Genomic DNA, 144179 nt, shown 5'->3' with positions numbered 1-144179 from the left:
AGTGTAACAACCGCATTAAAACCAAGCAACATACTAAGTTCAGCCTTCTAATACCTGCTGTCCTTATTATTCTCAAGGAGGGTTATACGACTAATTAGGGATTTCCCGCTCTTATCTTTCTTATTTAAGGCACTTCGCGGTTTATAGGACCAGTCTATTAAACATATTGTATTCCCCGGGTATGTAAGTCATATAACCAGCTGGACTGAGCTAAATCTGGCCTGCGGTGGGATCTTGCGCCTAGACACGGGACCACAGTACAATAGTCGAAGGAATATGCGGCTACTTGAACATTGGACGAGTTATACCAGAAGGTAACCATACCTTCATATTCTTCCGACTAAGGATTCCAGTTGCCACCCTCCTCTCTCACTAGCCCTAACCAGAGTAATGTCTTTGGCACAACTAAGACTGGTCTCCCGGATCTGAAGCTTTCTTACAGTATGAAGCATGGATCCATGTAAGTCTTTCGGCTAGTTTCACAGCTGTGGCAGTAGTCAGAAGCACCTGGTAGGGGCCATCAAATCGGGGCTCAAGAGGGTGCTTCCTGGGGAACTTCTTGACGCACACCCAATCCCCAGGCTGCAAGATATGTGTCCCAGTGTCTGCCTCTGAGTCTGGAAGAGAACACCTGTGCATAGGCTTTGGTTAGTTCTTTAACAACGGAAATCACATACTCAGTCAACACATCAGATTGTAATTGTAACTACTGAGGATAGTAACGACCTAGCCTTGGGGCTAGCCCAAACAATCTCGTAGGGAGATAATGTATGATCCCCCCTGGGTTCATATCTAACTCTGTATAAGGCTATTGGATGACAGTCTTTCCAAAGTGGCGTCATTTTTAAGTATCCTACTTTTTAGCGTGCCACTAAGTCTCTCCACCTTTTCACTACTCTAAAAATGGTAGAGTATGTAAAAGGCCTGGGATACACCCAGAGCAGACATGACATGTTACATTCACCTGCGAAGTTTATACCTCTGTCTGACTCTGAATCACTTTTGGTACCCCATATTCACAGTTTACCTCGTTCATGAGCTTCTTTGCGGTTACCTACTTGTTTGCCTTGGTAACAGGGTCGGCCTCCAACCTGCAAAGACATCAACAACAACAAGCATGTATTCATACTTCCCAACAAGTGGGAGCTGAACGTAGTCAATTTGCAATCCCTGAAATGGGTAGAGTGGTCCCGGCAAGTGTGATGTGGCAAATTTACTTCTGCCCTGTCTCACCCATGGCATAGATCATGCTAAACTGGACAAATGATGCAGCAGCTACAGAGAACCCAGAAGTCGCCCGTCCTCTTTCAAGCGTCGTCGTCATTGCTGCTTTACTAGGTGGGTCTTTCCGTCCATCAGCTGGGCCATCATGGAATACAGGAACTGTGGTGGGCAAGTGCTGTTGACTGTTCACCACACGCTGTCCTGTTTCTGCTGCTCCCATATTAGTCCATTTATCCTTTCCTTCCTTGCTGGCTTGTAACTGTAAAAGTCTTTAGCATATCAAAGTCCAACTTTTGTCAATGTCCAAAGTTTTTACCACTGACTCATGCTGTCAGTATCTTTCTTCTTTCTTCCACGGCTTGAGGGCCGCTGTCTTTTCTGTGCTGTTGGCGAGGGTGTCATCTCTTGCTTCTCCAGGGTAGGAATCGGTGCGAACTCTCAACTTTGTCAGGTAGAAGTAGGGCCTTCCATGAGACTCTGCACCGCTGCACCATTCTCAATTGGTTGTCCTGCTAAGGTAAAAACTGTCTGGCCTTCCATTTTGGGCCGTAATCATGAGCTATGCCAGATGCATACCAGGAGTCAGTGTAAATGGTTGCCGTCTTACCTCTCGCCACTCTACTCGCCTCAGTGAGGGCCTTCAGTTCCGCTTCTTGTGCTGAGACATGCGGAGGCAGAGCTTCTGCTTCTAGGACATCTTATTGTGTGACCACTGCATATCCGATGTGGAGTCATCAATCCTCACCCTGGTACCATCTGCAAAAAGCTCAACATATGCATTATCAACAGAGGTTCTGGTAACTGTTTGCATACCTGCAGTTTCTTACTGTATTAGTACTAAATAATCGTGTTGATGTTCTATTTCACATGGCACGGAATCTTGTAGCACAAAATCATTTATTTCCTTTTTATCTTATTTCATTTATTTATTTATATATATATTTTTTTTTTTAAACCCAATAGCTGATCTACAACACCTAGATGACCCAGATCACCTATGCCTCCACCCCTTTTGAACCAGAATACTCAATGGAAAAAAAGAGTAATTGCGTTCAAACTAGTAGAAGTTGAAAAAGGAAACCAAGAGGCACAAAAACAAGCACTTTGTAGGTCAAGGTGACATTGTATGCAGCGAAGTCTGAGCGAAAATATCCTTTAGATTTTTTTTCCTTCAGGTCGCAATTAGCATTTTTTAACACAAGGGGGCGCAGCACAAGTAAAATTTTACGTCACCCAGTGTAATAGTATTTCAGGGAATGTCCAGTGTTTAACTTTCACTCTCCTGTCGGAATATAATTATAGCTTCAGTGTAGACTGACACTAGAATATACAAAAGACTTAGGGAAAAAAACTAAAGAATACGGATGAATTAACATCCTACTCTGGGCACTTTAGTCCCTCTTTCTTCACATAAAAAGTAAAATTACTTCATCAAATTGCGTGAAAAAGTTTGCTGGGTGACTATAGGGAAATTATTCCATCTGTAGGAGCCTTTCATAACATCATCGGTCTGAGCATCCATTGGAGAAGCGGGCAGTGGAAAACAGAGCCCCTGGGAACATGAGAGAGCGTCCCCTGTCCTGGCCTCTGTCCCCCATGCATCAACTCCAATCTTCCATACACTATAAACCAGCTTAGTCATCTACTATGTCCCAAGCTGCATCTTCACAAAGGTTTGTTTCCTTGAACTTATCACACATCCAAAGTGGCCACATCTTGGAGTGTAACAAAGTCTGGTCAAACAAACCTTACTTCAGACAATCATGATGTTAGCACTGGATACAGTGGCATTGGGGAATATAGGCCTCCCAAGTGCAGCAAAATGGCCGCCAGAGGCAGAAAGGGGCGGGGCTACAAATCTCCCAGGTGAGGCAAGATGGCTGCCGGAGGAAGGGGCGGGGCCAGGGGCGGCAGCACTTCCAGGTGAGGCAAAATGGCCGCTGGAGGAGGAAGGGGCGGGGCCAGGTCCTGTCTCAGATGGGGAGGGACCGGAAGTAACATCACACACCCTGAAAGTGAGCACATGGGGGGAAGTAACTTCAGAGTGGGGGCAGGGCTCACCACATTTGCTGCAGAGTCACACTATGTGGGGTTTTAAACATTGCAAGTGCGGCCGCCATTACAGGGAGGGGCTGCAGTCAACACAAAGGCATTACATTGTTCATAAGCAATACACATCTCCCACTATACTTTCTCATCTTGAATCGCTTTCCTACATTATACCTCCTCCTAGCAATCTAAAAACACCTTTCTTTCTGCTTATCTGTCCATAACCCGACATTTCTTTCTGCAACTTTTCCTGATCCTTTTCTTTGTAAAACGTTTCTACATGTTTTGCATATTCCAAAACATCCTGTACTGATCCCTCATTCTATTCTACCTGCTTATTCTATCCTATCCGAAGTTTCTGGACACAATAGTGTTCCTCTTGTAAAATCTGCTTTCTTCAAATCCTTCCAATATAACCTCTCTTTCCCACTCAGATCACAATGCACATTAATTCTACAAAACACAAGACAAGGGGAACAGAAGGGTTAACTGGGAAATGCTTTCAGTGGCTTAACTTCAGTCCACTCTCTTATCAGCAACCCTCCCCCAATAATAAACACTGCACATTCTTTAAACTGTCTGAAACACACAAAGACTTATTATTTTCAATGACCAAGAGTTTCTGGAAGCTTCAGCCGTCACACCACGGCTATAATTCTCCGCGTATATACCTTTCCACATATGAGAACATAACACGCTCAATCATACAGGTAAATATGCGTATCATAAATTTTCCTAACCTCACACTAGTTGCCTAGGAGTAAGTGTCTCCGGCGTGCTCCCTCAGACTTAAACAGCCAAGTCCGCCCTTCTGACACATTAACCCTCACAGAATTTATCTCTTGGTCTTGTATACACAATTTTTAACCGTCTCAGACATAATATACACAGCATACAAAATACCCCTTAGGCAGGTTAAAACGGTGGGCTTTTCTGAGTAGAAAGAACTATATTACCTGCCTTTCATTGATTTATCACTCTGGATCAGAAACAGGCAGATTAGCAGTCAGAATTCAGCTCACATCGGTAGATTTTACATAAAGCAATCTTACCGTGTTCTGTAGATTTTCGGGCCCCTGAGTTCTGCATGCTATCTGCTGATCTCTGTATTTTTCCAGAATGAAAGAAATCAAAATCTCTACTCGGGCCCACCCAGGGATGCCACTGATTTGGATTATGGTTTTCTCCAGCAGGTTTCGGGGTATTTTGTAGCTTCCAAATTGTATAGTGTGCACACATCATCGACCAGATCAGACACAAGTTATTAGTCTCATATCCAAAATGGCTCTGGAGAGAAACACCCAGACAGCCCCTTTTATTGCAAGACATAACACCTGCCCTTTAATGGGCGTGCAACAGATTACATCAGTAACATATAGGATTCTCATTTGTCAGATCATAAAGAATCCCCCACCCCTCTCCGAAGTCCACTGTGTGTCTCATTTGTCCTTTGTTCTATTACTTTCAGTTTTGACCGCATGTATCTCTTTGTTGCAGAAGTTAGTATGGAGAAGTTTCTGTGTGGGGGATGGGAAAGGACTGGGGAAACACTCAGTATTGAATACAAGCAATAACATATAACACTGTGATTTAACTCTTTCCTTATGCAGCAGAGTTCCACATTAGGCTGAAGTCACAAAACACACAGAATACGTCTAGTTTAGTACAAATTGATAGACATTTTACACTGACTAATCATCATGTCTATCACATATTGGCCTCAATAATAATATCAACCCCTCTGTGTCCTCAGTAGTAATAGTGTCCCCACAGTAGCCCCAGTAGTAATAATGTCCTCTATATTGGCCCTAGTAGTAATAGTGTCCCCTGTATTGGCCTCAGCAGTAATGGTGACCCCTACCGTAGCTCCAGTAGTAATAGGGTCCCCTCTATTGCCCCAGTAGTAATATTAACCCCACAGTGGCCTCAGTAGTAATAGTGTCCCCCTATATTGCCCTTCACAGTTAGGCCTCAGTAATAATATTAACCTCTCAGTGTTCTCAGTAGTAATAGTGTCCCCTATATTGGCCCAATAAGTAATTTTAACCCCACAGTGGCCTCAGTAGTAATAGTTTCCCCTATATTGGCCTCAGTAGTAATAGTGTCCCCTGTATTAGCCTCAGTAGTAATAGTGTTCTCTATATTGGCCCCAGTAGTAATAGTGACCTCCACAGTGGCCTTAGTAGTAATAGTGTTCCCTATATTAGCCTCAGTAGTAACAGTGTCCTCTATATTGGCACCAGTAGTAATATTAACCCCACAGTGGTGTCAGCTTTAGGGTGCATTCCCACGAACGTATATCGGCTCGGTTTTCACACCGAACTGATATACGTTGTCCTCGTGTGCAGGGGGGGGCGATGGAAGAGCCAGGAGCAGGAACTGAGCTCCCGCCCCCTCTCCGCCCCTCTGCACTATTTGCAATAGGGAGAGGCAGGGCAGGGGCGGGGCTAATTCATGGAACTTAGCCCCGCCCTACCTCCTTTCATTGCAAATAGTGCAGAGGGGCGGAGAGGAGGCAGAGAGGGGGCGGGAGCTCAGTTCCTGCTCCTGGCTCTTCCATCCTCCCCCCCCTGCACACGAGGACAACGTATATCGGCTCGGCGTGAAAACCGAGCCGATATACGTTCGTCTGAATGCAGCCTTAACAGTGGCCCCTATATTGGCCTCAGTAGTAGTAATGACCCACACAGTAGCTTCAGTAGTAATAGTCTCCCCCTATATTGCCCTCAATAATAATATTAACCCCTCAGTAGCCTCAGTAATAATAGTGATCCGCAAATTAGCCCCAGTAGTAATAGTTAGTGTCACCTATATTGGCATTAGTAGTAATAGTGACCCCTACAGTAGCCCCAATGGTAATAGTGTCCACTATATTGGTCCTGTAGTAATATTAACCACTCAGTGGCCTCAGTAGAAATGGTGACCCCTGAGAATCATATATTCTCCTTGTCATCGAAGCACCGCTGCTTCTCTGCTCAGCTGCGGGAGAAATTGTGCACCCCTGAACTCCTTCTCCTTCTCCCCTCCAGAATCAAGGAGGTGAGGTCAGGGGAGAAAGATCCCGGGCACACACAATGACAACAGTATGTGCACCCATAGCAATGCCACCGAGTGATCACCAGCTGGAGAGCCGCAGCGCCCAGGCTGGTAATCACTATCACGGTGAACAGCTGTCAGCGCGCGCCCTCTCTGACACGCGTGCCATAGGTTGGCACCACTGCACTAGGGTATTACCATCAACCCCTTTGAAACTAATGCAGTGCCAACCACGTATGCTCGGCCAGCGCTCCTTTCCCAATGACTTAAAGGAGATGTCTCGAGGAAGCAGTGAATTTTTTTTTTGCCCAGTCCCCCTAATTAAGCATACATTACTAATTACCCCTGTAAATGACTTTTCTAGCTGGTTTCTACTTACCGTTCCAGCGTTTCAGCAACTTATAAAAATTTTCCCAAGATGGCCGCCAGCTCTTTTCCCTTCGCTTGCTGTAGCCCGACGTGCGCGCTCCCGAGACGCTACCAGCTGTGTCTCCCTGACAACCAGACGCCCCGCAGCCGCCGACCGGACCCCTGGATTCAACGCCGCCGACCACGGCACACAGTCACCCACCGCCAGGCAGCAGGTAACCAGCGCAGCCCCCCCGGCCCAGCGACAGCCCCCCCCCCGGCCCAGCGACAGTTCCCCCGGCCTAGCGACAGCCCCCCCCCCAGCCCAGCGACAGTTCCCCCGGCCTAGCGACAGCCCCCCCCGGCCTAGCGACAGCCCCCCCCGGCCCAGCGACAGTTCCCCCGGCCTAGCGACAGCCCCCCCCGGCCTAGTGACAGCCCCCCCCCCCGGCCCAGCGACAGTTCCCCCGGCCTAGCGACAGCCCCCCCCCGGCCCAGCGACAGTTCCCCCGGCCTAGCGACAGCCCCCCCGGCCTAGCGACAGCCCCCCCCGGCCCAGCGACAGTTCCCCCGGCCTAGCGACAGCCCCCCCCCCCCGGCCTAGCGACAGTTCCCCCGGCCTGGCGGCAGCCCCCCCCCCCGGCCCAGCGACAGTTCCCCCGGCCTAGCGACAGCCCCCCCCGGCCTAGCGACAGCCCCCCCCGGCCCAGCGACAGTTCCCCCGGCCTAGCGACAGCCCCCCCCGGCCTAGTGACAGCCCCCCCCCCCGGCCCAGCGACAGTTCCCCCGGCCTAGCGACAGCCCCCCCCCGGCCCAGCGACAGTTCCCCCGGCCTAGCGACAGCCCCCCCGGCCTAGCGACAGCCCCCCCCGGCCCAGCGACAGTTCCCCCGGCCTAGCGACAGCCCCCCCCCCCCGGCCTAGCGACAGCCCCCCCGGCCTAGCGGCAGCCCCCCCGGCCCATCACTTACCTGGGCGGCTTCTCGGCTGGGCGGCTTCTCGGCTGGGCTGCTGGGCTGGGCGGCTCTGCACCTTCCTCTAACAGAGGATGGTACAGAATGGCCGCTCCAGCGCGCTCCCGAGCAGTGACAGCTCGTCTGCGCATGCGCAGAAGAGCTGTAGCGGCGAGCACACTGAAGCGGCTCGTGCTGAAATGAGAAGACCAGACTGCGCAAGCGCGTCTAAAAAAGCAAGCTGCCAGCGAATTTAGATGGAACCATGGAGACGAGGACGCTAGCAACGGAGCAGGTAAGTGAATAACTTCTGTATGGCTCATATTTAATGCACGATGTATATTACAAAGTGCATTAATATGGCCATACGGAAGTGTATAACCCCACTTGCTGCCGCGAGACAACCCCTTTAACTGTGGAGGTAGAAGCGACCCCCGCAGTGACAGACAGAGCAGGAAACGGGAGTCCCATTCTCAAGATTGATCGGCGCTCATCGCCACGATCAGCCACCTTCTACTTCTCTCCATGGTGTGATGACTTGCCTTGTGTACTTACTTATTTGCTATATATGCATATCTTGCTTTGTCTTTTTCATTAATCTTGTTCAGTGCGTGTTGTATTTTTGTGCACCTATGTAAGGGCGGCTTCACATGGACATGTTTGCGTACGCAATATGCAGAGAATACAACCCATTGATTACAATGGGTTCATACACAGTGGCATATTTTGCGCAGCATGCTCTATTTTTGTGTGCATTTGCGCACCAGGGATTAGGATCTGTAGGATGGTTTGCAAGTGCATGTGCAATACTCTGCGCAATTCTGCTGGAAGAATAACACATCCGGAACTCATTAGGCTAAATAGCTGTTTAAATCTGTGCGTGGTTCTATCCTACGTGCCAAGAAACTTGACTTGTGCATGGAAAAAGTACAGTAAAATACCAAAAAATGCATGCAAAAAAGGCTCGTTTATGGCACAAATACGTTGCACTGAAGCATGCACAAAAGCACATGCATCCGTATAAAGCCACTCTATCTGTTTAGCTACAAGGGATTACTCACATGACTGCATTCGCACACGCATTGCACAGGGAATACAGCCCACTGTTTTTATTAGGTTCATTCTCACTTTCACTTTTTTGCACACATTTTGCGCACCATGCTCTATTTTGGTACATATTTGTTACATACGCAATAGGAGTCTATTCGTGCACCCGATCCCTACTTTATTGTACAATGAGCTGTGCAATTTTGCTGAAAAATCGATAACACCAGGGACTAATCAGGCTGCACAGCCTTTTAAATCACAGTACTGGTGTGTCGTGCGGCCATGTGAGCGAACTCAGGCAGCGCAGTAAGCACAGTAAGCAGGGCAGATACGCACCTACCTTCACAGCACAAAAAGTCGCACTATTGCAAGCGTTTCTGCGCTTCCGCTTTTCTGAAGGAGCGCTTATAGGCCCCACCCACTTTAATGTGACGAGGTTTGTGATTTTCGGGCTTGCTGGACATCTTCAGCTCCATAGCAGGTCTGTGTTGTGACTTGCAGCAGATTATTGCTACAATGTTGCACCTTGCAGCTACAAGTGGGCGGAGTTCTAGGAACAGACGCTCCAGAATTGTTACTTTGTGGGGAACACAAGTATTTACTAAAGCAGACGGTTTTCCAATACAAATAGTGCCTGCAACAATCTGAGCCGGTTATGTCCGCACATCGCAGGTCCGCTGCAGACGTTTCTAGAAGGATTTGTTCCATCTAGAGAAGTATAAAAGAAAGCCGAACAAAAACAATTAGTAATTTCTACCTGCCTTAGAAAGAGGCCATGTTGGACCAATGAAATGTGTTGCAGTTTGTAAGGACTGTCTGTGCAGGTCACTATAATAAATCTGGATCATACCTTTACCCACTGCAGACCATTGTCCTGACCCTGCAATACCATTAGGATTTACGGGCAGAAACGCTATCTTTTCTCCTTAGGGAGAGCACCTGGATGGTGTGTGAGGAGACTCAAAAAGCCATTCATGCTCCTCTGGGTATCATGCAAATAAGGGAGATGGAATAATACCTCTACAGCGCCACCTATTGAAAGGCAGCATTCCTTCAAATCAAAGTTAGACTCTTTATACAAGCCTTGTAGCAATGACTGGGAATTAATGGGCAAACCACATACACAGGCACTTTTTGCTACGATTAGCCTGGCGCTTTCAGCACTGTGCTAATAGCGATACAATGCTCCCATTGTTTTCATTGGGACTGCTTACACAGGTGCAGACAGACACTCTTCAGCGCCGCGATTTTCGAGCAATGCATGTTCTATTTTTGGGCGTTTCGGTGCTTTCAACAGCTGTGTGGCACCCATTGTTATAAATGGGCAGAGGTTTCAGCACTGCTGAAAACGCGACAGAACTTAGTGCAGCGTTTTTGACAGGCTAAACATCCTAGCTACACTTCCTGAAAAAAAAAAGAAAACTCACCTAGCAGGCGCTGTCCAGGTCCCTGCCGCTGCTGTCCGGCTTTCCTGCAGTCTGCGGTGACGTTGTCAGTCTCCAACAGAGCATCTCTTGCTGGTAACAGGGTTGAAAACTCCGTCTCCAGCAAGAGATTGCTCTAATTGGCTCTCAAGCGCCATGCTTAGCCAATCAGAACCAGCGCTTTATGAACTAATCACAGCCATTCAATAGTTTAACTATTTTGAGAAAGGATCACAAAATATAGATCCGCGCCACCACACAGAAATCCGAAATATGGGGGGTTCTTTACTCACCTGGTGCAAAGCGGGATCCCGCATGTAAAGAAGGAACCCGCTTGCACCGATGATCCCCGTTCGCCTGTAGAACTATAGTTGTTTCTTCATGCAAAGTCCCCAATGATCCTTGGTCCAAGGAGATGCAGCAGTGGAAAAAGGCCCCAGTAGGTGATCAACCATACAATGGGGGAAATGCAATATATGGAAAACAAGAAAAACTCCTTCTGCGCTCTTTTTTTGGGGTTTTGCAATCCAAATGATGAACTGCCATGTCACCGCAATATACAGCAAAGTATATTTATTTGTACAACATGTACATAAAATTTAATCAATCTTGCAACGCATTTCGGCGCTATTATAGGGCTTGCAAGCCCCGGACCCCGTTCTCATGAAGTAAGTGTAAGTAACTCTATATAAAGCGATCAGTATTGTGTCCGGTTATGCTTGAAAAAGACGCTTATAATAGCGCCGAAACGCGTTGCAAGATTGATTAAATTTTATGTACATGTTGTACAAATAAATATACTTTGCTGTATATTGCGGTGACCTGGCAGTTCATCATTTGGATTGCAAAACCCAAAAAAAAGAGCGCAGAAGGAGTTTTTCTTGTTTTCCATATATTTTGAGAAAGGAGAAATTTTCAAAGTGCATTTTTGTTGTCCAGTGTTATTAGCCGCCTAAAAATTTCTGTGGTCGATGTTCAGGCGTGCTCTAAAAACGCACCTCTTCAGGAACGCATTCCATATCCCCTAAACCAAACCTCTCTGTACTCCGCCTGATAACATGCTCCCTGACCTACTGACTGCAATACCTGCTAGCCCCCATCAACTGCCCCTGCAGTCATACCGATCCTGCGTCACACGGCTGAACTTCTCACCATTGTTTATTTGTATAGCATCCCTCACTCTCCACCTCACCATACCGTGCACATCTCCAGCCCTTTACCTTCTGTATCACCCCATTATTTATAGTATGTAAGCTCATTGGAGCAGGACCCTCACCCCTACTGTCTCCATCAACTGATTACTATATGTAACCGTAGTTCCATAATTTTTGTACGTTTGTCTTTCTGTATTCCCCCTGTCTTTGTAAGCGCTGCGGAATATGTTGGCGCTATAGAAATAAAGATTATTATTATTAAATGCAAATGGAAATACAGGAGAAAAAGAATCCCACTCTCAGACAGTCTATCCCAGTGATGGCGAACCTTTTAGAGACCGAGTGTCCAAACTGCAACCCAAAACCCAGTTATTTATCACAAGGTGTCAACACTTCAGGGGGCGGGGCTCATCACCATGTATGATCTTACCTCTGTCCTTATAAAAAGGACAGGGCCGTTTCAAAATATACAGGGCCGTTTCCTAGCTGGAGCACCATTGGTGTGGATTTTAACTGGAAATCAGCCTTGTATCCACAGCTGATTTTATACTATGTGGTGCTCCCGCTAACTCCCTCCGTAGGCTTCCCACTGTCAGCGCTGCCCGGGTTCTGCTTCCCAGTGGCCTGTAGTGACCTTATCTGAACAGGCCACTGGGAACCAGAAGCCGGGATCGGCGCTGACAGCGGGAAGTCTTCAGGGAAGGTAAGGGGGAGGGCCGCATAGTATGAAATCAGCTGTGGATATGCAGTTGATTTCCAGTCAAAATCTACACCAATGGTACAGAGTTTGACTGTTTCTTGGATGCGGAAATGTTGCGCAATTTGCCGCGTTAATTTCCTCTATTGACATTCTGCAACATTTCCACCACCTTTACACATACCCTAAGTCAGCTTGAGGTATGCTGCCACGTGCTGCCTCAGTAGTCCTAGTGACCCCCACAGTGGCCTTAGTAGTAATAGTGTCCCCTATATTGGCCCCAGTAATAATATTAAGTCCACAGTGGCCTCAGTAGTAATAGCGCCACCTGACACCAATATACTTACCTCCTCCTTGTTGTCAAAGTGCTGCTCCTTTTCTCTTCAGCACTGCTGCAGGCGGAAGTGTGTGCGCTCGGACTCCTCCTCCGTTCTCATCTAAGGAGGAGAGGTCAGGGGAGGAGGGATCCGGGTGCACACACTGCTGTTAGAGTGTGCACCCGGGATTAGCGCTGCTGATTACTGGACAGGGAGCAAAATTAAGTCCTTTGTGGACATAACATGGTGTGGTACATAGACGACGTCATTATTATCTGGGAGGATAACATGAGAGAGAATACAATAACTGAAGATATAGAAGAATTTATAAGTTACATCAATGACAATACATTAAACCTTTATTTTATGTATTTGCATAACAAAATTGAAGCACCATTCCTAGATCTGGTACTAACAGGCAATAGCGAGACAAAGAACATTTCTACTAGTTTGTACAGAAAACTGACATTGGGAAACACTATTTTGCATGCCACTAGTGGACACCCTAGACACACAGTGGATGCAATTCCTATGGGGAAATTGACGAGGGCAAAAAGAGCTTGCTCTGACCAGAAAACATATGATGTAACAAGGAAGTCAATCTACTCAAGGTTACAGGAACGGGGTTACAGGAAATCCACTTTGGACAAGGCATGTAATATAATAGATAAATATGAGAGGAAAGACCCGCTAAAAGATAGGAATTTGATTGACTCGAGGGACAATAAAAATAAAATTGTTTTTTCAACACCATTTAGCAATTTCTATGACATAAATTTTTTTTTTTTAAATTTTTACCAATCTTAAAACAGGATGAAACCAGGATGAACAACATATTAGATGAAGCTATACTGTATGTGGCGAAAAAGAACAAGAATTTAGGTGACATATTATCACCAAGTCTGTTTGTCTCAAACTAAGGGCTTATTCAGACGACCGTATATCGGCCGCGTATTCACGCCGGCCGATATACAGCGTCTCTCTCTGCAGGGAGAGGAGGCTGGAAGAGCCGGGAGCAGTGCTCTGAGCTCCCGCCCCCTCTCCACTATTTGCAATGAGGGGACGGGATGAGGGCGGAGCTAATTCATTAAACTTAACCCCGCCCCATCTCATTGCAAATAGTGCAGAGGGGCGGAGAGAGGGCGGGAGCTCAGAGCACTGCTCCCGGCTCTTCCAGCCTCCTCCCCCTGCAGAGAGAGACGTCGTATATCGTATGGCATGAATACCCGGCCGATATACGGTCGTCTGAATAAGCCCAAATTCAAACCCCATTGGTTGCCTTATAGGGATTTTTTAAAGTGCAGGAATTCCTGATGCAATGTTTGTCACAGTTCAAGTTCAGCAATAGTGAAGGAAATAAAGAATGCAATATAAAAAGTTTCATCCACTGCAACTCCGAGAAGGTTTTGTCTATTATTACATGCACAGCATGCAATAAACTATGTCGGCTGTACTACAAGGAAAGTTAAAACATGTATTGCGGAGCATATCAGACAGATTAAAAAATTCAAATACAAGTAGTTCAGGGGCGGTTGGAGGCACACTCAGGAGACACAAGCAAATTTGCAGTATTTGGCATAGAAAAAATGTGAAATTATAGAAAGTATAAAATCAGCCAGGAAATGGTTTTGAAGAAATAAGCATACTGGATCTTAATGCTGAATACAAGAATTCCACATGGAATGAATGTTAAAACAGATTTACTGTACATTTATTGAAAACATATATATATAATGAGTAGTTTTTCATTATCCAGTAAAAATACTGCCTATAATATGGCTGCTTACAAACATGCAATTATGCATATCTATGAATTCCATCTGGAAAAAGGTATACACAAGAAACAATAGGAAAAGAATGCCTTATAAAATGTAATGTGTGAATCGACAATATAGTAAGTAATGATATTCCTCTAGCCACAAGTTATTGTGTACCAGTGTTTTTCCCAATGGGGATGGGAAGAACACCTACATGCTTATGATCAAAAAGAGATGTAAGGGTTAACGCTCAGATGTCTTTTGTGATTTTAATTAAGGCCCATTTAGACACAACGATTATCCCTCAAAAGGTGTCTTGAGCGACTTTTGAGCGATAATCGTTGTGTCATTTACATCGCAAGATGATCGCTTAAATGTTGAGCGATCACCTTGCGCTCCAGAGGATGCAGAGAACAAGTGGAGGGGCACTTGTTCTCTGCATCCAGCTGTTCCCTGCAGGGAGCGCCCGGCTGTTATACAGCCAAGCGCTCCCAGTGGAGGATGCAGAAGACAAGCAGGGTGTCCCCGCTTGCCTTCTGCATCCAGCTGTTCCCTGCTAGGAGCACCCGGCTATCATACAGCCGAGCGCTCCCAGTGGAGGATGCAGAAGACAAGTGGGTTGTCCCCGCTTGTCTTCTGCATCCAGCTGTTCTCTTCACCGAGCACCCGATGTAATACAGCCAAGCGCTCTCAGCGGAGGATGCAGAAAACAACCAGGGTGGCCCCGCTTGTCTTCTGCATCCAGATGTTTTCTGCACAGAGCGCCTGGCTGTTATACAGCTGAGCGCTCCATGCGGGGTATAGAGAATGCAGCTGGACAGCTCTGTTCTTCATACCCCGCCTATCATCAGGGAGCGGGATACAGCTGAAACAATAGTATCAGCTTTATCCCGCTGTGAATCCCTGATAAGGCTCATCGTTGAGCGATGGTTAAACGAAAACTGGACGATGTCAGTGCAGTTTCACACAACGATTATCGCTCAAAAGATGGCTTTGAGCGATAATCGTTGTGTCTAAATGGGCCTTTACGTGTGTTTTTAAAAGGTCCTGCATAGGACTGAAACGCGTTCTCCTTGAATTTCATCCCGTATTGTCTGGCACGTTATGAATAAAAGCAAAGGTTTCTTCACAAGCCTGCAGATCCCCATTATCTGGATACTTTAAGGGAGGGTCTATGGCAAATATAGACCATTCCTATGTCCCTGAAGGCTTGTAGACAGACGTTGGCAGTCTCAATGGATCCACGAGTTGCAGTAATGCATACAGTAGACCAGTGCCGGACACCACAACATACACAAGAAAGATGTTTCTCAGTTTTAACCTCATGGTAAATGCTTGGCATTCTTCTTCCTGCAGGTCAATGTAGGTTATGTCACTAGGGACGTAGCGTTCTCTGCCTAGCAAGGAATGCTGATCTATTGCCGAGACTGTGCATGTGAGCTGTCTCACCGTAAATGTTCATTAGGGTGATGACTTTTTTTCTCAAAAATTATTTCCTGTAGGACGAGTGAATGAACTTTTGCCTCTTAATGACTAAAATGACATTTATTCCATTGAAATATTGCAAAAGGTGGCGCACAAACCACTTTGAAATGTTATGTAGGCCATTGAACGACTACCCAACAGGTCTCAAATGCTTAAAAAACCCACCGAAAAACAGATGAATCTCCAGTCAACATTCCCCGAAGCAACCAGTGCTGTGAGCGTGCGATCAAATTATGCAAGACTTGACAAATCCTGCCACAACGAGGACAGTCTCCGACTGAGATTCATCCCGTCCAATGACATTACTGGGAATAACTGACTTCCCTTTGTGTTTGATGACCCTATATAATGTTGTAGAATGTGACTCTAAAGCTTGGGTTTCATTTTGTATCCGTTTACAGTGATTTCAAAAAATTGGCAAAAAAGCCAATAAATAAAATTTTGTGCGTATTTTTTATCAAATCATTTTGAAAATAAGATTTTACCTAATCCTTAATGAAAGCTCATCAAATTATGATACAGGGAAACCAGGTTGTATAAAAGTCATCACCCTATTGGAGCTAGATGCTTGGAAATGTGATCAGTTGTATATCTTAGGCTTCATGTGCACGGGCGGATCGGATATCGTATGCAGGAGCCCACACCGAAATCCAACCCTGCCCGTGGCCGAGTTCCCTGCTTACCTGTCCGGGTCTTCTAAGTGTCTGACTGGGTCTTCTATTTTCTTCACTGCGGGTGTGTGCAGACGCGACAATGCACGGTGCAGTCTTTTTTTTTTTAAACTGCTGCTTTCCTACAAAATCTGCGGCCCGTCCACAATTCAAAAGGTCTGCAAAACAAATCCACATGCTTAAATTCAGCTGTGGACGCCCAAGTTTCTCTATGGGCAGCTTGAACTGTTGATCGTCCGCACGGGAGCCCCGCATGGATTCTGCTATTCAAGTCCGCCCATGGTCATTCAGCCTTAGCGACACCTTCCACTTCTTTGATTTGCATAAACTTACAACTTTTCCTCCTTAGTGTTGAAATTTCAATGTTGAGGAGTGTATAACCGAATACAGAAACTGCACTTTAAGGGTTAATTTATATGGCTACTATGATTGGTTCATTTGTTCTACTTGCACTATCAATAAAGTTAACACTGAGCTGGTCCTTTCAGAAAGAGGACAGTGGTGACTTCTCACAGTTCATGTATCTCGTTCATTCTCTGATGATCATGAGAGAACTCAGATCCCTGTAGCCTTTCAATAAACTGCAGCCACCTTCTGTCTAAACCAACGTGTTTTACTTTGTAAAAGCTGATAATCAGGCAGGCAAAAGTTCAACAAGTGAGCTGTTCGATGGCATCTTTTATGCAGGCATTAAAATCATCGGATGTCGGCAAGCATGTTGCCCCGGTTGCAGGGATGTGCTGCCGACAACAAGGCCTCTTTCATGCTGGCTACTAAATCTTGCGAGGTTTTTACCCTCTTAATGCTCCATAGCGTACAGTTACATCATGGAGGTTCAGGGTTTGTATGAAGGTGTATCGGGAGTTGATCCCGTTCCATAAAATGCGGCTGCCGGCTGTTTTTTTTTTTAACAGCTGACACCCGCCTGGGAGCCTTCTGAAAAGCCCACAGGGCTGCCATTGCAAATTGCCTGTGGCGTGACTTCATACATTGTCTATCCGATCGCGTTAGGCCTCATACACATGGGGCGGATTTTTTTTTTTTTTTAAAGGAATTTTATTTAGCCAGGAATAAACAAGCATATAAATACAAATAATTGGCACCACAGGTGTCAGGTACAGCAGGAAAGCCATTGCATGAAAACAGGGTAGAGGCAATCTTCGCCTGCGCACATAGAAATATTTCTTCTTAGTATGCTATATCTGGCTAGTACTTTTTTATTTCTTTTATCCCCCCCCCCTTTAAACTCTAACTTTATTGATTATTACTGAACACAGTTTAACCTTTGGATAGATCAATTGTAATCAATCAGAAAAAAACAAACAAACAAAGACTTAAACTTAGACCCCCCCAACCCCCTGGCGCGACTCTCTTAAAGAAGAAAAGAGAAAATAAGATTTATTTTTGTGTGTGGGAATAGCGGAGAAAAAAAGAAATAGTTTTCTGAGCATTGGGTTTTAACGTAAATTGAGCAGGTGTCTCTCTTTTTGTCCTTCTCTCTCTCTCACTCCCCCCCTACCACCTGGTTTGGCTCTCCCGACGCCGTCGCTGAGCAACTCACCCAGCCACCCCAGATCTTGTCGAATTTTTCAGGGCACCCCCTGGCCATATACGTCAGCTTGTACATTGGGATTTCAGCGTTAACGACCCTGACCCATGCGCTCCTAGTCGGCTTCCCAGGGTGTTTCCAATTAAGTAGAATCACTTTTTTTGCATAATAGAGAAGCAGCTTGTACAGTGTACGTGTTGCCGCGGACACCGGTAGGTCTCCCACGAGCCCAAAAAGGCACGTTCCAGGATGCATGATCCTTGGTGCCCCTAGGTGAGTTTCCATAAAGACAAGCACTTCTCGCCAGTATTCCTGTAGGACCGCGCACTCCCAAAACATATGCATAACCGTCCCATCCGCCACCATACATCGTGGGCACGCTGCAGTAGGGAGTAGGCCCATTGTGCACAACCTGGAGGGGGTGTAGTATATGCGGTGTAGAAACTTGACTTGGATGAGCCTGTCTCTAGCGCTAACCAGGGGGGGACCAGATCCATCCAATATATCCTCATCCTCCCCTGAAGTCAGATCAGGAATGTCCACCTCCCATCTCTGTACGGCCCTCTCGCCCAGTGGGGCCAGGTGTCGCGCTGTATGAGCATAGAAACTCGACAGCGGCCTGACAAGGCTGCACATCTGCGCCAGGCCCTCCAGTCGCGTCATGGATAGTGGGACAGACGAGCCCCCAAACTGAGCCTTGGCCGCATCTCGCAATTGGTAATATCTAAAGTAAGAATTTTCGGGCAGACCGTGGGCAACCCGTAACTGCATAAAGGTGCAAAGCTTGCCCTCGCTGACTATGTCAGAGAGGACGTTGACGCCCCGGCGTCTCCAGAAGGCAGACTCCGGGAAGCGCTGGAAGTGTGGCAATTTGGGGTTATTCCAGAGGGGAGTGTGTGGGGATCGCGCTGTCTCCTCTGCAGTGGACAGTCTCGTGACCCGCTGCCAGATCTCCAGCGTCACCAGCATGGGCGTGGGCAGGGGGCCGACCGAGGATGAGGGGCCGCTCAGTAGCAGCCCCCGAAGGTTCTGCGTAGGGTCCACCATTCTACGTTCCAGGCCCACCGCTGGGTTGTAGTTTGATGAGCATATCCACCATCCCGCGTATACCAGTTGGCTAGCCAGGTAATAGTAATAAAAGTGCGGTAGGGCCAGTCCCCCTCCGTTCGACGGGAGACACAGGGTCTCCAACTTAATCCTGGGTGTAGTGTCCCTCCACAGTATGCGCAGCACAATCCCACGAAGCTTGGTAAAGAATTTTTTTGGGACTAGCATAGGGGAATTATGCAATATGTACAGGAATTTTGGTAGCAGTTTCATTTTTAGCAGGTTTATTCTGCCCACCAGGGTAAGCGGGAGAGAAGCCCAGCGTATCGCCACCTCTTCGGCCCAGGCCAGGAGGGGGACCAGGTTGGAGTTATAAAAGGCGGATAATTCCGCTGAGACCTTTACTCCCAAGTAGGTGGTCTGGGTTGTCCAACTCAGCGGGGCGGGCAGAGGGAGCTCGGCGGCCCCAGGGTCCACCGCCAACAAATGGGTTTTGTCCCAGTTGACCTTGATGCCAGAGTGTGCGCCGAATGTGCTAAATATAGCCAGAGCTGCGTCTAGAGACGCCCCCGGGTCTTGAAGGAAGAGGAGGGTGTCATCTGCATAAAGCGCTATGCGCTCTTCATAATTGTTTAGTTTAAATCCTTTCACTATTGGTGACGTTCGAATTTGGATTGCCAGGGGCTCTATGGCGAGGGCAAACAGGGCGGGGGACAGAGGGCAGCCCTGTCTTGTGCCCCTGCTTAAGGAAAACTGAGCAGAAACATGTATATTAGTTTTAATGTTGGCCACCGGGGAGTCGTATAGAATCTCGATCCATTTAATGAAGGTTGGCCCGAATCCGAACCGCCGCATCACCGCCCATAAGTACTTCCACTCTACTGAGTCGAAGGCCTTTGCCTGGTCTATAAATACCAGAGTACGCTTCCCGCAGTTAGTGTGCTTGTATGATAAGTGATCAAAAAGTCTTCTTAGGTTCATGTCCGTGCTCTTGCCAGGCATAAAGCCGGACTGGTCCGCGTGTATGATCTCTTTCAGCACTGAGTTTATACGCGTCGCCAGAATTTTTGCAATTATTTTTACGTCGTTGTTAAGAAGAGAAATGGGGCGGTAAGAGCCACAGTCCGTGGGGTCCTTCCCGGTTTTGGGGATCATTATTATAAGGGCTTTACGCATTGTGTCCGGTAATGTCCCCTCTCGCATGATAGAATTATATAATGTGAGGAGTTGCGGGGCCAGGGTTTCCACATTCTTTTTGTACCATTCCCCAGGGAGCCCGTCCACACCTGGTGATTTCCTATTGGGAAGTGCCTTAATGGCTTCCGTTATTTCTTCTATACTTAGGTCGCTATCCAGGTGGGCCGCGCTGTCTCCACTCAGTGTGGGGAAGGGAATGTCCTCTAGGTACGCCAGGAGCTGTGTTTCAGTACAGCTCAGCCTGGAGATATATAAATCACCATAGAATTGGGCGAACGTTTGGTTAATTAATTTGGGATCGCTTACTAGGGTACCCGTGCCATCACACACCGCCGTAATCGGTGGCAGTGTCTGGTCCTCTCTAGTCAGGTAGGCCAGTAAGTGGCCATTCTTGTCTCCCTGGTCAAAGATCCGGTGACGGGAATACAGAAGTTTCTTCTTGGTGTATTCAATGAGCAGTAGTCTATATTCCCGTCGCAGGGCACCCAGCGTTGTAGTAGTTTCCGGGGAGGGGTCTGCTATGTGTCTAGTCTCTGCTAAATCAAGGCGCCGTTCCAGATCCAAGCGGCGGGCCCCTAGGGATCTTCTATGCTCGGCAATAGCCGAGGTAAAGGATCCCCTGGTAAAGGCTTTGAATGCGTCCCATACCACCAGTTCCGAGGCTGTCCCCTCGTTGACTTCCCAGTACAGTTCAGCCTCTTGTTCTGCGTACTCGTGTACTTCTCTCTGTTCCAACCACAGCGGGCTCAGTCTCCACGCAGGGCGGCTTCCCTCGACTCCCAGGTCAAGCACCAGTTGGAGTGGGGAGTGATCTGAAATGCCCCTGGGCAGATAGGATATATCACAAACCATGCGGAGGCAGTCCGGGGAGCCGAAACAGAGATCTATGCGCGAGAAGGCATTGTAGGTCGGGGTATGACACGAGTAAGCTCTATCATGTGGGTGTCTCGCACGCCATATTTCCTGCAGTGAGTAGGAGTCGGCCCAACCAGGGAGCCGAGTCTGCGCGGAGGCGGCTGGAGTGAGGCGGTCCCGCGCCGGGTCCAAGATCAGGTTAAAGTCTCCCATGATTACTATCGGGGCCGCCTCCAGGAGGACCACTCGTGCCATCACCTCGTGAAGTATTTCAATGTTAGCAGGTGGTGGTAGATAAACAGTTATTATCGTGAGGAGGCGGCCATGGAAAGTTCCCTGTAGGATCAGGTAGCGCCCCCCCGGGTCTATGTGTATTTGGCGGAGGGCAAACTGGGCCGATTTGGCCACCAGTATACTAACTCCGCGAGCGTAGTTGGAGTAAGTCGCGTGATATGCTGAGCCTATTGTTGCGCGCTTAAGCGACAGCGTCTTCGAGCCCCTAAGATGTGTTTCTTGGAGTAGTATCATGTGGGGGGAGTGAGTTTTAAGGAAGTCAAAAACCAATGCTCTTTTAATTTTAGAGTTTAGGCCCCTGACATTCCAGGAGACCAGCTTTAAGTTCGTGCTAGCCATTTTCAGGGGACTGGCCATTATTCCCGCAGGTTAAAGCATCTGAAAAAGAGTCGCGCCAACGACCACACATAGAAATTACAAAACGAACCAAAATCAGTTCCCATTTACCAACCTCAAACAAATCCCTCCCCTCCCACCCTACCCATCCCCCCGAACTTTGGACAGGTTTCGATCCCATAACTCACGACTTTGTAGGGGGCGTAAGGCCTAGCCCCAGGAAAAAGTCACCAACAGGCTATAACAGAAAAATGCAGAACAATAACAGCAGTTATAGGCATGAGAATAAAGTCCCCCTGTGAAGAAGCAGAGACAAGGTTATGTGGGCACGGGCTGCGCCAGTATAAGCTGTAGGTGCCCGGTACGGGCCGCGGGCGCTGCGTAGGCCCCCAGTCCAGTCCGGCCCCCACAGTCCACGTAGGGAAAAAAAAAAGGGTAGCTTTATCGCAGCCCACGACGTTTTCCATCTTCATTATCTTCGGCCGCCGGCCCTCTTACCTAAAGTGGAGGGGGAGGGGGGGTAAGAATGAGGGAAAAGAAAGGGGGGAGGCAGTGAAAGAAAAGAGAGAGAGAAGAAGAGAGAGAAAGGAAAAAAGAGAATAAAAAAAAAAAAAAAAAGAGGGGGGGGGGGGGAGGGGGGGGAGAGGCACCCTCCACTATTATGCTGCAATGATCCTAGGAAAATGAAGACCGGCCAGCCGCCTCAAATATGCATCTGTGAAAGTCTCGCGGTGCGGGTTAATTTTGTTCGAGCCAGTTTAGGACATCCTCCGGGTTTTCAAAGAAATGGGAACGGTTATCCTTGATCACCTTTAGTCTGGCAGGATATAGCATGGCGTAGACCAGTTGTTTTGAGCGCAGCATCTTCTTAGCCTCTACAAATTTTTGGCGCTTTTGCTGCACCTCCAAGGAAAAGTCCGGAAAGATACGGATTGTTTGTCCGTCAACCCTTATCGGGTCTCTCTCGCGGTTGAGTGCCAGAATTTTGTCTCTGTCCCTATAATTAAGTAGTTTTGCAATGAAGGTGCGTGGAGGGCCTCCGGGCGGCGGGGCTCTTGATGGGATGCGGTGTGCTCTCTCAACGCAGAATAGGGGTGACAGAGAGTTGGAGCCGTACTCCTGTTTGAGGAGCGATTCCAGATAGTTGCAAGGATCTCTGCCCTCAGCGCCCTCCGGCAATCCTATGAATCTCAGATTGCATCTGCGCAGGCGGTTCTCCATATCATCCAGTTTTTTCCCCTGCGCCGTGAGGTTGGAGTTGAGGGTGCGCACCTGGTCTGAGAGTGGAGTAACAGTGTCCTCCAAGTTGGAGACTCGCGTCTCGACTTCTGTTGTACGCTCTCTCAGCGTTTGGACGTCCGCTCGCAGCAGACCAAAGTCCGACTGTAGTGCATCTATTTTTTCTGTGAGGGCAGAGCGCGACTCTGTAATCGCTTTCAATACATCGGCGATAGTTGGGCCAGATGCGGAGGGCGAAACTGGTGCTGTTGCCTCAGGGGACGCGCTCTGCGGGCTGGAGGGCGCATTAGATCGGGGGTCCGTTGAGGTGCTGGGCCGAGAATATTGCTGCAGCCTGCTGGTTATTTTGGCTTGCTTGGTAGGCGCCATCTTGTTGGAGGATAGTAGTAGGGAATGTCCGCGGGCTCGAACTTATAAGATGTCACAGGGGGGGATTCATGCGCAGTTTAAGCTTTACTGCATGGCTGTTGGGGTGCAATCATAGTGTAGTAGTTTATGCGCACCTTTAACGCGGCTCTTTCGGGCGGAAGCTCAGATCCTAGCCTCTGGGTGCGCATACAGCAGTGGGTTACAGTCCTGGGGTGCCACGTTGTCAGGGGGCGAGACACACGGGAATGTGGGGGGGGGGGGGCAGTCAGTAGGAAAAAAAAAAGGGGGGGGGACCCCGCGTTATTCTCCGCAGCGTCCCCTCTCTACTTCCTCCCCCGCACTGCCCCCAGTTCTCTTCCTCTGCACCCCTTGTCTCCCCCTGCCTAGGTGATGTCCGGCTGGGGGGAGGGGTGGAGGGGGGCCCCTCAGTGTGTCTGCTGGCCTGGGGTGTCTGTTGCGCTGCAGGCGGTTTCCAGTGCCCCAAGGGTATTATCACAGTCCTACAGGGGTAGGTGAGCTTAGGGGGAGCCGCAGGGTCCGATGGCCGCAGCCGCGGCGTCACTCACCCAGTCTGCAGTCCTGTGGATCTGCCGCTCTCTTTCCTGGTTCTTCTGCCCACTCCCGGGCTCTCTGCAGATCCCAGCAGCTGTCTCCCCTGCCTCCGGTGCTCCTCGGCAGGCGTTTACCGCGGCTTTCCGCGGCCGGCCCTCACTTCCGGTCGGCCGCGTCCGTAACTCCAGGCCGGGGATGCGCCCGGTTCCGTAGGCCGCAAAATCGCGGTATTCGCTAGAGACCCGCGGGGGGTCTCTTTCTCTTCGTCTCGGTCCGGCAGTGCCCGCGGTAGCTGTTTCGGCCCCGTGGAGGCCTCCAAACGCGGCAGAAACACGCCGGTATGTCTCTGTAGCCAGGAGCCCCGGTCCGTGCGTGCGCTCCTGTTGCTGGCTAGCCACGCCCCCTCCATGGGGCGGATTTTTGCTGTGGAATTCGGAGCAGGTATTCCACTCTGGATTCCGCAGCAATAACCCCCCATAACACGCTATGGAAAAATAATTCTTCATGTACACGCGTGGAAACTAATTGCGGTTTCTGCTCGCGGATGAGAATTCACAGCATGCTCCATTTTACTGCTGTTCCTGCACAAACGGATTTCACTGAAGTCAATGGAAGGTGTCCCATCTGTGGCTCATCTGCAATCGACACTGTGGATAGGCCGCGAATTCCACGGGGAAAGCAGGAGTTCCGCAGTGCAGACCTTTAAAACATGGACAGGTACGCAGGATGTGGAATCTGTGCGTGCCCGTGGACATGCGGCCTTATGATGCAATTACATCATACTGCAGGGGCGATCACACCATGGCAAGTTCATGTTCTCTATGAAGGCTAAAAAGAAATGTAAAAATCAGTTAAAAAAAGTTTTATTATTAAAAAAAAAAAGTAATACAAGTTAAAAACACCCTCTTTTCCCATATTTACAATAATAAAAATCTAAATAAAAAAACCCAAAACATATTGGTATTGCTGTGTCCATAAGGCCTCCTTCCCACGAGCGTGACGGGCTCCGCAGCGTAATATTCCGCTGTGAAGCCCGTCACGGCGCCCCCCAGAGCCCCTATACTTACCTGCGGGAGATAGCGTGAAATCGCTTCCCCGCCCACCACCGCCGCGTCACCGCTCGTCACCGCTCGTCACCGCCCACCGCTCTCGCGTCACCAGCCGTGTCACGTGACGCGGCCGGACCGCGTCATTTGGCGTCATATGACGCTCGGCGGTGGGCGGGAAAGCGTTTTTTCACGCTATCTCCCGCTGGTTACAGCGGGAGATAGCGTGAATGGACGGCTTCCATTGACTGCAATGGAAGCCGTCAGTGCGTACAGCCCGTCCTCACCCGCAGAAAATAGAGCATGCTGCGGGTGAGGACGGGAGAAATCGCGGTGCGTAATTCCGCGGTGGAATTACGCATCGTGAGCATGGAGCTATTAGGTTCAATAGAACCTAATAGCTGCGTGCAACGCAGCGGATTTTCGCCGCGAATTACGCGGCGGAAATCCGTTCGTGGGAAGGAGGCCTAAAAGTCTGATCTATCAAAGTAAAGGCTCATGCCCAAGGCCGTGACGGACTCCGCAAGCGGAATACTGCAGCGGAGTCTGTCACGGTGGCCCCCCTCCCCCAAAGACCCCATACTCACCTCCGGATCCGCTGTGCAGCTCATGCATGATGCGCCGGCAGTATCATATGATGTGGCCGGCGGGGCGCATATTCACTAGAGATGAGCGAACGTACTCGGTAAGGCCGATTTCGCAATCGAGCACCGCGATTTTCGAGTACTTCACTACTCGGGTGAAAAGTACTGTGGGGCGGGGTGTGGCGTGGTGGAGCAGGGGGTAGCAGCGCGGAACAGGTGGGAGCTCTCTCTCTCTCCCTCTCCCCCCCCCACTCCCCTCTGTGTGATAGACATGATGATTTGTCAGCGTAAAATGTCTATCGATTTGTACTAAACTAGATGTATTACGCAGCTGCAATGACTTTTAACTTTGTGGAGGTTAATGGCCACACAATCTCATCATGGTATTTGCTGGACAATGGCATGGTGAAAGATGTGTGGTGTAATGCTAGCTTGGTACGTAAGTTGCACAAGCAGCCTCTAAGAGTTAAAGGTCATAGTGTTATATGTATACCTGTATTCAATACTGAGTGTTTTTCTAGCCCTTTTCCACCCCCCACACTGAAGTTATTTAAACAATGAGTTGTCACGTACACAGGAATTCTTTAAGGTTGCCTGCATGCTAAGAAGACTTGAGGAAGGGCGGGCAGAGAGGTGGGAGATTCTATATGATCCGACAAATGAGAATCCTATATGTTACTGATGTAATCTGTTGCACGCCCATTAAAGGCGGTTATCATGTGTTATAATAAAAAGCCTGAGGCTCTACACATTGTAGAGACTCTCCCAGCTTAGACTGATACCTTACGTCTGATCTGGTCGATGATGTGTGCACACTATACAATTTGGAAGCTACATAATACCCCGAAGCCTGCTGGAGAAAAATATGATCCAGCACATCTGCAACCCCCCCGCTCACCCACAGCGCCCCCGAGTACTTTTCACCCGAGTAGTGAAGTACTCGAAAATCGCGGTGCTCGATTGCGAAATCGGCCTTACCGAGTACGTTCGCTCATCTCTAATATTCACCCTATACTTCCGCGGAAGTATAGCATGACGGCCGGCTTCCATTGACTACAATGGAAGCCGTCTGCGTGTATGGGGCTGGCGCTGCTGTGACCCCATTGAAAGCAATGGGTTGCAGTCAACCCCCGCAGTGATGATTTTCAGGGGGAAGGGGGGTTGAACTATAAGCCCTTCCCTGAAAATCAGCCCTAGCTGTAAAAAAAAAAATGTTCTCACCTAGAAGAGCTGCCCGGCTCTTCTCTCCGGCCCCGACAGTCGTCTTCCGGAGGCTGGGGATTGAAAAATTCCGCCTCCAGAAAGCACTGCCTGTGATTGGCTGAGCGCTGTGACCAATCACAGGCAGCGCTCAGCTGTCATTCAATGACGGCTAGGTGCTGCCCCTGATTCCCGCGGGGATGAAGGAATCCCCTGCTGTAGCTGTCACAGCTGTGTCAGGGGAGCACAATGTAACCCCTATGTTTTCCATGAGGGCCGCCGGCCCCATTGAAGACAATGGGCGATAGCGCAGATTTTTCTTAGCGCTGCGAGGCTTCAGTAAAAACATCGCAAATTAGTACGAAACCATCGAAAATCATTGGTTTCATAGTCACGTGTTTTCACTGGCTCGCACATTGCTACAAAGCCCATCGCCGGTGTACAGGAGCGCTAAACGTAGCCTCGTAGTAGTCGCACCGCCCCACAGAACAGCCCCGTCATCTCATTGTGGTGCAGTCTGTGCGCCAGAGAAATAAGATCCACGAAGATGGCGGAATTATGGTTTTTTCCATCAATGTGAGGGAGAATGTTTTATTAAAAGCAGGGAGGAAAACCCAAAATGAGAAATTAACCCCTAAAGGACGCGGCCCTGCCTGAAACAAAGAGCCGAGTATGAGAGCACACGGTCTGCTGGGTGTGTATGGCACCATGGCCTGCTACTGAGTGTCCCCGCCCGCCGCCAGCCATTGCCAGTCACTGGCGGAAGTCCTCTCGGCCCCCGGAGGTGACGCTGCCTTCCCCCTTCCGCTCCCGTAACCTCGTCTCCTCCGAATCCGTGGGCTCGGAAAGGAAAATGGCGGCGGTGGAGCCGGAGCTGCGCGACCCAGAGTAAGCGGGAGACCGCGGGAAGCGGCGGCGGGGCCCGGCCTGTAGTCAGCGGGCGCGCTGTGAGGCGGGGCGGACGTGCATGTGTGTGTATACAATGGCGCCCTGGATTACCTCACAACTCATGGCTACTAACACGGGGCTCAGCGCTAGTCCGCGGCCGGGAGGGGCACCGTGTGCCCGTTGTAGGCCCGCTATTACCTCACACCCTGCGTGTGCCTCAGACCCCCCCACTACCTCACACCTTGTATGTACAGCGACCCCCGCCACACACCTCATGCCTTGTATGTACAATAGCCCCCCTCGTTACCTCACACCATGTGTGTACCCCAGACCCCCACTACCTCACACCTTGTATGTACAGTAGCCCCCTCGTTACCTCACACCATGTGTGTACCTTAGACCGCCCCCACTACCTCACACCTTGTATGTACAGCGACCCCCGCCACACACCTCACACCCTGTGTGTACCTTAGACCGCCCCCGCTACCTCACTCCTTGTATGTACAGTAACCCCCCCCCCCCCATTTTTACCTCACACCCTGCATATACCTCAGCCCCCCATTACCTCACACCCTGCATATACCTCAGCCCCCCCCATTACCTCACACCCTGCATATACCTCAGCCCCCCCATTACCTCACACCCTGCATATACCTCAGCCCCCCCCCCATTACCTCACACCCTGCATATACCTCAGCCCCCCCCCTTTACCTCACACCCTGCATATACCTCAGCCCCCCCCATTACCTCACACCCTGCATATACCTCAGCCCCCCCCCCATTACCTCACACCCTGCATATACCTCAGCCCCCCCCATTACCTCACACCCTGCATATACCTCAGCTCCCCCATTACCTCACACCCTGCATATACCTCAGCCCCCCCCATTACCTCACACCATGCATGTACAGTAACCCCCCCACCCCGTTACCTTACACCCTGCATGTACCTCAGCCCACCCCATTACCTCACACCTTGTATGTATAGTAACCCCCCCTGCAAGTACCTCAGCCCCCCCATTACCTCACACTCAGCATGTACAGTACCCCCCCCCCCCTCGTTACCTCGCACCCTGTGTGTACCTCTGCCCCCCCTTCTCACACCCTGCGTGTACCTCTGCCCCCCTTCCCCCCCGGTACCTCACACCCTGCGTGTATCTCAGACCCCCCCCCCCCCCCGTTACCTCACACCCTGCGTGTACCTCTGAACCCCCCCCCCCCCCCCCCGGTACCTCACACCCTGCGTGTACCTCTGAACCCCCCCCCCCCCCCTCCCGGTACCTCACACCCTGCGTGTACCTCCGCCCCCCCCCCCCCCCGTTACCTCACACCCTGCGTGCACCTCTGCCCCCCCCCCTCACACCCTGCGTGTACCTCAGACCCCCCCCCCCCCCCCCCCCGTTACCTCACACCCTGCGTGTACCTCAGACCCCCCCCCCCCCCGTTACCTCACACCCTGCGTGTACCTCTGAACCCCCCCCCCCCCCTCCCGGTACCTCACACCCTGCGTGTACCTTTGAACTCCCCCCCCCCCCCCCCCCCCAGTACCTCACACCCTGCGTGTACCTCCGCCCCCGCCAACCTCACACCCTGCTTGTACCTCAGACCCCCCCTGTCACCTCAGACCCCCCCCCTTACCTTACACCCTGCATGTACTTATGCCCCCTCATTATCTCACACTCAGCATGTACAGTACCCCCCCCCCCTCGTTACCTCGCACCCTGTGTGTACCTCTGCCCCCCCTTCTCACACCCTGCGTGTACCTCTGCCCCCCCCCCCCCCCCCCCCCCCCCCGGTACTTCACACCCTGCGTGTACCTCAGACCCCCCTGTTACCTCACACCCTGCGTGTACCTCTGCACCCCCCCCCCCTCCCGGTACCTCACACCCTGCGTGTACCTCTGCACCCCCCCCCCCTCCCGATACCTCACACCCTGCGTGTACCTCTGCCCCCCCCCCCCAGGTACCTCACACCCTGCGTGTACCTCTGCCCCCCCCCCTCACACCCTGCGTGTACCTCAGACCCCCCCCCCCCCCCCCGTTACCTCACACCCTGCGTGTACCTCAGACCCCCCCCCCCCGTTACCTCACACCCTGCGTGTACCTCAGACCCCCCCCCCCCAACCTCACACCCTGCGTGTACCTCAGACCCCCCCCTTACCTTACACCCTGCATGTACTTCAGCCCCCTCATTATCTCACACTCAGCATGTACAGTACCCCCCCCCCCCTCGTTACCTCGCACCCTGTGTGTACCTCTGCCCCCCTTCTCACACCCTGCGTGTACCTCTGCCCCCCCCCCCCCGGTACCTCACACCCTGCGTGAACCTCAGCCCCCCCTGATACCTCACACCCTGCGTGTACCTCTGAACCCCCCCCCCCCCCCTCCCGCTACCTCACACCCTGCGTGTACCTCTGAACCCCCCCCCCCCCTCCCGCTACCTCACACCCTGCGTGTACCTCTGAACCCCCCCCCCCCCCCCGGTACCTCACACCCTGCGTGTACCTCTGCCCCCCCCCCCCCCCCCCGGTACTTCACACCCTGCGTGTACCTCAGACCCCCCTGTTACCTCACACCCTGCGTGTACCTCTGAACCCCCCCCCCCCTCCCGGTACCCTCACACCCTGCGTGTACCTCTGAACCCCCCCCCAGGTACCTCACACCCTGCGTGTACCTCTGCCCCCCCCCCGGTACCTCACACCCTGCGTGTACCTCTGCCCCCCCCCAGGTACCTCACACCCTGCGTGTACCTCTGCCCCCCCCCCCCGATACCTCACACCCTGCGTGTACTTCAGCCCCCCGCATTACCTCACATCCTGCGTGTACCCCAGCCCCCCACCCCCCATTATCTCACACCCTGCATGTACCTCAGCCCCCCCCCGTTACCTCACACCCTGCTTGTACCTCAGCCCCTTCATTACCTCACACCCTGCATGTACCTCTGCCCCCTTCCCGTTACCTCACACCCTGCGTGTACCTCAGACCCCCCTGTTACCTCACACCCTGCATGTACCTCTGCCCCCCCCCCTGTTACCTCACACCCTGCGTGTACCTCTGAACCCCCCCCCCCCCCCCTCCCGCTACCTCACACCCTGCGTGTACCTCTGAACCCCCCCCCCCCCCCTCCCGGTACCTCACACCCTGCGTGTACCTCTGAACCCCCCCCCCCCCTCCCGGTACCTCACACCCTGCGTGTACCTCTGAACCCCCCCCCCCCCCCCCTCCCGGTACCTCACACCCTGCGTGTACCTCTGAACCCCCCCCCCCCCTCCCGGTACCTCACACCCTGCGTGTACCTCTGCCCCCCCCCCCGGTACCTCACACCCTGCGTGTACCTCCGCCCCCCCCCCCCCCCAACCTCACACCCTGCTTGTACCTCAGACCCCCCCCCTTACCTTACACCCTGCATGTACTTCAGCCCCCTCATTATCTCACACTCAGCATGTACAGTACCACCCCCCCTCGTTACCTCGCACCCTGTGTGTACCTCTGCCCCCCCTTCTCACACCCTGCGTGTACCTCTGCCCTCCCCCCCCCGCTACCTCACACCCTGCGTGTACCTCAGACCCCCCTGTTACCTCACACCCTGCGTGTACCTCTGAACTACCCCCCCCCCCCTCCCGGTACCTCACACCCTGCGTGTACCTCTGAACCCCCCCCCCCCTCCCGGTACCTCACACCCTGCGTGTACCTCTGCCCCCCCCCCCCCCCCCGGTACCTCACACCCTGCGTGTACCTCTGCCCCCCCCAGGTACCTCACACCCTGCGTGTACCTCAGACCCCCCTGTTACCTCACACCCTGCGTGTACCTCTGAACCCCCCCCCCCCCCCCCCTCCCGGTACCTCACACCCTGCGTGTACCTCTGAACCCCCCCCCCCCCCCTCCCGGTACCTCACACCCTGCGTGTACCTCTGCCCCCCCCCCCCCGGTACCTCACACCCTGCGTGTACCTCTGCCCCCCCCCAGGTACCTCACACCCTGCGTGTACCTCTGCCCCCCCCCCCCCCCCCGATACCTCACACCCTGCGTGTACTTCAGCCCCCCGCATTACCTCACATCCTGCGTGTACCCCAGCCCCCCACCCCCCATTATCTCACACCCTGCATGTACCTCAGCCCCCCCCGTTACCTCACACCCTGCTTGTACCTCAGCCCCTTCATTACCTCACACCCTGCATGTACCTCTGCCCTTTTCCCGTTACCTCACACCCTGCGTGTACCTCTGCCCCCCTGTTACCTCACACCCTGCGTGTACCTCTGCCCCCCCCCCCCCGTTACCTCACACCCTGCGTGTACCTCTGCCCCCCCCCCCCGTTACCTCACACCCTGCGTGTACCTCTGCCCCCCCCGTTACCTCACACCCTGCGTGTACCTCTGCCCCCCCCCCCGTTACCTCACACCCTGCGTGTACCTCTGCCCCCCCCCCGTTACCTCACACCCTGCGTGTACCTCTGCTCCCCCCCGTTACCTCACACCCTGCGTGTACCTCAGACCCCCCCCCCCCCCCTTACCTCACACCTTCCGTGTACCTCAGACCCCCCCCCCCTTACCTTACACCCTGCATGTACTTCAGCCCCCTCATTATCTCAACCCTGCGTGTACTTCAGCCCCCTCATTATCTCAACCGTGCGTGTAGTTCAGCCCCCCTTATTACATCACACCCTGCGTGTACCTCAGACCCCCCCCCTTACCTCACACCCTGCGTGTACCTCACACCCTGCGTGTACTTCAGCCCCCCGCATTACCTCACACCCTGCGTGTACCCCAGCCCCCCACCCCCCATTATCTCACACCCTGCATGTACCTCAGCCCCCCCCCCCCCCGTTACCTCACACCCTGCTTGTACCTTAGCCCCCCCCCCGTTACCTCACACCCTGCTTGTACCTCTGCCCCTTCATTACCTCACACCCTGTATGTACCTCTGCCCCCCCACCCCCGTTACCTCACACCCTGCGTGTACCTCTGCCCCCCCATTACCTCAGACCCCCCCCCCCCTTACCTTACACCCTGCATGTACTTCAACCCCCCGCATTACCTCACACCCTGCGTGTACCCCAGCCCCACACCCCCCATTACCTCACACCCTGCGTGTACCCCAGCCCCACACTCCCCATTACCTCACACCCTGCGTGTACCCCAGCCCCACACCCCCCATTACCTCACACCCTGCGTGTACCCCAGCCCCACACCCCCCATTACCTCACACCCTGCGTGTAACCCAGCCCCACACCCCCCATTACCTCACACCCTGCGTGTACCCCAGCCCCACACCCCCCATTACCTCACACCCTGCGTGTACCCCAGCCCCACACCCCCCATTACCTCACACCCTGCGTGTACCCCAGCCCCACACCCCCCATTACCTCACACCCTGCGTGTACCCCAGCCCCACACCCCCCATTACCTCACACCCTGCGTGTACCCCAGCCCCACACCCCCCATTACCTCACACCCTGCGTGTACCCCAGCCCCACACCCCCCATTACCTCACACCCTGCGTGTAACCCAGCCCCACACCCCCCATTACCTCACACCCTGCGTGTACCCCAGCCCCACACCCTCCATTACCTCACACCCTGCGTGTACCCCAGCCCCACACCCCCCATTACCTCACACCCTGCGTGTACCCCAGCCCCACACCCCCCATTACCTCACACCCTGCGTGTACCCCAGCCCCACACCCCCCATTACCTCACACCCTGCGTGTACCCCAGCCCCCTATTACATCACTGTTGTGTGGTGAAGCAGTTGTAAGATGAAGGTGATAAACAGGCTATTAAAGGGTTAATGATTAGAGATGAGCGAACGTACTCGGTAAGGCCGATTTCGCAATTGAGCACCGCGATTTACGAGTACTCGGGGGGGAAAGATTCGGGGGGCGCCGTGGGTGAGCGGGGGGTTGCAGAGGGCAGTGGGGGGGAGAGAGAGAGAGAGAGCTCCCCCCTGTTCCGCGCTGCTACCCCTGGCTCCGCCACGCCCCGCCCCCCCGGCGGCCCCCGAATCTTTTCACCCGAGTAGTGAAGTACTCGAAAATCGCGGTGCTCGATTGTGAAATCGGCCTTACCGAGTACGTTCGCTCATCTTTAGTTATCATCATGAAGGGGATGGCATATTGGTAGGACATGGCGTCACTCTGGGACCCCCATTGTTATAAAAAAAGAACAAAAACCAAGGGTCCGCAGTGCTGGCTTAGTGCTTCGTCCACTACAATCCTATACCTGCACTATGGCTCCCTGACCGGCCGGGTGTGCACAGAACCGCCATGTAGGGTCATTGGTGGGGCTGCCCCAAAAACAGGGAAGGGAACACAGCGCTAAGGCCACTCCCACACGGCCCGCTGTCAACAGCATTTGGTGTGGTGTTTGGGCCCTGCAGACCTGTGCTCGAACACGACATTTGTAACACCACGATTTCTGAGCTCTGTCTGCTCTAATTTGCTCTATTTTCATGTGTTTTAGCGCTTCGTACCGCACCTCATCACGATGATGGGTTGTGGTAAAAAACGCAGCGTGAAATTGCAGTATAACGCGATCTCAAATGTGGCAATTTGCTAACGTCTGTGTGAGAGCGTCTGTGTGAGAGCGTCTGTGTGAGAGCGTCTGTGTGAGAGCAGCTGAAGGGTCCTGTTAGACGAGCCAATTCTCGCCTGAACGAGTGACGTCACCGCTAACTGGTCCGCCGCGGTCGTGCAGCCCGTCTAGACAGGCAGATACTCTGCTGGCTCATTCAAACGAGAATCTCAATCTGCGCTATTTGGTGCGGCTTTTATCGCGTATTTCTGTGTGGAGTTCACCCCCGCATTGAGTAGAGGTGAATTCCGCAACATAACGGCAATAAAATTTAATTTTGCGATGTGTGTCAATTTCCGCACGTGTTTTGTACGGATTAATCGCGCAGCTTGTGGATGAGGTCTTAAAAATGTCATCCACTGTGCTGCTATTTACTGTAAATGCTGCGGACATTCAGTGCGGAGGGATCACGCAGAAATTCCTCAAGGGGATTTTCGTGTACATCTGCGTAGTTTCCACTGCAGATTTTGGTGAAGATTTTGACAGGATCCGCAGCCGATTTCACCCTTCCAGTTCAGGGTGTGACATTCGCTGCAGATCTGTGTCAAAATCCGCACCTGATTCGCTACGTGTTAAAGGGAACCTGTCACGTCCCGACGACACCTACTTTTTTGCTTTAAAAAAAAACCACATCACCTGTATGTACTTGTGTTTTTTTTTTTTTTTTTTTTGCCACGTGCGTGAAAATCATCAGTGCTTCTGATAGTTTGTAATGGTAATAATTGCATCGCACTCGCATGTAAATCCCATAGCAGGCGGGTGCGACGCATTTTTTTCTTTTTAAAGATCCCAGTGAAAATAGCATATGCAGCGATCTTTCAATCTGGCATCACAACTCATATGAATAAATACATTAAAATCGATGTGTTATTAACACACAGGAGTTCCATCCGTATTGTTATGGCGACTTCTGTCGGTGGTTCACAGCCGGGCATTTTCCATTGTCTGCAGGATTCATCGGGAAAACATTTCTGCACACTAAGGCCTCATGTCCGCGGGGAAAATCAGGCCCGCCGCGGATTCTTCGTGCAGAATCCAGCAGCGGGTCCCTCCTTTCCCGCGGACATGAGGCCTAAAAAGAAGAGTTACTTACCTGTCCGGACGCTGCGGATCTTCCCTCCGTTGTGGCCGGATCTTCTTTCTTCGGCCCAGAGGATGTGTACGACACGCCGGCAGCGTGTCGCGCGCATGCGCTGTGCACTTTTTTTTTTTGGAACTCCTGCTCTCCCGCGCTCTCACGCCAGAGAGCGGGAATTCAGCTGCTGGTGTGCTGCGGATCCGGACGGCTTCCATAGGCTTCAATAAAAGCCTGCAGTAGACCCGCACTAAAATGGGGCATGCTGCGGGTGTTTTCCCGCATACGCAATCCGCACCTCAGGGGAAAATGACATCCACAGGTATTTGATTACCTGCGGGTGTCCAATGCATCCCTATGGGGCGTGGATCATGCGTACGGGACACCTGCTGCGGATCTGTCCTCGTGGACATGAGGCCTTAGGCTGGGTTCACACAGGGCGGATTTGCCGCGCGGAATTTCGCCGCGGCTGCTAATCTCGGGATTAGCCAGCCATGTGGACGAGCTTTCTCAGAAATCTCGTCCACACGGGACAGCTAATCCGCTGCGGTAAGTCCGGCTGAAACCGCAGCGGCTGGTTTCAGAATATGCAGCATGTCTATTTACTTTTCTTTTTTGTTTACTTTCGTCGCGGCCGCGCTCTCCTCTATGGAGCGCCGGCCGCAATGAAAAAGCGAGCGGCCGGTCCGCTTCAAAGCCGCCGTGGCTTTTTCCGCTGCGGTTCTCCCGGCGGAAATCACGTGGTTTTTGCTGCGGTCAAACCGCGAGATTTCCGACGGGAATACGCCCCGTGTGAACCCAGCCTTAGGACTCATTCACACAGGCTTATGCCGTTTGTAAATAATGCACTTTTCCACCACGTGTCTGTGTGTTTATATACATTTTTGTTGCATATTTGCATCTTTTTACGTCCGTTTTGCATCTGTGTGTCATCAGTTTTTCACGTGTGCAACAAAAACAATGCAAGAAGGCGGCCCAAGTAATGTCTGTTCTGTCACAATTCACAGAAAGCGGGGTGTGCAAAAATACCACAGTGAGCACGGATGCAAGTTTGGTGCCCTTTTTAAAAAAAATTTTTTTAAACCCTCGTAGATTTTTGGCCTATTTCACCCGTGCTGCAAAATCATCGCTACAAAACACCTGTATGTGAAGCCCGTGGTTTCCAACAGGTTCATTCAGGCTACAAAACACTTCTGTGAAAGAACCCGTTGGAAACCACGAGCTTCAGATACATGTGTTTTGTAGCGAGATTTTGCAGCCTGTGTGAAACAGGTGTTACTCACCCATAGACTTAAAATCAGTCATTAGAAAATGCAGAGTGAATAAGCACAGAAAATACACCATGTGGATGGGCCCTTAGGGCTCCTTCACACGACCATATTATCACATCATATTCCATGCAAGTGTTTGCGCGCAGAATACGCGGTGCCAATCTGCCTTAGATTCCCGTGCTGCCGATCACACACATTGCATGAAATACGCGCGCGATAAAGATCACAGGATGTTCTATCTTGGCGCGTATTGCATGCGTATGCATGCCAAGGTAGTGCATGGCAGCCCTCAGCTGGTACGCAGTGCCATTGTGTGCAGTGCGACTGTCATATAAGGGCGGCACGCAGGGAATTACACATGTGCAGCCGGCCCTAGAGAGATGTGTATTTTACCATTCCCAGAATGTGAACACCATATTTATTATTATTTTCCTGTCATAATTGCTGGCTGTGGCGAACCTTTGTGGCGCTGTAAGAAGGGTACGTTCACATGGCGGAATCCAACGTGGCTAAACTACGTATTTCTTCTGCGTATTTTGCCGTTGATCTGCACGCAGAGTTAGCCTAACAGTTTTTGATGCGATTCCACACGGATCCGTCTGAAGAAGTAACGTCGCTGTTTCGAGCGGATCTACGTTGGTGATTCTGTATGCAGATCTTGCCCATTAAGGGGGCTAAATCCTCCAGCGAATCCGTGGCAGAAATATGCAACTTAGCAGTGGATTTAGAGACGTAATGTACGTGGAAAAGCCCGTGCCGGATTTTGCCCTGTGAACATAAACGTGTGTTTGTGTTCCGTATTACATGTGTACTTTTTGTGTGTAAGGCTGGGGTCACACAGGGCGGATTCGGAGAAATCTCGTCCACATGGCTGGCTAATCCCGGGATTAGCGGCCGCAGGCGGATTCGCCGCGCTGAAATTCTGTGGCAAATCTGCCCTGTGTGAACCCAGCCTAACGGCTCATGCCCACGACTTTGTTAACAATGGCTTTGCCAGCAGAAACCACGTATAGCTGGTTATGCACTACACATGCCGGTGTATCACACACAGACATGCGCCATGCGACTTTTTTCTTTTTTAACCCCTTCCCTCCACACGACATAAGGGTACGTCATGGGAGCAGGGTACTTCCCGCAAAATGACGTAACCTTACGTCATAGGGATAGCGCATGATCATGACAGATCTCGAGCTATCCGATGCCCCCCCACCCCGCCGTTAACCATTTCCCTGCTGCGATCTATTTAGATCGCAGCATGGGAAGGGTTCCCAGAGGGAGCACGATATAATCGCAGGGAGCACGATATAATCGCAGGGAGCACGATATAATCGCAGGGAGCTCGATCTAATCGCAGGGAGCTCGGCTGGTTGCTATGGCAACAGGACACCTGATACCGGCGTCCTGTATTGCCAGTGCCTGTGATCACTGTATAAGCGATATGGCAGGATTTCTATCCTGCAATGCCTTGCTTTATCACAGCGATCATCAGTGCTGTGCTGTAAGTCCCCCAGTTGACACAAATAGTGTAAAAAAGATAAGAAAAATGTAAAAAAAAAACCTTTTTTAGGTGCTTTTTCTCATATTAGCAGAAAAAAAAAATTCCACATATTTTGTATCGACACATCCGAAACAACGTGCAAAATAAGTTGCACATGCTTTTTATTCTGCACGGCAAAAAGCGTTTAAAAAAAAAAAAGATAAACAGAGGCAAAATGCTAATTTTTAGTGTTTTGCCTTCCAAAAAATGTAATAAAAGTGATCAAAAAAGCCATATGTTCCCCAAAATGGTACCAATAAAAACTACAACTCGTCTTACAAAACATAAGCCCTCACAGAGCTCCGTCCATAGAAAAATAAAAAAGTTGCAGGACTTTGAATACAGTGAATTAGGGGGGAAAAAAATCCAAAAAAAAGGGTTTTTTTATTGCAGAAAAGTGGAAAAACCTAAAAAAAATAAGAATTTTGGTATCCTTGTAACCGTACTGGCCCGCAGAAAAAATGTATTGTATAGAGATGAGCGAACCTACTTGTTTTGAGTAGTTTCTCGATCGAGCACCGCGATTTTCGAGTACTTCACTACTCGCGTGAAAAGATACGGGAGGGGGCGGGGGGAGGCGTGGCGGAGCAGGGGGTAGCAGCGGGGAACAGGGGGGAGCCCCCTCTCTTTCCCTCTCCCCCCCCACTCCTCGCTGCAACCCCCCACTCACCCACAGCGCCCCCCGAATCTTTTCACCCGAGTACGGAAGTACTCGAAAGTCGCGGCGCTCGGGTGAAAAAGGGGCGTGGCCGAGTACGCTCGCTTATCTCTAGTATTTTATCATTTATGCTGCATGATTAACGCTGTAAAAAAAACCCAAAAAAAACAAGAATCTATGACAGAATTGATGTTTTCTCTCGCTGTTATCAAAAAAATAATAAAAGTTTTACAATATAGTCAATGTACCCAAAAATATCACCGATAAAACCTACAGTTTGCCACGCAAAAAACAAGCCTTTATGCGGCCGCGTCGACGGAAAAGTAAAAAAGTTATGGCGTTTGAAAAATGGTGATGAAAATCCGCCAAAAATCGTTGCGGCCCTAAGCCCAAAATAGGCCATGTCCTTAAAGGAGATGTCCCGCGGCAGCAAGTGGGTCTATACACTTCTGCATGGCCATAATAATGCACTTTGTAATGTACATTGTGCATTAATTATGAGCCATACAGAAGTTATAAAAAGTTTTATACTTACCTGCTCCGTTGCTAGCGTCCTCGTCTCCATGGAGCCGACTAATTTTTGGCCTCCGATGGCCAAATTAGCCGCGCTTGCGCAGTCCGGGTCTTCAGCTTTCTTCTATGGAGCCGCTCGTGCCAGAGAGCGGCTCCGTGTAGCTCCGCCCCGTCACGTGCCGATTCCAGCCAATCAGGAGGCTGGAATCGGCAGTGGACCGCACAGAAGAGCTGCGGTCCACGAAGGTAGAAGATCCCGGCGGCCATCTTCAGCGGTAAGTATTGAAGTCACCGGACCGCCGGGATTCAGGTAAGCGCTGTGCGGGTGGTTTTTTTAACCCCTGCATCGGGGTTGTCTCGCGCCGAACGGGGGGGGGGGTTAAAAAAAAAAAAACCCGTTTCGGCGCGGGACATCTCCTTTAAGGGGGTTAATTTCCAGCTCTGCATTGCATGTGGACAGAGGTTCATACGCTGCCTATAGCAATGTATAGAGCTCACGCTGCGCAGTATGCAGAGAAAGGCCACTCTTAGGGCGCCCACCCACTGGCGTTTTTTTTTCCCTGCGAAATTCGCAGCATTTTTTTTCTGCAGGGGTCTATGGGACTTGTAATGTTAAAATCGCGATCGCGCAAAATCGCAATTTACCACGATTCGCGGTAAATTGCGATTTTGCGCGATCGCGATTTTAACATTACAAGTCCCATAGACCCCAGGAGAAAAAAAAAAACCGCCAGTGGGTGGGCGCCCTTAGGCAGTTTTTTTTATAGTGCTTTTATCGTGGCTAAACGCTGTAAAACGTCTCTATTGACTTCAACGAGGCTTCTCAGATGGACGTTTGAACGCTATCTGCTCCATTTTATTGCGTTTCAATGATTTTAACACCCCTCCTCACCCACTGGAATGATGGGGCGTATTAAAAGCTGTCAAATGCGCTTGAGAAAGCTGTGTTTAAACAGACGCCTGTGTGAGAGCAGCCAATAGACTATTTCTATTGTGTATCGATACACTGTGTCTACACGCACATATGCACGGATCAATGAAAGTTTATTGACTCCATTCACCGCATATCACGCAAGTGTGCATCACACGCGTACTAAGCTGTAAATACACAGTCTTGGACATAAACTCAAAGGCCTCATGTCCACGGGAAAATCAGGCCCGCCGCAGATTCTTCATGCAGAATCCCGCAGCGGGTCCCTCCTTTTCCGCGGTCATGAGGCTAAAAAGTAAGCATTACTTACCTGTCCGGACGCTGCGGAACTTCTCTCCGTTGCGTCCGGATCTTCTTTCTTCAGCCCGGCGCTTGTGCCGTGCACTCCATTTTTTTTTTTTAAACTCCTGCTCTTCTGCGCTGGAGAACAGGAATTCAGCTGCGGGTGTGCCGCAGATCCGGACGGCTTTCATGGCCTTCAATAGAAGCCTGCGGGAGACCCGCACTAAAATGGAGCATGCTGCGGTGGTTTTCCTGCACGTGTGATCTGCACGCCGGGGAAAATGACATCCACAGGTATTTAATTACTTGCGGGTGTCCAATGATTCCCTATGGGCGCTGATCACACACACGGGGGACCTGCACGTTTTTCAATATTCTATTTTAGCTGTGGAGATGAGCCCTAATAAGGAGGACATAATGTTATGCTCACACATAGCGGAAATGCTGTGTATCTTCCACAGCAAAAACCACAATATTTCTGCCACAAAAACGGAGTCAAAATCTGCACCGTTGGTTTTCATTGGGTTTTAGCTGCAGACCACGGCCCGTTGTACTCTATATGCTACTGTCCACTGCCTGCCTTTACTTTTGGCCTGATTTAGGGCTCACATCCACGGGTGCTTTTTCACCACATATTATGCGTGTGTTGTACGGACGCGTGATGCACAGTTGAATGGAGGCAATGAAAGTCAATGGGCATTCATCCGCATTTCCTAATGAACCTATTTTGGGTTCATGCTGCTCGTAGTTCGAGCAGCATGAACTTGGTGACATGTTTCCTTTCGTAAGAAGGTTGAAAAAGCCTATTTTAGACCATTTTCTGCGTCTCACTGCAGTTTGATACGAATGAATATAAAAGATGGCAAGTGAAGCCACCGCTCTATCCCAGATGCGGACATCTGGCTCAAATCTTCTGAGGGCAGGCTGCAAAATCAGCTGATTGGTGGAGATCCTGACAATCAACTATTGATAACCTATCATAGATCATCAATTGTAAATTCCTGGAAAACCCCCTTTATTAAAGTGATCCTCCAGTCCCTGAATAAACTGTGTCCAAGGGGAAGTTATATTACCTGTCGTTGTCCTTTCTCCCAGTTCAGTCGCTGATTTCCTTTTTCCTGGCGCCCCTCTTCATTCTTCCAACATGGCCTTGTCTGTTCTTCGATTACCCAATGCATGTTGGGCACTGATGGTGCATTAGTAGTCATTAAGGGTATTAATCCTTTAATGCTACAGGGCGCACAGTTATGTCCTGCAGGTTTGGGGTATGAATGGAGGGGTATCGTGGGTTGATCCTGGTCTGTACAATGTGGGTGGCGTCTGTTTCTTATAGCCAACATCCGCCCGCAACATGCTCTGGCATTATATATACTGCAGCAGCAATCAAAGTTCTTGTTCCCTCTGGGGATAAAAAAAAATAAAATTAAAAAGTAGTTTCAATTTTTTTTTAAATTAATTATTAAAAAGTATAGAAAGTAATAAAAGTAATAAAATCATTTTGCCATATCAATAATAAAATAATCTAAATGATAAAACAAACATACGTATATGGTATTGCTGCGTCCATAAAAGCCCAATCTATCAAAGTAACTCATTATTTACCCTGCACAGTAAACGTCATTAAAAAAATGAATGCCAAAATTGCGATTCTTATTTATTTATTTTTATTATTTTTTTGGTCACTCTGTCTCCCAAAAAAAAATGTAATAAAAATCGTTCAAAAAGTTATATGCACTCCAAATTGGTACCAATAGAAACTACAGGACGCCCCGTAAGAAATAAGCCCTTACTTACTATGTCGACGGAAAAATTAAAAGTTATGTCGGCTGAAAATTATTTTTTTTAAATTAAATATCTTTAGAAAAAAAATGTATGAATTTGGTATTGTAGTAATCCTACTGACTTATAGAATAAAGTTATGTTATTTTTGTTCCGGTTTGTGCACCATAGAAACAAGATGCAACCAAAGATGGCAAAATCTTTTTTTTTTTTTTTTTTTTTTCCAATTTCACTCCACTTCAAATTTTTTAAAAGTTTTTCAGTACATTAAATAGTACCAGTGAAAAATACAACTCGTCCTGCAAACAGCAAGCCCTCAGACATCTACATCGATGGTTAAATAAAAGTTATAATTTTTTTAAAAGAGTGGAGGAAAGAATGGAAAGGAAAAAAAAGCAGAGAAAGGAGCGCCACAGCCTAGTTGGAAGAATGAACAAGGGTCCCAGGAGGAGGTGGGTAATACCGAAGACGGAAGGGTAATATAAGTACCTGCCATCCCGTCCCATTGGCGCTTAGACAGATTTCTTCCCCAGGATCAGAGGTTCACTTTAATGTAAATGTGATTGAGGCAACATAATAATGGCTCCATTGTTCCTCGAGAATGTTCTTCTCTATTTATCATTGGGGGTTTGCTTTACTGAATGCACTTTAAAAGAGAAATCCAGTAGGAATGACCTTTTAAAATAACATAGATACACGTGCGAAGATCATGAACTACATAGGCACCGCACATTGTATGCTTTATGGGTGACAGAATCTGGCAACAAGAAATTTTCTTGAACAAACTTTTTTTTTTACAGTAGTGCAAAAAAAAAAAGCTACATAAATTTGGTATCGCTGTAATTGTACTGATCTATAGAATAGAATTAATGTCATTTTTACCATAGTGTGAACCCTGTAAAAACAAAACCTCCTTAATAGAGTTCAGGATGACTGCATGAGGAATCTCACCCGCTTGTGTGCAGAAGGCCTAAGGCCTCCTTCCCACGAATGGATTTCCGCCGCGTAATTCGCGGCGGAAATCCGCTGCGTTACCCGCTGCTATTAGGTTCTATTGAACCTAATAGCGCAGTGCTCACGGTACGGAATTCCGCACTGTGAAATCTCTCGTCCTCACCCGCGGCATGCTCTATTTGCCGCGGGTGTACGTGCGGCCGACTTCCATTGCAGTCAATGGAAGCCGTCCGCTCACGCTATCTTCCGCTGTAGCACAGCGGAAGATAGCATGAAAACGCTTCCCCGCCTACCGCGGCCGCGTCACGTGACGCGGTGGGCGTGTCGTGATGCGGCCGGCGTGTCACATGACGCGGCGCGGTGGGCGGGGAAGCGTCATGCGGGAGCGAGGACGCCGGATCCGCTGGTAAGTATGGGGTCTCTGGGGTGCGCCGGGACGGGCTTCGCCGCGGAATATTCCGCGGCTGAGCCCGTCACGGTCGTTTGCAGCCGGCCTACGGCTGTAAGAAACAATAGCTGCCTCAAAGTAGGAGTGTACATAGTGCTGCTATCTTCTTCTGAAGCATCACAGTAAAAAGGCATTGCATCAAATGATGTCACCTGAACGGCTACTGTAAAAAGACTATGACAGTGCTTAAAGGGTTAAACATTTATATTGTGGGATGCCATGAATATTTGAGCTTATACACCCCATTTAATAGTTATTTACCTTAAAAAAGTAACTTTTAAAATTCTCAAAAGCTCAACAGGAATAAGCTGTACCAGACGTTCCTTATTTCCAGTTGTGAAACATTGTTCTCATAGTTTTCTTCTATTTGCAGTATGGATGATGCTGACACATCGGATAAAAGTGGCATTGATGAAAATGGGGAGGTGTCGGAAGATAATCAGCCTCAGATCATCAAGCACAGTAAACATAAGAAAAAGAAACATAAGCATCGGAGCAAGCACAAAAAACACAAGCATTCTTCTGAAGAAGACAAGGAGAAGAAACACAAGCATAAACATAAGCACAAGAAGCACAAGCGGAAAGAGATGGGGGATATTGACAAAGATGATAATTCTCCATCAAAAAGAGCAAAACTGGATGACTTTGCTTTATTGGAAGACTTGGAGAAACAAAGAGCTATGATTAAAGCAGAGCTTGACAATGAATTAATGGAAGGTAAAGTGCAATCTGGCATGGGTTTGATATTACAAGGTTACAATTCGGGTTCTGAAGAGGAGGGAGAGATCAATGACAAGATTCGAAATGGAAAAAAAGCATCAATAAAGTCAAACATGAAGGGAAAGCAGGAGCTTGATGCAAAAACTATTTCTAAAAGAAGGAGTAGGAGTAAATCCAAAGAGAAGACTAAACACAAGTCAGAAAAAAAGAAAACTAAAGTGAACTCTGAAACTCCTAAAGAAAAAGTACCTAGAAGTAAGTCTAAAGAGAGAAGAAAATCTAAAAGTCCTTCTAAACGAAATAAATCTCAAGATCAAGTGAAGAAGTCTCCACCTTTGCGCAGACAATCCCCAGAAAAAAATAGGAAATCTCCATCTCCATCAGATGAAAGAATAAGGCCAAGAGACCAGAAGAAATCTCCTATAGCTAGTGAGAGCAGGACTAGAGATCGTAGTAGGAAGTCCAAATCCCCTGTACCCAGAGAAAGCAAATCAAAGGAAAGGAGATCAAAGTCAAAGGAGCGTAAACCAAGGAGATCTGATATAGAGCGGGACAAAAAACCTGTTAAATCTCCTTCTAAAGATGCTTCTTCAGGAAAAGAAAACCGCTCACCAGGCCGTCGACCAGCACGCAGTCCAAAAGCAAGAAGCCTTACTCCTAAACTGCGTGACAGGACATCAAGGCATAGTAGATCTCCATTTACTCACGATAAGAAGATTAAACAATCTCCTCCTCGAATACAGTCCCCAACTAGACGCGCAAAAAGTAAATCCCCAGAAAGGAAACGACGTGAACCAGACAGAAAAAGACTATCTTCTCCTAGGTAAGCAAATCAATGCCCTCTTTTTACCAAATTGTAATCTTGATCCATGATATAAAAACTAATTCTAGGGTAATGATGTAGCCTAATTTAACATGACATGACTGTGATCACTTTCTGCTACAAGTTATCTTATCATAAGCCATTAATCAACTAAGGCCTCATGTCCATGGGCGGATCATGTCCTGCCTGCGGCAGAGGGCACTAGGGGTCTTCTCTCACCTGTCCGGGTCTTCTATTTTCTTCCCTGCAGAAAAGTGCGAAAGCGCCGGCCGGCGCGCCGCCGCGCCGCCGCACATGCGCAGTGGAGGTTCTTTTAAAAAAAAAACCAAAAACTCCTACTTTCTTGCCGAAACCACGGCAATTCAAATTCAGACAGGCCGCAGATCAGACGGCTTTCATTGACGTCAATGTAAGATGTTCGTGTGGGAACCACACTAAAATGGAGCATGCTGCGATTTGTTTTTGCAGACCAAAAGGTTTGCAAAATAAATCCACATGCTTTTATTCATGTGCGGACGCCCGTGCTTCCCTATGGGCGGCTTGATTTGCAGATCTTCTGCAAATCAGATCCACCTGTGGACATTGGGTCTAAGAGTTTTGCCTGATTGATTCTTGGGCTAAGAAAAAAAGACCTAACAGTTTTGCCCAAACACTGGGTGGGGGCGCTATTCTAATAGTTCCATTCTGTCTGGGATGGGAATAGCACTTTGGTCTTGTTTGAAAGCCAAGGTTCCTGGCCGCCACAGTAGGCCCTGTTCCAGGTGCAGGTTGAAGTGGGATCTGCATGTACTAAACTTGAAGACCAGCAGGGAGAGAAGAATTTGTTAGTATCCCATCTCTTCTGTAAGGCTTTGATGACGCCAGGGGAGGGAGTAAAGGCCCATTTACACTGGACGAGTGTCTGGCCAACGATGCCCGACACTCGTCCCTGTGTCTGTGTGCTCCCGTGCTCCTGAACGGGAGCTAGCACAGCTGGCTGGATCAGGAAGCGGCCCCGCCCCTCTCCATTGAGATACACAGCGGCCATTCTCTATGGAACAGCGGCTGTTTGAACTTAACGCTGAGCGATGGGCTTCATTGCTCATCTTTAATGCTGCTTTAAAGATGAACGATGAAGCTCATCTCTCATTGTTAAGTTTAAACAGCTGCTGTGTATCTCAATGGAGAGGGGAAGGGGAGCGAGAGAAGATTAATCTCCTGCACTGCCCCGCCCCCCTGCTGGCCACTCTGTGTGCGAGTCAGCTGTGCTAGCTCCCGTGCAGGAGCTCCGAAGCGCAGAGACACAGGGACGAGTATCGGGCATCATTTGCCCGACAGTCGTCCAATGTAAATGGGCCTTAAAGGGGTTGTCCCGCGATAGCAAGTGGGGTTATGCACTTCTGTATGGCCATATTGTAATGTACATCGTGCATTAAATATGAGCCATACAGAAGTTATTCACTTACCTGCTCCGTTGCTGGCGTCCCCGTCGCCATGGTGCCGTCTAATTTCAGCGTCTATGGGTCTTTTCCCTTCGGCTCGGTCCGGTGGCAGCGGCGTTCTGGCTCCGCCCCCTTGTACGCGTCATCGCGTAGCTCCGCCCCATCACGTGTGCCGATTCCAGCCAATCAGGAGGCTGGAATCGGCACCCGTGATGGGGCGGAGCTACGCGATGACACGTACAAGGGGGCGGAGCCAGAACACCGCTGCCGCCGGACCGAGCCGAAGGGAAAAGACCCATCTGCGCAAGCGCGTCTAATCGGGCGATTAGACGCTGAAATTAGACGGCACCATGGCGACGGGGACGCTAGCAACAGAGCAGGTAAGTGAATAACTTCTGTATGGCTCATATTTAATGCACGAGGTACATTACAAAGTGCATTAATATGGCCATACAGAAGTGCATACCCCCACTTGCTGCGGCGGGACAACCCCTTTAACATTGACCATGTTATCACTCCTCTATCAATCAGAGAACATACCTCCTCTCTGATTATTTCATGTAGGTCTTTTTTCAGAAAGGAAGTGATTAAATTAAAATTTGCTCATTTAATCAGTTTTCTATGCTTTTTTTTTTTTTACCCCTTAGTGACCATCCCATAATGTTTTTAGGTCCTGGCTCGCTGGGCTTTAATCCCCAGAGACAGAAAAACATGCTCCCTGCGGGGATCAAATCCCTGCTGTGGAAGTGACATGATGCCGACGATCATATGAAATAATAAAAAGTAAATAAAAGTTAAAGATTCAGCTGCCCTGATGGATCGAATCCTTTAGGGCAGCTGATAGTACTCACCCCCGTCCTCCGTGATGTCCTGATGATGCCATCTGCACATGCGTGCCAATGTCATACGTCGAGCGCGTTCCGCCTGCGAAATTTAAAATCTCTCTGGCTCCTGGCTAACGTGTAGCCCAGAGCCGAGAGATATCACCAGGAGCCACTGTATGTGGTTCCCAGTCACATGATTGCTGTTTTCAATTAGTAAAGTAAAAAAAAAAAGTTTGTTTCATCTCCCTTCACGGATTACATGCGTGAGGGGAGATCAAATCACATACTTAAGGCCCCCGAATTTATTCGCAGACCTCACCACGGCTTCTGCGCACATGCCTGCCGCCAAGATGGCGGATGCATGTGCAAAAGCTGCGGATTTCCAGGGTAATTTAAAATCTCCTACTCCGGGCTACCAAACGTAGCCAAGAGCCTGGAGATTTCATTGGGGGCTGCAGTACGCGGTCCCTGGTCATGTGATTGCCATTTTCCAGTAGAAAACGGCGATCACATAAAAGTAAAAAAATGTTAGTCTCACCTCCCACCACAGATCCGAATTACTTACCCGAAGCCTCCGGCGATGTTCCCCGACAGGACCCTTCTCCAGCTTCGGCTTATGCGCCCATCTGTGAAAATGGCGGACGCAAGCGGCAAATTTAATGTCTCCTTGCTTCTGGGTACTACAGGTAGCCGAGAGCCTGGAACACTGACCGAGGGCCATGGTGAGCGGTCCCCAGTCACGTGATTGCCGTTATCCAATGGATAATGGCGATTACGTAAAAGTTAAAACACAAGTTTAATGCTCCTTTCAGTTTGGGCCCTATTGTGCATTGAGACACAAGATGATTTATTTTAACACATGGGGTGAATGTTTCATAACTTTAAATAAGTCAGACAACTCCTCAAATGCTACAGTCAATGCTGACCAAGTTACATGAGTGATTTTGCAGAAAACAAACCTAAACTTTTTTTTGTTCCAGAATGTTGTATTAGTAATAAAAGTAGACTACATATAATTACCTCTGTGTCTGTAACAGCCTGTACTGTAAAATTAGCTGGAAAAACGGTTTAAAAAAAATTAATCACCTGAATAGCCATTTTCTATTCATCTCGCCTGTCAAAAAACAGGATTAAAAAGTAATCAAAACGTCAAATGTACTTCAAAACGATACCAATAGAAACTACAAGTTGTCCCACAAAATATAAGCCCTTATAGACCTACATAAGCAGGAAAGTAAAAATGCTGGATCTTGGAATGCTGCAATACAGAAAGTAGCCCCTATGGTAAAAATAAGTGTTCATTGTGCAAAAAATAGTAAAACTATATAAATTTGGTGCAGTCGTAATCGCACTAACTTGCTGAATAAGCTTAACATGTCATTTCCACCGCATGCTAAACAGTGTGTGATGAAAAAAAGTCAGTTATGCTTTTTCTCTACACTTCGGAGATGCAACAAAAAGTTGTCCTTAAGCCCAATGTACACGGGCGGATCTGATTTGCACAGGACACCCTTGCGAGAGATCCGCAAATCAAGCCGCCCATAGGGATGAACAGGCACCTGCAAAGCAGTGAAGAGCATGCAGATGTAATTTTTTTTACCTGGCATGCGGATCACACACACGGGAAGAAATACTCAATTTTCCTGCGGATCCTGCGCGGACGGCATTCATTGAAGTCAATGATCTGCAGACCACTGTAGACATGCCGCGGATCCGCAGGAAAGCAGGAGATTTGAAGAAGAAAAAAAAGCACTGCGCATGCGCTGGCCGCGTCCGGGCACATACACCGTGTTGAAGAAAGATAATCTGGCCGCGATGGAGGAGACCCACTCTGGATCTGGAGAGGTAAGAAAACTGTTTTTTTTCTCTCCATGTCCGCAGGATTCAGCAGTGGAATCCGTGCGTGCAAGTGGACATGAGGCCTTAGTCTGAGTTCACACGGGTCGTAAATCTTGCGGAATGACCGCAGCGGGACCGCACGGAAAAAGCGCGAGATTTCCATGGCAAAAATGCAGCTTCAAAACTCTCGCTAAAATTGACATGCCGTGGCTTTGAATTCCGCACGGCATGTCAGTTTCATCGTGGCTTGGCTGCAATGGCTTCTCTACGGCGTGTGGATGAGATTTTTGCAAACCTCATCCACTTTGCTGCTTAATCTCAGGATAAAAATTGCGGGTGGAATTTCCGTGCAGAAAGTCTGCATGGAAATTTCGTGGCAATTCTGCCCCGTGTGAACCCAGCCTTACTTGCAAATATTACCAATGAAAAGAACAACTCATGCTGCAGTAAACAAATATTATGTCCCTCTGGATATGGCGATGAAAAAACTATTTAATTGTGCAAAGTAGTCAACTATAAAGAATGTATATAAATGTGATATCGCCGTAATCGTACTAACCTTCAGAACACAATTAGCAAGTCATTTGTACAATGCAGTGAATGCCATAAAAATGAGACTCCTGCACCAATGGCAGAGTTACAGCTTCCTATTTCCCTCATATTATAAATTAACATTACAGTAAAATACTAAACAAAATTACTACTTACACACCTAGATGAATACCTTGCAGGGGTGTGTTTACCAAAATTGATATATAACAGAAAGAGAAAGGTTTGCCTTCTGGAATTGATGGAAATTTGTGGCATCACCAACTTTATAAAACTTGCTGCTTCTTTATTCCATTAAAGGGGTTGTCCCGCGCCGAAACAGGTCGAGACAACCCCGATGCAGGGGTTAAAAAAGAACACCGGACAGCGCTTACCTTAATCCCCGCGCTCCGGTGACTTCTTACTTACCCGGTGAAGATGGCCGCCGGGATCTTCTACCTCCGTGGACCGCAGCTCTTCTGTGCGGTCCATTGCCGATTCCAGCCTCCTGATTGGCTAGAATCGGCACGTGACGGGGCGGAGCTACACCGAGCCCCATTGAGAAGAGAAGAAGACCCGGACTGCGCAAGCGCGGCTAATTTGGCCATTAGACGGCGAAAATTAGTCGGCTCCATGGGAACGAGGACGCTAGCAACGGAGCAGGTAAGTGAAAAACTTCTTATAACTTCTGTATGGCTCATAATTAATGCACAATGTACATTACAAAGTGCATTAATATGGCCATACAGAAGTGTATAGACCCACTTGCTGCCGCGGGACAACCCCTTTAAGGATTTATTGTGAGCAGACACAAACGAGTGCAAAAGATGACAGCCATAGCAAGCAAATACTTGCTTACTCAGAACATACACGTAGTCTGCATACTGTTACATCCACTTTGGGCCGCTTTTGCATGGCCGAGAAAATTGTGCGAGATTTGTGCATTGTGAGACACACAAATCTCACACAAATATGAACCCCATTGTTTTGGATGGGGTCATATACATAAGCAATATTTTCTTTCCTTTTTCTGTATTGCGATGCGATTCGGGAAAAGCTAGCGGAATATCCTGTCTTTGGGGGTTCCCTTGGAACGTTTCGCCAAGAGATTTACAATGAGGCCGTCAAAAACATTGCATGACATTTCCAATTGAAAACCGCCCTGGAGGATCGCTGCTTATTTGCAGCGAAGTGAGGCCTTTTTGACACAAAAATACCTCGCATCCGCGGGGAAATCGCATGTTCCCAAGCACAATAATGGGTCGAGATTCACGGGTCGTTATCGCACTCCCCCTGTGTGACAGTAACCTAGCACAAGCTGTTACCATGCCAGCATGTAAAAGATACTCATGTATATAAAAAAAATACACATTACAAAGATACAGCACTCTCAAACAGGATGTTTTTTTTTTTTTTTTTTGCAGCTCTTACCACAAAGTTTCAAACGCTGCGCTAAATGCTGTAAAATGCTTCCATTGATTGCAGTGGGGCTTCTCAAACGAGCGTTTAAAATGCCGATTTTCGAACACTGTCTGCTCTATTTTAGTGCGGTTTAGCTCTTTTTTTTTTTTTACGCACCTTATCAGTTGCAATGATGGTGTATGTTAAAAACCGCCTTTGAACGCGTTTGATAACGCTGTAAAAGACCGCGTTTAAAAACTCTGCGTTACAGACAGACAGTTTATAAAAATACGCTCAGATCATTGTGATCGTTAAATCCTAAAGCACCAAGAGCATTTGTTTTCATTATCCACTTTGCTTGTCTCCTCTGGGTAATTAACCCGCTTTATGCCAGCAGAATTCAAAATGCTTATTTCACAATTATGTACTGCACACACATATTTAATTAACCTTGTAGCATCTATAGCTGTACTCGCAGAATTTAAATGTTCTAAAGTCTTTTAAAAAGAGGACAGATAGTTTTGCTCGTATAAAAAGATTTTCATGGGCAAAAAATGACACCACAAAATCTGTCTTTCAGCTAATAAATTAATGTTGCATACAATACCTACTATTTGGAGTGTCTTTAAAGGGGTTGTCCCGCGGCAGCAAGTGGGGGTATACACTTCTGTATGGCCATATTAATGCACTTTGTAATGTATATTGTGCATTAATTATGAGCCATACAGAAGTTATAAGAAGTTTTTCACTTACCTGCTCCGTTGCTGGCGTCCTCGTTTCCATGGAGCCGACTAATTTTCGCCGTCTAATGGCCAAATTAGCCGCGCTTGCGCAGTCCGGGTCTTCTTCTTTTATGAATGGGATCGCTCGGCTCCGTGTAGCTCCGCCCCGTCACGTGCCGATTCCAGCCAATCAGGAGGCTGGAATCGGCAATGAACCGCACAGAAGCCCTGCGGTCCACCGAGGGTGAAGATCCCGGCGGCCATCTTCAGCAGGTAAGTAAGAAGTCACCGGAGCGCGGGGATTCAGGTAAGCACTCTCCGGTGTTCTTTTTTAACCCCTGCATCGGGGTTGTCTCGCGCCGAACGGGGGGGGTTGAAAAAAAAAAAAAAAAAAACGTTTCGGCGCGGGACAACCCCTTTAATTAAGAATTATACTCACAATACAATCAACTACTGCATCAATCATTCTCAATTGGTACTGATTTTTCTAACCATATCCCTCAGACTAGCAGCACATCTGAAGGATTCACATAGTTTGCAAATAATATATATTTTTTAGATTATAAACCAATTCTGTAGTTGGAATTACGCTAAGGAAACTAGGAAAATTGAGATATGTAATTACTTGCCCATAAGGCAAAAAGTAGCCAGACAAAAGTTTTCCTGTTAAAACATAACGTTTATTAGTATATAATGTTTATAGAAACACCTAAAGTGAGAGTTAAAACCACAGATCGTGTGCCACCTTATAGTAATGGGGTATACTAAATAATCCTATAATTTACTAACAGACTAGGAATTACATGCTGCAGGCTAACAGATCTAACCTCCCAGATCAGGAGGAATGGGACAATATATTAACTGCAGTTGTTCTTTTCTTACGCCCCAGCCAATTCGCCAGATTCAGGTTTTGATTTTGGCCACCCAAGATCACTGAAGCAATTTTCTAACTACCTAATGCACACTGTGCACTACTTTCTGATTAGCCATTGCTCATCATATAAGTAGCTCTGGCCAATCAAAGAGCAGGTACAGTGCATTGGTAGTTTAGCACTACCAGTGCACTGTGGGGGTATTTAGATTGTAAAAGATTGTTGGGCATCTTGGGACAGCCAAAAAACAGGAACCAGATCAAAGTGATGGCAGAGCAGAACAGCTGCAGGTAATATACCCCTCTCCCCCTTGGCCTAGGACAGACTTTTGTTTTGAAACTGGAGGGCCGCTTTAAGCCTTGCCCTCTGATGCCCCCCTGTTGTGGGTCCCTCAGGGGGATTTGCAAATGCAAAGCGGCGTCTGAAAATTATTATAGCAAAATCTCTTCTCCAAAAGCCAAATAACACTCCTTCCCTTCTAAAAGCTCTGCCATGTGCCTAAACAGCAGTTTACGTCCACATGTTGGGCATTTCCTATTATAGAAGAGACTGGTTAACCAATTGTGGGATGCCCTTTTCTCCTACTGCCCATTGTGAAAATGAAAAATTTAGGACTAAACTACATATTGTTGGAAAAATTGTAATTTTTCATTTTCATGACCCAATGTTAACAAATTCCACAAAACTCCAGTAAGGTTAAAATATTTAACATATTCATATATTAAGTCGGATATTAAAGCTAGGTGAGCATGCATCTTCATCAGATGAATATAGTAGCACAAAGGTTCTAACTAGAGATGAGCAAGCCTACTCGGCCACGCCCCTTTTTCGCCCGAGTACCGTGATTTTCAAGTACTTCTGTACTCGGGCGAAAAGATTCGGGGGGCGCTGGGGGTGAGTGGGGGGTTGCAGCGGGGAGTGGGGGGGAGAGGGAGAGCGAGAGGGCTCCCCCCTGTTTCCCGCTGCTACCCCCCGCGCCGCCACGCCTACCCCCGCCCCCCAGCGCCCCCCGAATCTTTTCACCCGAGTACTGAAGTACTCGAAAATCGCGGTGCTCGATCGAGTAATTACTCAAAACGAGTAGGTTCGCTCATCTCTAGTTCTAACATGTTCGAATACAATGTAAAACAATTACCAGTTTTGTTATCACTGTAACTAATTTCTAACCTTTTACTATGTTTATACTTTGGTGGGAAACCCTCTATAAACTAAATTTTCTATGAAAATGATAGTTTTGATGATATTAATAATAAACCATTTTATTTTATTAGAGCAAGAGGCAGAGAAGAAGTTCTTGCTAGACATGAAAGGGCTAAAGAAGCTAGTCCTTCTCGATGGTCCCCTTCTAGAAGACGTTTAAGCAGGTCTCCTGGACGAAGGAGGTCACGTTCACCCCTGAGACGTAGTAGATCGCCCAGGAGAAGAAGCAGGTCTCTTCACCGAAGGTATAAGAGCTTGAAGGTTATATCTAGGCACTTGCTAATGTTGAAATAAGGAAGCATATGTAGAGATATACGTATTTTTTTTATTTTTACTAAATGGTTATTTTACATGAAATGTGTTGGGGGCAAATCCCTGCACTCACATATAGCATAGACATGGAGAAAAGGAAATGAGTAAAGCTTGGTTTACTTTTGGGCATCGTATTTGGCAGGACAGTGTGAAATTTTCCACTAGATGTTTGTTCCAAATGTGTGCAACTATGTGCATATATACACTCTGTCAAAAAAAAATCCGGCCCCTAGAATGAGTTATTTTGCTGCAAACCTCGCCATGCAGTTAAGGCCCATTTACACCAGCCAATGATCGCTAAAAAATCGCTAATCGGCGATCGTTTTAGCGATAATCGGGGCATGTAAATATGCGCCCATCACCTGCTTTTAGCGCATTGCTAGCTGATTGATTAATTCAAGCTAACCTAAAAATCGTCTTTCACTTTTATCAGCAGTTCTCTATGGGAAGTGCTGATAGCATTGTTTCCCGTGGAGAACAAAGGATCTGAGCGCAGATAATAGCCCTCGGGCTATTAACTGCATTCAGGGAAGGCTTCATTTACACACCTAATTGGTACTTAAGTAGCTACTTAATACTTTATGCAAAATGATCGCTCAAAGCTGTCACTCAAACTCTCGTTTGAGCGATCTTTGAGCGATCATCTGGTGTAAATGGAACTGTACATCTCGGGCAGATATGCAAATGATTACAGTTGTGGTGTGATTAGGCTAACTTACTTGCACCTGAAGCCCTAAAAGTGATTCCTTTGGCCTATAAAAAGGCTCTCAGAGGCTCCTTGTGTGTGGTGAACTCTTTTTCCACTTGTTTGGAGCTTGTTGACCGCTAGACGCCTCTACAATCAAGGAGATTTCGCCCAGTTAACAGAGTTTAAGAGGGGGTGTTATTGGATTGTGGGAAGCTGGATGGTCGTATCAACAAATTGCTTGCCACTTGGACGGTTCTGACCAGACTGTGACACGTGGTTAATGGAATCAATGAAAGTACATGGACTTTCATTGATTTCAGTCACATTAGCGTTTAAGCACTGTGTGTAGATACGCGCGTAAAAAAGATCACAGCATGCTCTATTTCACCGCGCATCACTCAGTGTTATTTTGCTATGGATAGTATATGCAACGCTGCCCATTCACAATACATACGTAGCCCTGCTATGAAACAGCGGAGATTTAAAAAACTATATTTAAAAAACTATATAAAAAAGTCACAATGCGCATAACAGCTGCCATGAGCGACAATGTACAGTTCTCTGCCAGCTCACACAGACCGGTAAAACAGTGCGTGAACCACACAGCGTTTTACACATACAGTTGTGTGAATGAGCCCTTAGAAGGTGTTAGGAGCTGTGGATGAGGGGGGGGGGGGGCATACACACAGGGCGACGGGGCTCAGGACCCCTTTGACGCACCACCCGTAGAAAGGATCATCTGTTCGTCCAACAAGCATGAAGGGCTCCAACTGTTTCGTTGTCTGCCATCCAGAAACAGGCAGCACCATTGTTACATTTTGAGTCGCTTGGCTGAAGGACATTTGGTCATATGGCGCCCGCTAGGTGTACTACCTTTCACACCCACCCTCTCCTCCGTTTGCAGTGGTGTTGTGAACGACGAAACTGCTATGGAGTGGAACCTGGTTGTCTTCGGCCATGAATCCAGGTGTAGTTTGGGCTCTGATGATGGCCATTTTCGTGTCTGGAGAAGTAGGGGTGAGTGCCTCAATCCTTGCTGTGGATCGGCACACCGCCCCCACTGCTGGTGTGATGGTCGTGGAGAGACCATCGCATATGATAGTCAGTCACCCCTAGTAGTGGTACAAGGGACAATGGCAGGTCAGTGATACGTTCAGGACATCCTGCAGCCACATGTGTTCCTCTCATGGCGGCTTCCAAGAGGCATTTTCCAGCAGGATAATGCTCTGTCGCGCACACACAAGGACGTCGGAGGAATGCCTCCACAACATTGTCACACTTCTGTGGCTGCCCGGTCACCATATTTATCGACAATAGAATATGGGACCATCTGGGGCGCTAACTTCGACAACCTATGAGATTGCACAATCTAGATGCTCATTTACAGCAGATATGGACTGATATGCCACAGGATACCATACAGAACCTGAATGCGTCAATGTCAGCCTGTATCACATCTTGTATCGAAGCTAGAGGCAGCTCAACAGGGTACTTATATCACAGTTTCATTCTATTCTGACAACTCATTATTGGTGTTTGAATTTTTTGACAAGGAGTGTATTTCCATAGATATTCCACCGAATAGGTCAGAAATATTGCATTTATGAAGTTTCTGTGCCACACACAGCATCAGGAAGCGATTGTTTAGCCTTCCCCATTGTTTCTTTTTTTACAGAGATAGAAACAGAAGAAGTAGATCACGTCTTAGGAGGAGATCACATTCCCGAGGAGGACGAAGCCGCCGGAGGAGAAGCAGAAGCAGAGATAAAGAAGATAAATTTAAAGGAAGCCTTTCTGAAGGAATGAAAGTGGAACAAGAATCTTCAGATGAAAAGTATGAACATTTTATTCGTGAGCTAATTAGTAAATGATCTACTTTAATTCTTAATTCAGATCCAGTAATGTCCCAGTGATATGTCTAGTGCAAGGCCTAATTGGGCAGTGCATGATTTTGGTATTCAAAGAACACCAGAGAGATTTCCTACTCATGCGCTACTCCTTTCATGCTCTGCACTGAGCATAACACAGGGTATCAGTTTTGAGTGGTTTGCCCAGTAGTAAAATCAGAAGTAAACAAAAACAAAACACTAGAGTAATTGACCTATTTACAGGTTCACAAAGATTTGCCACTATGCAAACACATTTTCAAAACAATTTGAAATAAACCAGTGCACCTAATTGATGATCAGCATTCCAGCAATGTATATGATACTCAAATCAACTTTGCTAAAATTGACCGTGTAAAATATGGGGTCTCGCTTGCTTTGTAGCCTTGAAGATTTTGATGTTGAGGAAGAAGATGAAGAGGCTCTTATTGAGCAAAGACGACAGCAGAGACTTGCTATTGTAGAAGTAAGTATGGAACTAAATACAAATCTATCACAATGTTAAGCTTGCCTTACTTTTAAAGAAACGTAAATGGAAAATGCAATTAATGTTCAGATGTAAAATAAATGAGTAAAAGAACAATGTACTAAGCAAGGTCAAGGTTTTTCAGATTTGGACAACTCATTTCCACTTGACAGGTGCACTGATGAGGAGCTTATTGTCTTACTGCTGTAACCCTCTGATCTGCTGTCATCTCCATGAGAAGATTTCAGTGACACTGCTGTGGAAATTATCATGGAAGATGAAAGGCAAAAACCTGAGATCTTAGTACTGCTTAAAATGGTTTTCCAGGTAAATACTGTTTGACTCAGGATAGGTCATCAATAGTTGATCAGGTGGGGGTCCGCTGCTCGAGACCCTGAATGATCAGCTAATCGGGTGCCCGCTGTCAGTGCTGCAATGCACAGTGGTCGGGGCGGAAGCTGCTGCTCCAACCCCTATGAAGTGGCCAGTGGTTGTAACTGCAGGTGCATCTCCCATTCATTTTAATCAAAGCTATCCTTGCGGTTACAAGCTCCGGACATTACCCCAGGGTTGCAGCAGCCTCCGCTGCAGTCCCTGTGTATTGCGGCGCTGATAGCGGGCGCCCGATCAGCTGATCGACCAGTCTCCCTAGCAACGAACTGCACTCTAATGAACTATTGATGACCTATCCTATGTGTAGGTCATAGTATTTTCCTGGAAAACCGCTTAACCTATTCAGCAGCAATGGTCATAAATTCAAAGTGTAATCCTCTTCATTTATATTCCTTTGCTAACTCCTATCAAGGCCTATAGCCGCTTCTTCAGAGAGCTGCAGGTGTACACTGTATAAAAATATGAAACCATGGCAGAAATATGCAACTATACAAAGATAAATAGATTTACATACATATATATCTAAAGAGAAAAAATTCCACTATGAAATGCTAGAACTTTTTTAGCCAGTTTATTTTTTTCTTTGTTATGATCATAAATTAGCTGATACAAAGTACAGGAGAAGAGAGATGTTCAGCTTCACTGATAGATCTTTTAATGAGATTTAGACTGCAGTGTCTATATACAGTAATATGTAAAAACTGCCGAAGACAAATAGTTCAAGACTTTTAATTAACCTTACTGCAGAAATGATTGCCTAAATTACATGCAATTAAGTGAAAATAATTGACCCTCAAAGGTACACTACCGTTCAAAAGTTTGGGGTCACATTGAAATGTCCTTATTTTTGGAGGAAAAGCACTGTACTTTTCAATGAAGATAACTTTAAACTAGTCCTAACTTTAAACAAATGCACTCTATACATTGCTAATGTGGTAAATGACTATTCTAGCTGCAAATGCCTGTTTTTTTGTGCAATATCTACAAAGGTGAATAGAGACCCATTTCCAGCAACTATCACTCCAGTGTTCTAATGGTACAATGTGTTTGCTCATTGGCTCAGAAGGCTAATTGATGATTAGAAAACCCTTGTGCAATCATGTTCACACATCTGAAAACAGTCTAGCTCGTTACAGAAGCTACAAAACTGACCTTCCTGTGAGCAGATTGAGTTTCTGGAGCATCACATTTGTGGGGTCAATTAAACGCTCAAAATGGCCAGAAAAAGAGAACTTTCATCTGAAACTCGACAGTCTATTCTTGTTCTTAGAAATGAAGGCTATTCCATGCGAGAAATTGCTAAGAAATTGAAGATTTCCTACAACGGTGTGTACTACTCCCTTCAGAGGACAGCACAAACAGGCTCTAACCAGAGTAGAAAAAGAAGTGGGAGGCCGCGTTGCACAACTAAGCAAGAAGATAAGCACATTAGAGTCTCTAGTTTGAGAAACAGACGCCTCACAGGTACCCAACTGGCATCTTCATTAAATAGTACCCGCAAAACACCAATGTCAACATCTACAGTGAAGAGGCGGCTGCGGGATTTTGGGCTTCAGGGCAGAGTGGCAAAGAAAAAGCCATATCGGAGACTGGCCAATAAAAGAAAAAGATTAAGATGGGCAAAAGAACACAGACATTGGACAGAGGAAGACTGGAAAAAAGTGTTGTGGACGGATGAATCCAAGTTTGAGGTGTTTGCATCACAAAGAAGAACGTTTGTGAGACGCAGAACAAATGAAAAGATGCTGGAAGAATGCCTGACGCCATCTGTTAAGCATGGTGGAGGTAATGTGATGGTCTGGGGTTGCTTTGGTGCTGGTAAGGTGGGAGATTTGTACAGGGTAAAAGGGATTCTGAATAAGGAAGGCTATCACTCCATTTTGCAACGCCATGCCATACCCAGTGGACAGCGCTTGATTGGAACCAATTTCATCCTACAACAGGACAATGACCCTAAACAGACCTCCAAATTGTGCAAGAACTATTTACAGCAGAAGCAGGCAGCTGGTATTCTATCAGTAGTGGAGTGGCCAGCGCAGTCACCAGATCTGAACCCCATTGAGCTGTTGTGGGAGCAGCTTTACCGTATGGTACGCCAGAAGTGCCCATCCAACCAATCCAACTTGTGGGAGATGCTTCTAGAAGCGTGGGGTGCAATTTCACAAGCTTACCTCAACAAATTAACAGCTAGAATGTCAAAGGTGTGCAATGCTGTAATTGCTGCAAAAGGAGGATTCTTTGACGAAAGCAAAGTTTGATGTAAAAACAATGTTATTTCAAATACAAATCATTATTTCTAACCTTGTCAATGTCTTGACTCTATTTTCTATTCATTTCACAACGCATGGTGGTGAATAAGTGTGACTTTTCATGGAAAACACAAAATTGTTTGGGTGACCCCAAACTTTTGAACGGTAGTGTACCTATAGCCTTTAACGGTCTAATCTTAGCGTGAATTTCCTAGGACACCCACTTTTGAGAAGATCGAAGTCTTAAAGACTCTCCAGTAGTAAGCAAGCCTTCCCACTGTAGAATATTAACTTTTTTTTTAGAGAACAACTTTTATAACCCTTCCCAGTTTTCTGAACACCAACATTTGCTTCTCTGAACGGTTATCGGTTCTTCTTTGCATGATATGGACGCTCTACACTTTTCCTATATTAAGGGTGCATTCAGACGACCGTATATCGGCTGGGTTTTCACGCCCAGCCGATATACAACGTCTCTTTCTGCAGGGGGGGGGGGAGGCTGAAAGAGCCAGGAGCAGTGCTCTGAGCTCCCGCCCCCTCTCCACCCCCCTGCACTATTTTCAATGAGGAGAGGTGGAGCGGAGCTAATTCCTGGAACTTAGCTCCGCCCCTGCCCCGCCTCCTCTCATTGCAAACATTGCAGGGGGTGGAGAGGAGGCGGGAGCTCAGAGCACTGCTCCGACTCTTCCAGCCTCCTCCCCCTGCAGAGAGAGACGCCGTATATCGGCTGGGCGTAAAAAACCCAGCCAATATACGGTCGTCTGAATGCACCCTAAGTGAGCAGTGTTGTAGTATTTGTGACTTATTTGCCTTGTAACCATTTATTATTCTATTTAGCATCTGCCTACTCCATCCTTTTATGTGTAATTTTATATCCATTGGACTCAGAGATGATTATGCATTAAAACCTTTCAAACATAACTATAAAAGTTTTTTTTTTTTCTATATAGGTAAGCATAGGATTATTTCACATCTGCGGCAGGGATTCCGCTTTCCTGCTCCATTCAGGGATCAGGAAAGGGGAATCCAGAATGGTGCCGGAAGGACCCTATTGACTATAATGGGGTCCACCCGCTTTCCACCCAGCTTGCCTGGCTTTTGGTCGGAAGAAAAAGAGCTGGATGTAGTGCTTTTTTTCCCGGAACCTTCAATTTGATCTGTGACTAAACCTCCGGACGGAGGTTCCGACGCAGATGTGAGACAGGCCTTACTTGAATTTATTTACATTCACTGGTTAATAAATCTGCCGAGGAAGTAAATACTGTATTTTCAGCATTGAGGTGGATGAGATATAATTGCTTGGTATAGAGGGAACTGTTTTAAAAGCAAGTATTTTTTGTGTGACTCTAGAAATACCTAAAGGACGACAGCAATATGTCTGGTAATTCTGAGCCGAGCAGTCCCCAGAGTAGTGCGCGAAGTCGATCGCCTTCACCAGATGACATTCTGGAGCGGGTTGCAGCAGACGTTAAGGAATATGAAAGAGAGAATGTGGATACCTTTGAGGCTATTGTAAAAGCCAAACACAACCTAATGGCTGAGCAGAATAATGGTAAGTATTGTTCAACTGCTGAAAACAAATAATGAATATGTATCATTCTAGGAATACATGGAGATTCTTACTAAAGGAGTTTCTCATGATTAATCTGTTAATGACCCATCCTAAGGATAGACTGTCAATAGCAGATCAGCTGTTTGCCAGAGCTGCTGCCTTCCAGAAAAACATTGTTCAGTACGTTGTGCAGCAGCCCGGAATGGTATTGCAGAGTCCCATTCAAGTAAACTATAGGTCATCAATATAGCAGGTCGTTTGGGGGTGCCCATTATCGGACCCCTGCCAATTAGCTGTTTGTCATGGCTGCTGAGTTCCAGAAATGCACAGCTTTGTACAGTGGCAGTGAATCACAGTGAACGCTCATTTCCATTAAAGTAAACAAGCCTGAGCTTGTAATACTATTGTGGGTCACTGCAACGTGTACAGAGATGTGCGTTTCCAACATGCTGTGGCTCCAGTAAACTGTTGAATGGTGGGGTGTCAGACTCCTGCTCATCTACTACTGATAACCTATCAATCGTTTAATCATTTAACAAACCCTTTAAGCCAAACTTTTGTTTTGTGTTTCACAGGTGCTGCACAGAAAAAAATAACTGCTCCTGACATGTTTACAGAATCTGATGATATGTTTGCTGCATACTTTGATGTAAGTGCTCTATAGCTTCACTTACCTTTTTTGTATAGTTTGTTGTATTGCTGTTAAATTACACTACATATCAAACACAGTAGTTTACCTATCTTGGGCTGTGTTCACATCTGTGTCAGAGTCTCCGCTCAGAGCCTTGGGCGCAAATCTGTCCTAAAATTCCAGACAAAATACATACACCATTTTGTCTAAGAAGTTGCCATAGGGCATGATGGAAGTCTGACAGACCCTGTTACAGTTGATGGAGCTCGCCCAGCACCATTTAGTTCCATTAGAGGATGGATTAGTTCCTGGCAGGGATCCTGCTTTGCTGCTGCCATGGCAGAACAGAAAAATTTAATTTATGAACAAACCCTATCTGCACTTCTTTCATAAAACCTGATTACAACTTTGCTAGCTTCATTTTTTTTCTCAGAGCCTAGAAGATTTTTAAGTAATTGCTGTTTGTGCTGTATTTCAGAGTGCTCGTTTTAGAGCTGCTGGTATCGGAAAAGACTTCAAAGAAAATCCAAACCTGAGGGATAACTGGACAGATGCTGAAGGCTATTACCGTATGTTTATATATATATTTTGCTTTGGCGATCTTTTACACAAGTAGTGTCTGATTTAGCAACCAGAAACGGTTGATAGCACTTTTTATACACAAGTTCTCTATAAGGCCTCCTGTACACGGGCGTATTTGCATTGTGGAGTTCGCGGCGTGTTTCAGCCTCCAGACTCCGCAGCGAATACTGTCCATAGTAATAAATGGCAAAATGCCATTTCCTCTCCAATTGCGATTTTCCGTTTGCGAAGAAAAAAATCGCAGCTTGCTGCGCTTTTGTCTGGGTTACGCACGGCCGGCATCCATTGAAGTCAATGGAAGCTGTCTGTCCCACGGCACATCTGCAGTGAGCACTGCTGAAGTATTGCGGGATAAGCGTCACCCCCCACTATCCTCCAGCGCCGATGGCCACTGCACATGTGCGACAGAGTGCCGGCGGGCACATCCGCAGCGAAGAAAGAAGCCACCGGACAGGTATGCAGGGGTCACCCACCGGGCAGCGAGTCAAACTCCGCTGTGAGAATCCTGCATGCAGGTTCCAACCCGCCCATGTGCAGGATGCCTAAACAGGTAAAAAAAAATGTTTTATTATTGTATGGTACTTTATGCACACCCTCTACTTAAATTAAAAACACATTTTAAGAGTTTAAGATGTCCAAATTTAACAGCACCCCCATTCATTTAGGCACTTAGACCAGACCGCAATGGTTATAAATGGATGGATTGTTGGAAGTACAAAACAGAACTCTTGCTTGTACTGTTTACTGTGTATACTTATAGCTAAATATGAAAAAGGTTTTATTAAAAACATCCCAGAGACTATAAAGTTAGCACCACAAGGCTATGTTTACACTGAGTGGATTTTGTGCAGCGTTTATGCACAGAGATACGCTTTTCAAATCTGTGGCTAGTATTGCAGACTTTTCAGCAGATTTTCTACACATAAAAATTCTACTGTGGAAAATCCACACCAAGTCTGCAAGTTTTGGTGCAGATTTAAATGCCACAAATTTTCTGTGTGGAGGGTCTGCATGGAAGATCCACGGCACATCTGCCCCGAGAGAAAATTCCAATTTACGCTGCAGTGATACATACCCATTTTAAAGTTACCGACACTCTAAGATTACTTTTCTGAATAAACTGTGTGTGTAAATGAGGAATAATAGTGTTTCTAGGCATGTTATAATTTCTATTCTCCATTTTGTAACCTGTTTTCCCCTTCTGTAGGCTGTACTTGTAATTGTCAGTTTTCCCTGTGCTAGTTAGAAGAGAATGACTGTTATATCACCTTCCATAAACCACACACTGAAAAAGGAGATCTTGCTCCTTATCTCACATGCACTCGGCAGCATTGAGGACATTGTAGAGCAATAATAACGAGTAGTGTAGATGTGAATCTAACACTGGTGTAAGACAGAAAACCTACTAGAAGCAGCAGCATCTGTGTGCGTCTCTGCTATGGTGTCCCTTCAGCAGCTCCTACCTCCTCATCCTCCCTCTGCATGGACAGCAGTTGTAATCTGAACTTTTGGTGTATGGATATTATCAGTAAATGCAGAGAGAGTGATCACTGTATTTATATACATGGGAAACTTTCTAATCTTTGTGCTGTTGATGTAAGATAAGTGTAGTTCATTAAGTTTTCTCTTTTACGTTGTTTCAGGTGTTAATATAGGTGAAATTTTGGAGAAACGGTACAATGTCTATGGATACACGGGTCAAGGTGTGTTTAGTAATGTTGTGCGCGCTCGAGACATGGCAAGAGCTAATCAAGAAGTCGCGGTCAAAATCATTAGGAACAATGAGTTGATGTGAGTATTAACTCGCCTTGCATCCTTATTGCTGGATTCATTTTGCTAAATTGCTTAATCAGTATTGATTTAGTGTGACTTGACTTTCTTGTAATGCTGCATTGTCTGTTTACTTCACTGCTCCTTTACTTGTTAACATCTGCATCTTAGCTCCTCTTCACATTGAAAGGAAAGGTGTTCTGGGGGATCTATTGTACAATGGATACCAAAGGCGGCCGAAAAGTCCTAATGATTTACAGTAGCATACATTTTGGCGTCTTTTGTTTTTATGCCAAGAATAGCATTGCATGCTCATATGCAAATGTGAACAGAGCCTTAGCTCTTTCAGGAAAATGTATGTTGCATATTTTGAGCCACTGTTACCCTAATTGCTGATCTTTTTACCCTTTGATGCTAAAGCCAGTTTTGGCAGTTACTTTGCTTTGAGAGACCCAAACCATTTTAATCTTTTTTGGTAATACAGCTCCATAAGTTTCTGTCATGCAAACCTGTATTTTTTGTTGGCGACTTTTTGATCACTTCCATTTTTCTGGGGGAGCTGGTGACCAAAAACAGCAATTTTGGATTTTTTTTGTAGTCATTTTCTTTTAATAGTTTCAACCCCCATTCCCTTATCACCTATCCTATGGATAAGGAGTAACTTCATTTCATGGGACTACCCCTTTAACGTGATTGCTGACAGGATGTCCAGAAAAATATTTACCTTTTATAACTACTACTTGATCTCTTATTTCCATCTTCAGAATACTTTGTATACAGTACTGAGCAAAGTTTTTAGGCAGGTGTGAAAAAGTGCTGTAAAGTAAGAATGCTTTCAGAAATATAAGTGTTAATAGTTTATCTTTGTCAATTACAAAATGCAAAGTGAAAGAACAAAAGAGAAATCTAAATCAAGTCAATATTTGGTGTGGCCACGACATATTCCTGACTTTCATCAAGTGTACCTAGAAGATTTGATGCTGTTTTGAAGGCAAAGGATGCACACACCAGATATTGTTTAGTTTTCTCTTTTGTTCATTTACATTAATTGACAAATTAAACTATTAACACTTCTGTTTTTGAAAGCATTTTTCCTTTGCAGCATCTGCCTAAAACTTTTGTACAGTACTGCATGCATGTGAGAGCGTTAGAAGCAATTTACAGGCTGCACTAGCCATACTCTGCTGCATTGTTTTTGAAGGGCAAAGTTCAAAAATGCCTCAGCTCTTTGATAAATATGGCAAGTCACCAGAGACCGTTTGCATGGTTCTCTTACACCAGTTTTACAGCTAACATACGATGAAATGTTCCCCGTAGTATATCCAGGTATGCAGATTGTCCTTTTGATGTATTTTTTTTCCTTAGGCAAAAAACTGGCTTAAAAGAATTAGAGTTCTTGAAGAAGCTGAATGATGCCGACCCAGATGACAAATTTCACTGTTTGCGCTTGTTCCGTCACTTTTACCATAAACAGCACTTGTGTTTAGTGTTTGAACCACTAAGGTAATGCTATATTTTCAGTGCAATGTTATTTTGCCCTTGGTATGCATTATATTAACTTGTACAATTAATTACTTTTCTCCTTCTTGTTCAGTATGAACCTCAGAGAGGTTTTGAAGAAATATGGTAAAGATGTAGGCTTACATATCAAAGCCGTCAGGTCGTACAGTCAACAGCTCTTTTTGGCTTTAAAACTTCTAAAAAGATGCAACATCCTTCATGCTGATATTAAGCCTGATAACATACTGGTAAGTGTGTGCTTTTTTTTGTTAATACATAGATTTTGCTTACAATATAATTGCCGAGTGGGAAACCTCTCACTATATGCAAGCCTATGTGTCCATTATCAATTTCAAAAAATTACATGTAAAGTAGAAATTATTTCCCCCCTCTCCTCCTCTTGCTGTGTTTGAGGTGGGTGGGTTTAATTGTATCGACAACCATGGTGCTGTTTTTTTTCTTGGACTTTTGTACTGAGAAGTTATCAAAGTTTAAGTTATTGAGTTTAGAATAAAGACGTCTGAGGGGGACCTAATGACTATAAATAAATATATCAGGAGACAATACAGATATGTCTCCCATCATCTATTTATATATCCAGGACTGTTCCTGCAACAAGGGGACGCCCTCTACGTCTAAAGGAAAGAAGGTTTCTACACCGACATAGAAAGGGGGTTCTTTACTCTAAGAGCAGTGAGGCTATGGAACTCTCTGCCTGAAAACTTAGTGATGGTGAAAATGCATATGTCTGCTTAGAGCTGTAAAGTTAATTTATTCTTCATGTTCGATGCGTTGGGACAAATGAAAAATAAATTGTTTGCAAAGTTTTGCATAGCCTTTAATTTCCTGCTGGGGAAATCAACACTTAGGGGGCTGCTTAATCTGTCAATAAGACCAGGTCTCCATGGTGCAGAAAACTCTGCTGCAAGTCTGCTTGCGGATTTTGCATTGAATTTGCATGTTTTTAGAGATGAGCGAACACGCTTGGATAAGTCAGTTACTTGAGCGAGCCCCGCTCTTCTCGAGTAATCGCATTCTTGTCAGAGTGTGCGAGGGGCGGCGGGGGAGAAAGTGAGAGAGCTCTCTCGCGCGCGCGCTACCCCCCCGAGCTCGCTCGTGTAACTGACTTATCTGAGCATGCTTGCTCATCTCTAGATGTGTTACATACAAAGTTCACTGCAGATTTCACCCCTTTGCACTGAATAGGGAAAATGCTTAGTAGAAAACTACAGCAGAAGTTGACATGCTGCAGATTTTAAAAATTTGGACTGCAGGTCAGTTTCTGTGTGTAAAAATTCTGCAGCATGTGGATGAGGTTTATTCAAATTGGGGGACCAAAGTGCCCTTTTTACAAGAATCAGTCATGGTAGTATTCTACAAATATGAGTGAATCTTACTGGCGTTTTCCTTTCTGTAGGTAAACGAGTCCAAAACCATTCTTAAACTTTGTGACTTTGGATCCGCATCACATGTGGCAGACAATGATATTACACCATATCTTGTTAGTAGATTTTACCGGGCTCCTGAAATTGGTAAGTTCTAGTTTTACTCTCTGCCATAATTTATATACTACATGTTCAGTTGCCTCCAGAAATTTGAAAACATCCATTGTAAAAGTGTAAATTTTGGAAGTAGTCAAAAATCTTGATTCTTTGGGATGTATGTGTGTGTTGACCGCTGCGGCGGAGGATCGCAGAGTTTCTCCCATTGTTTTCAATGGAAGACCTTGCATCGCGTGCACCTAGCACGTGGTGTGATACTGCCCCCGGCCTCATTGAAAACAATGGGCTCTGCGATGCGCGAGCCTGCAGAAGAATAGAACATGCTACGATTTGTTTCCTGCATGGCATCGCACCGTGGTGCCATGCAGGAAAACATCATTCGTGTATGACCCCATTGAAAACAATGGGGTTCATATTTGTTCATCCCGCAATGCACATATCCTGCGCGATTTTCTCACCCGTGTGAAGGCAGCCTGACTCTTCAAATCTGGAAATAACTTCAGATTTCAGACTACTCAAAACATCCTTATTTTGCCTGTGTGACAGCCTTTGCATACTATCTGCATGCAGCGGAGCAACTTCCTAACTATTTTTGTGGTATACATTTCCAGTTTTGGTGGAGAACCTACTAGAGATGATTACCTAATTGCTGTATTAGTGCAGTCTTAGTCAGAACGCAATATCTTATCATAATTTGCTTGCGATCTTGCGTCCCAAGACTGTGTAGCTACAGTGATGCTGGGAGTTATTGACTACTTTCTTAGAAAAGTCAGCAGAGATACAGAGCGATGTGGAGCCTTTTTTTCTTTTCAATTGAATGGATTGAGGGTGGGGTTCGTTTCAAAATAATAGGTAGCTTTAGACCATAGGGTCACTTCTTAAGCTCTCTTGCATAATGATGTCCCTCTGCTTCGCAAAGTGCTGTGCAAAATGTTGTTGCTATATAAGTAAGCGTGATGATTGTCTATGCTGACAGAAGTTGCACTAGAAAAAATCTTGTCTGGCCAAGCCCTACCAAGCACATTAGTACATGCTAAATAAAGTAACTCGTATGTTTGCAATAGATACAGAAACTGCCGTGTACTCCTAGGCATGGCACAACAGGGGGCTGTTTTCCCTGTAGCTGCTATGGATGACTTGGTTACAGTGGAAAACTGCATAATAAAAAATGATGGCATCAATGTCCCCAGAGGGTCTTTATAAACCCTTTCGGTGACTTTATGTGACAAATATATACATTTATTATTTTTCTAAATCGGGTCTCATTTGTCCTGACCTGGGCATCTAATACCCCGCCCCTCATATCTCATCCCCTCCCTATTTTTAACTAAGGAAAGATATGGAGCGGCAGGTCAGGTTCCACTTGCCCTTTTCAGGATAGTTACTCCCTTTTTATCATCTAAATATTCTAGTTTAGGACATTATATGGGCTGCCAGGTGTTTCTTATATAATTTGATTACTAATAAAATAGAAATTTTTAGGATATAGTACAGTTTTCTGCGAATTTCCAAAAATATATAGATGTATAAGTAAAGCGTCCTAAGTGTCAAGAAAAATATGGCACACATTATTTTGGCCGCTCAGTAATAGAAACATTTGAAAAAAAAGTTAAGGTGGGAGGGGGTGATTAAAGGGGTTGTCCCGCGGCAGCAAGTGGGGTTATACACTTCTGTATGGCCATATTAATGCACTTTGTAATGTACATTGTGCATTAATTATGAGCCATACAGAAGTTATCAGAAGTTTTTCACTTACCTGCTCCGTTGCTAGCGTCCTCGTCTCCATGGTTGCCGTCTAATTTTCGCCGTCTAATGGCCAAATTAGACGTGCTTGCGCAGTCCGGGTCTTCTGCTGTCTTCATTGGGGCCGCTCGTGCAGAATGCCGGCTCCGTGTAGCTCCGCCCCGTCACGTGCCGATTCCAGCCAATCGGGAGGCTGGAATCGGCAATGGACCGCACAGAAGCCCTGCGGTCCACAGAGAGAGAGGATCCCGGCGGCCATCTTCAGCAGGTGAGTATGAAGACGCCGGACCGCCGGGATTCGGGTAAGTACTACCCGGTTTGTTTTTTTAACCCCTGCATCGGGGTTGTCTCGCGCTGAACGGGGGGGGGGGTGTTAAAAAAAAAAAAAACCCCGTTTCGGCGCGGGACAACCCCTTTAAGCCAACACATGTACAAAATCGCTTAGGTCACTTTAAGATTGAAATACTCTGGTCATTAAGGGGTTACAAGATTACTGTTATAAAGATAAACCTGTAAAAATGACAGGGTGTTTTATTTTTTTTTTCAATGGGTTTCTGATGATTGGTAATTTTATTTCTCTACAGTAATTGGAAAAATGTATGATTATGGAATCGATATGTGGTCTGTTGGTTGCACATTATATGAACTTTATACTGGAAAAATCTTGTTCCCTGGAAAAACTAATAATCACATGCTAAAATTGGCTATGGACCTGAAAGGAAAAATGCCTAACAAGGTAATGTAACATTTTGAGTACTTCTAAATGGTTACGCATCTCTTTGTGTGGACAGACTGAATAACCAAGATGAAGCCGTATCTTTCATAAAAACTGGACTTATCACCCACAGCAAATTTGTATATAGATATGATAAATGCAGAACAATATTTAGAGAAAAATATAATTTCTCATCCGTTGCATTGGGACGCAACTTAGGCCGTGGGTATAGCTACTGCCACTAGGGGGCAGACACTAAGCAAAGATTTCTTTTTTTCAAAAAAACATGGAATTAATTTAAATGGACTTGCTTCTTTATATATAAATATTCTGTCCTTGTCAGCTGGTTGTTTTGCTAACACTGATCCCATGTCAGGCACTCTTAGGGGGAATGCAGACTGCCGAGTCGGATTCTGACTCTGAGATTCTCGCAGCGGGATGCGACCCGTGCCCCTGCAGTGACCAGCAGCTTGCTTGTCCGGCGTCTTCGCTCTGCTCTGTGGATGTGCCAGCCGGTGCAGAGGCGGCGCGGCAGTGCGAGGCTCGCACTGAAATAGGACATGCTGCGATTTTGTTATCGCACGATTTTTCCGCAATCAAACTGCAGCTGTCTTCATAGGATTGCATAAAGCAATGCAATCCAATGGCAGCGTGCAACGACGGAAATTCCGAGTGAAATCTCGCCGCAGAATTTCTGCCCATGTTCATTGAGCCTGAAAGATAAGATTTTCTCATTCCATCAGCCTCAGGAGCTACTTTTAAAGTGCTGCTGTGTTGACTTTTCAAATTCAGAGGCGAGAATCTGTAGTTTAGACCAGAACACAACAGTCTGTGGCCATTAGTATACAACAGACAAAGTTGTAGCGTCAGCTGCAACATAGTAAGAGTTCCTTATTGTTTTTTGTTTACTTTACTCATTTCTCATTTCTTTTTCTTCCTAGATGATTCGGAAAGGCGTGTTTAAGGACCAGCACTTTGATGCAAATTTGAACTTTATGTACATTGAAGTTGACAAAGTTACAGAAAGGGTAATTTATTTTTCTATATTCCTTACTTTGACTTTAAAAAAAAAAAAAAAATCAATCAGACTACCGCTAAGTAATTTAATTCTTTAGTGACATGGCCTCTCTTAGACCTTAGGATGCGATGATTTTTGAGAGATTTTCATGGCCACTTTTCAAATAACTTTGTTTCTGTTGACATGTACGTATGAGGGCTTATTTTTTGTATGACAAGCTGTAGTTTTTATTGCTTCCGTTTTTTGTGGTACACATAATGTACTGCATAATTTTTCATTCATTTTTATTTTTTGGAGGGCAGAAAAAAACCTCAATTCTGCCATTGTTTTTGTTTTTTGTTTGCATGTCCACCAGTGGTTCAGATTCCGCATGTGGGAGCCCACAGTGGAATCCAACTCTGCCTGTGGCCGAGGACACTGTGATACCTGCTTGGGTACTGTGCCGTTCTTCTTTTTCTTCACAGCTTATGTCTGTGGAAGCACCGGCCGGCGTGCTGTGGCACATGCGCAGTGGAGTTTTTTTTTGTTTTTTTTAAAACTCATGCTTTCCTGCGGTATCCGCGGCCCGTCTGCAATGTCAATTGTGGACAGGACGCAGATTGAACAGCTTCCATTCGATGGAAGCTGTCCATGCAGGATCCACACTGAAATGAAGCATGGCGCGATTTGTTTTTTTTATTTATTTATTTATTTTATTTATTTTTCTGGGACAAAAAGGTCCGAAAATCAAATCCAGATGCTTTATTTAATTTGCAGATTAACCCATGTATACCTATAAGCGGCTTGATTTGCGGATAACCCGCCAATCAGATCCGCCTTTGGACATTGGGCTTAAGTCATGCAGCATGAATGACATGATACATTTTGTCCTCTGGGTCGTATGATTACAATAATAGATTATATATTTTTTTTTATATAGGTTTTTTCCTTCTTAATGGTAAACATTTCTTTTGTACATCAGTGTTTTCAAAGCCCTGTGATGGCTTGTTTTTTTATGTGATGAGCAGCCATTTTTTTAGTACCATTTTGGAGTATATATGGCCCTTTTTTGGTAGGGGAAATGAACAAAAAAAGCATTTGGTTATTCCTTTATTTATTTATTAGTTTGTAAATTTAGTGTTTACTATGCTTTAGGCCCAATGCACACGGGTGTATTTGCATTGCGGAATCCTGAGCGGACGTTCGCCTCCGGATTCCGCAGCAAGCACAGCCCATAGACATGCTTTGCAAAAACGCTTTTCCATGTCCACGAGCGGAAAGCAATAGCAATTTTCCGCTTGCGGAGGAAAAAATTGCAGCATGTCCTATTTTAGCGCGATTTCCACATCGACTGCTTCCATTGAAGTCAATGGAAACCGTCCAATCCGTTGTCCATCGCTAGTGACAGCTGCAGACAGGGTGCGGAATCTGCATCATCGCCTAGCGACAGCGCAGAGTCACCTGTACTGCGCATGTGCCGGCCAGCCCAGCCGGAACATCCACATTACAGAAGAACACTGCAGACAGGTACGCAGGGGTCACCGGCTGACCCAGCCGTGTGCATTCGGCCTTTAAAAAAGTGTGTTCAATTTATTGTACTGGTCGTTACAAACGCAACAATGTCAAACATAGGTTTTTCATTTTTTAGCATTTCTACAAAAGCGGTAGAAAAGTGCAAAAAAGGATATTTATGTCCCTGCAGGGGACTTGAACCTGTGAACCTATGATTGCTTTATTAATGCATTGCAGAACGTCTGCACTGAAATGTATTACCACTAATATTAGCGATCATAGGCTATGGCAGATCCAGATGCCATTGTCTGGCGTCCGGTTGCCATGGCAACCAATTGGCCCTTCCCTCTGAAATCTTTACATGCTGCAATCAATTCTAGGCATAAGCCTGAGAAAAAAATGTAGTGACACTGCTATGTTTTTGATATTGTACCTGCCAATATCTGATGTGTCTCCTAATCCTCGCTTTTTAAATTGCAAGTAGTGCATTGCTAATACCGCCTTCATTTTTGTGGATGCTGGATCCTTCGGTTGTCTTCCTGCAGAAAGAATAGTTAGAATCTTTTTTTTGTTTCTCAAAGGGAGAAATTTTCTTATTTTGTGTCTTACAGGAGAAAGTTACCGTCATGAGCACTATTAATCCAACAAAGGACTTGTTGGCCGATTTAATTGGATGCCAGAGGCTGCCCGAAGACCAGCGTAAAAAAGTTCACCAACTAAAGGACTTGTTGGATCAGATACTAATGCTGGACCCGGCTAAACGAATAAGCATCAATCAAGCACTTCAGCATCCTTTCATTCAAGAAAAGATCTAAATGTGGGAAATGGTTTGAGTAGTTCACACCAGGACTGAAGACCTTCCACAGCAGCTTGTTAATGTATATAAACATATAAATATTTCCCTTGCAAAGTTGAGGAAGCTTGTATTGTTTGAATTAAAACCAAGGGTTTATTTTACTTAGTTTTTTTTTCTCTCCAATCAACTGTCTGAAAAATTGTGATATCTGTACTTTTTTCACTATAGAAATGCTTGTAAAATGGCAGAACTGTATAATCAGTACCAATACAGTTTGCTTTGAAAATTGTATTTGGGAAGACCAACTTGCAGTTCTGTTTGGATGTAATATTTCATTTTTAGCAGTCACGGCTCATTTTTTTTTCTTTTTGTTTTGAGAAAAAAAAAACCAAGAACATGACCAGCATAAATGCTGTTTATATTCACATTTTCCTAGGTTGCGTGTGCAGGCCTCAACAGCATGCCCTTGGTCTAGTCAGTGCCGAAGGGAGGCCTATTCCCTCTGCCTATTCCTTCTTGAGCCTGCCTGCAGGGATGGTCTCTTCTTTTAAAGCAGGTTGTGTACAACTTACGGTACACTGAAGGTAAGCTAAACCATCAACATCACTGGTATTTTAAGATGTCATCTAAATATATAGATATGTTGTCATTTGACAAATGCAAATTTGGTAGCTAAGTGTGGCAACGTTCTGCTCTTGCATGTTTCACAAGTGACCTACTGTCTTTTTTTTTTTTTTTTGTTTCGTTTCGTTTTGTTTTCCCGTAATGTTTTAAGTTGGACAATATTTGTGATAGTTCAATCCAAATTTTCTCTCCATCTAATTTTAGCGGAGCGTGTTCACTTGATGGAAGGGGTGCGCCTTCAGTGTACTGTTTCTTAATTGTTTTGTTGTTTTGTATGACTTTTTCCCCCTCGTTTCTTTTCTTAAAAAAGGTCCACAAAGTGGGAAACCTACAGCAAAAATGTGCAGTGTCCACGGTTACCTTTAACCCTTTCCAATCCACTGTCTGACATCTGAAGACATTATGATTTAAGGCTGTACAGTCCCGATGGTGGAAGACGCCCTTCGGGGTTCTCTTACTGTATATTGTCACCTCATGCAGTACTGGCTTTAGCCAGCAGATAGCGCTGTTGTATAACTGCAGAAAAATAGTAAGCCCCCCCCTAGGAAAACCAGGATACGAATTGGATTGGAAAAGGTTAAACTCGAGGCACAAGTCTGCATTTTTGATGTTTAAAGAGACAACCGAGCTTTTTTTTTTTTTAATGTTTTTTAAAAAAAGCTCCTATTAAAATGCACTTGCGCGTATCCCTTAACAGCACAAAAGGGGCATTTCTTTTGTGACCAAGGATGTATAAATTGAAAGCTCCCTTTTATGCTGTTAGTAGAAAAAAAAAGTCTGCTAAAAAGTTTTTATTTGTTTGCTTCATTGTTCATGATCATGTTGTCTTTCGATACAGGAATAAACTCTCCACTCTTGAGCAAAGAAGCTGCTTTTTAAAAGCGGTAATTGCTTCTTTACCTTTTTATTTCTCTTGTAAATGAAGCTATTTGTTAAAAAAAACAATGTCTACATGCTGTTCCTTTTTTGAATAAACCGTTGAGACTCACTTATTGTCAAGTGACAGGTGTTCTACTGCATGTTCAGTGATCCATGCAGATATCTGTATGTTTTCAGTATGCATCATTAGATAATAAAGTCTTTTTGTGAACCAGGTTATCTGTAGCCATTTCTAAAGCATTTATTTTGGAGCATAGCTGATCAATTGGGTAGCACCACTAATAGTTGATCCACTTATTTCAATAGTAGACTGTGGTTTATTGTTATGTATGCTGTATTTGGAGAAAGAGGCCATCGATGAGTAGATTCCAATGGCTCTTGACTTTTACAATACCAAATAAATTTGTAATGCCCATACTCCTTATCAGTGTAGTGTGTTTTTTTTAATGGTTTTGATATTGACTAATGTTTGTGCTATTTTCTCACTTTTCCTCTTGATGGTGCTGAATGGAAAATGGAAAGCAAGACAAGGCCTCCCAACGGCTGGTTTGCTGAGACACCATCTTCATCTTCCTCACAAGGTCATTCTTGACAGCATGTGTAGATAAGCATTTCGCAAACAAACAAAAAAGTGCAAAGCAAATGGTTTTATTCGTTTTAACACAAATCTTAAAACACAAACCTCTGGATAATTTGTAGCAAGTATTAGCATATTTGGTTTGATCACTTAGCAACTTAATGGTGAATTACAACAGAATCCTAACGTCCCTCTTTGCAGGGCTACTTTCAGTAATGAGGTATATAACAGTAGTGCGATGGGCTATTGCCTGGTACATGACATGAATTGGAAAGCATGTTTTTAATACTCAGGTTTCATCAGTAGTCACACATTGCAGAAAATATAAAAGTTACCATTTCAAGAAAGAAAAGGAGCACACATCAGATGTACATTTTAGTACAGTAGAAGAAAACGAAATGCAGATTGATCTGCATTTTTTGCCAATTTCTTTGAAAAGATAAAGTTGCTGGTTAACCTGTCTCTTTTGTTTTAGATGGAGTTTGACAGAAGAAGATGGCATGAAGACCCGAACCAAGGTTTCTGTTTTCCAACAGAATGCTTAAGTAGCTTTGGAGACAAACCTTGATATACCTTGTGAAAGTATTTGCGTTCTGAATACAAAGAGCAATTCAGCTTGTCATGAAATGTGCTTAAGGATGCAACTGATGAAGCATGGAAGCCCAGCCTAAATGATGTAAATTCAGCCCTGAAAACGGAGTAGCTTATTTAGCATTATTATTTTCAGTGCATAAGTCACCATACATAGAGTATATCATTTGAAAGAAGTATTGGGCGAAACTGCTTCAAGAGTCTATTAGAGTAGGTTCTGCGTAGCAACCAATTGAATTTCAGTTCATTCAGGGGCCCTTATGAAACTGAAGGCATCATCCAGTTTGCTGTGACCCTCGCCACTGCCTTGTGCTAGTTATGCTAAATCTAGAGCGAAGCATTATTGCAAGGGGAACATTTCTCTGCAATATGGAGCCATAGAGACTAGAGTGTGCGCAGAGTCTTTATGGTACAGCTCATATGGCGTGTACATAATGCCCAAGATGGAAGTGTTATTCATTACTCAGATGTCTGTAAATGGAAAGGCAATGGACTGGTGCATCACATTGAAATTTCTCACAGTCTGCTTTACTAAATACTATACATTATTTATTTGTAAAGCAACCCTCCAGGCCTGGACAAAGATAGATGACTGCACCAGCTTTTCTGACTAGCTGATGTACACTGTGTATTAGTATGCGTCATTAGTTTAAGACAGTTGACCAGTGCTGCCCATGTGTGCCGTGCTGGCCCATCAAATCAGTATGTAGTGTCTTAGACCAGTGTTTCTCAACTCCAGTCCTCAGGGACCGCCAACAGGTCATGTTTTCAGGATTTCCTCAGTGTTACACAGGTGATGTAATTATGGTCGGTGCCTCAGACATTGCACAGGCGTTCTTATTATAGGATATCTTGAAAACATGACCTGTTGGGGGGCGCTGAGGACTGACGTTGAGCAACGCTGCATAAGACTACCCATACATACTAACATATAGTGTGGAGTTGGTAGTCAAAGAAGTAGTACAGCCATCTTTGTTTGTCCAAGACCAAAAGGTTGTTTTAAGGGATACATGCAGATTTTGGTGTGGTATTTTCGGCATCTTTAAGTGCATCTTGCGGAAATATTCAACACGTGACAAGTCCTAAGGCCATTTGCTGAACTTCCCAAGAAACTTATGAAGAGTCCTGTTAACATGCAGACATTCCATTAACAGCTTGCAAAATGATTTATGGTTATTTATCATATAAATGGTTTGGGGTGTAATTTTATATAGCTTGATCTTTTATGATGATTCGGTCTTATATCTTGGGAGTTGCAGTTTTACAATATTTTTATTTTGTATGTGCATGATTTTTTTTTGCTTCAGGCATTTGTTCTCCTTGGATACACTATGGGGAATAAGAGCACGAATGTTGTGTGTGTATATATAGCTGTTTTCCAGCAGACTTTAGAAGATAACAAAGGCCTTCAGGTGTCTCCTGTTATCAAGATCTGATGATCCCATTGACCAAAATGAGTCGTTGATGAAGTTAATCATCTCCTCTCCTGTACAGTTACTTTAGTTCTTATAAGCCTGTGACAGTATAGCGTCTCTATTGTTTGCCCTGTTTAAAATTATATACTCTACAAGAAAATATTTTTCAGTAACCACTTTTACAATGACACGGTCACTAAACTCCTAGCCGTATCTCCTTCCAGAACTTGGAATTAATGGTGGGAAATGCAGCATCAGACAGGGAGCTGATAAGCAGCCCCTATGAAGCAACTCAACTTCTCTGAAGACTATGAGAATGACTTCTGAAAAGATTAGTTCACACAACAGGAAATCTCCGCCTGTTATTAGGCTTAGTGCTCAGTCTGAAAAATGCTGAATTTTTTAAATCTTTCATTTTTTTTTTTTTTTAAATGTACATTTTGACATGGAAAATTTTAAAGCAAGCACCAAAAATTGTTGGAAAATTGTCTTTACCATAAAAAGTATTATACAACAGGTTAATTTCTGGTGAATCATGCTCTTTTTAATTTTGTGCCGTGCTATGCAGTAATTCCTAGATTAGAATGAAATTCAACTTCACGCTTTTGAAACTGAGCATATTCTTAATGCAGCAAGTTCTTTTGGGTGACCATACACATTAGATGTATATCTGTCGAACTTGCCAATTATGCAATATGTATGAAGACATCCCAACTCTTTCTTCATGACAGATGTTGGTGGATATAAGGATTGGGCAGCAGGATTTGAACTACCCAGTCCTTTTATTCTTATGGAGATAAGCCCCTGCCGCAGGTGTCTGGCAGCAGCTTTCTCTGTACATTCAGAGCACACACGTGCTCGGCTGGGTGTTTATCTGTATAGGGGTGTCGAGCAAAATAGCTGTCAGCCAAACAATCAACTGGCCAACAAGTATCTAATGTTTATGGCTACCCTTGGACAAAGATTAAGCCAACACAATTACAATTTTTCAGAAGCTCTTAAAAAACTGAAAATCTTTTAGTTTTGGTTCTCTAAAGGTCCATTTAGATGGGACGAATGTCCTCGCACTTCCCCGCCCCTCTCTATTGACTTAGCATAGCGGCCATTCAATACTGAGCGGCTGCTATTTACACTAAACGATCAGCATTCAGCTCATCGTCCACCGTTTATGCAGCATAAATGATGGACGATGAGCAGATCGCTCAGTGTAAAAAGCGGTTCAGTATTGAACGGCCCTATTCTAAGTCAACCGAGAGGGGCGGGGGAGAGCGAGTAGAGATCTCTTCTGCAGCCTCCTCGCTGTGAGCCAGTGATACTAGCTCCCATGCAGCAGCATGAGTGCGAGTATGTGCGGGGACAAGTGTCAGCCATCGTTTGCCCGACATTTGTCCCGTCTAAATGGGCCTTAAAACATTCACATTCTGTTGAGCCATAAAAAACATAATTTTATGACTTAATATATACTTAGGCCTCCTGTCCACGGGCGATTTTTCACTGCATTTCCCTCGGCGATAATCCTATAGGATAACTGTGGAAAGCAGAGCTCAAATGTCCATGAGCGGAAAATCGCGGTTTACTGCTCGCTTTAAAAACCGTGGCATTCTGCGATTTGCCGTGATTATCCACGATGAACCTATCATTATACATAGATCAATTGCGGAAAAATTACAATTCTTCATTCATCATGTACCAATGTTGAATTACAAGCCAGAGCTGTATTCACAGTTCTGCATACTGTGGAGCGGCTCTCATTTTTTCCAGTCTGGGAAATGTAGTATTTTTTAACACTTTTTAAGGTGTATAGCAGAGAAACTTGCTTTGGGCAAAATGTAGGCACATACTCAGCAACCTGTAACATGCTACAGTTTTCATGTATGCGTATTAAATGGCAGTATACATAGCACCAGATAATACCATCAGCACTGTACGCTCCGAATGGGTACAGATCTTGGAATACTGCCAAGAGCAGTGTATACATACAGTTGTTCCAACAGAACTTAGACGGTAACAGGGACCTTCAGATGTCTGATCTTGTCTGATGCTCCAATTGACCGAAATGAGTTGTTGAAGAATTTAATCATCTCTTATATAGCTTCTTCTGTTGCTACAAGCCTGTGAAAATATAGCTCCTTATAAAATGACCCTGCCATTAACTCCTGGCCGTATCTTCTGATATCTGGAATTAATGGTAGGAGATGCAGCATCAGCAGGATGAGGGTCCAAAGCCACCTCTGTGAAACCACTTACCCGCCCTGCAACTTTCTGCTGACCTTTACAAATGTCACGGGACAGATGCGGCTAGGAGTTGGTGACAATGTTCTTCATCTGGTCTTACATTTTGTGTGGTTGCTTTGTGATAATTTCAACATAATTTTGCTCTAATTCACTTCTGTTTGCATTTGGTTCCTCTTAATATTCTATATATTAAGGAGAAGTAGGAACATTATTGCACTGGTATGCATTCACTAAATGCTTCTTGTCGTAGTGACAGTCATAATGTAATTTTGTTACCTCAAACGCACAAATATGCCAGAACTAGTTTCATAGTAAGTTAAATTCTAGTATGCTTCGGAAAGTGGTAGAAAACTACAGTACCTAAAGTTGTCTGGTGCTATTTTTTTGTGTTTACATGATTGTCACTAGGAATGGATTTGTAAATCTGACAGCAGTCTAACAACAATATGGACTGGCAGACATTCCCCGAAGGGTTGCCCTGTTATCAGACATGGATCAGAGAAGTTGACGTTAACCTGGCCCTTCTTTTGTTTTGTCTTGGTTAATGAACTTAGCAGCTGAATTGATGGCTACAGCAGCATTCCTGTAAGGTTGTGTTCACACATGGCATTAGTTTGGTTTTTTTTTAAACTGCAATTAAAAAACGCATTACAAAAAGCATGCAATTTTCAAAAACCACCTGCGTGGTCTTTTTTTTTTTTTTTTTAACCGCATGTATTGTTAAAAACTGCAAGAAGTTTCTTAGAAACACGCTTGTGGTTTTTAACGATGCATGCAGTTTTTAAAAAAACGCACGTGGCTGTTTAAGGACGGGTTCTCACACACCGGAATCCTGGCGGAAATCTTGCAGTTTGGCCACAGTGAAAAACCGCGAGATTTCCACCAGGAAAGCGCTGCTTAAAAAACCACGGCACTTAGCCGCGAGTTTTATAGGGGCCTGGCCGCATGCTTTTCCGTTGCGGCTGGCGCTCCCATAGAGGAAAGCACGGCCGCAGCAGGGGGAAAAAAGGGACATGCTGCGTCCGGTGAATCCGCACCGCAACGCCGGCTTTGCCACAGCGGATATGCCGTCCCGTGTGGGCGAGATTTCTGGAAAATCTCGTCCACATGGCTGGCTAACCCCGGGATTAGCGGCCGCAGGCGGATTTGCCACGGCTAAATTCCGGACAGAATTTCCGTGGCAAATCCGCCCAGTGTGAACCCAGACTAAAACTGTATGTGGTTTTTGATGTGGTCTTTAATTGCAGTTGAAAACCAGCACAAAAAACAACACATAGGAAAGCATTCTAAAGCGATAATTCACTGGACTCCGGAGCACACTTGAATGGCAAACCACCTGTGTTAGGTGTTGACCAATAGGTGTTGCAATTTAATGAGTTTTACTGTCAGTCCGGGGGCATATCATTAAGGTTTTATTCTTGTATAAATTCTGTCTGAATTGACTTATTTTTCTTTTCCCACATAGGGTAATTTGTGTATAGCAGAGAGCGAACTCTGGGATTGGGACCAAGCGTAAGCAGATTCCTGTTGTGACATACGAATACGCATCAATAAAACTGTCTGTTTATAAAGTGTCCTGTGATTTTTATATTGACTGGTGGAATTTCTGGGGAAGAAAATTCTATTCCAATTGGATTCTTAAAGTGACCATCTGAGCCTGGACAAACAAAGATGGCCGCAGCACTTCTCTGTCTACCTGATGCACACTGTACAATAGTATGCATCATTATTCTAAGACACTACACCAGCTTTGATTACCCAGCTCTGGCCAGTCGGAACAGCATGTAGTGTCTTAGACTATCAATATATACTAATGTACAGTATGCATCAGGTAGTAAGGGAAGCGTTACACCCATATATGTTTATCCAGTCCTGGAGGGTCGCTTTAATAGTGTTACATAATAAGCCTTCAAAGGGTTTTCTAACAACTTAAAATTGCTTCACAGCCACATTGTCCTTCCTGTTTTTTTGCTGACCAATCGATCACTATAGTAGATCACTGCTGTGGTCAGTGATTGGCTGCAGCAGGCACAGGTCCTGGTCAGCAGCAACCAGTAGGGACAGAGTGATTGTGAAGCAATTTTAGGTTGTGGGGAAAACCCCTTTTAATGGATAGGCAACCTAGAAAATATGCATGTAAAAATCCGTTTTGAGATTGCTTATACATAATGACCCCTGTTCACCTCACAACTGGAGCCTTCCATCAGAGGTGTATATGTTGGGAGCACTCCCAATGTACACTGAATAAGAACTTGGAGGAGCAACTCTCCCCCATCTTCCATCCTCCACTCTCCAGGAAAACTCTAATGTAACTGACCTTATATGAACAATTTCTTTGTTGACACTTTCAAAAAAGAACATTGCTCAATAATTAGTTAAGCTCTCACCAACTACCATGAACCAAGAAAGATGGGGTGAAGAAGAGAGCTTGCAGGTGGGATACAGGGAGTTGTCATTGGGGTAAGCTGGTAAAATGAGCAACCAGGAAAGGAGCCGAGATGGCGATTATGAAGGGGCCACTTACCGAGGTAGCTGTTTCACATACATTGGCATTTGCTAAATGGAAACTTTCTTTACAGGACACAATGGGATAGTTTCCTCCACTTTTCCATCCTTTTTTATTTTATTTTTTGCAGTATTACTAGCCAGACGAAGGCCTGAAGGACACTTGCTTCCATCTGACTAATACAGCCCTATGGACATATTTAGGCCTCATGTCCACTGGTTAAATGTAATTTTAAATCCGCAGCGTTTTTCCCGCAGCGTGATCCGCGTCCCATAGGGATGCATTGGATACACGCAGGTAGTTAAATACCTGCGGATGTCATTTTCCCTTCAGGCGCGGATTGCGTCTGGGAAAACACCCGCGGCATGCTCCACTTTAGTGCGGGTCTCCCGCGGGGTCGGCTTCCGCAGGCTTCTATTGATGCCTATGGAAGCCGTCCGGATCCGCGGAACACCCGTACCTGAACATCTCTCTGGCGCAGTAGCGCAGAAGTTAAAAAAAATTGGGAATGCCCGGCACATGCGCGCGGCACGCTGCCGGCGTGCCGAGCACATCCGCCGGGCCGAAGAAAGAAGATCCGGCCGCGACGGAGGGAAGATCTGCAGCGTCCGGACAGGTAAGTTTAATCTTTTTAGCCTCATGTCCGCGGGAAAGGAGGGACCCGCTGCGGGATTCTGCATGGAGAATCCGCGGCGGGCCTGATTTACCCCGTGGACATGAGGCCTTAGTGTGTATGTCAGGAGCTTTTATAACAAACCCGCTAAACATGGGGCCTCACTTGTATTAAGTGTAATAAGTGATTTTACAAGTACTGCTTAGAAACCACTTATAACTGCAGTTAGAGCAATGACTTTACGTGTAATAGAATAGAAATTACAGGTTGTTAGATGTTTATCTCTTGTATCTTCAGCCATGTACAAAAACAATTGTAGTGCAGAACTTCGCAGAATTGTTTTTCTATAGTATCAGTCAAAAGTTTGGACATGTTTTTCATTGAACTACATGTTTGTTCTTGTTTTTTTTTTAGTTTTTTTTTTATCCTACATTGTAGGTGCATATTGAAAACTATGAAGGAACATACATGGAATTAAGTAGAGAACAAAAAGTGTTAAACCAGAATGTTTTATATTTCAATTTCTTCAGAGTAGCACCTTTTTACTTTGATGACAGCGTTGCACATACTTGGTATTCTCTCAATCAGCTTCTTGAGCCAGTCATCTGGAATGTTTTTCAAGCAGTCTTGCATGATGATCCAGAGGTGCTGAGCACTTGTTGGCTATTTTTCCTTCACTCTACAGTCTAACCCCAAACAATTTTGATTAGGTTTAGATTGGGTGATTGTGGAGGCCATGTCATCTGATGCAGCACTCCTTGGTCAGATAACCCTTAGGCTGCATTCCCATGAACGTATATCGGCTCGGTTTTCACGCCGAGCCGATGTACGTCGTCCTCATGTGCAGGGAGGGGGGGGAGGGTGGAAGAGCCAGGAGCAGGAACTGAGCTCCCGCCCCCTCTCTGCCTCCTCTCCGCCCCTCTGCACTATTTGCAATGAAAGGGGCGGGGCTAAGTTCTCCGCATTAGCCCCGCCTCTCCCCATTGCAAATAGTGCAGAGGGGCAGTGAGGAGGCAGAGAGGGGGCGGGAACTCAGTTCCTACTCCTGGCTCTTCCATCCTCCCCCCCTGCACACAAGGACAATGTATATCGGCTTGGCGTGAAAACCGAGCCGATATACGTTCGTGGGAATGCACCCTTACATTGCTTAGAGGTATTTTTAGGATCATTGTCCCATTGAAAAACAAATGAAGGTTCCACCAAAGCCCCATTTACACGCAACGGTTATCGTTCAAAATTCTTTCAAACATGTGAGTGATGGTCGTTGTGTGTAAATGCTACTATCGTTCAATCTTTGATTGAGCGATGATTTTATTGTGAGCTTGAAATCCATCGTTCAGCCAGAAAGTAGATAACACAGACTGCATGCTGTGTTCTGCACGGGAGCAGATGATTACATTGTATTCAGCTGGCAGCCCATGCGAGAACAAAGGAGCTGATTGCAGAGCTCAGACCCACCTGCTGTGTTCTGCATGCAGCTCCTGGAGGCTCATTTACATACAAATGAAGCTAATAAGGTGCTAATGGGCATTAGTGCAAAATGATCATTAGAACTGTCAATCTTTAAATAGTTTGAAAGATTGTCTTTGCGTGTAAATGAGCCTTTAGTGCAAACTCTATGGGATGGCATAATGCTGCGGTAGCAGCATTGTTGTATATTCAAAATTTAAGGCACACCTAACTGTGTGACCAGCAAAACGCTGTCATTCCACTTCCTCCATGCTTCACTGTGGGAACCACACATGTAGAAACAAGACATGCAATTAGTACCAAGAATCTCAAATTTTGACTCCTAATACTAAGGTACAGGTATTTTCCACTGGTCTAATGTCCATCCCTTGTGTTTCTTGGGCCAAGCAATTCTCCTCTTGATGTTTCTCAGTAGGGGCTTCTTTGTAGCAAGTTGACCACAAAGGCCTGATTCTCGCAGTCTCCTCTGAACAGTTGCTGTTGAGATGTGTCTGGTAATTGATCTTTGTAAATCATTTATGTGAGCTCTAATCTGAGGTGCTGTTCAATAGTTACCTGTCTCAGAAACAGCCATTTGCATCATAGCATTTGATGGTTTTCATGACTACACTTGAGGATACCTTCAAAGTTTTTGACAGATTTACTGTCCTTCATGTCCTAAAGTAATAATGGACGGTTTCTCATAGTGAAGCGGTTCTTTCCATATTGTGCTTTACAACAGTAGTTCAATAGAGCTAAACACTGTATGGGACCGTGTACCAATCCTGCCTCTGGATAGCACAACTGATAGTCTCAAACACATTAAGAAGGCAAGAAATTTGACAAATTAACCTTTTCCAATGCAATTTGTATCCTGGTTTTCCTAGAGGGGTTACTCTTTTTCTGCCGTTATACAATGGTGCTAACTGCTGGCTAAAGCGAGTACTGCATGAGGTGACACGTTGGATAGGCTCCGACAGCAGAGAAGCTGTCAATATACAGTAAGAGAACCCCAACGGAGGTCTTCCAACATCGGAGATGTACAGCCTTAAATCATAATGTCTTCAGAGGTCAGACAGTGGATTGGGAAGGGTTAACTCTTGACCAAAAAAATCTGTTAATTGAAAACCCTTCCAGGTAACTACCTCATGAAGTTTACTGAGAGAATGCCAAGAGTGTGCAAAGTTTTTAACAAAACAAAAGGAGGCTACCTAAAATATAAAACATTCTGGTTTAATGTTGTGTTTTTTTTATTAATATAAATGCCTCTGTCAATTCTAAATCCACCGAATGATGTTCGGGATTCCCATACCCCACCCCACCCCCGCGCGCGGTGAGATCGGGGGAGCTGTGCAGGTGTCATGGCAGCCAAGGGCCTTCGGAAAGGCCCCAAGGCTGCGTTAGGAGACTGCCTATCAAGCCATCCCCGTGGGGTGGCTTGATAGACTGCCTGTCAAAAAGCAGTATGACGTAATGCTATAGTATTACGTCATACTGCAGAAGCAATCAAAGCATTGATGGTTGTGGTCCTCTAGGAGGACTAAAAAAGTGTAAAAAGAACAAAAAAAATTTTTTACTAATTATTTAAAAAAATCCTTTTGCCATACTTACAATAAAAAAAATCAAAATAATAAACCAAAAATACGTGTTTGGTATCGCTGCATCCGTAAAAGTCTGACCTATCAAAGTAATGAGGTGAACGTGGTCCGAAAAAAAAATAAAGCCAGAAATGCACTTTTTTGGTCACCTTATCTCCGAAAAAAATTTAATGAAAAGTGAAAAAAAGTCAATTGTATACAAAAATGGTTCCAACGGAAAAGACAGGACGTACCGCACAAAATGAGCTCTCACTCAAATATGTCGACAGAAAAATAAAAAGTTATTGTGCGCAGAAAATGGACACAGAAAATAATTTTTTAAAATTTAATATCTTTAAAAAAAAACTATATAAGTTTTGTATCGTAGTACTCGTACTGACCCGTAGAATAAAGTGATTGGGTCATTTTTGTTGCAGTTTGTGCGCCGTAGAAAAGGATGCACCGAAAGATGGTGGAATGTCGGTTTTTTTCCCCTATTTCTCTCCACTTAGAATTTTTTAAAAGTTTTTCAGTACATTATGTGGTACAATAAATAGTACCATTGAAAAATACAACTCGTCCCGCAAAAAACAAGCCGTCATACAGCGACATCGATGGATAAATAAAGGAGGAAAAAATGAAAATGGAAAAAAGCAAAAAAAGCTCTGTCACTAAGGGGTTAAAGTGGGGTGCCCAGAACTGGACACAGTATTCTAGATGAGGTCTTAGCAAGGAAGAGTAGAGGGGGATAATTACCTCAAGTGATCTAGACCCTGCTTCTCTTAATACATCCATTGTGTTTGTCTTTTTGGCTGCTGCACCACATTGTTGACTCATGTTCAGTCTATGATCTATTAGCATACCCATGTCTTTTTCACATGTGCTGCTGCTTAGCGCAATTCCTCCCATTCTGTATGTGCTTTCTTCATTTTTCTTGCCCAGATGTAGGACTTTGCGTTTCTCCTAGTTAAATACCATTTTAATAGTCACTGCCCACTGTGCAAGCTTTTCTAGATCTTTTTGAATACTCTCTCTCTCTTCCCTAGTGTTTAGCTATCCCTCATAGCTTTCTGTCGTCAGCAAATTTGATCAGTTTCCCATCAATTTCCTCCTCCAGATCATTTATGAAAGTGTTGAACAACACTGTGCCTAGGTAAGAGCCTTGTGGTACCCCACTTGATACATTCTTCCACTTGAATGTGCAGCCATTTAAGACCACTCTTTGGGTTGATCAGGGAAATGCGGTGAGTGATCATACTCAGTCAGTGATACTGTCATAGAAGGAAATTCGATTCATCTAGCATGACTTGTTACAAACCCATGCTGGCTCCGGTTAATTACTCCCTTTTCATCCAAGTACTTGCATACATGCTGTTTAATAATTTCTTCAAAGATCTTTCCGGTATAGAAGTCAGACTCACAGGCCTGTAGTTTCCTGGATCCAGCTTCTTCCCTTTTTTGAAGATAGGGACATCATTTGCCCTTTTTTAATCTTCTGGGACTTCTCCTGTTCTCCAGGAACTTTCAAAGATTCTGGCGAGTGGTTCAGGAATTACCTCCGCTGCTTCCTTTAGTATCCTAGGATATAATTCATCTGGACCTTGAGACTTGAATTCATTCAAGTTAGTTAAGTGTTCCCTCACCATCTCTTTGCTTATAGATACCCTGTATTCTTTTATTCCCCCAATAGCACAGGGAAGATACAAAAACAGATACAAAATAGGAATTTAAAAGTTCGTCCTTCTCAACATCATTCTTAACCAATTCACCATTTTCATCTTGTAAGCATCCAATAGCATCTTTGACTTTTCTTTTGATTTTGACATCCCCCCCAAAATCCTTTTTTTTTATTGCTTTTGGCCTCTGTTGCAAGCCTCAACTCATTATTAGCGTTAGCTTTTCTGACACTTGTCCTACAGTTTCTGAAGACTGCATTATATTCTTCTTTAGATATTCCCTCCTCTTACCATTTGATAAACATATTTTTCTTTGTTTTTAACATGTCTGCAAGTTCTGAGTTCATCCATCCTGGTTTCTTTAAATGCTTCCAATTCTTCCTTCCTTTTTTTTGGTTATTGTTAACGATTGTGCTTTGAGAATCTCATTTCGCAATATTTCCCAACCTTCTTGGACATTTCTGTCCTTTCCGAACATCCAGTCAGTTGATTCTTCCTACCCTCTTTCTAAGTTCATTGAAATCTGCCTTTCTGAAATCCAACCTTGAGGTCTGAGTTTTCTCAGGTCTTCCTCCCCTTTTTATCCAAGATACAATGATAGCATGATCACTGCCTCCTAAGGACCTAGTCAGCCTTACTCCCTCAACCATTTCCTCCCTGTTGGTAAGATTTAGGTCCAAGATAGCAGATCCCCTTGTTTTTTCTTCAAGCTTTTAGGAAGTTAACTTGTCAGCAAGAACGGATTAGAATTTGTTTGATCCATTACTTTTACCTGAGAGAGATTCCCAACAAATGTCTGGATAGGTAAAATCTCCCATGATCACTATGTCATGCTTCTTTGAGAGCTTGGCCATCTGATGTAGAAAGAGTTCATCCATATCTTCTGCTTGTCCAGGCGACCTATAGTAAATGCCTCCAATGGTCTCCTTTCTGTTGTTCTCTCCTTGTATTCTTACCAAAACAGCTTCTACAGAACTCCCATGCTCTGAAGTTTGAATCTTTGTGGAGATGAATGTTTTCCTAACATACAACACAACACCTCCTCCCCTTTTATTAGGTCTGTTTCTTATAAATAAGTTGTATCCTTCAAGCCTTGTATTCCAATCATGTATTTCACAGCATATTTCTCTTCCTGTTTTAGGCGCTCCAATTCTCCTTGCTTGTTTCCCATGCTCAGTGCATTTGTGTAAAAACATTTTAGTTTGTGATCGGTGTCTCTTGCTCCACTACTTGCCTTCTGATTTTTTGTCTTTGTTCTTTCTTTCCACTTCTAATAGCAAGTTTCTCAAATGTATTAACTGTATATTTTTACTTTCACTTCCTTTCCCATATTGTTCTAGTTTAAAGCTCTCCTACTGAGTGAAGCAAGGCGCCCACCAAATATATGCTTACCTGTTTTTGTAAGGTGTAACCCGTCTCTGGCAAGCAGTCCATCATATAGATAATTCACGCAATGGCCTAGGAATCCAAATCTTTGCTGATGGCACCATTGATGTAGCCAGTTGTTCACGTCTAGAATCCTGTTTCATCTTCTTATTCTATGGCCATCCACTGGGAGGATGGAGGAGAAGACCACCTGTGCTCCTAGTTCCTTCACCACCTTTCCAGGGTCTTCAAAGTCTCTGCAGATAGTTGCAAGGTCCTTTTTCGCAGTGTCATTTGTCCCTACGTGAATTAGTAGGAATGGGTGGTGTTCTGTAGGACTGAAGAGTCTTGACAGCCTATCAGACACATATTTGCTTTGTGCTCCTGGATGACGGCACACCTCTCGTGAGGTGTCAGATCTGCAGACAGCAGCCTCTGTTCCTCTCAATAGGAAATCCTCTACAACCACCACTCTCCTTTTCCTCTTCACAATAACATTTTTGTTTTCTCCATTCAAGAGGACTCTGTGCGCTTACTATTCAGTTCTTTGTGAGTAGAGTCATTTCTTGCTGTACCTCTTTCTCCTCTGCTCTGTTCTTTGTGGGTAGAGCCATTTCTTGCTGTACCTCTTTCTCCTCTGCTCTGTTCTTTGTGGGTATAGTCATTTCTTGCTGCACCTTTCTCCTCTGCTCTGTTATTGGTGGGTTGAGTCATTTCTTGCTGTAACTCTTTCTCCTCTGACAATTTTGTCTAGTCTTCCATATGAGTCCTGAAGCGCACCGTATAATGACTCCACCGCGTTTCTAAGATCACATTCCAGCCACCAGTTTAGCATAGACCAACTGAGCTGCAAGAAAATAAAAGCGCATATTCGTAGCTGCTTGGAACCCTGAGTTCTATAGGAATCTGTAGGGTAGACAGTCGAAAGTGCAATGGTCAACCTTGCCAGTAAAGAATAGCAGGATGTCATCAACTTTATGAAAGAGCTCCAAAGCCAAATAAACAGGACAAGCATGAAACAAATATAGGAATTTTTGTAAATAAATAATTTTAATTAATCCTCCCCAGCAGAGAACTGATTTTTTAAATAGTTTTCCATGTATGACACTGTTTGATTACTTGTCTTCTTGCACAATAAGCTGATATTTTCATTGGTACCATTTTGGGGTGCAGACAAATAAACAAATATATACTCACCTGTCCGCAGCTGCCGGGGCTCAGGCGCGTCTAGCCGTGTCTTCTCCTTGCACCGCTCTGAATCTCCTTTAGCAGCAGGGATTTAAAATTAAATTCAATGAATGGCTGAGTGCTGCCTGTGACTTGCTGAGCACTCAGCCAATCAGATGCAGCCATTTCAGCAGGCGGGGATTTTAAATTCTCGGCTCCTGAAAGAGATTCATAGCAGTGCAGGAAAAAGATGCAGCTGGACGCGCCTGAGCCCTGGCAGCTGCGGAGAGTGGAGTATATATATTTTTTTATTTTTAACACATTTTAGGGATGATTTTCAGGGAAGGGCTTTCATTAAAAGCCCTTCCCCAAAAATCCCTGCAGGGCTTTCTGGCAGCCCATTGCTTTTAATGTGGTTGCAGAGGCGCCAGGCCCGTTGAAAGCAATGGGAGGACATCTTGATCCTCTGTCACAGCCGTAACAGCTGAGCAGGGGATTCCTTACTCCCCGCAGGGATGTAGAAATTCTCTGCCACAGCTGTGGCAGGGGATTCTTTACTCTCGCAGGGATTAAGAAATCCTCTGTCACAGCTAAGGTGCCGGTGTTCAGATACCCTCTTCCAACCTTCTTTTCTCAGTAGGGACAGATGTGTTATCCATGAAACAGCATATAAGTCCATCATGAAGTGCAATGTGGATATTCATAAGGATCTACATGCCAACACTGTACTATCTGGAAGTACCACCATGCATCCAGGAACTGCTGACAAAATGCAGAAAGAAATCACTACACTGGCTCCAAGCACCCTGAAAATAAAGATCATTGTATCACCAGACTCCAAGTATTCTGTTTAGATTGGAGGATCTGTTTGAGCTCTTTGTCAACCTTCCAGTAGATGTGGATCAGCAGGACTATGATAAATCTGCACTTTCAATTGTCCATCACAAGTGCTTTTAAGTGAATGACCCATGTACTGAGTGTACTTTTTGTTGGCCCTTGACTCAGAATTTAAAAATAACAAAAATAAAGATGGGAGAAAACTCTACCAGCAGTATATCTAAGGACTGATTACAATTACATGGCCTGTAATGCATTGTTCCTAATTGTCATTCTGAATGCTGCTCAGTTGGGGCCCTAAAAGGGCCAATCTTGTGAAAACACAATTTTCCATCCCTGGTCCCCTCAACCGATTGCCTGTCCCACCGTGGAGGCCTCCTCTTGTGTTGCAGCCACTTCTATGCAGTGCAGTCCGGTCTGATGCTTATTAGGCATCCACTTGATGACATTTTTTAGCTTTATTTTCACATCAATCCTATGATGCATCACATGGACAACAGATGGTGCCAAGGGGTTAAAGCACTCTATGGCAGACTATGCAACTGTATAGACATAAAACTATAATTTAACATAATTTTGCCTTACAGGGACCTTTACATCTTAGACATTTTTGCCATATCTGTAGTAAATACCACAAATGTCTGATAGTTCTGGGTCCAGCCTCTGACCCTCACATATCTCTAGAACAGGGCTCCTCTTAAACTGTCCTGCATACAGAGGAGGCCGTTGGCTGCCTCATCAAGTTGAAGAATTAATGGAGAGGTGTCCACGCATGTGTGCAGCTTTCTCCATCTACTTCTATGGAAGAGGCTTGCCTGACTAAATCACATAGAAGTGAATGGAGAGAGACACACATTTGTTTGGCTTCCTCTCCATCCATCCTCCACCCGGATACCGCAGCCAACAGGGATCTTTCAAAGACAAATGTGAGATTGGTGGAAATACATTAGGGAAAAGTTCAGGATCAGGGTCACCTTTTTTAAGGAAGATACTTTGATTAGGTAGTAGGACACACCAGGGCAATTTTAGGGCATAATTCCACATTTTTCAATTTTCTTAAACCAGAAAACTAGTTGATAAATTTCCCCCAATACCCAGGGGATCATAGAAGGCAGAAAAATCCTAATTTCCTCAAGAATTTCTTCTCAGAATAGGATTAAAAAATAACCTTTATTGACTTAGATTAAAGCCAGAGCAATTTGATAATTAATGCCAGATAAAGATCCAACATTGACAAGAGGGGAGCCCAGATAAGGACTCGGCCCTCCAATATCTTCTTATAGAAGGGATTCTAACTCCAATAACTGGGCCTAATGGTAAATGAAACACAATACAACTGCCATCTGGTAAAGTTGAAATCTCTCACAATATTGTCTTTCCCAGTGTTACCAAAACTCTAAGTCTTTAATTTAGAGCTTCATGAGTTTTAGCTCTTGGAGGGGTATGGAAATGAGGTGCAGAAATCCAAGGTTGGACACAATGGAAAAATCAATAGCTACTTTAATTCTCTGAGGCTTTGAAGGTGTTTAAAGAATGTAGGTGCACTGATTGCTGTCCCAATGATGTGTCCAACTCATCTACTTGGTGTTGTCACATTTCAGCAGGTAAATCTTGTCCTCTCAGTTACAGAATGTAATAGTATCAGCATTCAAAATACTGATGTCTAAGCAGTGTAAGCAGCAGTATTACTGATCACAAGACCAAAGATGTCAAATTACGTTATATATCAATTTAGTTGTTTCCGATTCTCAGTGACTTTATAGATGAACATTCTGCATGCTTCCCTGTCAAGCACTGCTTCTTCTAACTGCTTGAAGTTGTATAATTCTGGTGTAAATGTGAAATTTGTCACCTATTTTAAGGATTACTACTTTATGTCTTCACACCAGTGGCATAGTTATAAGGGTCACAGGAGTCACAGTTGCAGCTGGGCCCCTAAGCCAAACCTATGTTGCATGATCCTCTAATATCATCTTCAGTCCCCTGACCGGTTCCCTCACTTACTCTGCATGGATGTAGCATCTTCATTATGTACATATCAGTGAAATATTCACTCAGAAAAGACATCAGTTGTGATCACTGGAGGTAACTGCACTGTAATCACACAGAGGAGGTTGCTGGAGCTAATGGTGAGTGATTTACTGTCCCACAGCCAGTTTTAGACTGGGATGCCGAGGGACCACTGTACATGGAAATACTATCTGATTTACGACCCTGTCTCCATCAAAGTATATGGAGAATGCTCTGGGCAGGAATTGGTGAACCCCTGTATACACGATAGGTGCAAATCCCAGAGATGGCATTTATGGTTCAAATGTTTTTATTGGTTTTATCTTGTATACAATAACTTCTTTTATCAAATAAATCAAAATTGTTACTAAGAGAACTGTTGTTGAGCTCTAGTCTTTGATTCTCCTCCAGTGTCCGTGTATCTTCTGTGAACTTCTCCCCGATTACCGGGGTGAGAACCATCGCCTGCGGTTATATACGTAAATCACTCAATCTCTCAAAACCGGAAGGTGGGGGAACATGTAAATAGCATAACTGCTTATCATACATTTTCACTCTAATTGTATTTAATATAAACCAGCTCAATAGTATATACTTTAGAAAAAGAGAAAAATTTAAATAAAGAACGGAGGTGAAAATAAAAGAGAATTGGGGAAAGAAAGAAAAAGAAAAAAAGGAGAGGGGGGGTGGAGTGTAGGGGAATATAAGGAGTATGTATAGGGGGTGGGGGGGGGGGGGAGGGACCGACCTAGTCAGCTTCTGTTTGTGTATATGTGGCTCCCCTACTCTTGGGAGCCCGTGGCAACCAGTTGTTGGCGTACCCGAGGTGGCGGGGTGGTTCCATTCGCCACCCATGTGATCACCTCCTGTGAGTCTCGGCGCTGGTTCCAGTCGAACCAGACTGATAGATACTTATTATATCTCAGCTCATCTCTAGCACATATTTCTTCTAGATGCCTTATGTTGTCTAGGGCTTCCAGCCACATTATCCGGGAGGGTGGGGATGTAGACTTCCATTTTCTGGGTATTACCTGACGTACTGCTAGGATGAAAAATCTTAATAATGAGTTCTTGGCCTGCGCCAATGATCCAGGAAACATTGACAATAGTGTAAGTTCCGGAATCAGGTGTATCTGGTTGCCACTGACCCAAGCATATAGGGTACCCACCTCCTGCCATAGAGGGCCTATCAGCGTACATGACCACCATATATGGGTAAGCGTACCTTTTTCTGAGTTACATCTCCAGCAGACATCCGAATGTTGGGGGCAGAATCTGGCCAATCTCTCCGGTGTCCTGTACCATCTCGTTAGGACTTTATAGTTTAGTTCTTGTAATTTGCTTGATATGTTTATTTTAAATGTCAGTATGTATGCTTTCCTCCATGATTCTTCTGTGAGTGTGGTGCCCAGTTCTTGCTCCCATCTCCTTTCTAGGTTCCTCCCCCTATCTTTTGTTTCCTCATCTAGCAAGAATTTGTATAGATCTGAGATTTTTTTGTTCTTCGTCTGATTAAAGACGAATTGATTCTCAAATGGTGTCAATGGGGTGTTTATGTCCTCTAGCTTTCCCAGGGATCTTATGTAGTGGCACAATTGGTGGTATTGATACCATGCTCCGGTCGGGGGCCCCCCTTCTCCTGACACCTCTCCCAAAGGCCTAAGGCCCTCTGTCCCCAGCATGTCCTTGACCCTCAGGATCTCTGTAGGGTGTGTGGCTGTCATTAAATCCGTGAGAGGTGAACCTTTGAAAAATAATGGGATGTCCTTGTTGCCTACCAAGGGTGTCATGGGGCCCGGTCTCGCTATTAGTTTTGCTTTCGAAGCCGGACCTATCCATGCCGCTAAGATATTTTCTGTGAATGGTGACAGTCCCATGTTTCTAAAGCCTGAATGTCCCGGTAGCCATAGTAGTCCCTGTCCCTTGTATGGTATTGCCTCCTGCTCCATCGTCACCCACCGTTTCTGGGGGTTCCTTTGTGTTAGATCTAGTACGCGTCTTGCTAAGGTGGCCTTGTAATACAGTGCTATATTCGGGATTCCCATCCCACCCCGCTCCCGGGGGCCGGTGAGAACCCTCCAGTTGCGTCTAGGTTGTCTGCCGCCCCAGATGAAATGCATCATTGTCTTCCTGATCTGATTAAGGAAAGCCCCCGGTAATCGTATCGGTACGGTTTGAAGGGCATACAAGAGCCTGGGAAGGATGTTCATTTTGACCGTGCTAATTCTACCAAACCAGGAAAGGGGTACTGTACGCCATTTTTCCATGTCTTCTTCTAGTTTCGTTAGGAGGGGTTTATAGTTTTTTTTGGAAGAGGTCAGCTATGTCAGGTGTGATTATGATTCCCAGATATTTGATACTGTGCTTGCTCCAGGAGAATGGGAACGCTGGTCTAATGGCTTCTACTTCCTCCTCTGGGATGTTTATATTGAGAATCTCAGATTTACTCAGATTTACTTTAAAGTTTGAGAGTCGGCTAAATTGATGGAATTCTTTTAGGATGTTAGGAAGGGCTATTCTAGGGTTAGTTATGTACATTAGCAAATCATCAGCGTATAATGCAGTTTTTTGTTCCTCGCTATTTGTCTGAACTCCCTGAATATTCTTGTTTGCCGGAAGGGCGTTTGCCAGTGTCTCCATAACAATAATATATAGAAAAGGGGACAGCGGGCAACCCTGACGGGTACCATTTTTAATCTTGAGCTGCTGGGATAGTCTGCTATTAACCCTAATTCTCGCGGATGGGTGTGTGTACAGTGCCATTACCCACCCAAGAAATCTCGGACCTAACCCGATTTGCTTCAGGGCCGCCTCCAGGAACCCCCATCCCACCCTGTCAAACGCTTTTTCCGCGTCGACCGTTAGGAGACAAAGTTGTTCTCTCGAGCTCTGAGCTCTGGACAGGGGTGATAATGTTCTTATTGTATTATCTCCCGCTTTCCTGCCAGGTACGAATCCCACCTGATCTCCATGTATCAGGGTGGGGATGAGGGGCTGGAGGCGAACCGCAAGCATCTTGGAGAATAATTTCGTGTCAACATTCAATAACGAAATTGGCCTATAGCTTCCACATTGAGTAGGGTCTTTCCCGGGTTTGGGTAGAACCGTGATCACTTCCTGAAGGGCCTGTTTCTGGAAAGGGCATTCCCTGGTGATGGCATTAAAGGCATCTAGTATTATGGGGGCCAGTTGGTCGCTAAGTGCTTTAAAAAAGCGAGGCGTAAAGCCATCCGGGCCCGGGCTCTTGCCTATCTTTAGTGAAGATATCGCCTCTTTTAGTTCCTGCAGTGTGAAATCGCCTTCGAGGGCCTGTTGGTCAGAGTCCGATACCGAGTTAGGGGTGTGTGCTGCAGTGTATGTTTTCCTCTCTTCATTTAGTTCTTGCCCCTGTGCTCCCTTGCCTTCCTCTAAATTATATAAATCTTGATAGAACTTTTGAAAGCTCTCCAAGATGCCGGTGTTATGATGTATTAGCCCCTCTCCTGGTTTGTTGATTGCAAATATGTGCGATTGTTGCGTTCTGGGATTTAGGGCCCTCGCTAGTCCCCTGCCGCACTTGTCTCCGAATTCATAGAATCTTCCCAGTAGTTTGTCCCATTGACAAAGTGAGGCCTGATCTAGTACCCTGAGTATTTCTGTCCGTTTGGAAGATATTTCTGCCGCTATATTATCCGCCGGGTTCGATTTGTTTGCTGTCTCTAGTCTTTCTAGATTTGCTAGTAGTTCTTCTATCTTAGCTGTTCTGATTTTTTTAAGCCTAGCCCCATGCGCGATAAATATGCCTCGTAGGACACACTTGAGTGCCTCCCATTTAATGGGGGCTGGTGTGGGGTCTGTTTCGTGGTTTGCTCTGAAGTCTTCTATTGTCTGTTGTATCTCCTGTTTGCATACCACGTCCTCCAACAGGTTATCATTCAGTCGCCAGTTGAGGGACGTACTATCTCTTCTGCCTGCCCTCAGAGACCCCCAGACCGGAGCATGGTCCAAACAAATAAACTTGCCTATTGTTGAGGAAGGGGACCTGTCTAGTAGCCCATGTGTTATGTATAGATAGTCCAGTCTGTGATAACTGTTGTGTGCATATGAGTGATAGCTATAGTCTTTCTCCCTTGGGTGTAGTGTTCTCCATAGGTCTATGAGCCTGAGGTTTGCTAGTTCTGATTTGAGTTTGCGTGTGGTTGAGGGGGAGACCCCCGACTTACCCCCTGACGAATCATGTGCTGGATCCATGCTTAGATTAAAGTCGCCTCCGAGGATGATGTTAGATCCGTCTGCGAACTTCGCCAGTGCCCCCAACATTCGGATGCCAAACGGCAACTGACCCTGGTTAGGAAAATAAGCATTTGCCACAGTTAAAACTTCGTTATTCACCAAGATCTTTATAAATATAAATCTTCCTTTTTTTATCTATTTCAGAGGATATCAATTTGTGGGGCAGGCTTTTATGGATGGCAATTGAGGTGCCACACGCTTTTTTATTTGGGTGAGGGCTATGGAGCCAGGTGGTGTAGTGACGATGTTTGCATCTGGGTATTTTCGTGTCTTGAAAATGCGTTTCCTGAAAGAGGACTATCATGGTTCTTTTTTTGTGTAGGTGGTCGAGAATTTGTCCTCTCTTAGCTGGCTTGTTCAGCCCCCTTGTATTATAGGAGCAGAAATTTAAGTCAGCCATCTGATTTTGATTTTGAAAGGCTCGCTTATGGGTCGGTCTGTGGAAGGATGAGGCCTGTTTAGGCTTTTGGTGGTGGGGTAGGGTAGGGGGGTTGAGAAGGAGAATGAGGTTAGGTAGAGAAATAGGAAAAAGAGGAGGTCCGTCTCGCGGACCCTGTGCAGCATTAAGCCGCTGCACGTGCTGAACAGGTGAGCTACTGGCCTGTTAGCTGCCAGTATTTGCACGAAGTGCATTTGGTCACCTGAGGTGGGAGGCGTGAAGGAATGACAGTAGCAAGCTTTGTCTTCCCGCGTCCCCCCCCAGGCCTGAGAAGAACTTCTTCTCCAAATATGCAATAGGCCACTATCATAGGCCTTAAATGCTAACTCTCGAGGCACCAACATCCTCCTTAACTTCAATATGAACTATAACATTAACATAAATGCAACCCGGACTCTTTCTTTTTGTCCACGAACTAGCAGCGGGGATGCATGATCCACATGGGGCTGCCATCATTAAACTGTAACATGTAAAGAGTGTTATGTAACTAAAGGTAGGAAGCTGAAGTATTCGCTCCCTGTGTCCTTTTTGTTAGAGGTTATTCCTTCAGGGTCATGGCTTCCAGAGTCAAGTAGCCTCCTCCGCTGGCCTCCTTCTCTCGCTTCTGAATTTTGGTTGTACTGTCTGCCACTGTTCCTGGGCGGTGGGGGACACTACTGTCGGCGTTTCTGGCCAGTCTGGCAGGGATATCATAGGTAAGTTTAAAGTGCCTAGGAAGTTCGGCAGGTCCCCCAGGGTGCGGAACGTGGCCGACTTCCCGTTCCTCCTGGCCGTTAGCGAGAAGGGGAATCCCCATCTGTATGGGATTCCCTGATTCTGTAGGGTTGTTAGGAGCGGTCTCAGGGCCCCCCTCAGCCACAGGGTATGTCGAGCTAGATCCTGTAAAAGCATTAATGGTCTGCCTTTGTGTTGTAAGTCCCCTTTTTCTCTAGCTTTGCGGAGTATTATGTCCTTTTCTTTGAAATAGTGGATCCTGCAAATAACGTCCCTAGGTCTGTTGGGATCCGTGGGTTTAGGACCTAGAGCTCTGTGAATACGATCGATCTCAATAGTGCGCTCGGGAGGGTAGTCTATTAACTGTTGAAAAAACGATTGCGCCCATGCCTCTAGGTGTTGCCCTTCTACTTCTTCTGACAGGCCGCGTATGCGCAAATTATTTCTACGGTTCCTGTTTTCCAGGTCGTCAACATGCATTATAATACTTGTGATTTGATCGGCTTGTGCTTGTATTGCCTGACGATGTGTTTCCAAAATGGCCGCTGTGTTCTCCTGTGTCTCCTCCACCTGTAGGATTCTATGGCCTAAGTGCTGCATGTCTGCATGTATCTGCTCCATGACCTGCTTATTAGATGTTTCAAGTCTCTGGAACAGACTGTCCAGCTCTGATTTTGTGGGAATGGCCATTATACGGCTCTTCCATGCCTCCTCTTTATCTTCTGCCTGCTGGGTTTGTATCCCTTTTTTCTTTCTATTTGCAGAGCTCACAGTGTGGGATTCAGGTGTCTGTGGCCATATATGTGGGCTGCCGTTTCCACCTTCTGTGGGGTCTATTGCTGAGGGGGAGAGTGTTTTGTGTGGGGTGCATGGGCTGCTGCCCTCACTACTCACGGTTCCCCTGCCTGGGGGGGTTGCCGGCTCTTCCCCCTCCATGTCAGACCCGCTCCTGGAGTTTTCCTTCTCCTTCTCTCCTCTGTCACTCTGCTGGTCCTGTCCCCTTTTCTCTGCTTGCTGCGCTCTGTGCCGCTGCTCCTCACATGCAGGAGCCGGTGCTGGGGCGTCTGTCACCGGCGCTGGGACCTCTGCCTTCGGCGCCCGAACTCTCGCGAGAGCGGGCGCCATCTTGGATTTTACCGGCGCTTCTGCCGGGGCGCCGAGAAACTTCTCCATTGCGCCTTTTCTTCTGCTCGTCGCGGTGCCCGGTGGGCGCGACTGCCTCCTGCTCATGTTGCTGCGTCCGGGGGTAGGTTTTTGCTGCCGCTGGGTGCCTCGGAGCTGCTGGTCGGGTGGATGGCGCGGGAGCTCGCTCTAAGTGCGGCTTACTCCGCCATTAACCGGACACGCCCCCCTTCCAGAGATGGCATTTATGGTATATCCTGTAAAGGGAGAGATCAAATGCAAAAGCCAAAGCATGGCTGAAAAGTGTCGTTGACAGGTGGTTTTACTGCAACAGTTTTGAAATTTAATTTTAATGGTTGTGCAGTTTTGAAGGTGAACAGCAGTTTTACCCACCAAAGCCACGCATCTCCCATGAGCAGTCAATGTGAAATTTGTTCTGATTTGCAGTAAAGCTACATGTCAGTGTAGTGTAAAGGATTATACACTCCATAAAGACTGCGGACTCTGAGAAGATGTAAATTAACAATGTATATGTTTCTTTAATGTTGGTCAACCACATTTCCATTTACAAAGGACAGTCTAAATCAGAAGGCTTTGGTCAGACAACCAGTGAAAGACTGCCTAGGATAGGTAGTTAGGTCCTACGCACGGGTTGGTGGAGTATAGGAGAATAGAAGGAGTTGTTAGGTTTAGAGAGGAGTCTAGAGAAGGAGATTGAGGAGCAAGAAAGAAGGATGTAGCTAGACTGAGCTCCTGAGGAAGTAAAGCTACTAACCAGTGTGGTGGGAAGGACAGCAAGTGTGAGTACCCAGAAGTTCAATAATCATACTGATAGAAGAGGAAAAGTATTAGGCCAAAAGAAAATAGGCCAAAGACTAAAGTAATAGCTAAGAAAGGAAACTCAGACCTCAAGAAAATAGCTTCTGATGAAGAGAGAGAGAAGCAGGAGGGCCCACATAAAGGAAAGGAAGAAATCCCATGCTTATATACTGTCGAAGAAGCCGTTTGTTGTCTAGATAGCAAGTCTGCGCCTCATGCCTGCCTACTCCCTAATTGTCCTGTTACTACCTCTAAGTAAAGTAAATTAAGAAATGCACCTTAAGGAAACTTCAAATCTGAATTGTACTGAGAAATACAAACTAACTCTGAACTGTACTAAATAAGCTGAAAATTCTTGTTGTGCTAAAGGAAATAAACTGTTTCATGTTTGCACCATTTATTCCTGAGTCCCTTCACACTATTCACCATCTGCACTGAGGTAGCGCACGAGGCTTCAGGGAAAAGAAATGTTTTATTGTATTTTTCTCTTTTTTATATTATTTTGTCCGGCACAGACTTTGGTCTGTATGCAGACTGGCATCACAAACTTCACAACTGCCCTTTTCACCTGTCAGCAGCCACACCAGAAATGCACCTTTCTTAGTGTAAGTGATAGACAGCCACTTCTCTGCTGCTCCTTCACTAGGTCTCGTCCAGCGCGCTGCATCAGTGTGGTTCTCATGTGACACACCCTTTATGAGCTTCTTTGTACAATGCAGTGTGTGGAGAAAACTGCAATAACCTGCAGGAACCTGAAGGTCTGCAGCTGTTGGGGCATACTGGGAGGTATAGTTCACTATGATGATAGGGGGCCTCCACAGCATTGTCAAGAAGGAGGGGCCCAGGGAGGAAGGATACATGCCAAACTGCAACTGCGCTAAATAATGTCATCTCAGCCATCTTACACATCTATATAAAAAGATAAACTACCCCGTTTATTATATGGAAATATAAGCTTTCTATTCTATCAGGAATTTTCTTGGTGGGCTTTAACTGTAGGGGAGTGAGGCACAGGGAGAAATAGTGGCATCTCTTCCCTCCCCTCTGTATCTGTTGTTGGCCAGGAATGAGTCAGCCTTACTGATTGCTCCACCAATAACTGTACAGAGCTCTGTCACATGGCACCTCCCCAGAGGAATCCTACTAGTGACTTGGAATAGAGGCTGGAGTAGGATCTTAACTCCTTCCCTAAAGCTTAGGGGGAAACTCTAAGCAAGACTATAATGCGGTTTGCAGAAACCGCAAGTGTCAGAAAAGCTAAAGCTAATAATGAATTGAGGCTTGCAACACAGGCCAAAAGCAATTAAAAAGGTTTGGGAGGTATGTCAAAAGCAAAATGAAAGTCAAAGATGCTACTGGATGCTTACAAGATGAAAATGGTGAATTGGTTAAGAATAATGTTAAGAAGGCCAAACTATTAAAATTAGAGATGAGCGAACGTACTCGGATAGGCACTACTCGTCCGAGTAATGTGCCTTATCCGAGTACCGCTGTACTCGTGCTCAAAGATTCGGGGCGCTCCGCTGCTGACAGGTGAGTCGGAGCGGGGAGCGGGGCAGAGCGGCCGGGAGAGAAGGAGAGAAAGATCTCCCCTCCGTTCCTCCCCGCTCTCCCCTGCAGCTCCCCGCTCCGCAGCGAGTCCCGAATCTTTGAGCACGAGCACAGCGGTACTCGGATAAGGCACATTACTCGGACGAGTAGTGCGTATCCGAGTACGTTCGCTCATCTCTAATTAAAATCTTATTTTGCATCTGTTTTTTCTCAGAAAGTAGATGGAAAATCAATTGATCTTCCCTGTGCTATTGGGGGAACAAAGAATGCTGGCTATCTATAAGCAGAGAGATGGCGAGGGAACACTTTGCTAACCTAAATGAATTCAAGTCTCAAGGTCCAGAATGAATTACATCCTAGGTTACTAAAGGAAGCACCAGAGGTAATTGCTGAGCCACTCGTCAGAATCTTTGAAAATTCCTGGAGAACGGGAGAAGTCCCATAAGATTTTAAAAGGGCAAATGTTGTCCCTATCTTCAAAAAAGGGAAGAAGGTGAATCCAGGAAACTACAGGCTTGTGAGCCTGACTTTTATACAGGGAAAGATCTTTGAACACATTATTAAACAGCATGTATGCAAGTACTTGGATGAAAATGGAGTAATTAACCCGAACCAGCATAGGTTTGTAACAAACAAGTCATGCCAGACAAATCTAACTTCCAGTATCACTGGCTGGGTTGATCAGGGAAATGTGGTGGATATAGTATATCTTGACTTTGGTAAAGCATTTGACAAAGTATCTCATACTATAATTATTGAAAAAATGACCAAATATGGGATTGACAAGGCAACTGATAAGTGGATTCACAACTGGCTGAGTGATCATACTCAAAGAGTGGTTATAAATGGCTGCACATCCAAGTGGAAGAATGTATCAAGTGGGGTATCACAAGGCTCTGTCCTGGGCCCAGTGTTGTTCAATATTTTTATAAATGATCTGGAAGAGGGAATGGATGGGAAACTGATCAAATTTGCTGAGGACACACAGCAAAGAGGGATAGTTAACACTACGGAAGAGAGAGAGAGAGTATTCAAAAAGATCTAGAACAGCTTGCGCAGTGGGCAGTGACTAACAGAATGGTATTTAACAAGGAGAAATGCAAAGTCCTACATCTAGGCAAGAAAAATGAAGAAAGCACATACAGAATGGGAGGAATTGGGGTAAGCAGCACATAATAAAAAAACTTGGGTATACTAATAGATCATAGACTGAACATGAGTCAACAATGTGATGCAGCAGCCAAAAAGAAAAACACAATTCTGGGATGTATTAAGAGAAGCAGAGTTATAGAAGCATAGAAGTAAAACAAAGCCTTTGCTGGCTACTGTAAAAACTGAACTAACTGCATGCAAACTGAAAGAATTTCCAGCGGTCAAACGATTGTCGAATGAATAGTGCACGACTGCCACGTTTACATGTAATTATTATCAATCATTTTGTCCGTTTGAGTGAATTCTGAGCGATAATCGTTGCGTGTAAAAGGGCCTTTATCCATATACAGTTGGCTGTGCTACATACTGCAGTGAAGAGGCCATGGTGCTGTGTACTGTTGTTGATCATGGGGGCTCCTGGGAGTTTGACGCCTCTGATCATATATTGTTAGTCCGTTGAATTCTAAGTCAACTTTGTTATATAACACACCGCATGAACTGACTTTTTTACACTGTCTTACTGATCAATGAGTCCACAGACTTTGCAGTCCAAGCTGTAAATGGAACACTTACAAGGAAGGCAATCGCACCGTGGCTTACCCAGCGGCAGCCCTCTCCAGTGGTTACATCTCCTGCAAGGATTTTTGCATTTTTTCCTGAGAATACAATAAGGAACTTTTATTCTCTACAATACATTCAACCTGAGTCATGGCCTCCTAACAAAGAAAGGCTAAGGCATTAAAAGCAATCTCAACCAATCAGAAACCGTAAAGACAATCAGGTGACATTACTGTTATATTGGCATTCACTGTAAATTAATTTCCATTCCATATTATTAACATCTCTCTCTCGCTATGTCCATATCTCTCTCCATATCTCTCGCAATCTCTAATTTTTCAGGATTTTTGGGGAGGCTTGAAATATAAACTCTAGTGATCCAAAAAAAAAAAGAAATACATTACCTAGCAGGCTTGGTCCAGGTCCCTCCGCTGCTCTCCAGAGCTCCAGCACAGTCCTCGGCCACCCAAACGACATCACTTCCTAGATACAAGATTTATAAATCACGCCTCCAAAAAGCAATGGCCGTGATTGGTTATTAGAGTGCTGCCTTGATTGTCTGAGCCGCAGTACTTAAAGAGAACCAATCAACAGCCATCGTGTTGAGGAGGTGGGATTTATGAATTGGCTGCATTGTGTGGCTCAAAATACCAAAAGATAAAGCACAGCATGCAGCGCTTTTTCTTCCGTCCAACAGCCGGGCAGTGAAAATTGAATGTGCAGAGACCGAGGCGCAGGGCCCACAGCTGAGGAGATGGCGGGGTAGCTGTTAGGAATGTCACGGTGGCACTACCGTCTCCTTCCCTGAGGGACGCGTGCATCCCTTTGCCAAGGCCCTGACAGGCCTCTCCAGGCACCGCTGGTGGTGTGGTTACCTGTATAAAACTCTGCATTAAAACTCCAGTATTTGTTACGGGTGACACCACCGTTCCATCGACTGCAGTGAACTCCGACAATGGTGCAATAAATAGTCCACACACACAGGGCTGTACTTTAATAGACTAAACCGGGAATGGTCGGTAAAGTCTTTCTTTACTAGAACATCCAGCAGGGATAATAGACGACAGTTTTTGCAATGGAGGATTGGCTTTAGGACAACTTCTATTTGTGAGGAGGCAGGGAGGCTACTCAGGGCATCTTGATACATACAGTCCTGGTTATTTGTAGGATCACTCTCCCGGACAACTTCTCTCACTCTCTCTACCGGCCAACACTCACTGTTTAGTTGTCTGTTAGGGTACTCTCAATCGTTCCATGGTAGCTTCTGGACTCTATATCAACTGGGGATAAGACGGGGTATTCTCTATTCTTCATAGATGGAAATATCGCTCAGCTTCTTCCATATTGGATAGGCCTAGGTGGGACTTTCTCCTTTCTCTCACACTCTTCTTAATGCAGATTGTAATCGACAGGTAGACTTGCAGACCCACTCAAGTACTATCAAAGACCACCTTGCTGCCTAGCTTTCTGACTGCCTTACTACTACTAACACATATATCTTCCATGCTCACATGACAACATTGGATACACACAAACTGTTACATTTCCCAGACATACCCAGACATTAACCTCTTGTGTGCTGCAGTTGTGCAATACACTTTGAAGACATGACAGATGGTTAGGGACACATATATAAAGAGTTATGGAGGAGCCAGATAGGTAGACTTCGGGCCACTACAAATGGACCCCATCATAGTTAATGGGGTTCATTTGGCGGTGTTCGATTCTGTTCTGAGACGGAGGCCTTCAGCATCAGGCAATCCTCTTTCCTGCTCCCCAAATGGATTCTGCAACCCTCTGGTTGTTTTCTGCATATACTCCATGATGATCTATGGTCCACATAGGACCTAGGAAAACACGTTGGGGATTGTGTAGGAGCCACATGGGCCTCATGCGTTAGCCTGTTATTTTTACTGCACATATTTAGCCCCTCGCTTCTAAAGCCAAACCCAGACTTGACCTAACTCAAGTAAGTTCAGAGCCCAGATAAGATCCCTACACACATAGTTAAGTGTGTGGCTCTAAAACAAAAAGTGTGCCTGTTGGGGCCCCTAAAAGAATGATGGGCATTGCTGGATATTACAACACTGGGGGGTGATATATATATTTTTATAAAACCTGTGCATGATACCCATTGGCCGTCAGAAGGTCGCCTCCACAACTATGCTACACAATATGCAGCGGCGTCCCTCTGTGCCGGATATCAGGTTGGGTGAAGGAGTATGCGGCACAATTCCTTTAATTGGTGCAACAATGCAAAGATAGGCAAGAGGCAGCAAATAAAAATTTCTAATTAGTCAAGGCAAAGTATTTGAGGTTGCCCATACACGCTGCACAAAAGCATGTGGCCTTCCGGTAATTGCCGTCAATGCCAGGTGGCACATGAACTTGTGCAGGGGGCAGCTGGGAATCTTTATGGCAGAGATCCATAGCAAGTACAGGTAACCTTATACAAGCAGAGCTGCTGCAATGCATCTCATAGAGATCAGAGCTTTTATGGCTCAAGTTCCCTACAGGGACATAAAGAATGTAAAAAGCAAACAAAAACCCTTTTTTGCACACTTTCCCCAATTTAAATGAAAAAAAAATTAAAGACCCACATATTTGGTATCATCATATCTGCACCGACCTGTACAATGAATTGGGCACACTATTTATTCTACACAGCAAAAACCGTTAAAAAAACGTTAAAATTGGGGCAAAATGCTTATTTTGTTAATTTTACCTCCCAAAAAAATCGCTGTAAAAATGATCAAAAAAGTAGTATGTACCCCAAAATGCTAAAAACTACAGCTCTTCACACAACAAACAGCCTCACAGAGCGACGTCCATGAAAAAATAAAGTTAAAGGACTTTTAATGCAAAGATGTAAAAAAAACACCCAAAAAAGGGTTTTAATTGTGCAAAAGTAGAATAACCTAGGAAAAAAGTAGTAATTTTGGTCTCGTCATAATTGTACCGCCTGCAGAAAAAAAAATTAACCCATTATTTATGCTACATGACAATGTAAAAAAAGACAATGTCAGAATGATGTGTTTTCTCTCCCTGCCCTCCAAAAAATGTATAAAACTCTTACAATACTTTATCTGTACCCAGAAATGGGATCAATAGAAACTACAGTTTACTGAAAACAAAGGTTTGCAGCTCGCTGTTACATCATGGATTTCTGTTCGCCATTTAAAGGGATCAAATCTACAAGATTATGGGGTTTCTCTTGCTGGGAACAATCACGTTTTAAACTAGTTTGCCACAAAAAACAATCCCTCGTACGGCCGCGCCGGCGGGAAATAAGGAAAAGCATAATCTGAAAAGGGGATATGATGATGCCAAATAATTATTGTGTCCTTCTGGCCAAAATAGTCCGTGCCCTGAAGGGGTTAAAGCTCTCTGGGTAATATTGTCCGTCCTTCAGAACCGCTACATATAAGTCAGAAGGTGAAATCTGCAACAAAACTAAGAAAAAAGCCCAAATAACCGGATTAATAGAAAATCCAGAGGTTACAGAGTTGTTTTCTTCATCCGCTGTAACATCTGGGAGCCGCAGGAAAAACGCACTAAAGATACAATATGGGAAGAAGATGATTTATATCCAAGAATGTTCAGTATTACACATTGTATCTGCCCAAGAGAACAACATGGCGGCTTCCAGAAAGGCCCCTACAGAGGAGAAGGAGGACAGATAGAAGGCAGGCAAAGGTCTAAGCAGCCCTTGTAACACATTATATCCGGGCGTGGAGGGTAATATGGGGAGCGGCGGCTTCCCTTTACATCTACTGCTGTGTGAACCATTGTGACAGGTGCCACCAGCAGCAGCCAATAGAATCGCAGGATTTGCTTTCAAGCCGAGCAGGAAAACGGCAGTTGGTGCCAGTCAGCGATCGCTCTCCCAGAGTTCAGATTGGCTCCTTATTGCTGTTACTAAAGCGACTTCAGCAACTTTATTCTGTGACTGAAACCCGGACCTCCATCACCTACATCACCGTGATGGAGAATTCAGCGCCCGCCGTCCGTGAGGAGGGGTAAGAGCCAAACCTCATACAGGGAACTGCTGGTTTATGTTATCCCATATAGTAATTGGTCAATGCAGATTAGTAGCTAATTATGTCTGTGGGTTTAGTCAGAATGTGAAAGGATCTGGATTATTAATAAGTGTGGAGAGTTTTAATGAATCTGCAGATATTTGGGTTAGTGAATATATGTGGGGATATAATGGGGATTCTGGGGGTTTGGATGATGATGGATAAATATGGCCAGGAGTTTGTATTTATATGTAATGTATTCTATATTGTGCAGTTTATTTGTATTATATGTATAGAATTAGGATTAACAATTGAATTATGTATATTATAATAATTGAATTATGCAATGTGATCTGTGTGATCAATATATACAATGTGATCTATACAATGTAATCTATACAATGTGATCTATACAATGTGATCTATACAATGTAATCTATACAATCTGATCTATACAATGTGATTAGAGATGAGCGAACGTGCTCGTTTAGAGCAATTACTTGAAGGAGTATCGCTTTTTTCGAGTAACTGCCTACTCGAGCGAAAAGATTCGGGGAGCGGCGGGGTGAGCAGGGAGTTGTGTGGGGGGGGGGGGGAGGGGAGGGGAGAAAGAGCTCCCCTCTGTTCCCCCCCCCTGCCACCCCCCGCTCCTTCCGCCGCCCCCCGAATCTTTTCGCCCGAGTAGGCAGTTATTCAAGAAAAGCAATACTCCTTTAAGTAATTGCTCTAAACGAGCACGTTCGCTCATCTGTAATCACATTGTATATATTGATCACACAGATCACATTGCATAATTCAATTATTGTAATCACATACATTTTTATTGACATTTTCTTTATTTCTTCTTTTCTGTGTAGAAGAGGCGATGTGACCTCCAGGTAAGCATTGAAGTTCATTCTAGGGCTCAGTTAATATACAGGGAGGGACATATACATATAATGTAATGACAGGTCTATAGGGACATATAAACATAATGTACTGACAGGTCTATAGGGACATATACACATAATGTACTGACAGGTCTATAGGGACATATACACATCATGTAATGACAGGTCTATAGGGACATATACACATCATGTAATGACAGGTCTATAGGGACATATACATATACTGTACTGACAGGTCTATAGGGACATATACACATCATGTAATGACAGGTCTATAGGGACATATACATATACTGTACTGACAGGTCTATAGGGACATATACATATACTGTACTGAAAGGTCTATAGGGACATATATACATAATGTAATAACGGGTCTGTAGGGACATATACACATAATGTAATGACAGGCCTATAGGGACATATACACATAATGTACTGACAGGTCTATATGGACATATACACATAATGTAATGACAGGTCTATAGGGACATGTACACATAATGTACTGACAGGTCTATCAGAACATATACACATAATGGAATGACAGGTCTATCGGGACATATACACATAATGTAATGGCCGGTCTATAGGGACATATACACATAATGTAATGACAGGTCTATAGGGACATATGCACATAATGTAATGACAGGTCTATAGGGACATACACATATAATGTAATGACAGGTCTATATGGACATATACACATAATGTAATGACAGGTCTATAGGGACATATACACATAATGTACTGACAGGTCTATATGGACATATACACATAATGGAATGACAGGTCTATCGGGACATATACACATAATGTACTGACAGGTCTATAGGGACATATACACATAATGTAATGACAGGTCTATAGGGACATATACACATAATGTACTGACAGGTCTATAGGGACATATACACATAATGTAATGACAGGTCTATAGGGACATATACGCATAATGTAATGACCGGTCTACAGGGTCATATACACATAATGTAATGACCGGTCTATAGGGACATATACACATAATGTACTGACAGGTCTATAGGGACATATACACGTAATGTAATGACAGGTCTATAGGGACATATACACATAATGTAATGACAGGCCTATAGGGACATATACATATAATGTAATGACAGGTCTATAGGGACATATACACATAATGTAATGACAGGCCTATAGGGACATATACACATAATGTACTGACAGGTCTATAGGGACATATACACATAATGTAATGACAGGTCTATAGGGACATATACACATAATGTAATGACAGGCCTATAGGGACATATACACATAATGTACTGACAGGTCTGTAGGGACATATACACATAATGTAATGACCGTTCTATAGGGACATATACACATAATGTAATGACTGGTCTATAGGGACATATACACATAATGTAATGACCGGTCTGTATGGACACAGGTACTCTGAAAGTGCTTGTCCTAATAATCATCCCTTCTTATTTCCCCTGTTAAGGATCATGGACGCCGTAGTTGGAATACTACGAATGTTGTTTAGAAGAGGCGAGAGAGGACAAAAGAGGAAGAGGGATGTCAGCCCTTGTGAGGAACAACCCCAGAAGAAGAGGAGGGATGACCGGGACCAACCGCAGGAGGAGATGGCAGCGTTCCTCCGTGTCCTCGGTAAGACACATTGGGCTTTCCAATGGTTGTAGTGTTGAACCCGGTACACATTATCCAAGATGAAGGTGTCAGACGGCATTATGTCATTGATATCTGATGTATTACAACAATTGGTGGTTTTTAGGTTGAGTTTACACACAGTAGTTCTGTAACTTTACTGCAGTCACTAAACAAAGTGATACATTTATTGATGAAATATTGATTCTTTTTTTAGCGGATAAATATTTCTGGATGTTTCTCGCCTGTGATGGCTGCATGAACATATCTGACAAGGTAATATTACAGCATATGCACCACTTATGCTAATGCAATAGCCTGGAGATACACCGCACTGTATAACCTGGTGACATAATAGTCATTATTAGATGTAACACTGAGATTTACCCATCCAGAGGAGTTATTATACCCTTTACTTGTTAGTAGTCGCAGCCTCTAACTGTCCTTCTCCTCCCACCAGTACCTCCTGGCGATGGTCCTCGTGTACTTCAGGAGAGCCGGACTCCGTACCGAGGAATATCGCAAGAACTTCTTCCCAGCTCTGTGAGTTGCTTTTATTATATCAGATCTGTAAATATAAAAATGTATACTAAAACAAGTAACAGGAGAGTCCAAGTGAAATACGGAGAAGATTCCAGGATCCGGTAACATTCCTTCTACTAGTGTTCATTAGCTCACCCCTTTTCTCCTGGTCTCTCCTTCTTATATAGGTAATCCGCTCTACACGGTTCTGATTCGTTCCATCATCTCGTTTAATCTTTTCTGCCAGGTTCTTAGCCAATCAGATGGAAGAGGAACTCCCCTTTCGGTGGCAGATGTACCCCTGGGCCCTAGGAGACAACTGGATGGAGAACACAGACCTGCTCTTCCAGCATCGGGACCAGCTGCTCCGCCGGATGGGATTTAGAGCTTGGGTGGACCGAACCACCTGTGATCTGGTTAGTAGAAATCATATAAAATACTCCGGTCTTTGATGAAGAGTCCGTGGTGCTAATGATATTCATACACTGTTTAATTCTAGGTCATGGCAGAAGCCCCTTCCCATTGGGCATGGACAAGAGAGCGGCAGATGGACCACAGCTTGGCTATTCCCATATTCAGGATGGACGAGGAAGACTTCATCATCAGCCAGACTCGGTTCAAGCATTTAAACTGTATCCTCTGCAAGACCCTCCGCCGGTATCCATCGTTGAAGAAATTCTGCCAAGTAGAGGAGGATCCCGACGACAGCCTCATCTGATGAAGAACGGTTTCTTTTTTTATAATTACACACATGCACACGGACACCGTCACACACATTAATGAATCATACTCATACATGTGCGAACACACATACACACATCGTACAGCCATCAACACATTCAATAAGCACACTGTAGATAGTCACATACAGTCACAGTAGATGGTCACCGTAGATAGTCACATGCAGACACCGTAGATAGTCACATGCAGACACCGGAGATAGTCACACGCAGTCACCGTAGATAGTCACACACCTTCACCTTGCACACATGTTATAGTGTTACCTCCCTTAGTATGCCCGGAGGAAGGGCTGTACAGCAGCCATGGTTTCCCTGCAGGTTTCCCCCACAGGAGGTTTTTCCTGTCCTGCGTGTTGCTGTACCCTCTTCGTGAGTGATGGGAGGTAACAACCAAAACACATAGAATAAAAATAAATGTTACATTATCTAACTTACTATACGTTGTCTGAGTCATTTTTTTCTATGTCTGTGTGTGATAATAAAATTTAGTTTACAGGGGTCTGATGTAATAATACTCACATATAGCCTGGGTGTGCCATCAGTATGTGATCAGTGCTGTCAGACCACTGGGGCTCTCACTGATCATGAGTATGAAGGGGCTGCTGTATTTGGGGGGTCACAGCGGTCCTTTCAATGTCACCAAAGCAAGATCTGCATGTGAGATAGAAGAGGATATGACAGAAGAAGAAGATATGACTGTCGACGATTCTGCTACTGGTTTTCATTCAAAAGGGTATCACACTGAATATTTTGCAATGGGCAGGAAGAGGGGGAAGGCGCAGTAGATATGGTATATATATGCGGGACGCCAAAGGTTGTAATGTCACAGAGAAAATGAACACTGAGACTTGTGTATCGTACCTCGGGACCTCAGGAGTGGTTGAGACCCAGTAAACTTTACTTAGATAAACTTGAATAAACAGGTAGTTACAGGTATCATTCACGGCAGCAGTTACAGGCAGAAGCCGAGAGGTTGGGAGGAAACACAGGAACAATACGGCCCTATAGTCCACATTACCTATATGTCACCGGTCCTGGACATTAAGTATACTCCGGAGGGGGTAAAAGCTAGGGGTCTCTCTACATACACTCTGGCAGGCAATTACTGAAGAAAAGGGTTAGCCTAAATGCACCCTGCACATCATCCGCGTGGGTGTCACAATCACGTACCTCTGTGTGGTGATCCTAATGGCGGACGGCCACACAGAAAAAATAAGGCCTGTAGTGTGAACGGGTACCTGTTTTAGTGGACTGGGATTTGTTAAGCTCTCTCTCTCTGGAAAGGACTCACTTCTATATCATCCATACTCCAAGTGCTACAGGTAATGACTATTCCTCCTCCTCCATCCTTACCAACATGGAAGCTAAAGGTGCTTCCATGCGGCTCTGTGTTAGTCCCAGCTGCAGGTAAGATCGAACCCTGCTCTAACAGATTGAAGATGACCAACCTTTTCCCGCTCTCAGACACTCACTTTTATCACCTCACTTGTACCACATGACACAATACGAAAGATACATTCAGCAGCAGAGCTGACAGGCAATGATTTTATGGGAATTAACCCTTCAGACGCTGCAGCTATGCAACATACATACAGAAAATTGACATGACAGTTTTGCACAGTGCATCCACATGAGATAGAACATGAATGACAATTATGGTGGGGACCAGGATGTTATTCTGGGACACTACAATTTCATACAAAGACTGAAAGGGAGCCTCAAGGCCGGAGTCTGAGACTATAACATGGCTCCATCCTGTGCCTCGTGGTTGCTGTATTCATGTAATAGCGGTGTGTGCAACAGTGCCCGAAACCCCAAGACTGACTGGCGTACAAAACCGAAATTGAGATCAACAAACATAAAGACATGTCAAAAACTCTGATATCTTGCCGGTGGTGATACTTAGTTCCTTGAACTTGGAATCAGAAGCCGTGAGCACTGACAGCGGGAAGCCTTCGGAGGAGGTGAGGGGAGCGCCGCATAATATCAAAGCAGCTGGGGATACATGGCTGATTTCCAGTCAAAATCTGCGCAAATGGTACTCCAATGTTCCAGCTAGGGAAAAAACACTGGGCGTTCCTCCCTGTCTATTTTGAAATGGCCCTATACTTTTTATAACGATGGAGGTAAAAACATACATTGTGATAAGCCCCGCCCCCTGAGATGTTAGCACTTTGCAATAAATAAGTGGGTTTTGGGTTGCAGTTTGGGCACTCGGTCACTAAACGATTCGCCATCACTAGTCTTGGCAATGCTCTGTGAGCTAAACACATCTGTACGAATGTCCTTGCTACATTGCTACAATGTATCAGTCTGAGGTCCGGGCTGTTGAGCTCACAGAGCATTGTCTAGAAACCCTTCTTTCCACTTCTCAGTTGAGAGCCGGTCTAGTTGTGTGCAGGTTTCCAGCCTCTGCATGTATACAAGAGCGTTCTCATTTACGGACTGGAAACAAATCATGAAAATGGTAAGAAATTGAAACTTAGAGGTCAAGATAAATCAGAACTTGTAGAAAGGAAAAGCGGAGCAGCGGCCCATAGCAACCGCTCAGATTACAGCTATGAAAATGACCGCCATGGCCAAACTACTTCACTTTCCCATTACACCGGTTTTATCATCTCTGTGTAGACTAGAAAGTTGTGTTTTCTTTTATGCAGTGATTATGCGTTATTTACAACTGGAAACCCATTTTATACAAATGTGATCACATGTAGCGTGTTAATAGGTTTGCTTGGATGTTACTGTCCCTTTAAATTAGAGGTGGTTTTACCAGTATTACATTTAGTGCTTTGCTTTAGCGTCTGCAGATGAAGATAAATTAACAAAGTATTTGCTTTTGTTTCCTCTTGGGATGAAGACAAACCCCACGGCCACAAGAGGAGAAGGAATAATGAGGACCTGTATGCGCCGCAGTCTAGAATGTTCTTATGTATAACTTTACTTGTTCTGTAACTTGTTAGATAAAGCCGAGTATGAAGAACATTACAAGGCGGATCCCATCACTGCAGTTCTGGGTTAACAACAGATTGACATCCCTGTAAACACGGAATAAAACCGGAAGAGTATTAAATTGTTTTAACAATAAGCCTGTATTGTCGTGATTTAATGTCTCCATAAGGCCAGTATCACACAGGCGAGCGCGATATTGGGCCATGTAACGCGGCCTGATATCATGTTCAGGAACGAGCGATGTCTCGTACACAAACGTCACACATCACTTCAGGGGAGGATCGGCAAGTGTTTCCCATTGTTTTCAATAGGAGGCCTCACATCATGCGCACCTCACACTCCGTGTGATGGTTTTCCCGACCCCATTGAAAACAATGGGTGAGGCATTCTGAAGGATCGCACAAAGATAGGACAGGCTGCAATTTTTGAAGTAGAAAAAAAAATTGCTCATTTATAGAGCCCCATTCAAGAGAACGAGGTTCATATTTGTGCGAAGTTTGTGCATCTTATAACGCATAAATCTCGCACGATTTTTTCGGCCGTGTGAAAGCGGCCTAAGAGGGGAGTAAAAGGCGGGAGGAAAAGGGAAGGAGGAGAAACAGAAACTTGATGAATAAGAGTGTGGAATGTGAGTCTAAGAGCCCCATATCTGTTGGCATTCATCAGGGCAGCCCCTACGTTGGCACTTTTTCATAGGGGATTATGGTGCTGATCGGGTCTCATCCATCCATTTTAAGGCAATTTGTTTTTTTTTATCTAAAAACAAAACCTCCTTAAATATCTGTTTTAGAATGTGGCCAAAGTAACTCATCCAATAAACCAAATAACACAATTTTGGGATCTAGATTCAGATCGAGGAAGAGGGCAGAATGGGGATATAGAGGCGGCAATGCAGACCAAAATCTGTAATGTAAGCACAGTCCCACATTAAATGCCAAAAGTCAGTGTTAAATCAATGATATCTATAAACAAGCCGATGGTGGAATCTTATCCATTTTTTGTAAACTATCAGGGGTGAGATACGATTGGTCTGTGATATAAAGTCGTATTAGTTTCTATTAATGGCAGGGGATACAGTTAGGTGGGATTCTAATACATCTGCCCATTCCTCATATGTTAAGGGTTTGCCATCTACTTTGGTTATAATGTGGATTATGATTGACATTGGCTGAGTGTAAGTGTAGAGCAGTGTTTCTAAACTCTAGTCAACAGCGCCCCCAACAGGTCATGCTTTCAGGCTATCCTATAGAGCATGGAGCATGCTAAAATGGAGTATGGTGTAATTATTTTTCTGCACGTGGCATCCGCAAACTCAAATCCACCAGTGGACGTTGGGCCGTAGTCCAGCCCTGCACACAGCAGTTAGAACATACCTCAGATATGCCCTGGGGGGCTAACCACGCTGTCTTATGTTGCCCCTGCTTTATGCACAAAATTCAGAATTATGTCCTGGCCCGACAGCCGGTCCCCTGACCCGTGTCCAGAGCATCATATGTGTATATGATGCTCAGGGTTCGGGTGAAGAGATCTGCGGTCAGGCCACATCAGACAACCGAATTATGCATGTAAAACGGAGGCAAGACAAGATTTATGATTTGCCCTTAACAGGTATTAACATTGAACAGTCCTGGGGGCCTTTGTTAGTCTCTGCATTGTAAGGGTTAAATAGCTTGAATTCCAGTTTTTCTAATCCTGGCTTTTGCCAGTCAATTCGTGCTGCCGCTTGAGGATGATCAAGCAAACCAAATCGCTATATATTCATGCCACTGGGTGAAAATTACCGGCTCCCAGTTCAGCACAAGTCACTAAGGGGTTAAGATGAATCTCCACCTGTTATAATCATGTTAATTATAAGTCCAAAATTCTGTGCTGATTAATTTCTTAAAGGGGTTGTCAGGGACATTTCAAGACTGCATCCAACAAGCAGTAATCGGCTTACATGCCTGATATAGAGTTTACCCATCGAGCCCATCCACAATACCCAGTATACTAAAGCTGGGATTAAGGCCAATAGCAACAAAATATGTTTCCTAAATTATCTCTAGTACCGCATTCCAAAATTCAGGTAATTTAGCACAGTCTAAGACCAGATGCATTAAATCTGCTCCATCCATATAACATTTCGGACAGTCTTTAATCTAACATCCATGTTAACCCCTTAAGGATGAGGCCCCTTTTTTTCTTTGCAACATTTTAGTTTTTTTCTCCCTCCTTCGAAGACGTCATAACTAGAGATGAGCGAGCGTACTCGGATAAGCACTACTCGCTCGAGTAATTGGCTTTATCCGAGTATCGCTGTGCTCGGGGCTAAAGATTCGGGTGCCGCTGCGGCTGACAGGTGAGTCGCAGCGGGGAGCAGGGGAGAGCGGGCGGGAGAGAAGGAGAGAAAGATCTTACCTCCGTTCCTCCCCGCTCTCCCCTGCAGCTCCCCGCTCCGTGCCGGCACCCGAATCTTTAGCCCCGAGCACAGCGATACTCGGATAAAGCAAATTACTCGAGCGAGTAGTGCTTATCCGAGTACGCTCGCTCATCTCTAGTCATAACTTTTTTATTTAACCATCGGCGTAATGTCTGAGGGCTTGTTCTTTGTATGACGAGTTGTACTTTTCACTGGTACTATTTAAAGGGGTTGTCCCGCGGCAGCAAGTGGGTCTATACACTTCTGTATGGCCATATTAATGCACTTTGTAATGTACATTGTGCATTAATTATGAGCCATACAGAAGTTATCAAAAGTTTTATACTTACCTGCTCCGTTGCTGGCGTCCTCGTCTCCATGGTGCCGACTAATTTTCGGCCTCCGATGGCCAAATTAGCCGCGCTTGCGCAGTCCGGGTCTTCTGCTGTCTTCAATGGGGCCGCTCGTGCAGAATGCCGGCTCCGTGTAGCTCCGCCCCGTCACGTGCCGATTCCAGCCAATCAGGAGGCTGGAATCGGCAATGGACCGCACAGAAGAGCTGCGGTCCACGGAGGGAGCAGACCCCGGCGGCCATCTTCAGCAGGTGAGTATGAAGACGCCGGACCGCCGGGATTCAGGTAAGCACTCTCCGGTTTGTTTTTTTAACCCTTGCATCGGGGTTGTCTCGCGCCGAACGGGGGGGGGGGGGGTTAAAAAAAAAAAAAAAAACCCGTTTCAGCGCGGGACAACCCCTTTAATGTACTGAAAAACGGTAAAATAAATCTAAGTGGAGTGAAATGGAAAAAACCAAAATTCCGCCATATTTGGGGGCATCTTGTTAATATAGCGTCCACACTGCAAGAGAAATGACTGGATAACTTTATTCTATGGGTTGGTACGATTACTAGGATACCAAATTCATATGTATTTTTTGGCTACACTACTTTTATTTTTTCCAAAGATATTTAATTTTTTTAAATTATTTTCTGCCGCCATCTTCTGACAGACAGAACCTTTTTTGTTTTTCCGTCGACATAGTTGTTGGAGGGCTCATTTTTTGCTGGACATCTTGTAGTTTCAATTGGAAACGTATATAAAGGAGCTGTGGCATCAAAACTATTTTAATAAGATTTCCTCTGCCAACAATCGAGGGGAGGAGATTCCAAACCTTCATCTTATCTTGAAACGTGTGTATCAATGGAAGCAAATTAGCAAGAATAAAGTCATGTGGCTTAGAAGATACCACCCCTCTAAGGCCTCCTTCCCACGAACGGATTTCCGCCGCGTAATTCGCGGCGAAAATCCGCTGCGTTGCCCGCAGCTATTAGGTTCTATTGAACCTAATAGCTCAGGGCACACAGTGCGGAATTCCATTGCGGAATTCCGCACCGTGAAATCACCCGGTCCTCACCCGCGGCATGCTCTATTTGCCGCGGGTATATGCGCAGACGGCTTCCATTGCAGTCAATGGAAGCCGTCCGTTCACGCTATCTCCCGCTGTAGCACAGCGGAAGATAGCATGAAAACGCTTCCCCGCCTACCGCGTCACATGACGCGGCCGGCGCATCACATGACACGGCCGAGCGCGTCATATGACGCGGTGGGCGTGTCATGTGATGCGGCGGGCGTGTCATATGACGCGTCGGCGGTGGGTGGGGAAGCGTCATGCGGGACCCAGAACGACAGATCCGCTGGTAAGTATGGGGTCTCTGGGGGGCGCCGTGACAGGCTTCGCCGCAGAATATTCCGCGGCGGAGCCCGTCACGCTCGTGTGCAGCCGGCCTAAATATTGGTATTCCCTCACCGTTTGTAGTTACGTATGTACCAATGAAAAATACAGCAGGAAGGTATCTATGAGAAGAATTACGGATTCCCCACAATTAATAGTAAGACCCCTCTGCTTTGTGCCCTTTTCCAACACCATCTACTCAGAAATACGACCATTTACCCTCACTCTTGCCCCGGCTTTGAACAAAGCAGTTTAACCCATGCCAAAAATTTCTCACCAAAGCCCATAAATAATTCCACTCGACGCTGTCAAAAACTTTAGTAGCCTTGAGAGAAAGAATAGCCCTGTCCCCGCTGACTAGATGATTCCCCTGGGGATTCTGTTATAGCCTCCGGAAGTTTATAGTGGTTGGTTTGTTCAGCATAAAGCTGGACCGATCCTCATGTGTTAAATGAGTCATAACCAGTATGGTTGTTGGCAAGTGCCTTCACCCAAATATACACATCAGTGATCAATAGAGGATATTGAATGATAAGAATGAGGAAGAGACAAATCCTTTCCCGGTTTAGGAATTAAAGGGGTTGTCCCGCGGCAGCAAGTGGGTCTATACACTTCTGTATGGCCATAATAATGCACTTTGTAATGTACATTGTGCATTAATTATGAGCCATACAGAAGTTATAAAAAGTTTTTCACTTACCTGCTCCGCTGCTGGCGTCCTCGTCTCCATGGTTGCCGTCTAATTTTCGCCGTCTAAAATGGCCTAATGGCCAAATTAGACGCGCTTGCGCAGTCCAGGTCTTCTCCTGTTCTCTATGGGGCTCCGTGTAGCTCCGTGTAGCTCCGCCCCATCACGTGCCGATTCCAGCCAATCAGGAGGCTGGAATCGGCAATGGACCGCACAGAAGAGCTGCGGTCCACGGAGGTAGAGGATCCCGGCGGCCATCTTCACCGGTAAGTATAGAAGTCACCGGAGCGCGGGGATTCAGGTAAGCGCTGTGTTGTTCTTTTTTTCAGTCCCTGCATCGGGGTTGTCTCGCGCCGAACGGGGGGGGGGGGGGTTGAAAAAAAAAAAAACCCGTTTCGGCGCGGGACAACCCCTTTAATACTATTATAGCATCTCCCATTGATGGTAGAAGTATACCTTCATGCAGTGATTCATTAAGCTTTAGGCCTCCTTCACATGGGCGACACGATTTTGTAGTGTTGCTACAATGCTATAAATCGCATGCTTTCCTATGGGTTCCTTCACACATGCGATATTTTGTAGCATGTGTAGTAGAGTGAGAGGTGAAGTGTGGGCCGGAAGGTACATATCCCGGAGACTACTAGCATCCTTGTGTTTTGCTTTGCTGGACTGTGTGCGTGAAAAAGTTCGTTTTCTTCCTGTTTTCTGTTATCTGGAGATTACCAGTGCATTTATGTTATGTTCAGCCAGTAAATAAAAAGAGACACCGACAGTATTCTGGTTGTGGCCTGAAGTGTGTTCCCTGCGTTGCTACAATTGGTGGAGAAGGATGGACGAGACTGGGACTGTCTGCTTCCCTACCTGCTCTTCTCCATCCGAGAGGTGTCACAAGCATCCACGGGCTTCTCGCCGTTTGAGTTGTTATATGCGCGACAACTCTGTGGATTGCTTGATATTGCCAAAGAAACATGGGAGGCCGAGGTTACTCCGCATAGAAGTGTGGTGGAACAGGTGGCCCAGATACAAGACAGAATGGCTAAAGTCATGCCCCTGATGAGAGAGCAACTCCTCAGGGCTCAGGAGAGACAAGCCCGGGTGTATAATAGAACGACAAAGGTCAAGCAATTTAGTCCAGGGGACTGGGTACTGGTTCTTGTTCCCACGGTAGAGAACAAGTTCCTGGCCAAGTGGCAAGGGCCTATGAGGTCGTAGACAAAGTGGGTGAGGTCAACTATAAAGTTCATCAGCCGGGAAAAAGAAAACCTCTACAAATATATCATGTTAACCTGTTGAAAGCCTAGAAGGAGCGTGACTCTCTGGACAAACCATGTTTGGTTATGAAGTCAGCGAGTGACATCCATGATGTGACAATAGCTGAGTCATTGCCAAAGTCCCAGGTACCACAATGTAAAAAGTTTCTGCAGCGCAATAAGGACCTATTTACTGACCTGCCCGGTCGCACCAGGGTCATTGAACATGAGATTCTCACAGACCCCCAAGTAAAAGTCTGCCAAAAACTGTACCGAGGCTCGGTGAGAGATAGTGTCCATCAAAATAAAAAGAATGCTAGAACTGGGGGTAATCGTGGATTCTAAGAGTGGATGGTCAAGCCCAATAGTGCTGGTGCCTAAACCCTCAGGGGAATGGCGGTTATGTAATGAGTACCAGAAGCTCAATGAGATATCAAAGTCAGATGCCTACCCCATGCCCAGGGTGGATGAACTAATTGAGAGGTTAGGCCCAGCTAGGTACATTACCACCCTAGATTTGACAAAAGGGTATTGGCAAATTCCCCTCACAAAGGAAGCTAAAGAGAAGACAGCTTTTTCAACTCCAGACGGCTGTTTCCAGTATATGAAAATGCCTTTTGGGTTGAAAAATGCCCCCGCCACATTTCAGAGGGCGATGGATAGATTGTTAGGTCCTCAAAAACGATACGCAGCAGCTTACCGAGATGACATTGTAATATTTAGCCGGGATTGGGAGAGCCACCTCGGTAAATCTCAGGCGGTACTGGAAGAGCAGGATTCTCGATAGACCCCCAAAAGTGTGCCTTAGGCATGGAGGAAGTTAAATACCTCGGCTTCATAGTCAGAAAAAAAATACACATACATCACCTCTCCTGCACTGTCAGCCCGGCCACATCTTCTCCCTGGGTCCCCGATACTGATCATCATCTTCTTTTCTGGCTGGGGATTCAAAAATTCCCGCCTCTTGGAAGCGCTAGCTGTGATTGGCTGGCGCTTAGCCAATCACAGCCAGCACTCGATGAATGGCTGTCATTGCCCGATATTTATGGGCAGAATCGGTGGAGTATTTCAATGACTTTGTGCATAATTTGAACACCAATAACATCAATTTTAGGATTACTTCAGAAATCCAGGAGTGATCCATTGCTTTCCTAGATGTTTGAATCTCTAAGACCCCCTCTGGTTCGCTTTCCACAATGCTATACAGAAAAGCGACCGCGACAAACAGCCTCCTTTCCTGGGAGAGGTCCCATCCTCTATCCCTACGTAAGGGAATACCGAAGGGGCAATTTCTTCGTCTTAGAAGAAACTGCTCCTCGGATACCAATTTCCCTGTCTGCTGGTAGCTCTGATTGTGACTGGCTGAGCAGTTCAGCCAATCACAATTAGAGCTACCAGCAGGCGGGGATTTTAAATCCCCGGCTGCTGGAAGGTGAGAGCTACGGAGTCGGGGACAGTGGCAGAGGCTGCCACTATGCCGCGGCAGGTAGTATTTTTTTTTTCTTGTACACTATTTTAACAGGCTTTTCAGGGAAGGGCTTGTGAAGCCCTTCCCTAAAAAGCCATTGACAGTTGCTGGGGCTCAGCGGCGACTTCTGCCGCTGTCCCCGGCTCTATAGTTCTCAGCTAGCAGCATGTGGGGATTTAAAATCCCCGCTTGCTGGTAGCTCTGCTTGTGATTGGCTGAAGCAAAATTTTAAAAATATTTTGTATCAGCACTGATTCATTATTTGCCAACAGTGCTTAAAAGAGGAAAGAAACATAACTTTTTGTGTGAAAAAATCACCATTGTACCTAATTTGGAAGTGCTGTATATTTTTCAAGATTATACACACACACACATATATATATATATATATATATATATATATATATATATATATATATATATATATATATATGGACATATACACATAATGTAATGACATGTCTATTGGGACATATACACATAATGTAATGACAGGTCTTTAGGGATAAAATACTCCGGTCTTTGATGAAGAGTCTGTGGTGCTAATGATATTCATACACTGTTTAATTCTAGGTCATGGCAGAAGCCCCTTCCCATTGGGCATGGACAAGAGAGCGGCAGCCGGATCACAGCTTGGCTATTCTGATATTCAGGATGGATGAGGAAGACTTCATCATAAGCCACACTTGGTTCCAGCATCCAGACTGCATCCTCTGCAAGACCCTCCGCCGGTATTCATCATTGAAGAAATTCTGCCAAGTAGAGGAGGATCCCGACGACAGCCTCATTTGATGAAGACCGGTATCATTTTCATAATTACACATATGCACACAGACACCGTGCCACACATTGATGAATCATACTCATACATGTGCACACACACACATACACACACCGTACAGCCATCAACACATTCAATAAAGATACCGTAGATAGTCACATGCAGTCACCGTAGATAGTCACATGTGGTCACTGTAGATAGTCACATGCAGACACTGTAGATAGTCCCACACCTTCACCTTGCACACATGTTATAGTGTTACCTCCCTTAGTATGCCCGGAGGAGGGGCAGTACAGCAGCCATGGTTTCCCTGCAGGTTTCCCCCACAGGGGTTTTTCCTGTCCTGCGTGTTGCTGTACCCTCTTCCTGAGTGATGGGAGGTAACAACCAAAACACATAGAATAAAAATAAATGTTACATTATTTAACTTACTATACGTGGTCTGAGTCATTTTTTCTATGTCTGTGTGATAGTAAAATCTAGTTTACAGGGGTCTGATGTAGTAATACTCACATATAGCCTGGATGTGCCGTCAGTATGTGATCAGTGCTGTCAGACCACTGGGGTTCCCACTGATCATGAGTGTGAAGGGGCTGCTGTATTTGGGGGTCACAGCGGTCCTTTCATTGTCACCAAAACAAGATCTGCCTGTGAGATAGAAGAGGATATGAGGGAAGAAGAAGATATGACTGTCGACGATTCTGCTACTTGTTTTCATTCAAAAGGGTATCACACTGAATATGTCATACAATGACTGAAAGGGAGCCTTGATATTCAATGAATGACAACAGAGCGCTGCCTGTGATTTGTCACAGAACTCAGCCAATCACAGGCAGCCTTCCTGAAGCATGGATCTCTTGCACAGTCTCGTTGGATAGCGGCTTGATAAAGGCCATTTATTGGCCGAAACGTTGCCTGAAGTTTTATCTATGGAACAAATAAAGTTTGACACGTGTCATTATGATTTGTTGCACCATCGTATGCTGCCATTCTTCCACATAGTGGATTATCTCTGAGTTGGTAGTTCACAACTCAATATTGGCTTTTGCATTCCTTCCTTTTTTGGGGGGAGGTTCCTCCTTTGATTGGAGTTTTTTTTACCTGTTAAATCCATAAAATGAGCTTTAGAACCCGTCTTCATTAATACTACAAATACCCAGGACCATCAGACATTGTTGAACACTATTCCAGCATCTATCGAGACAAGAAAAGTCCTTCATTTTGCTGCACAACATGTCTTAACACAGAGATGTTTGGCAAATTAGATCTGAAGGTCAATTAGTACTTCAACTATTAATACAGACATAACATGGAAGTTAAGTGACTTCCTCTTTGTATGAACCAGGATGGTAAAAACACAACTCGAAATAGGGACTAGAACATTTTCAGAAGACTAAGTAAATTTGACCCAGCTGCTTTACTTCTCATTTTACAGGCATACTGTCACAAGTATTGTTGGCCAAGGTGTCAAGTGATTGATACCATCAATGGCCTACAGTTGATGTACATCAAAGTAGAAGGCTGGGCAGCAAGTAGTGTGAACATATCCATTTCATTGAGGATCACTGTCACATTTCCATTTTACTCCATGAGGACCAGAAGGAAGAAAAAATCTGTAAGCTTTCTGGGATCTGTAGATTTGGCTCATTTTCAACCAATTTTAGGCTAGGAATTGCAAGTTTTTTTGTAGATTGGTAATATTCTCTTGTTAACTATATGAGGATGTTTGTTTCCAACAAGTTGCTCTTGTGGTCCACAAACAGTGAGTCAAGAATGTCTGCTATACTAAGGTGACCCTGTGTCTCGCTTTCCGCCAGGACATCAGCGGGACAGCCATTTGTCCTGCTTTTGGGATGTCTGTCCCACCGTTATCTAACTTTTGGGACACCTGGTCACCATTAAAGTAATTACCAGCCAGAGTCTGCGGTTGTGTGAGGCTCTCACACAGCCTCAGACTCCCCGGTTGGTAATCACTCTGCTGTGCCGCTGCTGGATGCGCACACTGATGGCCTGCAGCAGCGCTGTGAAAAGGAGCAGCAGCACTCTGAAGACGAAGAGTGGGAAAGTATGTGGGGGGGCTCTATTACTACTGGGGCTACTGTGTGGGTTCACTGTTAACACTAGGGTCATTATAGGAGACACTATTAGGAATAGTGTCACCTATATCAACCCCATTAGTAATAGTATTAGTACTGAGGCCACTGTGGGGATCAGTACTACTATTGGGGCCACTGGGGGGACACTATTATTACTGAGGCTACTGTGTGGGTTAGCATTACTACTGGGGCCACTGTGGGGTTCACTATTACTCCTAAATAGAGATGAGCGAGCATATTCGCTAAGGGCAATTGCTCGATCGAGCGGCGGGCAGGGAGGAGCAGGGGAGAGCGGGGAGGAGCAGAGGGGAGATCTCTCTCTCCCCCCCGCTCCACCCTGCTGACTGCCCAACTCACCTGTCACCCGCGCCGGCACCCGAACCTTTGCTCCCGAGCGGGGAGATACTCGCTAAGGACAATGCTCGATCGAGTAATTGTCCTTAGCTAGTATGCTCGATCATCTCTACTCCTGAATCCACTGTGGGGGACACTATTACTCCTGAGGCCACTCTTCACAGTCATTGTTCCCCGGCTTCCAATTCCCAGCGACCTGGTCAGGCCACTATAAGCCGGGAGCACTGACAGCGTGAAGACTTCGGAAGAGGTGAGGGTGAGCGCCACATAGCATGAAATCAGCTGTTGATTTCCAATCAAAATTCGCACTAAAGGTACAGATTTTGACTATTTTTTCTATTCAGGAATGCTGCAGAATTCGCTCCCTGTCTATTTTTAAATGGTTCTGTATATTTTATATTGACGGAGGTAAACTCATATGTCATGATAAGTCCCACCCCCTGACCACACCCTTCTGTCCCGATTTGACCCTTGGAAAATCTGGACACCTTAGCTATACATAATATGAAAAGTGACCAAAACTAACTTGAATAGTCCGATCAAATAAAGAGACGCTCTAGAGCCATAAATGATCAAGAATGTGGGTTTTAACCTGGGTTCACACAGGGCGGATTTCGCGCGGCAAATCCACCTACGGCCGCTAATCTTGGGATTAGCCAGCCATGTGGACGAGATTTCTTAGAAATCTCGTCCACACGGGGCGGTCATTCCACTGCGGTTAATCCGGCCGAAATCGGCTTTGCCGACCGCAGCATGTCCATTCTATTTTCTTTCCGCTGTGGCCACGCTCTCCTCTATGGGAGCACCGGCCGCAGCAGAAGCGCAAGCGGCCGGGTCGCTTCAAAGCCGCCGCGGGTTTTTCCGTGGCGCTTCTCCCGGCGGAAATCTCGCGGTTTTTGCTGCGGCCAAACCGCGAGATTTCCGGCGGGAATCTGCCCCGTGTGAACCCAGCCTTAATCTACCATGGCTTTGAGTGCTATTGTAGTTGTGATGTAAAAGGCACGCCTGGTTGACATAAATGTCCCCTCCTTAGGTTCTCATACTGTATGAGTAAAATGGCAGCTGGCCATGCAGGAAGGAGAATGGAAGTGAAGGGTACCAGAGATATCTGTGACCATCAACTATGATCTCCTAGCTCCCAGCAAGGTAAGGAGCAGGAATCTCATACCAGCACCCCTCACCTGAATCCCCTATGTTGAGACTGCTTGCGAGAGTAGTCCCTTGTTTATCCTCTCCTCTTTCTGCCCGTGTTGTGGGGCAGAGGACTTCTGGCACCGCAGCTCCCACTCATCAATACTTTTGACATGACTATATGACATGTCAAAAGTTTTCTCAAAGTTATTGTTCTTCTTAGGTTTTAGACAGTCTGACAACTGAGACTTATATACTACCAATACTACTGATTTGTATTTTACATATCTCTGTATTATGACCCCTGCGCGGTCAAAAAGTACCTAACATCATAGTTGGGCTGACTGTCTTCCTTTTTGCCTTGTATTGTAAAATGTCAATAAAAATTGATTTAAAAAAAAAAAGTTTTCTCAAAGTGCAGGTACTCTTTAAGCGCTCTGGAAGTTTCTTTTGAATTAATTTAAGGGTCTGATAAGTTTAGGGGTCTTGGACTGAAATGAATGTGGAGACAGATTTCTGGGATCTAAAGGAATCCTGTGTTCATTATTATAGATGTATTTTTCTTTACGGGGCGTGTCCTGGCTGATAGCGGAGTGAGTCACATCCAGAGCGAGCTCCTGCGCCCACTACCCAGTTGACAGCTCTGAGGCACCGAGCAGCGATCAAAAAGCACCCACGGACGCACTAGAATGCAGAGGAGGCAGCCGCGAACCTCCGGACCCGCGATGAGCAGCAAAAAAGGCGCCCTGGAGCGTTTTCTCGGCGCCCCGGCAGAAGCGCCGGAAAAATCCAAGATGGCGCCTGCTCTCGCGAGAGCAGGAGCGCCGAAGCCCGAGACCGCAGCGCCGGCCCCTGCAGGAGACAAGCAGCAGCGGCACAGCAAGCCCTCACCAGGAAGAAATAGCAAAAGCAGGCCGCCGGGAGGCAGAAAAAAGGAGCGGGAAAGCCACAGGAGTGAAGCAGAGTCAGAGGGGGAAGCTCCACCGATCACCCCCCCCCCCCAGGCAGGGGACGCGTGAGTAGTGCGGGCAGCAGCCCAAGCATCCCACACAGCGCACTCTCTCCCCTAGCCCCAGCCCACATGGAGGGGGAGAACCAAAACCCCAAAACATGGTCTCAGGCCCTGCAGACCCCTGAACCGCACACTACAGGCACCACTTCAAAAAAAGGGGTGCGAACCCCCCCAGCAGCAGAGGGAGAGGAGGTGTGGAAAAGCCGCATTATGGCAATACCCACACGGTCAGAGCTGGACAGTCTTTTTCAGAGGCTGGAAGCCTCCAACAAACAAGTCATGGAACAAATGCACGCAGACATGCAGCACCTGGGCCATAGAATCTTGCAGGTTGAGGAGACACAAGAAAGCACGGCAGCCATTTTAGAAACACATAGACAAGCTATACAGGCACAAGCCAACCAGATAACAAGCATTATTATGCATATTGATGACCTGGAAAACAGGAACCGCAGGAATAACTTAAGAATATGCGGCCTGCCAGAAGAAATAGAAGGGCAACATCTAGAAGCATGGGCGCAATCATTTTTCCAGCAGTTAATAGACTACCCAGCAGAGCGCCACATCGAAATCGACCGCATTCATAGAGCCCTGGGCCCCAAGCCAACGGACCCCAATAGACCGAGAGACATTATTTGCAGGATCCACTTTTTCAAAATAAAGGTTATTATTCTCCGTAAAGCCAGAGAAAAAGGGGACTTAAATTACAAAGGCAAACCGATCCTGCTTCTGCAGGACCTGGCTAGACATACCCTATGCTTAAGAGGGGCCTTAAGACCGATTCTAACAGCCCTGAAAAACCAAGGAATCCCATATAGGTGGGGTTTTCCCTTTTCTCTAACGGCCAGGAAAGACGGGAAGACGGCCACGTTCCGCTCCCTAGGGGATTTACCAAACTTCCTAGGCACACTGAACCTGCCAATAATAGTGTTACCAGAGTGGCCCTAAACACCGACAGTAGTAGCGCCCACTGCCCAGGAACAGTGGCAAACCATCCCAACAAGATCACGTCAAGAAAGGCGTATACCAGCAGATGACACCACCTGACTTAAGATCCTCAGACCTTATTGAAACAACCCCCACCACAGGAGTCACAAGAGGTGACTGCCTCCTAGTTGACTAACTTTCCACATGTGCTACGGTTTAGCATTTACAGCAGCAAAGTTCTTCTCCCTTTTGTTTCATTTTGTGCCACTCTTTAAGTAGTGGCCCAGGGGGAGGAAGGGACACGACGGGGCCGGTGGCGGGGAAGAAGGAGGAACGAACAACGGACTTGGGATATCACGGAGCTCACCCCCCCATCAGGATAAAAACACGATAGCCTAAGTTCCACCGAACCTCCCCAATCCAAGCCCGTGGAGCAAGAAACTGTTTAGCTCTCATTAAAATGTTGTTGCAGTTAGAAACGATGTTAACATTAACATAGGTGCCTCAAGAGTTAGCAAACAAGGCCCAGAGCAGAGGCCTATTGCATATTAAAAACTACCACGCCTGGGGTGGGACGCGGGAGAGTGTGGCTCACACAGTCGTCCCTCCACGCCTCACATCCTAGGTGACCAAATGCACTCAGTGCACATACTGGCAAATGTTAGGCCAGTAGCTCACCTACTCTATACGTGCAGCGTCCTAATGCTGCACAGGGGCCGCCACGTGGCCCCCCTCTTTTCCCCATACCCCCATCTTTTACTTTCTCCTCTTTCTGTCGTCTCTCCTTACCCTACCTCCAAACATCCATCTAATTCTTCAGACCGACTTGTAAGAAACGCCACTCAATTTGAAACTAGATGGCGGATCTAAAATTCTGCTCGTATAACACGAGGGGCCTGAATAAACTAGCCAAGAGAGGGCAAATCCTCGACCACTTGCATAAGGAAAAAACAATGATAGTCCTCCTACAGGAAACTCACTTTCAGGATACGAAAATCCCCAAATGTAAGCACCGACATTATACCACTTGGTTCCACAGCCCACACCCAACTAAAAAAGTGGGTGGTACCTCAATCGCTATCCATAAAAGTCTACCTCAAAAACGTATATCCTCAAAGGTAGATGAAACCGGGAGATTCGTATTCATAAAGATACTGGTTCATAATGAAGTCTTAACAGTGGCAAATGCTTACTTTCCTAACCAGGGTCAGCAGCAGTTCGGCATCCGGATGTTGGGGTCATTGGCGGAATTCGCAGACGGATCCAATACCATCCTGGGAGGCGATTTTAACCTCAGCATGGACCCAGTACGAGATTCATCCGGGGGTAAGTGGGGACTTCACCAACATCCACGCACAAACTCCAAACAAAGCTAGCAAACCTCAGACTGATAGATATGTGGAGAACACTACATCCAGGGGAGAAAGATTATAGCTACCGCTCAGGTGCACACAATAGCTATCACAGATTAGATTATCTGTACATTTCGCACGGGTTACTAGACAGATCCCCCTCCTCAGCCATGGGCTCGTTCATATGGTCGGACCATGCTCCAGTCTAGGGCTCCCTGGGGACAGGCAGAAGGGACAGTGCGTCATTCAGTTGGCGTCTGAACAACAACCTGCTGGATGACGCAGCCTGTAAACAGGAGGTACAACAAACCATAGATGAATTTAGAACTAATCACAAAACAGATCCCACTCCAACCCCTATTAAATGGGAGGCCCTCAAGTGCGTTTTACAGGGAATTTTCATAGCACATGGAGCAAGACTTAAGAAAATTAGAACGGCCAAGCTCGAGGAACTAATGGCGGACCTCAATAAATTAGAGACCACTAACAAGTCACTGCCGACAGATAACATCGCCTCAGAAATATCCTCTAAGTGGATGGAAATACTCCGCATACTAGACCAAGCATCTCTTTGCCAGCGAGACAAATCAAAAGGGTGGTTCTACGAATTTGGGAATAAGAGCGGAAAGGACTAGCAAGAGCCCTGAATCCTAGGACACAGCAGTCGTATGTATTCGCAATTAACAAACCAGGAGAGGGGTTGGTTCACCACAACACTGGCATACTAAAAAGTTTCCAGACGTTCTATCAGGATCTATATAGCCTAGAGAAGAAACAGGGAGAACAGGGGCAGGAACTGATAACTGAGAGGAACACATACATAGCAAAGCATACTGCTAATCAGATTCAGGATTCTGATATACCGGGCCTTGAGGGCGACTTTACGCCACAGGAATTGAAGGAGGCAGTAAGATCACTAAAGATAGGTAAGAGCCCAGGCCCAGATGGCGTCACACCCCACTTCTTTAAAGTATTTTATGACCAACTGGCCCCCATGATGTTAGAAGCCTTTAATGCCATCTCCAGGGACTGCCCCTTCCCAAAACAGGCCCTACAGGCAGTAATCACGGTCCTGCCCAAGCCTGGGAAAGACCCTGCCCAATGTGGAAGCTATAGGCTGATTTCGTTGTTGAATATCGACACGAAATTATTCTCTAAGATGTTCGCGGACCGCCTCCAGCCCCATATCCAGAACCTGATACATGGGGACCAGGTGGGATTCGTCCCCGGCAGGGAAGCAGCAGATAATACAATAAGAACGCTATCACTCCTGTCCAGGGCTAGGAACACAGGAGTACCATTATGTCTCTTAACGGTCGATGCAGAGAAAGCGTTTGACAGGGTGGGGTGGGGGTTCCTGGAGGCGGCCCTCGAGCAAATCAGGTTGGGCCCACGGTTCTTGGGATGGGTAATGGCACTATATGCCAGTCCCTCGGCCTGGATTAGAGTTAATGGAAGGCTATCACAACAACTACAGATTAAAAACGGCACGCGTCAGGGGTGTCCACTGTCCCCTTATCTAAACATCATTGTTATGGAGACCCTGGCAAGTGCCCTGCGGGCAAACAAGAGCATTAAGGGAGTACAGCTGAATAATGATGAGCAGAAAACAGCATTATATGCCGATGATCTGTTAAAGGGGTTGTCCCGCGCCGAAACGGGGTTTTTTTTTTCAACCCCCCGTTCGGCGCGAGACAACCCTGATGCAGGGGTAAAAAAGAACACCGGAGAGTGCTTACCTGAATCCCCGCGCTCCGGTGACTTCTTACTTACCTGCTGAAGATGGCCGCCGGGATCTTCTCTCTCCGTGGACCGCAGGGCTTCTGTGCGGTCCATTGCCGATTCCAGCCTCCTGATTGGCTGGAATCGGCACGTGACGGGGCGGAGCTACACGGAGCCCCATTGAGAACAGAAGAAGACCCGGACTGCGCAAGCGCGGCTAATTTGGCCATTAGACGGCGAAAATTAGTCGGCTCCATGGGAACGAGGACGCTAGCAACGGAGCAGGTAAGTGAAAAACTTCTTATAACTTCTGTATGGCTCATAATTAATGCACAATGTACATTACAAAGTGCATTAATATGGCCATACAGAAGTGTATAGACCCACTTGCTGCCGCGGGACAACCCCTTTAATCTATATAACCAATCCTAGAATTGCCCTCCCAAACATATTAAAGGAATTCCAACTATTCGGCCGACTCTCAAATTTTAAGGTGAATCTGAGCATGTCCGAGATCCTTAATATAAACATCCCAGAAGACGAAACAGAGGCAATAAGGTCCGCTTTCCCATTTACATGGAATAAAGACAGCATTAAGTATCTAGGAATCACAATCACACCCGATATAGCTGACCTGTTTCCGAAAAATTACAAGCCATTACTAACTAAACTAGAGGAGAACTTGGACAAATGGCGGATGGTGCCCCTCTCCTGGTTTGGCAAAATAAGTACGATAAAAATGAACATACTACCTAGAATATTATATACCCTCCAAACTGTCTCGATTCAACTACCGGGAGCATATCTAAACCGAATTAGGAAGATGATGATGCGGTTTATATTATGGGGCAGACAACCTCGACGCAATTGGAGGGCACTTACTAGCCCGCGGGATCGCAGAGGGATGGGAATCTCAAACATAGCACTATACTACAAGGCCACCCTATCTCGCTGCATCCTAGAACTAACACACAAGAACCCTCAAAAGCGTTGGGTGAGAATGGAACTGGATGTGGTACCATATAAAGGACAGGGCCTGATATGGATACCGGGATATAAGGGTTTGAGAAACATGGGACTGTCGCCCTTTGTGGAAAATATCATGGTGACCTGGATAGGCCCAGCCACAAAAATAAAATTAATAGCGAGACCGGGCCCTCTGACACCCCTGGTAGGTAACGCAGGTATCCCACTATTTTTCAAAGGCTCATCTCTTACAAAGATAATGACCGACACACGACCAACAGACATTCCCAGGGTGGGGGAAATGCTGGGGACGGGGGGACTTAGGCCCCTGAGGGAGGTAATGGGAGATCGGGGGCCCCCGGCTGGAGCATGGTACCAGTACCTCCAATTAAGCCATTACATAAGATCCCTAGGGAGGCCCGAAGAGTTAAACACGCCCTTGACACCATTTGAGAAGGAGTTTATCCATAATCGGGAAAAAAAACAAAAAATCTCAGAGCTATATAAATTCCTGTTAGAAGAGGATACACGGGATAAAGGAAAGGACTTAGAGAGGGCGTGGGAGAGAGAACTGGGAGTCACATACACAGAGGAGTCATGGAAGAAGGCCTACATACTGACTTTCAAAATAAACATCTCGAGTAAATTGCAAGAGCTAAATTACAAGATCATCACGAGATGGTATAGGACTCCAGAGAGACTGGCCAGATTTTGCCCCCAATGTCCGGATGTCTGCTGGAGATGCCTATCTGAGAAAGGTACCTTTACTCACATATGGTGGACATGCACGTTGATAGGTCCTCTATGGCAAGAGGTGGGGGCTCTCCATGCGTGGGTCAGTGGCAACCAAACACACCTAACCCCGGAACTAGTACTACTATCCATGTTTCCCGGGTCGCTGACCCAGGCCAAAAGCTCACTATTGAGATTTTTCATACTAGCAGCGCGACAGGTGATCCCTAGAAAATGGAAATCCACAGATCCGCCTTCTTGGACAATGTGGCTAGAAGCATTAGATAACATCAGGCATCTAGAGGAGCTATATGCTAGAGATGAGATGAAATATAACAAATTCCTGGCTATTTGGTATACCTGGAATCAACTCCGAGACTCACAGGAAGTGGCCGCATGGGTGGCAAATGGAACTACTCCACTTCCCCGACCACGTCCACAACTGGTTGCCGCGGACCCTCAGGATTGAGAGAGCTTCCACCTAAACCATTTAAACTAATAGAAGCGGAACAGGTCGATCCCCCCCCCCCCCCCGCCCTCCCTCGTCCTAATCTTCTCTCATTTTCATCTTCTTCCCCCTCCTTCTTTTCTCTCTTTCCCTTTTCTTTTCTTGAAACTGTAGGTTATGCAGACATGTTTTTGGTATCTGTTCTATAGGTTAATAGTTTTGAAAGATTGTAAAATGTAATTAATAGCAATAATATCAACCCGGGTGGCCAAAAAGGGGCCCACTGAGGGAATACGGACGCTAGAAGAGATTTAAAGCATAGAGCTTAACAATAATTTTCATTGTAACACATGTGATTTATTTTGATAAGAAAAGAAAGTTTTTACATATAATGCAAAAAATTAATAAAGACATCTTGAACCATATAGATGTATTTTTCTTTAGCCTGCTCCTCAGACCTCCCCCACATAGACGTTTTTTTCAACGCCGTGCTAAACGCTATCAGACACACCCATTGTTTTCTATGGAAATACGGCGGCATCAGAGGTTAAAAAAAGACTTATTTTCAAACCTTTATTCATTCCATATTACAACAGGAAGGACCGGCAACGTTTCGACCTGTACGGTCTTTGGCCCGAGCTGAATACTTATCTGGATATTCTTCATCCCACTATTCCAACCTTCTATGTTTTACCAAAGACACATAAAGATCCTCATAATCCTCCAGGTAGGCCAATAGTATCCGGATGTAATTCCATATTCAGCAATGTGGCGAGATTTTTAGATAAAACCTTAAGAATTTTTGTGGAACAGGCAGCATCATATTGTCGCGATATAGGTGACTTTTTGCAGAAAACTAATGAATTGGTCGTCCGAGATGGAGCGATACTGGCATCTTTTGATGTCGTGTCATTATATACATCAATTGAACATTCCAGGGGCTTGGAGGCACTAAGCTATTACACTAATTCTTCCGGATGGCCTCCGGGGCGGGCCGGGTTTGCCCTGTTGCTGCTCGAGTTCATACTTACCAGAAATTTTTTTGTTTTTGGAGGTGTGTTTTACAAGCATCCGCAGGGCACAGCCATGGGCTCGAATGTAGCCCCTACATGTGCAAACATATTTATGCATAAATATGAAGAAGATCATGTTTTCTCTACCAGCCTTTGGTCCAAGGTCAAAATCTGGACACGTTATATAAATGAAGTCTTACTAGTCTTCGTGGGATCGTCTATGGAACTTTGGGATTTTTCAGAAATACCTCAATACTATAAATCCCAAATTACAATTTACTCTGAATTTTTCGCTGGACTGGGTACATTTTCTTAATGTTATGGTGATCAAAGATACAGGGAGATTGATAACTGATTTATTCGTGAAACCTGTTATTGCGGGTAAGAAGGGTGACAGGATACTTTTGTTGATAAAAGATTGGAACAAATGAGTGAGAATGTTGTAGTCAGGGATACCCGCGGAGGTTGGTGAATGATGCATCCAGAAAGGCTCGCATGATCGACCGCAATAGTCTTTTAATTAATACCCAGTGAGAAAAAAACTAACCCTACACGTATTCCATTTGTATCCACTTAAATGTATCTATAGTGGTAGGGTTTTTAATATCATAAGTAGACATTGGTCGATCCTTAGTAAAGGATGTACGAAAACTCCTGAATTTACGAAGAGACCAATTTTGGCATATCGTCGATCATGTAACTCGTGGGAAAAGCTGGTGAGATCCCATCATATTAGGGAGAAGAGGATATCTCAGACTACATTAGTTCCACCTAAAAGGGGCAATTACCCCTGTTGCAGCTGCTCAAGCTGCAGGAATTTGATTAAAGGGGATACCTTTTTTCATTCCTCTACAGGTCAAAAATATAATCCCTGTGGTCTGACATATGTGGGTGAGACTACCTTGAAAGTTCGCTCCTGTATCACGAAACATAAAAGCACGATGCATACAAAATACACAGATTTGCCTGTTCTGAAACATTTCTTGGATCACGGGCACGCGATCAGTCAGCTATGATTCAGGGTCACTGATGTTGTACCACCGCCATCTAGGGGTGGTGACCAAGTAGCACCTAACAAAAGAAAATAGGTGGATCTACATGTTGAATACCCTCACACCTAATGGATTGAATATCGATTATCATTACATGCCATTTATCTGATCGCGTGCTAAATTGTCAGTCTTTTTCTGATATTTTGATATTTTTAAAAAAACGGCTGATTGGAATGATGGATCTCTTTTTTATGGCTTTGGAATATTGACTATTTTTGTATAGAATTGATGTACTATTTATGTTAATTGATTATGAATTGAATTATATTGTGAATTTTTGAATAAATTATGTATCATTAATAAAACTAATTATGAATTACATTTCAGAAAGAATTTGGAATAAATTATGATATAAATTAATGATGACGGATCGGGGTTTTTTACCTAGAGAAGAACCATTGATATAATTATTGGGATTATTATGAGAAAGATTTTTATTCTATAAATAATTTTTTTCCCGTATTTAATTTTTTTTTTTTTTTAATTAAAAAAAAAAGTTTTTCAATATTTAATGGTTTATTTAGGATCAATAATGTTCATCAATTCGAGTCAATAATGTTAGCTAAATGCCCCTGATCTTTATTCCGCTTGATTTTGATGTCTTTTACAAGCATCGGGACTCTTTTTTCTATTATGGGCATTGAGCATGCGCAGTAGATGTTGAATTCTTTGCCATCTTTTATCATGGCGTGATACTTGCGGGATCTTATGATCTCACGCATGCGCAATGCGAGCCGCACATTGATCCATGTCATTCTGTATTAATGTTGTTACTGTGAATGCTCTTTGTGGATAGTGCTGCGTTCTACCTGGAGCCCACAATAGTAAAGACAATTCTTGACCATGCGCAGAACCTGCAATCAGACACCGAATGGGGAAGGAGATAACGAGAGCATGGATCTCAGCGTGCAGCTGTAAGAGCACTGTTTGTATGTATATGCATAACACACCTGTTGCTTTTTGTATAGAATTATGTAATGGGTGGATACTTGTTGCTGATTTGCTGCTTGTTAAGTGTAATGTATATTTAAATGGCGGGTTGTATTTGGGGGATCAGGCTTGACGAAGACTGTACAGGTCGAAACGCTGCCGGTCCTTCCTGTTTTAATATGGAACGAAAAAAGGTTTGGAAATAAGTCTTTTCTATCTTTGATGCCACCGTATTTCTACTGATACCAGAATTTCTTCGGGGTGCTTTTTGTTCATTGACCCCATATGGCTTTGCATGCATTTCTCCTTCCCACCTTATTTTGGACTTGATTATTTAAAGTGAGTGCTGCTGGACTTTGTATCTATATAGTGGCTTCCTGGCTGGTAATCACTCAACTGCACTGTTAGAGGTGCACAACTTGACAGCAGTGTTTGCCCTCGGGATCCTCCTCCCCTGACCTCTCCTTCTTGGTCCTCAAAAGGAGATGAGGAGGGAGGAGGCATTAGGGCGCCCACAGCAGCGCCGAACAGTGAAGCAATGGTGCTTTGAAGACCAGTAAGAGGTAAGTATATGGGCTTCAGGGGCTGCTGTTACTACTGGAGTTAATATAGGGGACACTATTAGTAATAGTGTCCCCTATATCGGCCCCAGTAGTAATACTATTACTAATGATGCCACTATGGGTGTCACTATTACTACTGGGGCCAATATAGAGGACACTGTTACTATTGAGGCCACTGTGGGGATAACTTCTACTACTAGAGCCTGGGGCCCCGTGATGCAGCCAACACTGCAATTGGCCGATGTGATATTGATGCCCTATCCGAAAAACAGGCTATTAACCCCTTTATTTGCACGCCCAGTAATTTTTCTGGGACTAACTCCACTGCCCATGGGGATGTAGGCTGGAAGATTTACAGGCTATGTTTCACTATGGGAGCGTGCAGAACACAATGCCATAAGCTGTGGCATTGTGTTCTGCACACACACCGCCTGCACAGTCCCACAAAGAACCAGTACAGGACTTTAAAAAAAGAAGTGGGAAGATATAACCGATCTGCCGGCAACCTCCCACTTCTTTACGTGAACTCTTGCACTGTTTATATGTTGCCACAGAGACCATCAGCTTGTCAGTAGCCGGACGATGGTCGCAGTGGCAGGGAGAGCTGGTGATCGGCTGTCAGATGATAGCTGGGCACCAGCTCTTACAGTGGAGAACAGAGAAAAACCTCCGATCTCTGCTATTTAACCCCTTTTCATGCCACAGTCTGTACGACCGCAGCATATAAAGGGCTGGCACTACCAGACCCCCGCAATGTGATCAGGGGGTCCTGATGAATCTCTGTGGCACCCAGAGGTTTGAATATAGCCTTCGGGTCTGCTAGCGATCTCCGTCTGTTTAACCCTTTACATGCCATGGTCTGTGCGACTGCAGCATGTAAAAGGCTGACAGAGGGAGGGGGCTCCCTCTGTCACCATCGGACCCCACGCAATGTGATCGGGGGGTCCTGATGGGTCTCTGTGGCACCCAGAGGCTTGAATATAGCCTCCAGGTCTGTCTGCTAAATTAAGCTATGACTGAATCTGAGCGTCATAGCCTGACTAATACCCTGCTATGCCGAAGCATAGCAGAGTATTAAAAGAATTAAAAAATATACATCATGCAAGTCCCCTAAAAGGGACAAAAAATTTTAAAAGGTTAAAAAAAAATTATAAAAGAATAAAAATTTAAAAACGCCAAAACCCCACCTTTCTCTCTTTACTTTGTAAAAAAATTAAAAACAAAAACTATACATGTGGTATCCCTGCATTCATAATGACCCAGAGAGGGAAGTTAGTAGATTATTTAACCCCTTAATGACGTGGCCCCCCTATTTTCCCCCCATTTTCGTTTTTCTCCTTCCTTTTAAAAAATTGTAACTCCTTTATTTATTCATCGACGTAGCCGTATGAAGGCTTGTTTTTGGGGGACAAGTTGTAGTTTTCAAGGGTGCTATTTAAAGTACCATATAATGTACTGAAAAAATGTAAAAAATTCCTAGTGGAGTAAAATAAAAAAATAAAAAAAACACATTCCGCCATCTTTCAGTGCGTCTTGTTTCTACAGCGCACAAACTGCAACAAAAATGACATAACTTTATTCTATGGGTCAGTATTAGAGATGAGCGAACGTACTCGGTAAGGGCGATTTTGCAATCGAGCACCGCGATTTTCGAGTACTTCACTACTCGGGTGAAAAGTACTCGGGGGCGCTGTGGGTGAGCGGGGGGTTGCAGCGGGGAGTGGGGGGGAGAGGGAGAGAGAGAGGGCTCCCCCCTGTTCCCCCGCTGCTACCCCCCACTCCCCTCTGTAACCCCCCGCCCCACAGCACACCCGAGTAGTGAAGTACTCGAAAATTGCGGTGCTCGATTGCGAAATCGCCCTTACCGAGTACGTTCGCTCATCTCTAGTCAGTATTAGAGATGAGCGAGTATACTCGCTAAAGGCAATTGCTCGAGCGAGCATTGCCTTTAGCGAGGACCAGCCCGCTCGAGACTGAAGGTTCGGGTGCCGGTGGCAGGCAGGGAACTGTTGGGGAGAGTGGGGAGGAACGGAGGGGAGATCTCTCTCTCCCCCCCCCCCCCCCCCCCCGCTCCCTCCTGCTGACAGCCACTACTCACCGCTCCCCCACGCCGGCACCCGAACCTTTCATCTCGAGTGGGCAGGTACTCGATAAAGGCAATGCTCGCTCGAGCAATTGCCTTTACCGAGTATACTTGCTCATCTCTAGTCAGTATGATTACTATGATACCAAACTTGTATAGTTTTTTTTTTTTGCTGTAGTACTTGTATTTTTTTTCAAAGACATTTAATTTAGGTCGGTCCTAGCTGTTCCGCCAGTCCCTGTAGGGCGTCTTTGGTGTCCTCAAAAGGTAGGGTCAGCTATAAATATCATGTTGTTCAAAGTCTGTTTCTTAGGGTGTAGTGGGTTGGCTACAGGTGCAGGAGGGCCAGTATTAGGTGGTACATAGAAGGAGCCATCTGCCTTAAGGACCGGATAGAGAGACGTAGTGGGCTTAGGTCCTTCCTGGTTGTGCATTCCAGCTGGTCTACCAAGATGGCTGCTGGAACTGGGTGGAGAAGGTGTAGTTCCAGGACTGCGAAGATGGCCACCAGGACAGTAAGTGGTCACCAGAGTTGTAGTAGAAGTGGCTTGGAGTATGGGGAGATGAGGTGACATCTCAGAGGGACGGGGTTGGGACGCACCACAATTAAAACAGATGTCACACCATCTGGGATTCTGGATGCCACAGACAAGACATACCCAGTACGGAAGGTCACCAGTGTTGTCTTTTGCATCTGTTGTCTTTTCAAGCTGGATACACTTTTTTTTTCTATCTTGCCCCTACTACCTTTTCATTTGTTCTAGTGTCAAAATTATTTCTTAAGGCCCTTTTACCTGCAAAGATAATCGCTTAAATAACAGAACGACTAAGGCCTGCACATGGGCGGATTTGTAATGCGGAGTCTGCAGTGGGCGCCCACCTCCTGGACTCTACAGCAAATACCTCCCCATGGCATTCAATGGCAAAACACCATTTCATCTCCAAGAGCAGAAATCGATTGCAATTTTCCACCCGTGCAGAAGAAATTGCAGCATACTACGATTCTGTGTGGGCTACGTCAGATGGCTTCCATTGAAGTCAATGGAAGCCATCCGTCCTGCAGCACTTCTGCAGTGAGCACTGCGGAAGTATTGTGGGATACACATTATTGCCAAGTGGGTGCCTACTCGAAGAAGACACCAGACAGGTATGCAGGGGTCACCGGCTGGACACCAGGTCGAACTCCGCTGCGGGAATCCCATATGGAGTGTCCAAACCAGTAGTGTGCAGGAGCGAACTGCTGACATTTTCAAATAACAAATTAATTGCTGTGATCATCTGTGTTTTCCTCCAAGAGTTGTTTGCTCAGCTGTGTGTGTTTTTTTAGGTGATTGTTATTGCATAAACACTTTGCCCAGCTGAGCAAACATCTGGCAGACATTCCATTGTTCTCCTGGTGGCTGAGTAAACATTGCACTTATTGAATATGCAAAGCAAAACAAAGCCATGGCTTAGCCTCTGGAAAGACTGAACTGCATTCAAACTGAATCAATTTCCAGCAGCCAAAATGATGGATTTTATGCCAGCCTAAAAACCTTGGCTAACCACAAGTATATGAATAGTGCACGACTGCCGTGTTTACATGTAACATTATTGCCCACTTTCAACCATTTGAACGAATTTTGAGCCATAATTGTTGCGTGTAAAAGGACCTTTAGAGGCAATATTATAGATTTTTTTTTTATCTCTCAGGTAGTCAGTTGAGAGTTATTTCTGTATCTCCTCTGTCTATTGTAAAAATTGTCTTATTTCTGTAGTGAAATGGTCTACAAAATCTGAAAACCTTTTTAGTCTGTTTCTTAGAATATTGAGGGAAATTTACACCTTTTCCTTCACCGAGATAGTCCAGATTTTTAAGTGGAGTCTTAAAAAAGTGTCTAAAAGGAAAAAAAACTGCAGTCATTTTGAAAGTAGGAACTATTTAGTCTCTAGGGACACCATTTTACAGATGACAACCTAATAGATTGACCCACAGACAAATCATCTTACAGATACAGTTTTGGACACATTTTTTCCATTCCTCTGAATCTTTATGATCCCGTTTATGTAGTGCCTTAAAGGGGTTTTGTCATTAGAAAAAAAAAATCAATACTTAACTCTTCCTCCCCCAGTCTCCTTACCGCATCTTCTCCTGGCTCCTCCAGTCCCCTGGGTCACGTAACCTTCAGCCAGACAGATCCTCTTCTTTCTGTGATGTTATGTCTATTCTTGGCAGTCTCCTTCCTGCAGGTCAATGTACACTATGTCACTAGGGACGTAGCGTTCACCACCTAGCAGGGAATGCCGAATCCATTGCAGGGGTATTGCCAAGGTTGCGCATGTGCTCTATCCTGCAGCAATAGTATATGAACACTCGGAGTGAGACAGCATGTATGCATTAGCGGCTTTTCTGAATGACTGAGTGCTCGTTGCTTAATGTAAAAGGTACCCTAATGTAGTGTACAGAAGTTAATGTCCACTTGTGTTCTGGAAGTTTCTGAATCGTCCATGTAGTCTTGTGTTTGTTTTTTCCCACTGTGTTTGCAGTGGATTTCCACACCTTTGCGGCACTGAATGGGTTACTGTCTGGGTTATGTCTGGGAAAGTATTCATTTGTAGATCATGTGACCTTGTTTTATATATGTGGATGCAAGGTGCATGAAAGTGGTTGTTGTTGAGTTTAGTTTGTAGAGAGAGGAGTCAGTGGATAGTGAGCTAGGACTGGACTAGGCTAGGCTAGTACTCAGACACCTTCAGTCCGAGTACTAGAAGAGATGGAAGAGGCTGAGCGGATACCCCTTTCGGCCATGAACCCCTTTTTCTTCTTCCCCTTTTTCTGTGGAGTACAAGTGAGTTTGTCCGCCGTGTGGTGCGAGGTGAAAAGGTTGCAAAGATTCGTGAGAGTGGACCGGTAGAGTGTTGGTGAAGTTTCTCAAGAGTCGGTGTCTGGAACCAGGGAACCACAGTTAACTAGGCCTGTGTAAGTCATCCTGTATCTCCACGTTTCCTGCCTGTCGTTTCACGTGTTCTGAACCCTCACTATTTTTGCCGGTGGATGTAAGGAGGACTGTTGTGAATTGTTATCTCAAATTTCTCAGTTAAACGACTTTACCGACCGTTCCTGGTGTGGCCTTTTGAATTCTACCCCATGTGTGGACTCTTCTTTCTCTTATTTATTTTCCGGAGAAATCACCACAGAGGAAGGAACGGTGGCATCACGAGTGACAAGAAGGGCTCAGATAATCCACTTGTGGGCTTCCTTATTTAATATAGTCTGCCCACGCCCCTTGGATGTGTCCCTGGTTACCCTCCGGATGGGAGATGGTAGAGCCACCATGACAAGTGAACTACTCTACCCCCGCTGTCTCCCAGCCTGGGGCCCGCTCCTCAGACGTTGCACTAACATACTCTGTGATGTGACTTTGTTTCTTTTCTTATTGGATCTACATTAGACGATTGGCTGCACATCTGCAATGCATAGAACAGCTACATATATCTATATCTATCATCACAGAACTCTGATCCTATATACCAGACTGCAAGGTAAAAGAAAAAAAAAAAATACAAAAATGTCAAACACTATCTAGGCAAAGAGTGAAAAAAAAGGATGCTCCAAAATTCATCGAGTAAACCAGCCCCCCCCCCCCCCCCTTAGGAAGAGGACAATCAGCACAACAGAAAATAGTACACAGATACAGTCGGACATGCTTCTAATTAGGGATGTCAGAAACATCAATGCGTACACATGTAAGCATCAGCTGCTTCTGGGATAGAGCCATGATCCCCCCGAAGCAGGACTAAACTTAAGCTGCATATTTTAAAATCCTCATTGGTCTATTTATTTTCAATAAAAAAAAATGCTTAGACATGATTAACCTATATACTTAATTAGTATTTATTTTGAACATTCTCCCTTTTTTCTTGAAAAAGCACCATTGAGTAAGGCCTTATGTCCACGGGGAAATTCGGGCCCACACAGATTCTCCATGCAGAATCCCGCAACGGGTCCCTCCTTTCATGCAGACATGAGGCTAGAAAGTCAATTATACTTACCTCTCCGGATGCTGCGGATCTTCCCTCCGTCACGGCTGGATCTACTTTCTTCTGCCCAGTGGATGTGCTCGGCACGCCGGCAGCGTGCCACGTGAATGTACTGTGCACACTTTTTTTTTTAAACTCCTGCTTTCCTGTGGCCCGCAGTACAGACGCAGTGACAGCTGTGTTTGTGCCGCGGGACGGGATGTCTTCCATAGGCTTCAATGGAAGCCAAGAAAGCTATCCATGTGGGAAACTACACAAAATGGAGCCTGCTACAGGTGCTTTCCCGCACATGCGATCCGCGCGCCAGGGAAAAAAAAAAATGACTTGCAGGTATCCAATGAATCCCTGTGGGTGCGGATCACGCTTGCGGGAGACCCACACGGATTTACTAATTCGATTTTGCCCATGGACATTGGGCCTAAGAAAGTTTTTACATAATTAAAAGGGCATTCTCAAGATCACATTGGTGGCTCAGTATGATCTATGTATTAAATGATTAAATATTTGCAAATGCACCAGTAGAGACTTCTCATCCCCTTGAGATCCCATCCCCACACTTTACATTTAGTTGCTCCTAGACATGTGCTCCAGGAGTTCTCCACTCCGATTGAGAATGCTCCTTAAACTTCTATGTGATTGCTCTGGCCCTATCTTTAGCACACAGGGTAAGTATGTGCAGAGCAGACACTGTCACTATGTCACTATTGCTCTCTCTCCCCTACATCAGTAAACTCAGCTTCCCCTTCTCTGACAAAAGGTTAATCAAAGTTCTAATGACCACTTGTCCATGAGTGTGTGAGTGCTTCTCATGCTCTGCCCTGATCATGATAGTGACATTATTACAGGTCCTAAAGCATAAAATATGCAGAGCCTGACAGCAGCTGTGTGCTTACAGGACCTGTGATGATGTCCCATCATGTGATCAGTCACCTAGGCTCTGACCTCTGCCCCTGATCACGCCATCATAGGTGCTTCACTTTATTAAAAACCTGCAGAGACGGACGCGTATTAATAAATTCTACATCACCTCTGCTCAATTTGCAACCTGATTGGTTATTTGGGTTGGCTCGAGCAGAGGTGGTGTGGAATATAAAAATATGCGAGCCGGATAGCAGGCATCTACTGACTGGACCTGTGACGATGTCACCGGCATGTGGTCAGTCACCTGTGTGGGAGGAATCCGGGGGAAGGGGGGGGGGGGGGGGGGGTCACATGATGTTGACATCATTACAAATTGTAAACCAGCACAGGCTGGCAAAGAATGTATGTAGCAGAGCTCTGTGTGTCTGGGACATGCGCACGTAGCAGAGTTCTGTTTGTGGTGTGTGTCACGTTCATGTAGTAGAGCTGTGTGGAGCATTGCGCTACCAGAAACACTGGTGGTATAATTTCCATATAATTACTAGCCATTTCATAAGCACAGCTGCAGTTCAGTTAGTCTTATGAGGGCTTTGAGAGAAGGTTTGCAGAGCTCCAACCCCCTCCCCTCCTTACTCTGTAATTAAAACCAAGGAGGAGAACAAAGGGTGAACCTGCTCCAATTAGTCCTGTTGCTGGTAA

The 144179-nt window shown here is 45.7% G+C and overlaps 1 protein-coding gene across 16 annotated transcripts; it reads left to right on the top strand.

The window, feature by feature from the left end:
• Positions 1 to 27218: 27218 nt before the first annotated feature.
• Positions 27219 to 80869, top strand: PRP4K (pre-mRNA processing factor kinase PRP4K). 16 transcript variants are annotated; one of them, XM_066579326.1, is made up of 19 exons: positions 27219 to 27317; positions 43707 to 44876; positions 53755 to 53928; positions 56359 to 56517; positions 56954 to 57035; positions 61028 to 61229; positions 61805 to 61878; positions 62339 to 62429; positions 64086 to 64233; positions 65578 to 65715; positions 65807 to 65960; positions 67130 to 67244; positions 69542 to 69693; positions 70614 to 70700; positions 72793 to 73561; positions 74440 to 74485; positions 75007 to 75061; positions 75533 to 75733; positions 80764 to 80869. In XM_066579326.1, the coding sequence occupies exons 1-15, from the start codon at positions 27283 to 27285 to the stop codon at positions 72994 to 72996; spliced, it is 2985 nt and encodes a 994-aa protein (XP_066435423.1). In that variant the 5' UTR covers positions 27219 to 27282; the 3' UTR covers positions 72997 to 73561; positions 74440 to 74485; positions 75007 to 75061; positions 75533 to 75733; positions 80764 to 80869. The 16 variants fall into 16 exon arrangements, with proteins under 16 accessions (XP_066435423.1, XP_066435420.1, XP_066435425.1 ...); XM_066579323.1 differs by having other exon boundaries at positions 75003 to 75061; XM_066579328.1 differs by lacking the exon at positions 74440 to 74485 and having other exon boundaries at positions 75003 to 75061.
• Positions 80870 to 144179: the final 63310 nt, after the last annotated feature.

Source organism: Eleutherodactylus coqui, chromosome 9 (assembly GCF_035609145.1).
Source record: "Eleutherodactylus coqui strain aEleCoq1 chromosome 9, aEleCoq1.hap1, whole genome shotgun sequence".
Classification (NCBI taxonomy): Eukaryota; Metazoa; Chordata; class Amphibia; order Anura; family Eleutherodactylidae; genus Eleutherodactylus; species Eleutherodactylus coqui.
This window is presented reverse-complemented; position numbering and strand designations above follow the sequence as displayed.

Coding starts and splice junctions, on each gene's coding strand:
- PRP4K (XM_066579313.1), top strand. CDS start 27,283: ATGGCGGCGGTGGAGCCGGAGCTGCGCGACCCAGA. Junction 53,929..56,358: donor AGCAGGTCTCTTCACCGAAG/GTATAAGAGCTT, acceptor CTTTTTTTACAG/AGATAGAAACAGAAGAAGTA. Junction 61,879..62,338: donor TGTTTGCTGCATACTTTGAT/GTAAGTGCTCTA, acceptor GCTGTATTTCAG/AGTGCTCGTTTTAGAGCTGC.